This window comes from Mytilus trossulus, chromosome 3, assembly GCF_036588685.1.
Source record: "Mytilus trossulus isolate FHL-02 chromosome 3, PNRI_Mtr1.1.1.hap1, whole genome shotgun sequence".
Lineage (NCBI taxonomy): Eukaryota > Metazoa > Mollusca > Bivalvia > Mytilida > Mytilidae > Mytilus > Mytilus trossulus.
In genome coordinates this window covers 52913717-53031308 of record NC_086375.1, presented here as the reverse complement: position 1 = coordinate 53031308, position 117592 = coordinate 52913717, and the positions used below count along the sequence as shown (strand labels likewise).

At 31.0% G+C, this 117592-nt stretch overlaps 6 protein-coding genes and 1 long non-coding RNA gene across 12 annotated transcripts; 4 read left to right on the top strand and 3 right to left on the bottom strand.

Moving 5' to 3' along the window:
• Window positions 1-12890: 12890 nt before the first annotated feature.
• Window positions 12891-38404, bottom strand: LOC134711823 (glycogenin-1-like). 3 transcript variants are annotated; one of them, XM_063572727.1, is made up of 11 exons: window positions 38302-38404; window positions 36486-36627; window positions 32759-32933; window positions 28913-29075; window positions 28195-28321; window positions 27458-27638; window positions 26714-26740; window positions 24361-24381; window positions 20054-20557; window positions 18065-18346; window positions 12891-15687 (listed from the first exon to the last, which is right to left on the bottom strand). In XM_063572727.1, the coding sequence occupies exons 1-11, from the start codon at window positions 38312-38314 to the stop codon at window positions 15679-15681; spliced, it is 1644 nt and encodes a 547-aa protein (XP_063428797.1). In that variant the 5' UTR covers window positions 38315-38404; the 3' UTR covers window positions 12891-15678. The 3 variants fall into 3 exon arrangements, with proteins under 3 accessions (XP_063428797.1, XP_063428800.1, XP_063428799.1); XM_063572730.1 differs by lacking the exon at window positions 20054-20557; XM_063572729.1 differs by lacking the exon at window positions 26714-26740.
• LOC134711824 (myosin-3-like) lies at window positions 38281-42610 on the top strand. 2 transcript variants are annotated; one of them, XM_063572732.1, is made up of 3 exons: window positions 38281-38501; window positions 40513-40777; window positions 41787-42610. In XM_063572732.1, the coding sequence occupies exons 1-3, from the start codon at window positions 38361-38363 to the stop codon at window positions 42482-42484; spliced, it is 1104 nt and encodes a 367-aa protein (XP_063428802.1). In that variant the 5' UTR covers window positions 38281-38360; the 3' UTR covers window positions 42485-42610. The 2 variants fall into 2 exon arrangements, with proteins under 2 accessions (XP_063428802.1, XP_063428801.1); XM_063572731.1 differs by having other exon boundaries at window positions 40513-40783.
• A 7174-nt stretch (window positions 42611-49784) lies between these two features.
• Window positions 49785-57938, bottom strand: LOC134711819 (chromatin complexes subunit BAP18-like). Of its 3 annotated transcripts, none has more exons than XR_010106241.1 (7): window positions 57830-57938; window positions 55442-55536; window positions 54353-54454; window positions 53366-53526; window positions 52407-52434; window positions 51198-51287; window positions 49785-50461 (listed from the first exon to the last, which is right to left on the bottom strand). XR_010106241.1 is itself a non-coding variant. In XM_063572719.1 (7 exons), exons 1-7 carry the CDS (start codon window positions 57845-57847, stop codon window positions 50439-50441), a joined length of 513 nt encoding a protein of 170 aa, XP_063428789.1. In that variant the 5' UTR covers window positions 57848-57938; the 3' UTR covers window positions 49785-50438. The 3 variants fall into 3 exon arrangements, 2 of the variants coding, with proteins under 2 accessions (XP_063428789.1, XP_063428790.1); XM_063572719.1 differs by having other exon boundaries at window positions 52407-52430; XM_063572720.1 differs by lacking the exon at window positions 52407-52434.
• Window positions 57939-58062: 124 nt separating this feature from the next.
• On the top strand, window positions 58063-72305 carry LOC134711818 (major facilitator superfamily domain-containing protein 1-like). Its single transcript, XM_063572718.1, has 14 exons — window positions 58063-58276; window positions 59903-60111; window positions 61042-61109; window positions 62178-62286; window positions 62638-62737; window positions 63271-63369; window positions 65466-65577; window positions 67106-67162; window positions 67609-67765; window positions 68300-68397; window positions 69071-69183; window positions 70274-70321; window positions 70708-70783; window positions 71629-72305. Exons 1-14 carry the CDS (start codon window positions 58129-58131, stop codon window positions 71642-71644), a joined length of 1410 nt encoding a protein of 469 aa, XP_063428788.1. The 5' UTR covers window positions 58063-58128; the 3' UTR covers window positions 71645-72305.
• Window positions 72306-79513: 7208 nt separating this feature from the next.
• LOC134709536 (uncharacterized) lies at window positions 79514-81590 on the top strand. The gene is made up of 3 exons (XR_010105980.1): window positions 79514-79637; window positions 79966-79992; window positions 81564-81590. It is a non-coding gene; the product is annotated as an uncharacterized LOC134709536 (long non-coding RNA).
• Window positions 81591-82323: 733 nt separating this feature from the next.
• Window positions 82324-90572, top strand: LOC134710882 (uncharacterized). Its single transcript, XM_063571291.1, has 9 exons — window positions 82324-82378; window positions 82957-83103; window positions 83703-83819; window positions 84463-84655; window positions 84796-85121; window positions 87587-87922; window positions 88264-88386; window positions 89183-89420; window positions 90079-90572. The coding sequence occupies exons 1-9, from the start codon at window positions 82324-82326 to the stop codon at window positions 90509-90511; spliced, it is 1968 nt and encodes a 655-aa protein (XP_063427361.1). The 3' UTR covers window positions 90512-90572.
• Window positions 90573-93907: 3335 nt separating this feature from the next.
• Window positions 93908-104324, bottom strand: LOC134710881 (uncharacterized). Its single transcript, XM_063571290.1, has 9 exons — window positions 104264-104324; window positions 101754-101915; window positions 101053-101172; window positions 99511-99703; window positions 98191-98453; window positions 97059-97394; window positions 95665-95787; window positions 95241-95478; window positions 93908-94644 (listed from the first exon to the last, which is right to left on the bottom strand). The coding sequence occupies exons 1-9, from the start codon at window positions 104322-104324 to the stop codon at window positions 94212-94214; spliced, it is 1929 nt and encodes a 642-aa protein (XP_063427360.1). The 3' UTR covers window positions 93908-94211.
• Between the last annotated feature and the right edge of the window lie 13268 nt (window positions 104325-117592).

The following is a 117592-nucleotide window of genomic DNA, read 5'->3' as shown; positions in this document are numbered from 1 at the left end:
GAAAATAAAGATACCTGCGTAAATGCATCTCATTCTGATTTTAGTTGTTATGTGGCGAACACAGTAAAGTCTGGCACAACCTCCGAAATTCAAAAGAGTAAAAAAACCAGATATTATGAAAGGACAGTTTTAAAAATTAAAAATCGCTGGTAGGAATAAGAAATTTTGCAAAATATATTGGTCAGGTCAATTGTGAACTGTCTCGTCTCACTTTGCGTCCGTCTATCTGTAAATTGTTGTCAGGTGTGGATTAAGGCGGTTTCAGCTTGAAACTTTAATTTCTTGATCATTTTACTGCACAATAGTTCGAGATATCTACATTTCACCCCTTTGGAAGAATATTTTAATAATTTTACCTAAAAAAAACTCCAAAAAAATTTCGCCTCGCTCCGCTCGGCGAAAATTAAACTTTGCGCCCCCCCTAATTGAAAATCCTGGATCCGCCCCTGCACTTAAGATTGTACTATTCACATAAATGGTCATTATATATGTAATTACTGTGTTGATTCAAAATGTTATATTTCTGCCATAATTCCATCTTCAATACAACCAGATAGTTCATGTGTAGAGTAGTTCTGAAATTTCAGATGAATAAATAGTAATCTTTATGATGAATGCCTGATAATTAGGTACATATATGATCTAAAAAAACAAATTCCCCTTATTTGTGGTATATAATTATCAAAATTAATGTCATTGAAAGTGTTCTTTCGATATGAAATGCAATTTGTATTTCATAGAGAATAAAATGCAGCTTTTAATATTTATTTGAGAAATTTTAATAAAAACAAGCCAGAATCTCTCTCTTTCAAGCCTCCATCTTCCTGACTTTTCCCTTATTATATGTATTTTAGAGTGTCTTATGTTTAATGCCTTTGAGTTGCCATTCACATTTATGCCTACTGTAAGATTGATTGTTTTGTTGTTTATTTATGATAAGCCCTACATGTCAAGAATCAGAAGGATATATTATGTATTGCCCCTTTAATATTTGCAAACAATTTCTTGTAAATGATCTGAAGTTTTTGTATGGCAAACATGAACACTGTATTTAATTTCATGGTTTAAAGATGGTATAAGATCTATCAGATCATAGTAGAAATAACTTGTCAAATTATTAAAGTAAAAGTCAATCAAATCATAGTAAAAATAACCCACCAAATGGTAGATAAAGTAACCCGCCAAAACTATATTGATTCATTGATGATTTACAAGAGCACAAACATAGCATATTTTTCACCCTGAATATTTGATTTGTTTATGTAATTGCATTAAAACTCATCACATACCAGTTTTAAAATTTGTACCCCAGGCACACCCTTTGTCCATAAAAGACTCAAAAGTAGACACAATTATATTTGATTTTTGGTGTTTTAACACCTTTTTTAAGCACTGCATTACGGCTGTTTCGTGGCAGTCAGTTTTAGTTGGTGGAGGAAGCCAGAGTGGCCGAAGAAAACCATGACCTTTGATAGGAAAACTGATAGTCCTAGTCATTTAAGATTGGAGTTGAGTGCACCCTCACAAACTGGGTTCGAACACACAACCTCAGTGTTGACTAGCTAGTGATAGTAGTAAGTACTTAGACCACTTGACCACTGAGGACCCCCACACATGATCAGAAGAGATAAATAACTCGTCTGACTATTTATAACAATTCTCACAATAAATCAGATTTTGTAATGTTTCAAGTTTATTCATACTATTTAAAATATCAGCCAATAAATAAGTACTAATAATTGAATAAATTTGCCACATACATATTGTGTGTTAACTAAGTGTACCTCATATTTTTGAAGATTGTTATGTATGAAATGAGGTAAAGTGGAAATTTTATTTTCAGTTAAATTTTCAAGACGGTATTTATGTATAAAGCTATATGTATTTATTGTCTAAGCTATTGCAGCAATAAGATTTAACTAGCATTATAACTAATCACTTGGTTAAGAATTATTTTATGCTACATGACCAGTTAAGTCTCTGACTTATAGGGTATTCAGTATTATCAACTTTATTTTGTGTAAAAACTACATTGAGAAATTGCCTAAAGGTTTGAACTGCATGCTAATTAGGATTTTATTAATTGGTAAGAAGGAAGTTAATCTTTACATTAATAAAAATAATAGTAGCATTGCAATACTTTAATTTGATCCCTGAAGAAACAACTGAACATAATGATACTGGCATGTACTTCTAATATTTTTCAAGATTAAATATACCACTTAAGAATTCTAGTGCCTTTACACGGGTGTCATTCGGTTTATCGAGAGAAATGAGCGTGAAAGAATACCTAACGGCGGTCAAGTATTGAGCGACGATCGTGAAAGTTCTGGTAACGGATCGTGAAAGACATTCAATCGAGAAGACATATGAAAGGTCAATACATATTCTAATTAAATTAATTACACAGACAAATTTACGACAAAATAAAACTGTCTGTCAAAATGGTTCAACATTATGATCAGTATGTCAGAATATCCAGTTTTAAAAGTACATAGTTATTACAAAACAACAAAAGGCAGATTGCTTCTCGACATTTCAATGACATAAAAAATGTAAACAAACATAATTTTTTTCACAAATTCGACTAGAAAACCTACTTTAATACGAATAAGGGCATTCTATTTGAATTAATCAAATGGTTCTTATAGTTTTTTTGTATAAACATAATATGAAACTTGGTAAATAAAGAACTATTTACACAAAAATAGATTTTTTGGATCGTGAAAGATCATGTACCGTATTTTTGAAGATCGTGAAAAGGATCGTGAAAGATCTGATGCTACGAAGACGTTCAAATTTTTCTTCAATTATGTCATAGTTAATATTTGTTATTGGTATTGAGAAAAGCTATATAGGTCAACATCCTCAATGGGTTTAAGCTTTTTAAAGTATAAATATTTTCAGAAAATGAAATTTAAAATAGTTGGATGATTGTAGGATGAAGCTTTTTATTGTCATGTGAAGTACTCACTTATCACGAGTTATAGGATATCCACATTTGGTATATTGGATCCTATAAACTTCATGTCCGTCAGACAGGATTCACCTGACCCCGAATTTGCCTTATTTCATGGATGAAGATTCATTTTTGTGGTCAAGTCCGTATTGCGGATTCGTTAAGCTTTAGGATAAGTGTCTGTTGTTAACATTGTGAGGTGTACATTTTCGACTTCTGCAAGGTTTCAACTGACATTGAACCCATTGTCATGCATCATTCGGCATTGCTCGTTTTATGTTGTTTAGCCTTTGGATATATACCTGTATGCTATAGTGCCATGGCATTTCGTGTATGGTGTACATGTCTGTTTGCATGTTTCATAAATTACCATAATGACGTCAATTGTATTTGATATATTGAATGATAGAAATATGTCTATGTCTGGCTGTCGGTCAGGGTTCATATACTTTTGACCTTATATTTCGAATTAATTGGCCAGCATAACTTTTATATTTGTCAGTGTCTAAGGCACTGTAAGGATCGGAACACATTTATTTGGTCTATGGGATATTTGTAGAGATCTGTATGTCATGGTTCATCTGACCTTGCACTCTTTGTATTAGCCATTGACAATCATGATTTAAAAAAAATGAGTGGTATGATTGCCAGAGAGACAATTATCCACAAAGGACACAGACATTAACAACTATAGGTCACTGTACAGCCTTCAACAATGAGCAAAGCCCATACCGCATAGTCAGCTATAACAGGCCCCCATAGTGACAATGTAAAACAATTAAAACGAGAAAACTAACGGCCTTAATTGTATAAAAAAAAATGAACGAATACCAAATATGTCACACTTAAACAAACAACAACCACTGAATTACAGGCTCCTGACTTTGGACAGGCACATACATTAATAATGTAGCGGGGTTAGACACGTTATTGGGATCTCAACCCTCACCCGAATCTGGGACCGTGGTATAACTTTACAACATAAGAACGAACTATAAAAATCAATTGAAAAGGCTTAATTCATCAGATGGACAAAAATACATTAAGCGCATTAAGCGCATTTGACACTTCTAGTAAAACCCTTGATATTATAGACGTTCCATAACATTAACTATCATAAGTAAAGCAGACGAGACATTACAGCATTTGCGATTTGGTATTCTCTAGTCTGTAGTATATAGTTAAATCAATCCACATCTGCGTTGTATATACAGAATTTAAGAAAGTACTGTTGCACAAAATGTTGGTTATCGTCCAATCTCAAATTACTCATGAAAGATGCTGTTTTGCTGTAATGTTTTGTTTGATGGATATCATTTTGGTTTAAACGTTGCATGTCCATATTATTGGCTATCAATAAATAGTGTCAGTCTGCATGAATTGCACTTGACCGATTCTCAGAGCTGAATCTTTCAAACTTATCTAGAGATGTTTTAGTTTGTTTTTTTTAACTTTCGAGGTGAAGAGTTGAATAAAAAAAAAGCTTTAATGTTCATCCTTATCAAAAAAGTTACAGGCTTCAACCAGTTTCAGGTTAATAAAATGGTAAAAGAAATACTGATTTCTGATTACTAGTAATAAGTCTGGTCACGCATTATCTTTCACGATCAAAATAATGCGTTGCCTGATCTTTCACGATCAAGTTTGATGGATTTTCAACAATTGCAAGGTTTTTCATATACAAATCAATGCTTTTGAGAGGAGAACATACCTTAATTTTAGTGTACTATCAGATACACCAAAGATTACATTTCAAATATATCACGATGAACTGAAACATAACCATTATAGTAACAAAAAGCGTGTTTTTTGTAATTAATTGCATATACATGCATTGCGCCTTTTGTGTTTTTTCATAAAGTACTGCATATTTTCTCTTTCTTATTTCACAGTTATGTTGGGGAAATTAAACCATTTTGACAGACATATTTTTTTTTTGGATTTGTTCCGCGGTTTAAAAAATTAAGCAATATTTTTAAAGATTCTGACCTAGAATTCCCATTAAATGTCTTTCACGATCCGTTACCAGAGATTTCACTATCGTCGCTCAATACTTGACCGCCGTTAGATATTCTTTCACGCTCATTTCTCTCGATAAACCGAATGACACCCGTGCTTTAGATCTGATCTTATTGCTGGAATATCTTGTTAAGTTTGATTTTTTTAAATTATTTTTTTGATAAATCTTGAATCTCATATTTTTAAGATATGAAAATATTTCCAAATGAATTAAATGTATCAGAATAAAGGTAAACTTTAGTATCTTTCATGTATTTCATCCTTTCATTTAAAGTACAAAAGTGTATAAAAAAAATTATGCATGGTGTAGAAAGTACATTTAAGTGGAATTGGTACAAGACTAGCAGATTATCCGACACGATGAAGATATTTTTCTGGACTTCAAACTGTGATGAACTGTAATATATTAAAATTTTGTAGAATAATTTTTAATTTTATTTTGAATTAAGAAAAGTACATTAAAAATTTGAAAATATCGTTGTTCTTATTCAAGCAGTTTCATGTGAATCCATGGAATGAAATAATGTAGAGTATGCTTTAACAAGACACTTACCAGGTAAATCTACAAAAAACAACAATAGGAAGTACATACATAATAAGAGACGTAGTAGGCAGCATGCAGTCTTCATAAAACGAACACTACCTTACAAAAAAATATCCAAAGTCTTGAGGTTGAGCAAAATTCAACAGAGCTATTAAAGATCTGTCAGCAACACTCAACTCATTAATTTAAAAACAGACAACCACCAATGAAACCCCAACCTGGGATAGACACTGAAATATATGGTTAGACCAAATCAATCTCTTTATAATCTAAATTTTCTCAATTTCCAATCTTGAGTGGACATATAAAGAAACTCAGAGAGACAAAGCTGTTCTTATCAGATGTTCGAATCAATACAGCACACATCTTCGCTAGCCAAGAGTTACGATCCACTCCCGCTCTCTTCAAGAAGAGAGTGGGAGTGGATCGTAACCCTTGGCTAGCGAAGATGTACAGCACATAGCATCAGCTCACTTGGTGACTTGATATTCATTGATAATCTCTAGAACAAGTTCTTGAGGAAATATACACAGAGTAAATAAGCCAAGTTGGTGGCCTACCTAAAACTGTCATTTTTTGGCCAACAAAGAACTAAAAAAATATTTAAAACTGCCAGTAACCATAATACTTTATGACATCCTGAAGAATTGTGGAGGAAAACATAACAGAACATTGTGTACAGGTGCTATTATCACGGTGGAGCATATCTGCCTCTAACATCACACCATTTGTGTGTACTGTTATTATTTTGCTATTCCTTGATGTTTAACAAATATCTTCTTTAAAATCTTTTATGCATAAAGTAAGACTATCACTTATATTTTCGGCTATAATAACCTGTATTAATGAGATCAGTAAAAAAAAGAGACCTACTACTATATCATTTCACGTAGCTCATAAAAAAGGCCATAGAGGCTATTATCTTAGGATAAAGCTGTTGCTCATTATAATGGCCTAATGCAAATATGTATGATATTAATATAAATTCAAATATTAATTTAGCAGATGAATGTTTTTTCAATAAGTTTTGGCTTGTATTATGACCTCAGTTATTTTGTTACTATAATATTGAGATTTTGTTATTAAGTGTGTTATTGAATTGTCAAGTTTAATAATGATAGATTAAGTTGGCTCTACCAGATGAAGTTTCTTTAATCCTGTATAGTGTTAAGATTTTTACTCAAACTTGAAAAACTGGTTATTGTCATGTGGTGATAAAAAGAAGAGAAAAAAAACGTATATATTCAATATAGTTGACGAGGCTGTCATGTACATTAAGTGTAAATGATGAATAATGATGCAAAGTTTGTAGTGAATATTCTGTTATTTCTTAAGTTTTTTTATCAACTTAATAAAAGAACATTCTTGAGGAGTGTGGATTTTTGTCGAGCCTGCGACTTTTGTCTCAGAAAGCTCGACATAGGGATAGTGATCCGGCGGCGGCGGTGATATAAGCTCACTTCTTAAAAGCTTTATATTGTAGGAGGTGGAAGACCTGGATGCTTCATACTTTGTATGTGGATGCCTCATGTTACGAAGTTTCCGTCAGTCACATGTCCAATGTCCTTGACCTCTTTGTCATGGTTCAGGGACTACTTGAAAAAACAGTTAAGATTTTTTGTAATGTTAAATTCTCTGTTATTATAAGTAATAGGATAACTATATTTGATATGTGCGTACCTTGCAAGGTTCTCGTACCCATCAGACAGTTTTCACTTGACCTTGACCTCATTTCATGGATCAGTGAACAAGGTTAAGTTTTGGTGGTCAAGTCCATATCTCAGATACTATAAGCAGTAGGTCTAGTATATTCGGTGTATGGAAGCATTATAAGGTGTACATGTCCAACTGGCAGGTGTCATCTGACCTTGACCTAATTTTCATGGTTCAGTGGTTATAGTTAAGTTTTTGTGTTTTGGTCTGTTTTTCTTATTCTATATGCAATAGGTCTACTATATTTGGTGTATGAAATTATTGTTAGGTGTACATGTCTAGCTGGCAGGTGTCATCTGACCTATACCTCATTTTCATGGTTGAATGGTCAAAGTTAAGTTTTTGAGTTTTGGTCTTTTTTTCTAATACTATATGCAATATGTCAACCTTATTTGGTGTATGGAAATATTTTATGATCTATATGTAAGTCGTGCAGTTTTATTTGACCTTGACCTTAGTTTCACGGTTCATTGCTCTGTTAAGTTTTTGTGTTTTAGTCTGTTAAACTATAAGCAATAGGTCAACTATATCTGTTGTTTGGAAGAATTGTTAGCTGTACATGTCTGCCTGGCATGGTTCATCTGACCTTAACCTCATTTTCATGGTTCAAAGGTCAATGTTTAGTTTTCTTGGTTTATGCGACAGTTATAATAAAGCTTTATATTTAGGACTTTCAACATAATATCAATGATTAGTAAAGAAGGCGGGACATTTCAGTGTGTGCACTCTTGTTCATTTTAGATGCAAGTAGTAACTGATGCTTTGCCGTACTGGTATTGTTGGTTGATATTTCTCAAAGATAATGGTTGTGGTGTTGCAGACAGATCTATAGTTTACAAGTCGTCTTGTGCGATTTGACAATACTCATGTTTGTTACATAGTTGACACATCTGAAACGAATCCAGTGATCCACCTCAGAGTGAAATGATGAATTCATGTTTAATATTCCACAAGGGGATACAATTATATGCGTCAAGGGGTCCAATAACCTTAAGAGTTTGAGAATAATTACTAGGATTGTTCGTTCGTTGCTTGAAAAAGTATAAAGCCGATTATCAAGCTCTTGTCAATCTTATGAATTTGCGCCAAGAAGTATGAGTTATTTACAAAGGGACAATTTAGGACAACTGCATGAAGTTGTAACAAACTCCGATCTAAAACATCATGAAACATATTCAGAACTTCATGAGACAAGATTTACCAAATTTCCGGAGGGATCAACATCACAATTAATAAAAAAAAAAAAATATGTGAGAGAGGAAAAAGATTATTAGTATTAGTATTAAGAAATGAGAAAACAAAAGTTATTTAACCATGCCACATTCTGTGTGTGCATGTCCCAAGTCTGGAGCCTGTGGTTTTCGACTTAGCTATATATCATATTTCTTTTTTCGTTTGTTGTACACAAATTAGAGCGATAGTTTTATGTTTAAATTGTTTTACATTTATCATTTCTGGGCCTTCTTCTATCAATATGTGTTTTGTTCATTGCTGAATGCCATTCGGGGATCTATAGTTGTTAATTTCTATGTCATTTGGTCTCTGGCGGAGTGTACTCATTCGCAATCATACCATATCTTATTTCATATACTATGATCATAGTTAAATTCAAAGTAACTACAGCAGATATTCCTGCTTTCAAACAGTCACGCAGGCTACGAAGTGAAATACATATAAGAACATTAATAATAAGGATGTGATTTAGCCATCCATGTTTTTCTTAGAACACCGTTTGAATATCTATATTTTTCCTGCCTTGATTTGAGCAGTGGGTATTGGCAAGTGGTGTTTTGACACAGCATCTGTAGCAAATATTGAACTGTTTTAGTTCAAAACTAGGCAATTTTGGTTGAAATGTGCACCAACCACTACAATGCTTGCTGGACTCCAATGGGATATATGATTGATACATTTTGACTTCATTATGATAATGGGAAAACATCTACTGATACAAAAACCTTAAAAGGCGTGCGAGTACCTTCAAAAGTCTAGTTAAAAATCAGAGGCAAAAAGGTGATGCTTTTACTTTGAAGAAGTACTCTTCTTATGACATTTTCTTTTGAAAGATGTGATCGCCACTGATCATTCCAAAATAAAAGCAATCAGAAGCGCGACATCATTTAGATGTAAGTTAACTTAGATCCTTTCTAGGGTAATATTAGACTGCTTAGCTGTAGTGAAGTGTCTTTAAAAAAGAGTAGGGATTTTGTTTGGAAGATGCAATTACATTTACATTTTTAAAGAACACATTGGCCTATTCTTGGACATCCTGACTTTTTACATCCGTAAAATCTTGATACTAATGAATATCAAAGTAAAGATGTTGATGCAGAGTAAAGCGTACACCAATCAATTAATAAGGAGGTAAAGATCGAAGACACTATTAAATGTGACTGTTTATTTAACGCATCATGTAAATGTAGCGGAATTTGACGAGACTGTTATTAAAGTGAGAGGGTAAGCGCTATAGAACCAGGTTTAATCCACCATTTTCTACATTTGAAAATGCCTGTACCAAGTCAGGAATATGACAGTTCTTGTCCATTCGTTTTTGATGCGTTTTGTTTTTTGATTTTGCCATGTGATTATGGACTTTCCAAATTGATTTTCCTCTGAGTTCAGTGTTTTTGTGATTTTACTTTTTACGAGACTAGGAAGGAACCTTTGGTCGTGGTTAAAAGACAAAGAACATATAGAATTAACTTTATACAGAACGTTTTACTGTCTGCATCAACTATGGTACCCCTCAACGACTCATTCATTTCAAGAATCTCAAAAGTAATTAAGTTCAGTGTTTTCATATCCGCGAGTTTGATTTTGCAATTATCAATACACATGACAATGCAGATGCCTCCAGTCGGATGCCAGGAGGGTACTCACTGGATACTGCATTAGGAAATTAAAGTGAAAGTGTCCAATCAGTCAATGAAAACATCTTAAATGATCTTTCATGTCAAACAAAACAGGAAAACACCCTTTAATCCTTCTGAACGAAAACTAACCCCCATTCTTAGATATCTTGTATGAGTTCTACAGTTAGATGTTTGTTCTTGGTAGGCCAATCTTGAAGTGATTGATAGCATACTTAAGCAACCATTTTATACATCCGACAACTGAAAAGGTCGATAACATAATGACAAGAATGTGTCCATAGTACAGAGTTGCCCCATTCGCACTATCCTTTTCTATGTTAAGTGGACCGTAAAATTGGGGTAAAAACTCGTATTTGGCAGTTAAATTAGAAAGAATATATCATAGGAAACATGTCTTCTAATTTTCAAGTTGATTGGGCTCCTACTTCACCACAAACTACCGTAACCAAAATCTTTAACCTGAAGACAGACAAACGAATGAACGCACAGACAAGAAAACATAATGCCCATAATGGGGCATATAAAAACTTCGGCACTCTTTTAAAGTGAAAGAATATTGTGAGAATTAAAAAAAAACCACCAAAACATTCCTTGATTACATTTGTTGATACATTGTAAGATCTCAGTTTGAAACCAAGGAAACTCAACAGAGCGCAGTGCCACATGCATTTAGCTCAAAGTGGATATTCAGCAAAAGAAATTGCTGCTGGCAGCAACAGTTTAGTAAGATGACCCAAAGTTAAGGTATAGCGTTCCATTGCCGACCGTAGTTCCAAAATTTTTGACATTTTTACCTATAACGTCTTTTTGTTTTGCTCAAACATTGTTGTCAATATAATGAAATTATGTGCGACTGTCATACAAGTTAGGTTGAGCCAGCTATAACATCAGGAATAATCCACTATTTTCTACATAAGCCATTGTCTGTTCAAAGTCAGGAATATAAAAGTTGTTTTCCGTTCATTTGATTTGTTTAAGCCTTTTGATAGAGGTCTTTCCGTTCGGCATCAGCTAACATCTTAAAAGCTTTATATTTCAGAAGGTGGAAGACCTAGATGCTTCATACTTTGTATACAGATGCCTCATCAGGCTCATGTTACGAAGTTCCCGTTTTTCACATGTCATTGTCCCTGACATCATTTTCACGAATCCGGGACTACTTGAAAAGTTAAGATTTTGTGTAATGCTAATTTCTCTCTTGTTATGAGTAGTATGATAACTATATTGGTATGTGCATACCTTGCAAGGTCCTCATGCCTGCCAGACAGTTTTCACTTGACGTTTGATTCATTTCATGGATCAGTGAACAAGGTTAAGTTTTGGTGGTCAACTTCGTATATCAGATACTATAAGCAATAGGTCTAGTATATTCGGTGTATGGAAGGACTGCAAGGTGTACATGTCAAACTGGCAGGGGTCATCGGACCTTGATCTCATTTTCATGGTTCAGTAGTTGTAGTTATTTTTTTTTGTTTTGGACTGTTTTTCTTATTCTATATGCAATAGGTCAACTATACTGCCTGACATGGTTCATCTGACCTTGACCTCATTTTAATGGTTCATTGGTCAAAATTTAGTTTTCTTGGTCAAGTCTGTTTCTTAGAAATTAGAAGCAATATGTCAACTATTTTTAGTGTATAGAATGATTGTAAGGTGTACATGTATTTCTTGTTTGGTTTGACCCTATTTTCTTTGATCATGTTAAGTTTATGTGGTAGTTGTAGTAAAGCTTTATTTTTACGATTTTCAGCATAATATCAACTATTTGTAAAAAAGGCAAGCGTTTCAACGTGTGCAGTCTTTTGAATTTTCTTTGGAGTTCTGATATTTTTACTACTTTTCTTTTAGAACTTTTTTGGGTCAAAAGTTGGTATGTGTTTGTTATTTTAACTTGATTTACACCTATTGTTGTATTGATTTCAATATACTGTGTATGATTTTTTCTTCTTGCGGCAATAATTTTCCTGTCCCAAGTTAAAATTAATTGCTCCTGGTTGCAAAAATTGACATTGAAGATTACATTTCATAAATTTTCTAATTTCAGTATTAATATGCAATAAAAATCATCAAAGTTGGAGCTACAAGATCAAAACACAAGAAAATGTCCCCAAAGGACATCATGCCCAGCTTGCAGTAAACCATTTCCAGGTTTAGTGAACCATAAATTATTTATCATGTTTCAAAAATATTTACATCCTAATAAACTCATGTACTAACTTCCAGGTTAATATGACTACAATTTCTTTATTAAAGTCTTAACCCAGTACTTTACCCATACTCAACAGACTTATGGATGGACAAAAACAAAGTAGCCCTCAACCAAGTAAGCCATAAAGAGACATTTTGATCTTGTATCCCATTGGACATCTGTGCATTCTTGTTTTTTTTCCTATGTACTTTATATATAGAAGGTCTACATGGCATTCTTGTTATGTTTTGAAGGTTTTTTTTTAATAGCGATAAAGATTATAACACAATGAATATTGACTGCTGTACCCCAATATTTTGACATTTTACCTTTAAAATCTGTCTGTTTTGCACTCACTTTGTTGTCAATATCATTGAATATATGCAAGTATCATGAAGGTGAGAGATTTAGGTAGCTATTGAACCAGGTTGGTCTATCATTTCTGGCATAAGGAAATGTCCAGAATATAACAAGTTGTTTTCCATTCATTTAATGTGTTTGATCTTTTGGTCTGTCATTTCATGAAGGACTTTCTGTTTTGAGTTTTCCTTGGAGTTCTTTTTGTTTTTTATTTTACTTTTTAAATAACAACTATAAGATTTCAATATTTATTGTTTATATATCATAACAGTCCTGGAGGTCTTCTTCAGACCTGTTCAACAGATATAGAAACCTCCATAACAATTAACAAGGCAGGAATCTTTTGCCTCCAGGAGAAATCAAGGATCTACAGCTATTTGTTGCAAATAAAACATCTATTCTCCTACAACCACCTTGATATAAAATAATTATGCATATGTCAGAACTCACAAGCACCAAAAACACCTTAAAATGATAAAATGGATATAAATTTGGTATGACAAATATTTGTTTATTTATCTCTTATTGAAACTAGCTTTGGTAAGAGGTATAGCATGCACATTTTATTTGAATCTGCAAAAATATTAAAATTTAATATGGCAAGAGGCTGTCAAAAAATTTAGTCCAATGTTGTTGCACTATTCATGATTTCATAATCTCAAATGTATGCACAAAAATAAATTTGATTGATCAGTTTAATTCAGACAAAATCTAAGGCAATTTTAAAAAAATAAGTTATAGAAGATCTATTTTTTATGAAAAAGAAAATCCTCTATGAAACCATCAGAATTTTGATAAATTACATTCCCTACATCAGTCAATACAAGTTAACTAATGCTCATTTCAATGAGAGAAGACATTACTCAGGTCTAACCAGCGATTTCAACCAGTTACTTTATATTGTTATAACATTGAATACATTCAAAACAACTAAAGTGTAGTATGAAAATGATTTTTTCAAGTTGCACATATGGTCTTGCAGGTTTGTGCTCTAGTGTGCATTATAACAGCACATGATTGCATATCTATCAAAGAATTATGAATTTTGAAACAATTATTCATATTAAAGATTAAATTTCCAGTTATTTAATTTTTTTTTATTAAAATGATCTTAAGAGGCTTTTCCAGGTTCCAAAATTTTAAGCACAATAAAAACACAAAATTAAAATTACCATAAATAAAAGTACAACATTTTTTCAAAGTGATTAAATGAAATACAACACTTTTATTTTTACAAAATCTGCTAATGACTTAAAAAAGAGATATATAGAAATACATTTGGATTTTCACACATTAATCCTTATAAATATTCAGATACTACAGAGTTTAAATATAGTCTGTCATGCAAAGATACAAAAAATAAAAAGTTTTACAAAGCTAAGCCAGCATATGACTTTCCTTTAATTTTTCTCTCTGGTCTTGTCCAAATATTTAAAAAAGCATTAATGTTACACATTTAAGCTGCATTGACAGAATTGATTTAATGCGAGCCTCTATAAACCGATTTGTTATCTTGGATGTAGAGTTTTCTGTTTTTTTTTCTTCTTCTATCATTGACCAAAGAAATAATACTAATAATAAATTATCTTGCATGTTTTTGAGTGTTGTGGAAAATTGAAGTAAGTTACAGGGATGCTGCCGTCTATCTATTGCAAATATCTATATACCATGCCATGGTTAGTTTGAATACAAATGTGTACAACTTCATTAAATTTTATTCAATACAAATACCTCTTGTACATATATGGAACTATAAAAAACTAGAGCATACATGAGTCTTGTTTTGTGATCCACCTTCAAACTACTATATAGCTATACCACAAGAAACTATAAATGTACTAGCAATAATCATGTGTACAAAATTTTGCCATATAATACAGGGCATACCTAATTTGATGTTATATGGCACATTTTATACAACATCATGTTTAACTAACATTCATCTTATTACTTTTATAAAACATAGAAGTATTTCTTAATAATTGTTTTAATCCTGAGCATTGAAGATTGTCAGCATAATAACACAAATGTCAACTAACAAACAAAAAACAACAAATATAAAAAAAAAAATACTGATGCCAAGTCATTGATCTAAGTTTATCAAGGACATTTAATATGCTTGTATTTCAAATCTTTATCCAAACTGTTTAAAAAAAATAATCTTTAAAACAAATGTGTAAGTCAATTTAAAATAAAGTGCAAACTCTTTTATGTCTAGAAAAACTGGTCAAGATAACAAAAACAAAATTTCAATTTACATGTAGATACTACTTCATATTTTTAAGGCTGAAATCATTTAAAGCAATCTTAATACTACAAGTCCTTGAAAAAATTTGAAAGATTTACTAGTTTTTTTGTTACATATGATGATTATTTCATGATATCAAGACAGTTCAAAGCTGCTATTTTTTTCACGATTAAGAGTAATGAAATTCCAAAGTACACACACAAGTAAACCTATGGTTTATCACAGAAGTTGCTATTATAAATTATCGATTTAGCTGGCTTACTTGTACATGTTTTAAAATTTCTATCGCTATATATTAGACAAAAAAATAATATTCTAATTTCTTGTTAACAATGGCATGATGCATTTATTAATTTTGAGGTTTCTTCACAACATAATTTTTTTTTCAAGTTGCATGCAAAAGTATCTACAGATAAATAGTTAACATAATTTCTACATAAAAATAATTATTCAATACATATTAGAAAAAACTATTATATAAATATTTGATACCTTCTTTTCATTTATGATTTAACTGAAAATAAATCAGAAATTTAAACATGTTTAATTATAAATCTCTCATAATTTAAACACTAATAAAACCATATGCTGACAAAATACATATGCACAACTTACAGTTATATGGTTTGCAACAAGTGACATAACAAATAATGCTTACAAATTATATAAGTTGTACCTAAAATTACATGTATTAAAACAATGTATATACTTGACTGTTAGTTGGTTTCAAAGCTTCCTCTGGCATGGATTTCTGCTGATTTGCATGCATACTGTTTATTCACACTGGGTAAAATAAAAATAAAAAAACTTAAAATAAATACACAACTTCAATACACAATCTGTTTATTACTGGTTAGTTTGTATGAAATAATGACAGTTAGTTGAAAGTTTTTGTGTAGTTTTTTGTCATGCATTTATAATACAACAGTTCCAAGATCGTGAATATTTCAAGGTGGAAGTTGAAAAAAATAAATCACATGATATTTTCTATTCACATGCCCAATCTTTCTTTTCTTTTCTTGATCCTGAATTTTCTGAAGTAATCATGTAACTGGCTTTTGTAAAATAATATCAAACCCAGAGAAAAAGACTATTTTGGATCTTTGTATTTTGTTGTAACATTGTAATTGAACTTAGAATTAAATATACATGTAATAATTTATAAAAGCACTGCAATGGTTAGTCTGATCCTTTTGTCATTTTGAACAATAGAATATGTTTAAACTAATGGTTAGTCAAGACAGCAACAGTAGTAGTCTTGGACCTGAAAGTGTTTTTGTAAAGTTCACATAAAGTTGTTGAAGTCCTATTTAAGCTGATGCAATAATAACTTATCTTAGAAAGTTTTGAGCTAAATGAATGGTATCTTCAATTAAAAATGAAATATAACATGCAAATTAATAAAAAGAATGCACACAAGGTGTTTTAAGTTAAGCCATATAGACATTAATGCAAACACACTTTATACCTGGTTATGGCACCAAACTATGTCTATCAATATCACTCTCTTATAATGTTACATCTTTCCCAGCCAATGTTTTTAAAATTTTCCCATGATTAATTTATGAAAATGATAAGTGACTGTCAAAAGCTCCAACAAATCTTTTGTAAAGAAAAGAGCTAAAGCAAGACATGCTAAAGTTAACGTCTGGCTAGTATTTGGTTCCTTTTTCCTCTGTAATAATTCCAGTTTTACTGCTTAAAACCAGTGGAAAAGCAGGTTTATCCTAAAGTAATATTTCCGTTCAATAATTGTAATATTTCCGTTCAATAATTGTCTTGTAAAGGCTATCATTTGTCAGTTTATGAAAATAATTTTCATCACTGGTCATTTTGTTAGAATCATGATTAAAGATTAAGATCAAGACGATTAACATTGTAATTCTAAGCAGCACCACCCAATATATAAACTGCTATACACTCAGAATTTTTATAGTTGCTATTTTCCAAACTTTGCAGCAAAAGGATTAACTACTTTTTTAGTTGGAGTAGTTGATGGTTTGGCAGGTTCTTTAGAGGTAGCTCCCAGTGCTGTTGTTGATGTGGCTGGCCCTGTTGGTGATATTGGGGATTTTGGCTTAGCAGAAACTCGAGGACCAAATATTGATGCACCAAGAGAACCTACTCCTGCTGGTGATGTGGGCTTAGGCAATTTTCCTGGACCTGGTTTCGGCACAACACCAACTTTAGATTCTTCATTTGCTTTGGTACCAAGACTTAACTTTGGAGCTGGTTTTGAAGGAACTTTAGGATTCTCCTTTGGTGCTGCTGTTGGTGCCACTTTTGTTGGTAAACCAGAACTAGTTGGAGAAGTTGGTTTTGGAGCTGTTCCTGGACCAAATTTTTGAGCAGGTTTAGTCTCTACTTTTGGAGTAGGTTTACCAAAACTCTTTGGCTCTACTTTTGGAGGCTTTGGTTCTTCTTTTGGGGCTGGGGTACTCTTTGGTTCTATTTTAGGTGTTGGGGTACTTTTGGGCTCTGCAATTGAAGTACTTTTTGGTGCCACTACGGGGGCTGCTGCTGCAGTAGGAGAGGAAGGCTTTGGACCAATTTTTGGTGCAGCTTTAGGTTCTATTGTAGGTGTTGCTTCTGTAGAGGCGTGTTCTGCAGTATTGACTGGCTTCGTTTCTGTTACTTTTGTGGGTATAGATTCTATGGTTGTCATTGCAAACGGGGCTTCTATGGATTCTTTTACCGGTGCAGCTTTGATTGCAAGAATTGGCTCTTTCTGAGTAACCTGATCATTTGTTATAGGATCAGGCTGAGAGGCAGATGATTCAATACTACTTATAGGTTCTTTTGATTCCTTTGTAGGCTCAGGCTCTTTCTGAGTAACCTGATCATTTGTTATAGGATCAGGCTGAGAGGCAGATGATTCAGTACTACTTATAGGTTCTTTTGATTCCTTTGTAGGCTCAGACTCTTTCTGAGCAACCTGATCATTTGTTAAAGGATCAGGGTCTACACTAGATACAATAGTTTCAGGAGGAGAAGGCTGAGAGGCAGATGATTCAGTACTACTTATAGGTTCTTTTGATTCCTTTGTAGGCTCAGACTCTTTCTGAGCAACCTGATCATTTGTTAAAGGATCAGGGTCTACACTAGATACAATAGTTTCAGAAGGAGAAGGCTGAGAGGCAGATGATTCAGTACTACTTACAGGTTCTTTTGATTCCTTTGTAGGCTCAGCAGTCTCAGCAGTTTCCTCAGTAGGTGAACGTCTAGAAAATGGACTAGTAGCTGGTTTATGGGGTTCTGCAGGTTTACTTAGGGATTCTTCTAGTTTTTTCTGAATGTTTACAAATGAATCTTCACCTAAGTAATCAATCTGTCCCTTTTCCCAGTTTAACTTTCTTTCACCACTTGACAAAGCAGATGCAGAACCTTCTTGTCCTTGGTCTCTTGAAATCTTCAATGTTGCAAGCTGTCCTATTAATCCCTCCTAGAAAATATAAAAAAAAGAATTAAATACAAGACAAAAATTCTGCCAAACCCATTCAATCATCAAAATACTTTAACTATGTACAAATTACAATAACAACTATAGAAATATCTTTTATTCATCTTATCATTGAGTTGCACACTGTTATACTTTGGTTCTGATATGTTTTTCAATTGTTGTAGGGGTTCTGTTGAATCACTAGTCTTCAATTCACAGTAAAAATTCAAATCTTAATACATTTGATGGATAGGATTGTAAAAATACAGATAGATATTCCATAAAAATATTTTGATTTAAACCTCAGTATGATTGTATTGCTGAGAAAAATTGAACTGCTTAATAATATCTTGACTAGATGCAATAAATCAGCCAAAGCAGTTTACATCATAAATATTTTACATCAATCTGAGCTGATGGAATAGTAAATGATTACAATAAAAATATTTATTTAAATATTTTGAATGGTATCAACACATACTAAGACTTTTGTTTGTCAAAGCTACCTTGACATAACATACAACCTTTTTTTACATTTTGATAAATTGCAAACAAAACTGTAAAAGATATGATAAGATAAAACCTATTACTTAATTTGGTTCAAACGATTGATTCCAACGTATTTTCTCCTTAAATACATGAACATTAAAAGCCTACAGTAAGTCAGTAAGAAAAATCTATTATAATGTATGACTGTTGTCTGATAGACCCCAAGTTGTATGATCATCCGGGAAAATGATTTGATATATTACCATTAAAATAATATAGCAAGAGTGTTGAGTTTAAGAGACTCGGAACTATGAAGTGGCATGATCTCCTTTGAAGATTTTGTCAACATATTGTAGAGCTTTAAAAAATTGTCCCAAAGTTTGTTCAAGATATACTTATTCCAATTTTTTTAATAAAAATTTAGAGAATTGAATTCTAAATCTATCACAAGGTTAAAAAAACAAAAAGAAAAAAAACCCCAGGTGCTATATAAAACTATACTTTAAATTGATATCAGCTAATAAACTGATACAATATCTTTTAAATTCTCCATCATAAATTTAGTTAGAATATGAAACTCTCCAATTATTTTTTAACCCGATATTATGTTATGGTGTAAGGAGTTGATTTATGAGTAATAATCAGTCTCCAATGTATTTGTTTATGAGTATTAACAAGCATTCCAATGGCAACAGCAAGAAAAGTAGGTGTCAAAATTTTGAAAGGTAGCATGCATCAGTTAAAACGACATGCAGAGTATTAAAAATATAATATTAAACTAAACCAAAATCTGGTTTGATTTTATTTCACAAAGGTAACATATGTTTGGAAATTACAACTAAGCAAATAATATATTTCATTAACTGCTGAAAACATAACAGAAGATAATAGTTCAGGGACTTTTAAAATGCTCTGAAACCAGTGTAAAATTAAGTTTTACATTTATAAAATCTTTTAGTAAAAAAGTCAAAATCTTTTTACAAAACTGAAGGTAAGCAGACATTAACAGCCCATCATCACATTCTGAATCTGAGGAGTTCTGAATACTGTCACTATGTAATACAGTATAGGAAACTGCACATATATTGATATACCTTAAGCAGAAAGGACAACAATCTATCATATATATATGTATACTACACTCTAGAATAGCATTGTCAAGTCTCTAAGGTAACAAACCCACATGATTTTCCTTTCTGACTGTGTGTGCTTCAAGCTTACCTCTGACATGGCTTTCTCCTCAGAGTTTATAATATTAACATTTTCTGTTGGATTCTCTCCAGAACAATTGTTTGGATTTAACTGTTCTTGAGTTGCCCTATTATCAGTATTTATTTTTTCATGATTATCACTATGGTCCTTCACATGGACATTATTGTCAGTATGACCACAATAATTAGCACTTTGAATGTCAATATGTTCATTATGCTGCCCACTTTGTTGTTTGTTATTGGTCCACGTTTGCACAACCTTTGGGGCATCATATATATGAGATGAAGGGGAACTTGAATCTAAAGTGGTCATTGGTTCCTCAGCATAGTGGCCCTCTAATGTCGTATATGACCTTGGAATGTCCATTAGAAGTGGTTTACTACCTTTTTCGGACAAGGTGTCAGGATTTTCTTGATAAAATACATTCTCCACTGTAGGAGGTATAAAAGGGAATACGGACTGGAAATTTGGTTTGGGTTGTTGAACTTCACGATTGAAAAGCTTTTTCTGCTGCTGTAAGCAAAATATAATGCTAGGTTTGTCTTTGAGAACTCAAGCTTGAAAACAAACAATCCTAGTTCTCAGACTTCAGCAGCTCATATGCCAAAACAACAAAATATATTTTTAGAACATCAAGATCCGTTACATGCAAATAAGCAATATAGGTGCAGTTCACACAATTACAAGAAAGCAGATTCCAATCTATTTTCTACTCTGCCTGACAAGTAATGCTATGCCAGCATATATTTCATACTTTATAATTCATGTTCAAACAGTAACAAATTCAAGCATTATTTTAGGCTAATATTTTTAAGCTGCAAGCCAATATAAATGCCAGTAGTGTTCTGCAAATTGTCAATTAATCATTCATAAAAAATAAGGAAATCTTTTTGTAAATAAATTGAAATGAGTCTCTCTTTGGGTGCATGACAAACTAAACATGCTAAAGATGGGTTACTACAACACAATGACACCATTCCTCATATTAGTTACTTCAGACCCATGTTACATTTACAAAATCACTATGGCAATCTGATTAAATATCTACTAGCTTTTTTTTAACAATAACAAAGAGAAGATGACAAGGATTTACATTCAAGATATCATACCTTTGTAATTATGTTAATAAGTAATTAATTCATAACAGGAATAAAAATAAATCTACCAAATTTGAAGAACTTGATATGTATAACTTCTTGAAAAGAATCCATTTCACTCAAATAACAATTCTAACTTGCAATCTTGGTTGATACAATGGCCTAGAATGTTGCTATGATTTTACTAGAATAGAAAGGACAATTTTTACCTGGTGATACCTTAAATTACTTTTGGTCAATGTTGGTTATTGTGATGTAGTAAAATGCCTAGTGAAACATTACACTACCACATACAAAGTAAAGTCTTAACATTTTTTAGGAGTCATTTATCTATTATCCTAATTTTAAACATTACAAATAAAATTCTCAAAATTAAAATCAAATATTCACTCAATGTCTAGTCTTTAAAATGACTCGACAGGCAATAGTTTACAAATTAAAATGAAATTTGGGAAATATTTGTTTGGCAGGGCAGATATTTTTCCATTCTGAATCCTAAACACTTGCTCTTTGTATCTCATTCAGATCATAATGTATGAACAGCATTCCATTGTCCGCCTCTCTCTTCATATTATATCTATTCAAGAACAATAACTCCAAATTAATTTTTGTGGTATGCTGACACTGTTGAGTTCTTTATAATATCAATATCCAAGAGTCATAACTCTTGTAAAAATAGTTACCTGGATCTTTTTGATGACCTTGCTGATACAAGATTTTGCAGTAACCTTCATTAATTAATGTTCTTCTGAGAGTACTTACAAAGCAATGTTCCATATAAATTACATTTCAAAGAGTCTTTTTCTTGTACAGATAATTTATCAGGACTTATTTAAAAACTGAGGGTGCTAACAATGCAATTATATATAAAATTTTTTGTTTCAAAGTGGCAAAACTCTTTCAATTTTTCACCAACAATATGACATATTAAGTAAGGTGTCAATGCGGTCTTATCTGGCAAAACTAATATGCTTTGATCTGTGAACTAGAGGCTTGATTCCAAAGCCATGTATAACATGTATACATTGGGGCCAGCACAAACATTAAGCTGGAGCCATCATAATCTTTATTTCAATCCTATCATTAGTATTAACGCAGTATACACTCCTTTTAAATTCTAACTTAAATTTTAGCAGCTGTGTTGCATTCCCTTAATGTTTTTAACTAACAACTTCAAATTTGTCAATTGTTTCATCTTTCAGTTTTTGAAATCTGTGCGACTACTCATTGTAAACATGCATGACAGATAAATTACATCTACATTGCAAGTTGAATGTCACTTTCAAAATCATCCCCCTATTCAAAAACCCATGATAGTATAAAAAGGACAATGTTCATGTTTGGCAAAATATGGCCTTAAATTTAAACTTTATCATGCAATGTAAATACAGCCATAATGTGGTTCATATGTGTTTCTCGTTTCTGTTTTTTCTTTCTCTATAGATAAGATGGTTGGTTTTTAAAAGTTTGAATGGTTTTACACTAGTATTTTGTGGGTCCCTTTAAAGTTTGCTGTTCGATGTGAGCCAAGGGTCTGTATTGAAGACAGTACTCATACCACATCTTCTTATATCTATATGATTGCTGTTTCTATTTCAAAAGTGTAATGCTAGTTACAGCTCTTATATAAAAGCATGCAAAGCAAACCATTGATCAACTTGCTTGCTATGTTTGTTTGGATATTTGCAAACAACAGGTAGGTTGTTTGTTTACTAAATACTGGAATTTTATTGGACAATAAACATCAACTTCAGTTCATGTCCAATCAAATACAAGAATATATTGAAACTCCGCCTACATATTGTTTGCAAACATCTAAGCAAACATAGCAAGCAAGTCGATCAAAGTTTCGTTTTGCATGCTTTAATAGAAGAGCTGTAAAACTACCCTCCTCATATAGTTTATTACAGGCTCTAAATTCAGCTGTAACCTACGATCTAAAATGATCTGTAACCTAAAGGTAGCAGGTTAATACTAAATCCCACATATCTAGGGTAATCTGTTGTACAATAATTAAATATACATGTATAGCAAGGTATAACAGTGAGCATTAACAGAGGTCTATTGAAGTGAGAAAGACTGATAATAATTTGCAAGGCTATGAGTCTGAGAACAGGATTGTCAGTTTAACTATATAACAGTGCAAATAACAATGGGTTAGTAAGTACAAGTAGTGCTACCATAACCTTTAACCTTCATTGTTCAGTCTTTATTACTAAACAATCTCTTGGAAAAAAATTAGGACTGCTAAAAATTTTGTTAACCTGGGTTCCAAAGAATATATCAGTGAAAAGTTTAAGAATTAAATTTAATTTTATCAAACATAAATAAGTTCTGCACATTTAATACTGTATATTCAGAAATTATTACTTTAATTAAAGATAACGAAACTGGGTGAGCATCATAAAAATAAGAACTTGTAGTCTGATATCTGATACATATAGCTGTATATTCTTCCTGTTTTTTTTCCTATAATTAATGCATATGATAATTTCCGAATTTACAAGTTTTGAATCTTTCCATAATTATAAAAATTAAATTTACAACTGGACTATACAACTTACTACACTAACATCAAAACATTCTTATACTGGAACTATACTATCACCACACTGTACAACAGACTCTCATCATTTTGGTTTCAAACCCAACAAATAGGACCAAGGACCATGTTGTCAACAAGGAAGGAAATATACTTTTAAAAGTGTTTCAGTTTAATAGTATCAAAATAAATAATGAATAAATATATTTCTTCATGTTTTTTCTCTTTATTTTCATTTTGAACAGATTGAACTTGGACGTGAATATTAAAACACTCATTTATAATGGAAGACTTGAATGAGTTAATCTTTATAACTGGTTCTTGAAAAATGGGAAGATTTTTTGCTTTTGCTCATTTAACAAAGGAATATCACAGAATCTGGTTTTAAAAAGTTGATGCCAATTTTTAGATTTTAGATTCATAATAAGAAAAGTAATCACTACAAATGTCACCTTAGGCTAAATATAAATAACAGAACTCCAGTCAATTAGTTTTGTTGGAGAAAATAAAATGAAATACCTTTCGACTTACTGACATGCTTTTCAAGTATACAGCCGTGATTTTATCCGTCAGCTTTTGAACAAATGATAAAGGGTAAGTTGTACAGTGTAATTAAATCAATGTGTAAATAAATAGGAAGTTTAAAGACAGTTTACGTAAAGAGTAATATTTCTTACCGAAGTTGTTAGCATGCTCATCTGTAAGTAGGAAATAAAAACATAAAGGTTAAATTCATGATGCATAAAATAATTCACATAATAATTCATGTCATAAAAATAATTAAAATTGTATATATTTGAAACTTCACACAATTAATGCATATATATTCAAATAAACAGTTGCAGTAAATACACATTATCAAAACCAACCATTCATATTATATGCAAAGGCATTTAACACTTAAGAAATCAAATGGGAAGATTTCTTACGTTGTGTTTTCTTATCTAATTTTTCAATATTAGAAATCTCATACACATAAGCAAAATAACTTCAATAAGCATCTGGAAATAAATACAATGACCTGCAAAATGGATTAATACTATAGGGTTATTGCATGAATATTGGGGAATATTGTCCCGAGTAGAATCTTATATTGCACGAGCTTGCGAGTGCAATATATGTTCTAAGAGGGACAATATTCCCCAATATTCATGCAATAACCCTTTTATTGTATAGCAATATAATATTTGAAAGTAAAAATTGGTTTAAACTAAGATTTGGCTTTGATGACGTCATGCATTTTGAAGATTTATTGCACTAGTGCAATATTATAATTTATTGCACGCTAACTTTTGGTTACTTTCTGTGGGAAATATTATATTGCTATACAATAATAACTAATCTATTATGAAATAAAATTAAATATATTAATATGATCATCTGTGTAGTCAAAGATACTCCTATGCCTAAATTCGTGTTGAGAGCATTTTCATCCCATTTTGGGCAATCAACTATTGTTTAAGAATCATAATAAAAACTAGAAATTCCAAAGAGGCAAAGACAGTGATAAACATTGTACATATGAACACTTATCATGCAGATTATAGTCACGAGTACAAACAAACAAAATACTACTTCAACAATTTTAATGTCAGCTAATACATCAGGAAGGAAAATATATAAATAAGAAATTCCATTTTTGATGACAACAAAGATGAATTTATTCCAAGACAATACAGAACTAACAAGAACAAAAGCAGTGCATCGACATGTATTGGGTTTACCTTCCCAGGAAAAAGACAGAAAAATTTAGCACATCTGTAAGGTAGAAATCTCCACCACCATGGCCTTTTGTGTCTTCCATAGGTAGTAATGTGCATTCCTGTTCCTGGTATACGATCGAATGCTACCTTACATTGCAGCATGAAAGTGACAAACATTAAATATCACTAGCTCTAGATTCTATATTCTGATTGACATAAACATGCCTTTTTAAACTTTATTTCTTTTAACTAAAATCCTGCATGTGCATCTTAACAGAACAGTATTTGTAACAATTGTTTAAAATATACTTTGGGAATATATATATAAAAGATTACCAGTATATTGCAAGCATTGATAAACAGGACAATTCCTTATAAAGAAACGGACTTGATTAAATTATGATGTAGAGCTTTAAAATTTCAGTTATATAGAAGTCTATTCTAATACTTTATTAGCACACTCACTTCAAAAATGAAATGGTGAAAAAACATTTTTAAGGCAGCAAAACAAAAACTTTTTATTTTGTGTTGTTGGGTTACTGACTAACTGAAATACACCCCATGTATCCATTTACTGGTGATTATACTTCATCAGATCAAGTGCTAAGTAAACAATCACAGATTGTTAAATTAAAATAATAAAAGTGTCTGAAGATAAAATATAACTCAGAACTATGAATGAACTCACCAAAGGATACCACCCCCCCCCTTTTTGCCTCCCAAATTCAATTATTTCCCCTATCAATATGTTGGGCAAACATTCTATGCTTTAATGCACATCCTCTTGTGGTGTTTCAAAACTGTGTAAAATGTCACCAATTCAGTATTAAACCAGCTGTTAGTGTTTAGGATTTGTGCATACAAGAAACTGTCATTCTATAGGAAGTAGGTTCAGTTATTTCCCCAGTATCATATAAGACATGGATAATGTCCCTTGGTGCTAATTCTGAGGTCGTGTTCTACAACAGTGTAAAGTTGCTTTAATATATCCCTCTATCTTATTGATAGGAGACTATTACCATGTATAGTATTATTGGAACAAGTTTATTATCTCCCCTTTGACATGAAGGACCATAAATCCCTTTTCCTTAAAAATATTGTGTCAAAACTGAAAATATAAGATAGCATACACTGTAATCTTAATAAACTGATCATCTCTTGTGGAGGGTTGTGGCATTAGCAATCATACCACATCTTCTTTTTTTATATAAAGATAAAATTAATGAAAGAAACAGCAAATATAAACAAAAATTCAAAATTCAAAAAAATCCTAAATGTTTTAACAAACTAAAATGAAGCTTTTAATATTAACAACAAGTTACTATACCCTGTTATTCTTATGGTTATTTGTTTTCTGTTAATAGTCACATAGAGAGATTCAACACACAAGAAGCAGGTTTTAAAACATAAACTCACATGCATGCAATGTACACAAATATAGAACAAATGAGACAACACTTGAGAGGAAGCTGTCAGAAAATAGTCATTATTAAACATATAACAGCAAGAGTTTAAATCTAAATATCTTAAATTCCATCACAAACCAACACTCAGTGAAATATTTAGTATTATCCAAACTGTCTATCTAATTGCATTATTTGTAAAATGTATTAGAGTGCAATTCTAAATTGTAAGCTTACAAATGTTTTCTAAAATAAATAAAGGCATTTTGATGTGAATGTTTCTATAGCATGTAGTGTCAGATATGTAAATGATATGACTAATCTAGAAACTCACAACTAAACATATTGCAACTACAAGTATTTAAAATATGTTGTTTTCCCTTAAACTTTCAAATGTCTATATTTCAAACATAAGGTAGTAAATTGTGTGAATGTTAAAGCCTACAATATATTTTTTTTGCAAGTATTTAGTTAAAATTTTATGTTTTTTGCTCAGTAATCACAACAGGGACATTTTGAGAGAGATACAGTTTCATTTTAATCTGAAACATAAATAAGCCAATATTTTTTTATGTTAATTACAAATCTCATAATTTCATGCATCATTCTGAAACAAAAATTGATAGCACAAAAACAGATTATACAAGTTAAAAGTTAACAATACCAACCAGATTTGGATCAAGCGTTTGTTGTACATCTTCCATAAATATTGTCCACCATAACTGTAGAAATTCTGCGTTGTGGCCAGAATCTGGAAGTGGGGTTACCTCCCCTGATGAGGTATTAAATGGCTGATGCCACGGTTTTGTAGCACCAATAAAGTGAACTATTTTTACATTATTTTTAAACCTGTAAAAGAAGAAAGTATCAATATTTAGTAACACAAATATAATTGTTAAAACAAACTCAAACAAGTTTATACATATTAAAATATTTTATGGTCTTGTCAACTTATCAATGGAAAAATTCTAATTCATTTAAAACAACATTGAACATGTGAGTTTCATCTGAATATGAGCTCTGCTAAAATGTAGACTGCTGTTATAGATGCAGCAAATACAAACTTTTAAGTCTTTGGTTCAACATGTTCAACCCAGCAGGCCTTCACAATCAAAGGAAACAAGCCACTTGAATACATCCAAGTCAGTTCTTGTCATAAACTGTGTGTCATTATCCATGGTTTATTTTTAAATCAGGGAAAAGGCTAATGGAAGGTTACAATGATATCAAAGGAAATAAAATTTAACCTTTTTTGCCTTGTCCAAGACTTTCCATGAGCATTTTAATCAATTTATCTGACCTGCGACCCACAAAATACAATTTCTGTCAATGTTTAATTTATAATTCTCGAGAAATTAATAATAAAATGTACAAACAATTTGTGCATCACTTTTGTGTAACTTACTGTTTGAAAGCTGGAAGATAACTGTAGAAAGCTTGTGACACAACATTATATATAAATGGTAGATGCCGTGATATGTCTTCGGTAGCCCATTGACGAAAAAACATATTGAGTAATCCTTGATCTCCACCTAGAAGTAATAGACGATATTAAATAAAAATAGAACAAAAGGTTTAAAAAACAAACTTTTAAACACAATACAAATCACTTTAAATAATTTTAGCACTTTGTATTCATATATTGTATGACGTAATGGATTTGAATCATTCTGGGATAAGCTGTTTCATCCTCATACATGCGATGTACCCATCTTACATGGAAGTCATTAAGTAAAACTCAAAATTGACCACATACATTTTCTCTGCTTCAAAAAAACTAAACGGTTTGCCTTTTGGGTATAAAAAGGTGGTAATCTTGCTGATAGGATTTAATCAATATCCCTGTCTTTCATATTTGGTATGTGGAACAGAGTTCTTCTCATGCAATTTGTTTGGAATTTTTTCAACAAGAATCCTGGTTTGAAGCTCATTATTCATTGTGTTCTGTGAACATTGATGTACCCTTTTTGCTTACTACTATTTAATTTTAAATGTGACATCCTAAATATGCCTGAAATATTTGTCATTGGAACATCAGTTTGATGTTTGTATGACATTTTCTGATTGTACACAGCCAATATACAAAATATAAATACTGTAACTAATTATGTCTTTAAACATACCATCAAAACTGCCTTGATCTAAAGCAAACTGCAGAATGGCATTATATGTTTGTTCTGATGGTTTGAACACAAATACACCTGAATTAAAACAATCTGGCCACCCAGCATCAGGGGCTGCTGATAATTCTTCTCGGTTAAATAATTCATCTACATTTTGTAAGACCTGAAATTAAAAGAAATTTACATCACTGAGTAACAAATAATATCAGAAATTGCCAACTTCTGAAAAATGGAGAAATAAAAGAGAATGATATCAAAGGCATGTACAGAGTGGTATTGAGATAATATTATTTATAAGGCATGTGAATTATTTTACCCCATATTTTTTTCAAACAGAACTACAAGACTATAAAAGGCCCTGCCATGAAAAAATGTCATACTGTTTTGTGTCTTTAATTTTTTTTATAAATCATAAATATTCCTATCAACAGTAAATACAAAAAATTATTATATTGATCCTAACTTGGTAGCTGATATCAAGGTCAAAATCTTAAAATACAATACTAGAGATATATATATTAGTTTTATTTCACACAAATTAATTATAACCCAGTTAGTTATTTTCATCTATTTACACAATGTTGAAAATAGAAGCATTCCAAAGATATAAATAAGCAGCATTATCTTTGTTGAAAAGAAAATGTTATATATGTATGTGAATGTATATATATACACAATGTACAACTCGTCTAAACATCAACTCAACAATGTTAGATCTGTGAACAATATATATATATATATTAACCTATTAACATGATTAATGTGGCCTACAATTAAATCAACCTAACCATGTCACTGTGCTTTGTTAGACAGGGTATTATTTTTCTCAATAATTATTACTTGATGTTACCAACATTACAATACACTGAATGCTAGTCAATTGACATTGCTTGATCTATCAGTAGGTCAAATATTGACTTTTCCATAGCATCAATCAAACTTCTAATCCATTTTACTGATTGTTGCATAGCATTTGTACTAGTTTTTTTCAACTCGAAAGCTTATGTTAGTTCTCAATTTCATAGCAGGATAAGACATTTGATCAATCGGAATCCACTATATATATAGTAGTTAATGTATTAATAATTCATTAAGGACAGCTAGATTAGAAAATCTCACATCTAGATCTGACAGTAAGCAACATTAATACAATTCTAATCATTCTTCTAAAAAATAGAGTAGAAACAAATGAGTGGGATTTGAAATATATTATATCAAAATATTTAAAAAGTATTGACAGGCTAGTGATATTCTTTACTGTGACCAGTGATATTGATGTTTTTTTTCTCAAAATTACCTCTACTCTTTTTTATTGGGAAAATATGCCTCATTTTCATCAAATTGGGAAATTTAAAATCAACCACAAATTTGACTGAAACTTCAATTTACTTTTCAAGAGTCAACCCATGCTTTGAAATAAGACCCCTTTTTGTCAATGATTATACATAAATAGACCCTCAAATCTGCACATATAGTTATATTAGGCATTCATGCACAATTACTACTGAGACTGCACTGTTTGGGAAAAGTTGTCTTTTTGGGAATAATTTTAGCCATTTTTTTCAAATTGGGATTCTTCTCCAGGGGAAAAGGCCTATATTCACTGACTGTATATGAACTATGTAGACCATGTAGTCACAGAGGCATCCCAGGGGCTGATCCAGTCATTTTAAAAAGGGGGGTTCCTAACCCAGGACAAAAAGGGGGGTTAAAAAAAAACCTGAACCCCCCCCCCCCCCCCCCCCAGATTGACAAAAACAATATAAATATATTTTATATTCTAAAAACAAGAGTAAATATTCATCAAAAAGAGCTTCAAAATAACGTTCATGATATGACCTCAAAAAGCCCAAAGAAGAAAATTAAAAGTTTAAAAGTACATTTGGGCACAGTTGATTTACATATTTGCTGTGAATGAACTGATTTTGTCTCAATGAAAGGTCATTCAATTTAAGTTTTACCAAATGATATCACTATTATCAGGTGTATTATCTTTCATGTGTACTGACAATTGGGACATTTAAATCTGGTTAAAAAAGAAAATCGGTCAAACTATCAGAACATGGGAATTTAAAACATTATTTATACTGTCTATACACTTTATTACTTTAACCTGGCCATGACACAAGGTGATGTCATGCACATGTACAATCTGATCAAAACATCTGCTGTCAAAAGTAATATTTCATGAAAAGACAATTTTCCATGATTTTTTTTTACTGATAAATCAATAGCACTGGACATAAATCAAATTACAGCTATAATGAGTACATAAGGGTAGGTCAAAGTTCTCAACTAAATTCATACTCCCTTTTAGTACTATCAACAACCATTTCCACTTCACAGATGATTGTCTGATTTATAAAGGCAAAAATGTTTTCTGCCTAAATGTTATTTTACATACCTAAAGCCCTTCCTTATAGAATTGAAAACCCTGTTTCTATTACATTATAAACAACCTCTTAGTTTTTGTCTTAGGTGATACATGTATATCCTCTATCTCCCATTATGAATATCTGTCAAGTGAATGTCTATATATAAATTTGGAGAAGGAATTTTTCAATCATAAAATGATGCTGCACTGTAAAAAAAAAACTTAAAAGAAAATACCTATATTAAGGTAGATCATAAGTATATACTTTTTGAGACAGAATTTTCTTATAATTTGCCAAAATGAAGATTTTACTATGCTTTTTTAATAAATATAATAAAAAGTATGGGTCACCGTGCTATTTTTCAAGTTATGAGTCGTTGAAAAATGCCTAAATTTGGTAAGATTGTTCATGAAACTAGAAGTGTCAAAGCGACACAAATGGCCCTGTCCCAAAAAGTTGAAAAATCTGTAAATTCAATATAAACACATGTGGACACAAACATGATGGTTGTCTCACATATCAAATATCAGCTCAAAATCTGGAGGGGAATAGAGAAAAAATCTATATAACTGTGATATTCAATAATTTATCAAAGTCTAAATATAAAAAAGAAGATGTGGTATGATTGCCAATGAGACAACTATCCACAAAAGACCAAAATGACACACACATAAACAACTATAGATCAATGTACGGCCTTCAACAATGAGCAAAGCCCATACTGCATAGTCAGCTATAAAAGGCCCCGATAAGACAATGTAAAACAATTCAAACGAGAAAACTAACAGCCTTATTTATGTAAAAAAATCTGTAATTTCAGTGAAAATAAAAGGAGCGGAACGAAACTTAAGCTTGACCAAAACTCATCATGGTTGACTCACATACCAAAAATCAGCCCAATATATGAAGGCATTTAGAAAAAAACTCAGTATAATGGTTTGTTGCGGAATGACGGAATTACAGAAAGACGGAAGGACGGAAATACGGAATTTCGGACAAGGGTAAAACTATTTGACACAAACAACTTCCATGCGGGACCATAAAAACACATTAGTGTGCATTAAAATTTTTCTATGAGATAGAATTTTGATTTTTTTATAGCAGATAGGTTTCATAATATGATTAAAGAAAATAAAAGAAAACATGGTGTCACCGAACTTGTTTTCTTGCTACAAGTAAAAATTAAAAATTTCTCTATTAGCCCAGTGTAAATTTTGTACTAAAAGAGTTATCTCCCATTCATTGGCTCATTTGACAAGATTTAAAAAACAAAACAAATGATATTTGTGTAAATATTTTAAATAATACAATAAATCCACAAGTTTTCTTTATAAAAATAAACAGTCTAAATATTAAATTTCAAATCTGTCGCCAAATTTGCAGATTTGGGCAAATAACTAGACCGATTTTGTACTGTGATTGTACAATCCAAGATGGCAGTATACCATGAATCTATCTTAAGTAAACTTACCAGAGTATCTGCATCTAGGAATACTGCTTTATCATATTGAGTAAGTCTCCAACAATGGAACTTTGTGAATGTAACATTGAGGTCTGGACGGCCTAATAATTGAAGATTTGTAGGATCTTGACTGTCTAGTAAATCTACATCATATACTAAATTAAATACTCTTGATAACTGGTCTCTAAAAGAGAAAAATTTAATATTTCAATAGCATATTTTTAAATGATTTAACATTTATTACAAAAACGTTTTTAAACCCTTCTAGAAAAGGGACAACACCCTAGGTGCCATGCATAAACTGTTCATGTCACATTTGGTACAATTTCTGCTTCTGTTTATCAATTGTTGACGTTTTAATATCAAATGTTCTCTTTCACATATATCTATAGAAAATAAATTAAGTTTGGACATAGAAAGATTTATGGAAGATAAAATATTACTGCTCCATAAAAAATCTAATGAATTATTTACCTCTTTATAGTAAATTATATTGTTAAAAATCATGACTTGTTATGGTTGGAATATTTTCCAATTCCATAACATTCAAGCCAACATGTTTTATTAGTTTGCGAGTAAATAACATTTACAGTTATAGCAGAACTTTAAAGAATACTGTACATAAAACATAAATTTCAAGCTCTAAACACTTCAAAGTCTAAAAATTGTCAATAAACTAAAACAGAGACTTTCAAGAAGAAATCTTTAAGAAGAGATATCCATCTTAAATTTAAAATCTAGGAAAGAAATACTGAAAAAGAGATTTCTACAAAAAAAATCATTAAGATTTTGAAACTAACTTTCAATTTTAAAATGTTGTAAGAAAACAAATTCCCAGTAAAAAAAAAAGCTTTGTTAACTCTATATTAACCTGTCAAAGAATTCATAAGGACATTTCTTGCAATCTTCAGATAACTTTCTTCAGGTGAAATGCAGTTTTTATTTTCAGACATAATTGTTATTAACACAATTAGTGCATCTATTTACAACATGTACCACCCTCATCTGACATTATACTGTGACTTTGTGCCAAGACTTTCTAATTGGAAACAAACAAATATTTACTATGATTTAAATAAATATCAGGAAGATGGAAAATTCCTCTCTGAGTATTCAAGATTATGATCTATATGACATTCTTCTCAAACTCTCTGTCTCAGGATTTCGTTTCTTGATTGCATTTTTATTAACATGAAATCTTAAACCATATCTATAACTGCACTGATGTTATCAGGAATAGCTAAGGTATTTGATTAAATAAAATAAAAAGTGTTTGTACTAGCAACATGCAGCTCAGCTAATTTTCCAATGTAATCATTTATTAATAAGGAATGATTGATGAATCTCTAAAATTAAGTTATCACAAAGTTATCTTTTTACTGATATCTACACAACTGTACAAGTTGAATAATTTATCACACAAGATTAAAACAAAATAAGGATGGGTTGTTACAATATAGTGTGAGATAATTCATTCAATGTTTCATCATATTCAAATTTAATTGAAAAGTTACACATTTCAAGATCTTTAATATGGTTTCAAATGATAATGATTGATTGGTTTATGCCTCATATGCCTCATTAGCAAAAAAGGGCTTCAACATGGTTTTATATGATAATGAAATGAAAACTAATTTCAGTAGGGAGGACCTATACGCTATACAAATGTAAAACCAAAATTTTGTGAAGAAAGTCATTATCCTAATGTAAGGAAACAGGGGTGGATCCAGTCATTTCAAAAAGGGGGGGGGGGGCTCCTAACCCAGGACAAAGGGAGGGGGTTCCAATTACATGTCCCCATTCAAATGCATTGATCATCCAAAAAAAGGGGGGTTCCAACCCCCGGAACCCCCCCCCCCTCTGGATCCACGCCTGGGAAAGATTTGATAAGGAACATGAACTTGTACAATATTTTAGTAATTTATTATTTCAAAGAAAAAATATGCACCTTTTAATTTGTAAAATATGCAGTAATAACATGAATAATCATGAATTGAATGGAACTTTTAAATCAACATTTCTTTCTCTGTCACGGTTTCATTGCATAATAAATATTGGCAGATAATTTAGAAGACTGGGAAGACAATTATTTGGCTCACTTATAAATGTATGTACAAAATGTACTACAAATGATGATTTGATGTACCTGACAAATAGATAGGACAATTTATCTACATAATATAAATATCAGATGTCATCTGTCTGTTCTAAGAGAGTAGAACTATTTGTCACTTTTTTTCCCTACCAGACAAATTGTTCACTTACACCTAAAATACTTAACTATTACATTATATTATATTCATTTAGCAAGTGGAACTACACAAATCTTTGTTTTGACCCATTTCCAGTTAATGATGTACTTGTGAATTAAGATAAAACTAATTACCTACCCACTTACTTTTTATATTGTTATGTTTGTAAGGAATTCATTCAGCTGTTATTATATCAACTAAATCAGTGGCGGATCCAGAACTTTTCCTAAGGAGGGTCCACTGACTGACCAAAGGGGGGTGGGGCTCCAGTCATGCTTCAATGATTCCCTATATAATCAACCTAATTTTCCCCACGAAAAGGGGGGTTGGGGCCCCCTGGATCCACCTATGAAATTCGCTGTGCTACATATGTAACTATAACTAGTACAAATTCATTTTTCTATTCTACTTTATTCAAATGGTTAAAGTGAAAAATGTTACTCATATTTGTGTAAATATATTGTATCTGTATAAGTGAAATTACAAACAAATTGCTAATCAGCTCATCAGTAGTTTTTTTCTACTTCAATATTTAAAATTTGCTGGCTACTGAGCTATAAAGTAATAAAAAAACCCGCAAAGATTCAAAATACAATTAATTATCAAATCAGGATCACTTGCCTAGGGTTTCAAACAGTCTTGCAATCTGTCAACCTCTTTTGCAACAAGAAATTCAGTTTCATGTGGTTTTCATAATTGCAAAACTTAAAACAGTCATCAAACAAAGATAAAGAATAGTTGAAATGAGAACAAAGAGCCATATATGGACAAGAGAAATAAAAGACAGTGGCTCTTTTTAAATTGACTGCAAGTTATACTGAAATGTAACAAGTATTCTGAGTGTTCCAGCTCATGATCATACCACCACTTCCACAGAAAGACTTGGTCATCTCTAATAATGGCTATAGGTGTTACAAGTCATTATGTCTCTTGTGGAGAGTTGTCTCAATGGCAATCATGATACCCCAGCTTCTTATTTTAATATTGTGTACTCAGCTGTCTCCGAGAGAAATCATGGCTCATGCACTATTTAAAGCCCTTGTGTTGTTTCAAAGGCTTTATCTTGTTTAAAATTCCAGAAAATCTAAAACAATAGTACAAGGCAAAATGCAATGCCATGCCATGTACTAAAAAGGCAATGAGAGAAAAATTGATCACCATACATGCCATACAATGATACATTCTTTGTAAAAATAACACTAAAGAGTATATTGGGAAGTTGGATAAAAAGTGCAATCGTTTAAAGAGGCAGATAAATTGAAACATTTTAAAAGTTGTGGTTATGACACATGGTAAACCTTGTCCTTTGAAACACAAATATTCTGTAATGCCAAATGGTCTATCTACATGATCTAGCCATGCTTACAAATTTTCAGAGTTGATCAATTTTACCATTTATACAAGTACAATGTAATATTAACCCCTGGTTTAGTTCATGTTAGAAAGGAGGTTATAATATAAAGTATAATTATTTTACAATGTACCTTAATGATTGTGAAACACCAGGTGTCACCATAACAGCCAACTGCCTGGTTGTTCCTGCACGTCGTAATGATGATCCCAACACCAAACATCCTAATGCATACGTATCATTTGTAGCTAATGTCACAAATGCCTCTCTCTCTTCTGAAAATATATATTCAATAGTTATTTTAGGAAACTGTTCAGATAAACAGAACTTTACATTTAATGTATGTTTGCCTGCTTTAAGGCAAAGTTTAAAATAGCACTTCTATGCACTGGGTAATCCAATTCTAAGAACTTTTCCGAATATGAGCTTGGCAGTATCATAAACTTAAGTCAGTTTAACTTTTTAGTAAGTGTGATGCTTGAAGGGGAGAAGACAATCAACACTCGCTATCTATTAGAATTCAGCCAAAATGAAAAATATTTTGAGATACCCATTGTGGCCATAGTTTGACCAAGCTTGGATTAATACAATCAAAATAATCTAGATGAATATACATGTAGGTAGGAGATCGATATTCTGGTCTAAGATCAACTTGTCTTGCTCTGTATGAAATATGTCTTTTAATATTATATTATATTGAAATTAAATTTTTGTTTGTCTCACTCTTTTAGTTATTGCTCTAGTCATGCTAGTTATTTGTTGTACAGTTACAAATCTTCATGAGGTTTTAAGCCCAGAAAATAATTTCAAATTGATATTTATATTGTTCTGTAAAGTTGCCATTCTTCATGTTCTTGTATGCCATGTATGCAAAATATTTGTTTTCATTTCCATCTTTTTACCGCAACAGCATGAACATGATAAACAGAAAAATCTGGTGGATGCCAGGCCTCAAACTTTTCAAACTGCACATGTTAGTCTGTACTCAGAGTAGTTTATAGGTGTAAATACAGCCATTTTTTGTCCATTTGAAATGATGAACCTTAAGCAGTATTAACTATTATAAATGTTGGGACCCCCCTTTAAAGTAAAAGAAGGTGAAAAGATGTACTGTAGCAGTCTGTAATATCAGAGGTGGATTTAGTGGGGAGGGCAGAGCCCCCCCCCCCCCTTTCAGGAAAGATTTGGTTGATTATATTAGAAATCACTGAAGCATGAACAGAGCTAGTCCAAATAAGTATGACCTCTTGGAAGGCTATTTTAATTTTTGCTTTGTCAAAAGCGTCAAAGAAAAAAATAGCCTTTCAAGATGTCATAATTATTTTGACTACACTGGAGCTCTTACTCTTAGGCAGTCAGAAGGTCCCCACTTGTCAAAAATTCTGAATCCACCACTGAATATAATTTGGAAAAGCTAAATACCATTAATATATTTACATGTATATGAAATATTTGCTACATCTCAGCTTATATCTATATAAATATATAAATGAACAACAACATTTCACTAAACGATTGAAAGGGTGTTAGTTTTAGAAACTCGACTAAATGACCTTGACATTACTAATGAGGTCTATCCCATTACAAGGTCAAAAACGAAAATGAAACTAGACTTGGAAATTCTTTGCAACTATTCTTCTAATTCAAACAGTTAAATCTTGCAAGCAATTGAACGATTTTTCATACATATTAGGCCTCAAACATGTAAACTGTTATGATACATAAGAAATGCAACAAACATGTGAATGACCTGCCCCACTTCATCAACCGAATTTTTTTTTACTGATCAACTTCCGCTAATTATTTTTTGTGTTTACTGCGTTTTATACAATTTTTCAATATTCTGAATACTATAACATAACTTTCATATCAATAACAATTCATTCTAGATATTGCAAATTGCTTGACCATTATTTTTAACGAGAAAACAGCAAATGAAAGCCACATACCTTGACTAGCCATTCTGCAGCAGTTGCACGTCCTGGAAAGGGAATATGTAAAACGACCAATGGTGTGCTGGATTGGTTATCACGTGATTCAAGATGTCAGCGCCTATGGAATGAAGTTGACAATTCGAAAGCAATCATTTTATGGAAAAATCTTGTGTTTCTGTCGATTAATTAATCTGGAACATTGCAGTTCACACAAAGTAAGATCGTTTTTTTGATGTTCATAGTTTTCAAAGTCAGGAACTGCCAAAATGGGTATAATTTTATTGGTTACTATGAACGCTCGTCTGTCACAAGTTCATTCACAGCACAGGAGTTTGAAATCCTATCAACAAGGGTGTAAAAATATACCAAAGTCTATACTATCACAGAAGAGCTTCTCTCGAAAATATATCAAAGTCGACTTTGGTATATTTTTACCCCCTTATTGATAGGATTTCAAACTCCTGTGATTCACAAGCACTTGTTTCTATCCATATGCATGATATGTCGATTAGCAAAAAGCATGGGTATTGACCACATGTTTAACATGTACAATCAGATAATTGTTTATTCCAATGACAGATCCATGTGTATTGCGACCACCAGATTTTTACGATGAAGGTTACGCTCACGACAGGTCACTAAGCATATGGAAAATATGTCAGCGATTAAAAATAGGTAAACTTCTTCTAAATGTGGACAAATTCAAGAATTTTCTTCAGAAAAAGTATACATACATACATTTTTTTTAAGTTGTAAAATGAAAACTATCCATTTAGTTATAAAAAACATATGCATATTTTTTTTTAATTTGAGGTTTCTTATGACTTTAATCAATACATTAATTTTTTTTATTTTTTTTTCTAAGAAGATATACATGTACATGGAATGCCATTTCACTAATAAACTACAAAAAAGTTATTGTTAAAAGTTTATGGTTATTAATACAAAAAAAGATTCTCAAAACTTTCTCAAACCCCTGACATACATATTGTTTTTTGTAAATCATGTTCACATTCAATAACTATATGATATAGACATTAGGCATTACAATTCACTAAAGATCCATGTTTGAAACCTAACAACATCTTCTAAAACTATAGAAATCCTTAAAAATCAAGAGTCTTTTTTGTATTCACTCTTTACATGTGCCACATGCAGCAGAATGAAGATATGGAATTGGACACTTCTTTATAGTGTACTCTAATATATATACAGTGTAAAATAACTGTTCTGACAATATATACCAGTATACATTTTGGGTCTGCCTTTTCCCTCACAAAGCCTCTTTTTTAAATTACTAAATTTGTTCAACATACCTGAAATAAAGTCCTGTGTTCTTCTCTCAATGGAGTAAGTTTTTTTTATGATTGATTTATAACATTTCATTGTTCATTTTCGATTAAAAAATAATAGATTATCACACTTAATCCTTATTTCCTATCTCTTTTAAGAGTGACACAAGAGTAATCAAAATTATATATATAGACTGTAATATCTTAGTAATCCTTCCTGAGTAAATAAAAACAATAAACTTTTAAGTTCCATTTCCCTTATCTTTGAATTTGTGCTATTGTTGTATAGTTTCTTTGTTAAATGAATTTACAATGTACAAAAAAATGTATAAAGTCAATTGCCTTTTTTTAAAGGATTCTCTGAGGGCTCATTGCTGTTCCAATTACAGATTAGTTTTTAAGAAAGCACAAAAAAGAACATATCAAATTTTTGAAAAACAAAATTACACCAAATAATTTTCTTCTTTTTACAATGCTATGGACATATTTTCTTTCTGATTCTTCAGCTTGCATATTTCAATACTTAAACAAAGGTAAATCCAGGACAGACAGACCCCCCCCCCCCCTTATAAAAAGTTCTTGATCTGCCATTGCAAAGTCTTCATGAATTTACATGTAGTTGAATGTACATGTAGTTACTGTCTGTGGGATCACTTTCTTTAGACTCTAGTTTCGTTTGTTTATAAAAAAATATTATAGGGGGATGGGATGGCTTTCTTTTCAGTTTACAATAGGAAATGACCTATGCAAATGTTGAGAGACCTAATGGTAAAGTTTAGACATTTGCTGCTGGTGATTACATATAACTGTGTATTTCACAAATGGTATACATCTTATGTTTATAAAGTCGATAAGTCATACATAATATATACATGTACAAAATGTATCATGTATTATAGTATATGAATTCTCATAATCATTATTTTGTTTTCAGCTGAATATGGCAAAGGAAAAAAATGAATGGAATGATTGGATTGGTGAACTTTTTACACCATCTTATGATGTTACTGTTGAAGATATGCTTGATCAACCACAGGATAAAGAAACAACGATTAAATCAAAAGTCAAACTGGTATCAGCTTTAGATCCAGACACAATTAAAGATGCATTTGAAAGAGTTCGTGTCACATGTGTTTTAGCTGAAGAAATGAGAAAGAAAGCATCACAAGAATCATCTAAAGGCATCAAAAAAGCAGAAGGCAAGGGTTAATATAGAATGATAACAATAGATATAAATAAAAAAAATGCAATATTTAGGGTATCCTCAATCTGCTAGAAAAGTAAAAATAAATCCTGTACACCAACTGTCATGACTGTAAAAACTATCTCAAACTTGATACCACACTTTTGTAAAAAAATAAACAAATGTATGATATGCATTTATACAGGTTAGTTGATAATTTATTGATATGAAAAAAGGAGAAAGGGTATGATTGTCTAAGGGACAAATACTCACAAGAATTTGAAACAAAAGGACAAGGATTAATAAACAACTTAAATTCGTGAATGAGTTAAAACAATAAAGAAAAACAATTATGGCAGACAGCAACCACTGAATTGCATGTACAGGTTCTTGTCAGACTTAAGACAGGCAACTACATTGTGGTGTGGTGGGGTTGAACATTTTTTAAGTGCTCAAGCGTTCCCTAGTATGTTTTTATGGCCTATTGTACGATAGCTACAATTTGTATCAATCATTATGCTGATTTTTATGATGATAATTGATTAACATTTATGAGATTCAGTGGTATCTGCCAATTTTTATTAATTCTTTGTTTTTAACTTAAAAACTATCTCATTAAAGATCAAGAGAAAGTTTGAACAGATAAAATGACCATCACAAATCTACAAGTAAGACAACATTGCTGAAATCATCAGTTGGACTACTTTATATAGTATTGCCATTGAATAACCATTTTAACATGTTCTTTGTGTTCTGACAAAATCTATAGTATATATATATTAAAATAAAACAGAAACTGCATGTGAACTGAAAACTGCAGAACCGGTCAACAAGACAAAATCTACAAATAAGTTTAAGTAGAAAAAGTTGTCAAATTCAGGCCCCTTAGAATTTGAGTTATATTTTACCTTGATACATTGAACACAGTCTTTGACACAGATATAGAATATCAGTAAATTGTTTGACATACCTGGAATACAGATAGTTAAAGATGATGGTTTAATGAATTTCCTTATATTTTGAAGGCACAGTTTCTCAACCTGACAAAAAGGAAGAAAAAACAGTTGATGTTGATCAGCCTGGTATCTGGGACACAAATGAACTAGCAACTCTGCGTCAAGTTTTTAAAACTATCAAACAACATAATAGAAAATTAAAAGTTATCAATACAGAACTGGAGAAGAGAAATGAGGAACTTGAAAATGAAGTTGCCAACTTGAAGCTTCATTTAAATAAAAAGAATCACGAACTAACAGAGGCTACAAAATCTAATAAAAGACTTAAAATTTTAAGTGACCAGCTGCAGCATGATTTGGATTATATAACAGCAAGAATGACTGCAATGGAGCAAATATTCAAGGAAATTAATGAGGAAAAGTCCAAAATGGTCAAAGAAAATCAGGAAATGAAAATAGCAGTTGATAAAGAGAGAATGGACCGTGAAAGGATTGAATGTCAGTTCAAATCTTTAGAACAGCAAGCTCTATGTGAAAAAATGGCAATGGAACAAACAATTAAAATGGAATGTCAGTCAGAGATTTCAAAACTACATAGCCGAATAAATGATCTCTCTGATGAACTGAACAAAGAGAAAAAGTTACATTACACAACAAAAAGAGGATTGGAACATTTACGTCAACATTTTGCAAGTTTGCCTCTGTCAAATATTATACCTCCAAATGCAGTGAAATCAGACCAAATAAGCAAATTTAGCTATACATAATTTATAAATATTTCTAAAAGTAGGCAGCATTTATTTAGAAATTTTAGATTTATGATATTTATATGCATTTTTTTACTCAGTGGATTTTTATCAACTTATTAAATTAAACTAATTTATTTTAATATAGTTATGAAGTCTTTAATATTTTATAAATGATTTTCTATTAACTTGGAATTGCCTTGTCTGTGAAGAAACAGATTACCAGCTTTTTGTTTTAGAAACTTCAAGATTCCCACCAAAACAAATGGGATGTTAACTTTAAAATTTACATTTTTACATAAGATTAAAAGAAGATATATGGTATGATTGCCTAAAAGCTTGGACAACTACCCAACAGAATTAAAATAACTTAATGTAAGCAATTATAGGCAACCACAGGGCCTTCAAACAATGAGAAAAAATCCATATCATATAGTCTGCTATAAAGCCTCGACATGAATAATGTCACTTGAAAGGGGATAACTAAGCGTAATTGTAATTCTTTATAACAAAGCAGTTTAAGTCAACTACTACTTCATACAATTCAACGACAACCACTGAACTATTTGTTATTTACTTTGAAGAGACACATAATTAATATTGCAGGGGTTAAACATGTTTGTGAGCACCCAACTCTTCTCTAACCTGGAACAGTTGTAACACAGCACCTCATATTTCAAAAATTTGTAGCAATAACTCAAATGTTTGATACAAGGCACAAAAAAAACTATTTTATTAAAACAATAGACACAAAGCACTGATATAAGAATACAGTCAAACACTTAAGGAGAGCAAAAAAGCGACCTTTTTAGACAGGTGGTCTTTAAAACAAGTTCAATTTATATGAAATGTACTACAGAGTGATCTAAAATTGGTGGTCTTTTAACACAGGTTTTTGCTTAATACAGGTGGTCTCTTAAGCAGCTTTGACTGGACTTGCATTTACTGAAAGCTAGTTCAAAGTTGTTGAATTACAATATATGTTTTACCTACATGTAAATAAACGTATTTTGCAGGCTAAAATATCAATCAGTACACATCCAATGTATCTCTGATTTAATAATTATAAGTTTTACATATACAGGATGTTAATTGATAACTAAAAAGGCTACTACAGTCAAGGGCATCTATTATGGGTGGGATACCTTAAGGAAAATCACTGTTTTTATTGGAAACAAAAACCTTTGTTTGTCACAAATTTTGTACCAAGTTTCCTGTATGAAATATCAATATTCAAATTTATACCAAGACAATTGTTGCTGTCTGTATTATATTTATTTATAATTTTATAGAAGGTTCATTTAGTTAAATTTCAAATTATTTAAATGCAAAAACATCATCAATTATCAATTTAATGTGATTAGATGGATCTTTTTTTAACTTGTGCATAAACTTATTCAAAACAATTCAGGAACAAGTCTACTATTAAAGAGGTCGAATTGTTTCCCAAAGGAAAACATACAATCTGTTGAATAAACTTTATTGATAGTCCTAAACATAAATCTTCTATCACATAATCTTTATTTGACCCAAGAAAATGAGGTGAAGGTCAAATAAACCAAATGAGTAAAACATGTACACCTTACAATCATACAATACACTAAATATAGTTGACCTTTTGCTTATAGTTTCAAAGAAACACACTCAACCAAGAAAATTAGACTGACCAATGAACCATGACAGACAGACATGTACACCTTGAAATCTGTCTGCATTACATATAAATTGCATATTGCTTATGTAACAGAGAAACAAGCTTAACCATGATCAATGAAACACCAACATGAGGTCAAGGTCAGATGATACCTGCCAGACAGACATATACAGTTTTATATCCTTTCATATATATAACAAATAAAAATGACATTGCTTATAGTTTAAGAAAAACAGACCAAAACACATAACACTTTACAATGAACTGTGAAAATGAGGTCAAGGTCGATATTAAATAAATCCTGCATGACTTACATGTACACTAAAAGATATATATATGACCTATTGAATACAGTATAAGAACAACAGACCAAAACACAAAAACTTAATTATAACCACTTAACCATGTGACACTTGCCAGTTGGACATGTTCACTTTACCATCCTTCCATACACCATATATACTAGACCTATTGCTTATTGTATCTGAGATATGGACTTGACTACCAAAACTTAACCTTGTTCACTGATCCATAAAATGAGGATGAAGTCAAGTGAAAACTGTCTGGCATGTAATAATTAATACTATAATTCACAAATTCAGCTGCTTTATTATTAGTACACCCATGCATGGGTTGTTTGGATTTACCATGGTCCATAACACAATCCTATCACATTTATCTGAGTCTCAGCAACTAGTACTACAACTTATTATTATACTAGTATGACACAAAGCTGTCTGGTATGCCATACTGTCAAGATGGCTGTTCCTTTAATATTGCACTTACTTTTTGCTGAAAACAAATGGTTTAAATGCCATGCACACTTACATATTTGAAATTCTCTTCGACTTCAATACAACATTAAGCAGGGAAATGATTCATACTATCTTTTATCAACACACAGCTCAAAGTAAATTATGACAAGTATAAATCCTTTAATAGGTTGCATTTGTTGATGTCACTATTACAGGTGTAACTGGAGAGCATGATTCAACATATACAAAATCATCTTTGCCTCTGTTACTAGTAACTATGCAGCTTGTTAACTGAAGGAAGTACATCCCCATAACACTTACAGCTGGCTAGGTATCTACCACATGTTCTAAGCTAAGAAATCCTGTCACTCCATTGAAAATGAGGTCAAAAAGGTTGGTTGAAACCTGTCAAACTAGCATGTACCAAATAGTTCACCTACTGCTTATAGTTTTCGGTAACAGACCTAATCTTTGTAATTTAACCTTGATTATATTACTGATCCATGAAATGAGGTTGAGGTCAGGTGATCTCTGTAGGATGAACATGTAGACCTTGAAAGAAACCCATATACCAAATACTTATTCTATTACTCATAATAAGGGAGAAATTAACATTACAAGAAAATTTGTTTTTTTTCAAGCAGTTACTAAACCATGACTCAAGGGCCTGTGTCACTTACCTTGGTCTATGGGCATATCAAACAAAGTACACTTTTAACTGTGTCCATGGGACACTGCTGATGCCCAAGCTTACATACAACATTATAAATAGACAACTTAAAAATAGTAAAAGTGAGGCGACCCAAGATTTGTTCTTGATCTAAGTTTTTTTGGAAATACGCATTGTGTAATTCAGCAATTTTTCAATATGTAAAGGAACATAACTCTGAAATGATAAAAGTGAAACCATCAAAATTCAAACTTCTCCTGTACCGGTATATTGTGGTAATGAGCATTGTGTAGACGATTCATAATGTTTTAGTGAAACACTGTAGAAGAGAATAAACCATGACAAAAATCTCTATTTTGTTGATCTTCAAGTCTGTTTAGTTTCTTTGACTTTGCCAAACTTGGTTAAATTTGCCTCAGTAGTTTCAGGAGAAGAACTTTGTCAAAGATTACAAACCAGATGCTCAGCAGGGCGCAGCTTTATACAACCGCAGAGGTTGAACCCTGAACGGTTGGGGCAAGTATGGACACAACATTCAAGCTGGATTCAGCTCTAAATTTGGATTGTGATTAAATAGTTGACACAGCATAGGTTTCTGACACAGAATGAATGTGGTCTAATGAACTTAAAAAAACATTTTTGCCTTTGAGCAATTCACTATGCTGTTGAATATTAATCCTCTCAAAAAAATGTTTGAAGAAGTTTTCTTTTTCTTTATGAAATCTGAAATGAAAAAAATTGACCCCCCCAATTTTTTTTTCAAATCCCCCTTTCCCTTATTTCAAAACTGATCTCAATTCAAATTTCTATTGGAGTTTGCAACAATAACTACTCATTTAAATACATCATAAAATATTAAAATATAAAAAAAGTGCTTGTTATCACTGACAATAACTGAATGGTAAAGATTGTTTCAATCTATCAGTTGGTAGTAAAAGTGAATATACATTGTATATTGTATAAAACAATGATTTAAGTTGATTCAACTACTATTCTGGACAAAGAAAGATAACTCCAATTGAAATCCAATTGGAATTTCTTGCTATTGCACAATATTGTGCAACTAGATTTTTCTTGCTATTGTGCAATACTGTGCAATTGAAAATATTTGCTATTGCACAATACTGTGCAATTGAAAATGTCTTGCTATTGCACAATACTTAATATAATAATTTTGGATCCTGATTTGGACCAACTTGAAAACTGGGCCCATAATCAAAAATCTAAGTACATATTTAGATTCAGCATATCAAAGAGGCCCAAGAATTCAATTTTTGTTAAAATCAAACTTAGTTTAATTTTGGACCCTTTGGACTTTAATGTAGACCAATTTCAAAACGGGACCAAAAATTAAGAATCTACATACACAGTTAGATTTGGCATATCAAAGAACCCCAATTATTCAATTTTTGATGAAATCAAACAAAGTTTAATTTTGGACCCCGATTTGGGCCAACTTGAAAACTGGGCCAATAATAAAAAATCTAAGTACATTTTTAGATTCAGCATATCAAAGAACCCCAAAGATTCAATTTTTGTTAAAATCAAACAAAGTTTAATTTTGGACCCTTTGGGCCCTTTATTCCTAAACTGTTTGGACCAAAACTCCCAAAATCAATACCAACCTTCCTTTTATGGTCATAAACCTTATGTTTAAATTTCATAGAATTCTATTTATAAATACTAAAGTTATGGTGCAAAAACCAAGAAAAATGCTTATTTGGGTACCTTTTTGGCCCCTAATTCCTAAACTGTTGAGACCTAAACTCCCAAAATCAATACCAACCTTCCTTTTGTGGTCATAAACATTGTGTTTTAATTTCATTGATTTCTATTTACTTAAACTAAAGTTATTGTGCGAAAACCAAGAATAATGCTTATTTTGGCCCCTAATTCCTAAACTGTTGGAACCAAAACTCATAAAATCAATCCCAACCTTTCTTTTGTGGTCATAAACCTTGTGTCAACATTTCATAGATTTCTATTTACTTAAACTAAAGTTATAGTGCGAAAACAAAGAAAATGCTTATTTGGGCCCTTTTTGGTCCCTAATTCCTAAAATGTTGGGACCAACACTCCCAAAATCAATCCCAACCTTCCTTTTGTGGTCATAAACCTTGTGTTAAAATTTGATAGATTTCTATTCACTTTTACTAAAGTTAGAGTGTGAAAACTAAAAGTATTCGGACGACGACGCAGACGACGACGCCAACATGATAGCAATATACACAAAAAAATTTTCAAATTTTGCGATAGTATAAAAATTACAAATATTGTAAAAATTTGACTATAAAGGATAAAAACTCCTAAAGGGGTCAATTGATTATTTTGGTCATTCTGAATTTTTTGTAGATCTTACTTTATTGAACAATTTTGCTGTTTACAGTTTATCTCTATCTATTATAATATTCAAGATAATAATGAAGGACTATAAAATTTGACTAGTTCTGAAACAGCAACCCATCAACAGGTTGACTGATGCGTCTAAAAATTTCAGGGCAAATAGATGACCTGATAGACAAATGCATCCTGTGTCAGATTTGCTTGAAATACTTTGGTTTCAGAGATAAAAGCCAAACACAGCATTTTACATGTATGTTCTGTGTTAATCCCTGGCAGCCATCTTGGTTGATGGGCAGGGTCACCAGAAACATTTTTTTTTAAACTAGATACCCTAAGAATGATTTAGGCCAAGTTAAGTTTTTTTTGGGCCATTAGTTTTAGAGGAGAAGATTTTTCTAAAAGTTAACGGATGACAACAGACGCAAAGTGATGAGAAAAGCTCACTTGGCCCTTTGGGGAAGGTGAGCTAAAAATGAGGCCAAGAAAAGTAGTCATATGATTAACAGAAACTTTGTAACATAAGGCATCTGCATACAAGATATGAAGCATCCAGGTCCTCTACCTTCTGAAATATAATGCAAATATTAAAATAATGTATGCGCCTGAATATTGGAACCCAAGTCTAACATACTGCCACAATATTGCGACTTATGTCGCAGGCAACACAAAAACCTTACATTTACCAATAAAATTTGAAAAGGAGGTCAAGGTCATATGAAACTTACAGTTAAACAATGATTGTTTTACATTTGCTAGTTCAGGGCCTTTTATAGCAGACTACTGTGGATTCAATATTATTCGTTGGATACCAGTTTTCATGGGTTTTGTGGGTAAAGGTAAACTTCAATTAAAATGTTCCAACAAATGTCAAACTTTATAAAGGCCTGTATGCAGAATTCAGCAAAACCATGAAATCAAATAACCACAAAATGCAAGTCTTCCTAACACTATTAAAATTGGTACCCAAGAAGATAAATGAATCCACATTATTGGTTTTACTCATTATTATAAAGCCATACCGTAATCTATAGTTATTATTTTCCATGTCATTTGGTTTCTAGCAGAGTTGTCTCATTGGCAATCATACCAAAAAGATTTTTGATATACCCCTTACAATCATTTCTTACACTAAATGTAGTTGATCTGTTGCTTATAGCATCTGACTTGAACACAAAACACTTTATTTTGATCACTGATTCATAAAATCATATTTGCTGCATCTCATATAAAAGCCTTCTGTAATAAAAAAGGAAATATATTAAATATTCTTAGTTGAACTTTGATCAGATGATTAAAGCTTATGTTTTTTGCTTGCATAGTCACACTTTAGATTTCAATAAATTTAATTTATATGTTTAACTGGCTAACTATCAAGTGAGGGAATTCTTACCCCAAATTCATTAAAAATGTTACTTAATTCTTTCATAGATCACAAAGATTTGTAAAAATTAGGATATGATATCCAAACTTTTGGAGGATTATACAGGGATAGATAAACTTCAAAACAAAATCTCTGTTTCAATGTAAGAATTAAGAAAAAAGTTTTGAGGTTAACAAAATCCCTGACTTCATAATTTACAAGATATACATAGATAATGTTTATTGAAATATAAAACTCACTTTATTCAGACATGTGCATATTGAATGATTTTGGAATCAGCACACTGTATAAGAGGGGGCCAGAGGAACATCCCTTTCCAAAAGAGTGAAATATTAAACAATAGCAAACAAAAAGTTGCATATTTTGTCACAAAAACATGTTTTTGGCAATTCCTGATATTAAAAGTATTGTTTTACTTAAATTTCAAATTTCATTCCTAAACTTGAAATAAACAACTACATAAATGTCTTTCCAACAGTCAAATGTATGTTTCAGTATCAACAATGATCAAGACTGTATAAGTTTAAAATTGCCTTTATTCATGATACCATATACATGTTTATATACAAATGTTTTATTTACTTTTTAAATTTCACACATGATGACAAATTCTCTAACAAGCTAACAAAGGTATCCTCTAAAAAAAATATTAAAAACAACATTTATACAAGTTAAAATTGACAAAAATTCTCTTAGTATTTAGTCAATCAATACTTTCAGTATCAACCAGAAGTTAAAAAGTCATGATAAATTAAAAAATTTACATGTAATTTTAGAATAAATTTGTGTAAATAACGATTATCTGGAAAAAAAGCCTGACAAATGAATGAAAAGATGAACAACATAAGAATCAGGGAAGATGAGGTAAATAAATTTGACAGCAATTAAAAGATTGCCATTTTTGTAATCAGTTTTGAAAGTCCTGAAAGTGACTGTCGCATAGCTAGAACTTTCCGGATGGCAACTGTTGAACAAATAAATAAATATATCAAAGCAGACTTATGATTTCAGATAATTCAGTCCAAATGCTTCATCTTCAATGTAAATATCAACAAGCAAGTTGACAGTGTCTGTTTATCCAACTTCAATTGCACTTAACTACACCAAACAAAATGGCTGAGTTCTGTGTACTTCCATGTCTTAGAAAACAGTTAATTAATTCTAGCTTTCTGTCACAACATACTTGAATCCACATCTGAAATAATAAATCAATTAGCTGATGTCTGTAAAAAAGGCTAGAGAAAAAAAAGTTATGTAAGTAAGAACCTGGTGATAAGTCTTATTGCTTAGTTTTCTTGTTTGAATCGTTTTACATTTTATATTTTCGGGACCTTTTATAGCTGACTACAGGCTTTACTCATTGTTGAAGGCCAAAAGTTGATCTATATTTGTTAGTTTCTGTGTCAATTAGCTTGTGAAGAGTTGTCTCATAGACATTCAAACCCCATCTTCTTTTTATATCATTGGTAAGGGTCATTCAGGGAAAAAGAGGATTGAATTGTGATAATGATGATTGGAACATATCTATTGTTATCTGTGACACAAATATTACATAAGGATAAACCAACTTTTAATAATGATCTTAAAATTTTCAAAGGGATAACTTCAATTTTACATTTTTGAACTCATGCATATGGTTTAATATTGCTTCTGAAGCATATCTTCATCAAGGAAATCATGACAGCAAATGTAAACCTGAGAAAAATCATACTGCCTGGCAGATACATTCCATATGCAGGCAGTGCTGGAATGTTGTTACTAAGAATTGGAAAGTTGATCATCTACATTTCTTTGAAAGTTTTGTTCTCAAACAACAAATATTGTTTATTTCTTGATGCAAGTCAAGATATGAGGAAGACAGAATAATATACCTGCATCTTTAAAATATTATATGACATCAACGTTATTATCTTTCATTGATTTATATATACCTGAATCAAATTCTAACTTCTTGGATGATGATGAATCCCCTTCAATATCTATGTCACTCTCTGGGGCATTTAATGCACTTAAAGTAACATCTGCAAATATAATAAATAACAATTTTATCGTTAATACTATTTTAACACCTAATAACACCAAACTCAAAACAAACAGAAGTAACATGAAGATTAAACACATGTCTCAGTGTTTTTTTTATAATATAGTGGAATAATTTTGCTTTGACTCATATGTGGCAAAATGCATCCCTGTAACCTTCTATGCACTTTATTCATAAAGCACAAATGCACATAAATGAAATGTTATGAAATTAATGCTTTGACTTATATGGAGGAAAATGCCTGTAGTGGGTGTCCTAGACAGAAAAAACTCAAGTACTATATCGAGAAGTTTTAAGTCTGATTTAGACTCTGTGAGTAAACTGATAGGATGCTTGTTTACACTACAAAGGGTGTTTTTTTCAAAGAAATTAAATAAACAATTAAAACATGTTACAAAGCTTTAGCTAAGTAATTTATTTTAGGCTTGATTTCATATTCACCAAAATGCCTGGCATGTTATGGGTGACTTTAAAAGATTGGGTAAACACTAAACAGGAAGATGATTAGTGAGTCACGTAAAACTGCATCACAGCGTGGCATGAACTTTGATATCAAATCTAGGAAAGCTAGGAAATTCTAAAAAAAAAAAAAAGAAAAAAAAAAAAAAAAAGGGAAATCTAGGAAAGAGGTGTAGCCACATGTATCAAAGAGAAATATTTCCATAAAGGTATGACAAATTAATTGATGACTGAACAACTTTAACCTCATACAAAATTCAACATTAACTGTAAAGAAATCAAGTCCATTTGTAAGTAAGATAAATTTTGCCCTGGATACTGTAATTTGGTCAAATTGTAGGTTTTGTCCCAATTTCAAAAATTCTATGTACATGTATGTTTGACAAACTTATTTATGTCCCAAAAACTTAAACACAGGCTGAACCTATGTTGACTTTGACGCCGAATCTAGGATCTCTATGTTTTGCTTTCGAGAAATAAATATCAGAAGCTCGACAAAAATTGTTCAGGAGCCAAAGCTAATATTACATTACTCACTTCTTTATTAATTTCAGTTGAAAACTAAAGTAATACAAAATAAATAACCAATACCATTCATAATAACATAAACAACAAAAAACTCTAAAACAATAGTTTTTACCCATTGTAGCGTGCGTAGTCATATCTGTCTAATAATACAAACTTAATCAAAAAGAATCTCAACAACAAAGTGATATCAAATCAACTGACTTCATTTTAACAAATACATCTGTACATTGATATACTTTATTTTAAAAGCCACTGAAGACTTGTCATGTTAATTCATAAATTGTTTGCTTAATTTTTTGTTTATTTTAAATGAAAAGCAATCATTTTTGTGGTATAACTAAATTCTAGATTTTTGAATCTAGTTTCATGGGAGATAACTGCACATTTATCTGTTTTTCAGGTATCCTTGTAGCTTATTTATTTTCTGAGAACACATCAGTGTTAGAATCTTATTGTGTGAATACATATATTTAACATAGTGCATTATAGCTCATCAGATAAGTTACACAAATAAAGCTTTGTTGTTTTCAAATAAATGAAGACAAATATTAGACATACCAAATATAGTTATCCTATTACTTATATTAAATAAGAGAGAAATCAACATTACGAAAAATCTGAACTTTTTTTTCAAGTGGTCACTGAACCATTATTAAATAAGAAAAATGTTCAAATTTAAGAGAAAAAAAATTAACATTAATAGTAGTAGAAGTTTTCTATTTATTTCAAGAATTAAATTTGAACACCAACGTAAAGAAGTTATTGGCAATACCATGACATTGCAATAAGGATCCATAATATGCAAAGGTTTTTCTATGGCTATTGTACATAATTCAAAACTTTGATTAAGTTTACAGTGAAATAAAACAAATTACAATAACTTTAAATTGAATATTTAAAGATTTAATTTAACCAAAGTAAATGAGACATTATAGTGAGACTACATCATGTTTGAAACAAAAATAAGTAGGTTTATTCTGGAAAGGACTAGTAATTGTTTAAAGCTAACTATCGATTGTTTTAGTAGATATCTAATTATAATTTTGATGATATATTTGATGTAAACATTACCATTGTGTTTTTGTTTTTTAGTATGTGTTGTATGTGCAGCTCCACCTGGGGTTGGTATTGTCTGTTTTTGCACTACAACTTTTTTCGGTGACTGCTCTGTTGGCATAGGTACACCAGCTTCTTCAAAAGATTTTCTTTTTAACTGTGTTTTTATTTGTGATCTGAAATTAAAGACAGGAACTATATCAAAATTTTGGTAATCTAAACAATCTAGACCATTTTATTATGTTTTACCATCAAATGGTGTCAAATTAGTCATACAACAGTTTTGATAGGGATAATAGGATATGATATGTTCATAATTCTACAAGATCTTTTCTTTTAATAAACCTGAATTTATCTTACTATTTTGGAATCTAAAGATTATTCATTGGTTACAATTAGTTAGAATATAAATATTAAATACATACTGCAATATGAATATTTAAATATATATAAAAATAAAGTTATAGAGGACCGTACAGCTTCCTTTTTTTTTTTACAAATACAGCAAAAGCATCTCAAAGTCATAAAATTCACTTTTCTCATCCTTTCTAAATTTTTTAGTATTTTAAAAAGTGTAATAATGGAATTTGCCAAATAGACTATATATTTTATCAGATGAGTACGTATTGAGATGAGATTTGATATTTGTAGGGAAGAAATATCTTAACCTTGGGTAGTATGTTGACTTCGCACACGTAAAACCTATAATACACGGATTGATAACTACACAATGTATCTCCCAATTTGGATATTTTCTCAAAATTGATGTTTGCTGTGGATAAAAGACTGTTTCAAGAACAAATTAAAGAAATACAAAACACTACATTTAAACGTATTTAACTATTTTGTGTTCATTTACCAAATGCAATAAAGAATGAAATTGCTCTGGCCTTATCAAAAAGGTAAATCCTTTGTTTTCTATGGTATAAATTTAAAAAGATGAAGTACATTTGGTCTTATTCACAGGTATCTTTGGACATACAAATGAAGAACTTAACTTACATTGTTCTAGTTTTGATAATATTACTTATTTTATCCAAGTCATCTCCAAATCTTTTAACTGAATTCTGAAGCATTTCTATCTCTTTAGGAGTCCATTTCCCACTGAAACACAAAAACAAAAACATAATATATACATGTTAATCATAAAAATAATTAGAAAATGATCATTCTTATATATATAACGTAATTTCCTAGAAGTATTAAATTTTGTACTGTTCACTCCCAATCATGTCAATAGCTCTGTTTTGAGTTTTGTTATTAGCTAGAAATATTCAGAATTTCAGATTATGTACATCAATCACATTTATACATTAAAAATAACCAGATCCTTATAACAATCTTACAAAGTATCAAAAGTAAAATGCAATTTATATGACAATGCCCTTTAAATAATGCAAGAAATCTAATATAACAATGTTTACCTTGATCGAATTGATTTGCTAATTCTTATATAAGAATTAAACAGCGTTTGAAGTGAGATCAAGCCATTGTGAAAAAGAACTGACATTAGTTTTCTTGTTTGACTTGTTTTATATTTGTCCTTTCTTTTTTTACTCCCTTTTGATACATGCTGATATTATTTTTCTAATGCAACCTCATACCTTTGCTTCATGCTGTATGTACATGTACCTGTGCCAAATCCCAAGCCAAAAGCCTGAAGTTCAGTGGTTGTTGTTTGTTATTGTGTAACTTATTTGTTCTTCCTTAATTATTTTGTAATGCAGCGTAAAGCAACCAACAATCAATCAATCTTAATTATTTTGTGCATACATTACATGTAGGCTGTTAGTTAGTTATGTAACTTGTTTAAATTATTAATTTGTTATTTGGGATGTTTAAAAGATGACTAGGGGTATCATGGGTATGATGTTGGCATTGATGAAGGTCGTTCTGTCACCTATATAATTAATATCTGTGTGTATTGGTCTCTTGTAGAGAGTTGTTTCATTGGCAACCATACCTCATTTTTATCAAATAAATTAAACACAAAAGTGAAAGTTCTACATTAATTTCCCTCAACTTTGTTAAGATAACCAAACAAATGTTTATTTATTGCCACTCTTGTCCAGATTCAAAACAAAAAATCACCTGGTAGGACTTGGTTCACTGGTAGGATGTAACTGCATTGTTAAATCACCAAGTTTATTGAATGCAACTCCTGCTGCTGTAAATATTTCTCCAACCTGTCAAAAAGTAATATTAATTCATCATAAAAATTAGGTACATTTATGTAATCTTGGGTCTGACAAATTTTATGGAGATTTAAAAAAATAATAACTTTCAAGACGTTATAATTATTTGGACAATAAAATGGGAAGCTGATGCAAACTTATTGTTGGTAATAGATAGTTCTTATAACAATAAGATTTGCTTGAGCAGACCTTTGAAGTACCAGCAAATGTAACATCAATGGATCTCAAATTGCATGATTAGTTTTTTGTAAAGATAAATTCCTTTAAGTATTAGCCAAAGGCCAGTTCCGGGATTTTATGCTGCACAAAATATTCATTGCTTTTTGTGTTTTTTGTCTATGTTTGTATGTCTTGGAATTGCAACACAGTGATGGCTGCTGTAACCATATTTAGACTATTTTACAGATTATGTCTGTTTTTTTTAATTTGATGTGACTGTCATAAAAGTGAGAGGTTTCACGCTGTAAATCCAGGTTCAATCCATCATTGTCTACATTAAATTTGCCTGTACCAAGTCAGGAATATGACAGTTGTTGTCCATTCGTTTATTTTGATGTGTTTTATTCTTTGATTTTGCGATTTAATAAGGGACTTTCCTTTATCAATTTTCCTAGGAGTTCAGTATTTTTGTGAATTTACTTTTTCTCAAATAATCAATGTTGCGAGAAGTATTGATTTAAATGGATCAAAGACACCTGTAAGTAAAAGGTAATTTAAACTGTGTAACTGAGTAGTTTGTATCAAATGAAACTAGTGTCTTTGTGTATTTTGCTGCATTTGTATCTTCTGCAGCCTGGAAAAAAATGCAGGTCAAAATCCAGGTACATTGTAAGTAATTTATTTTTTGAAACATAGACTTCTTATAACTTTTATATACCTGGGTCATACCTTTAAATTTCTCTAGATGCATCAGTTTGTCTGTACGCATAGTAGATTTTTGCCCAAATTGGGTGTACAAAAGGTCATGTTTTTCGGTATCCGGTAAAGTATTGGAATACCAGTTAAAGAACTATTTTAAATTGATATGAACATGAGTGTTATTGTGTCTGTTTGTATAGCAGCTTCAACATATTTTAAATATGAAGGGTTTTTTCCATGATAAGTCTGAATGTCATGGTGATTTTTCTTTTCTTTAGTTCATTCACAGAATAGCTACATGAATATATACAGTCCAATGGAACCTATAAAATTTAACTCATCATAATGACTTGTTTAATCAAATCATTAGTCTATTGGTTTCTTTATTCAACAATTGTTTGATGATTGTGAACTAAGGTAATGCCAATCGTAATCACTTAATTCAATCAAATCCTGATTAATTAAAGTTACGTAATCAACTGCTTTCTGTCTTAGCTTTTATAGAAAAAATTCGGCAAATCAAACAACATTTCTCAAAAAAGGGGTCTTGCTAAACCTACTTCTTTAAAGATCTTAAAAGAAAAATAAAGTGCAGGCCCGTAGCCAGGAATTTCCAATGGGGGTTTGTCACATGGTTGTAATCTTAAAAACTTGTAATAAAAATTATTAATCAACCTAGTTGTTTTATATTCATCTTTTTTTTTTACCGTAAACCTTTTACATTATAATAAAAACATACACGTTTATGAACTACAATTAATATATATCTTTATTTTTGTTCCTTATCCAAATAATTTTTGCTGGGGCTGGATCGACTTTACATATGGCCTGGATCGACGCAGGGCCGGATGGACTTGGGCCGAATCGACTTGGACCCGATAGACCTGAAAGCATGTTTTTCAATACACCTTAGCGCTAATCTTGGCTGACCCCAGAATCTGCCCCGCTCAAACTATTCAGTATTGACGTCATAAAACAATCGCTTTTCCATTGTGGTGTCAGATATTTTGTATTCATTATGGTCAAAATTTTACGGTGATGTCCAATAAAGGTGGACAAATAGCGATTAGGTGTATTCCTTCAGATCATGCAGATGAAACTTTAACGAATTAAATGATAAGAACAAAAGAATGGCCGAATCGAATTTGGTTGATTTGGTAGTCTGACCTTATCGACTGTGGCCGAAATGACCAATGAAAGATTGAAGAACTGCTACTGGTAGCGGTAAAACGTAGTAGCCGTGGCCGTACAGTCAGGACAGATCGGTACTTTTTGCGTAGGGGCGAAACGTCTCGTAATGAACGTAGTTTACAATACATGTATATAAATTAAATGCACTTGTGGAGATGTTTTAAGTTGTTTAGTGTATGAGTGTGGTTGTACATTTTACAATAAGATATATAATTTTGAATACAATATTCAATACCTTGCTTGCAGAACTCATTTCTGCAAACAACAAGTCGTTTTCGCCGCTAAAATTATTCACCGGATGTTGACACTTTTAACCGGAAACTGCCAAACAATCTTTGATTATTTTTTTTATTTATTGTTGCTTTTGTTATAGTTTCACTGAAACAAATATTTGAATATCAGAATTTTGTAAGAATTTATAGGTTTCTCTATTTGTGTAAGAATGTTTAGAGACTATTTTTATTTATTTTCTATTTTTAGATTGAAAAAATCATGTGATTCTGTCACTGTGTCACAAGCACAAAAGTTACCAAAATGACAGAGAGTGAAAAGAAGCCACTGTTAGGGTCTTCTGACGAAGAAGAAGAGAAACTTACAGGATGTGGAAAAACACTTTGCTGCAACCCGTTCAGATTTTTACACAGATATCTGATTTTGATTATCATGTGTTTCTTAAGTTTTGGTTTGTATACTTTTATTAATATGTTACTGCACTGAAAGTGTTTTGAAGAACATCTATTATGTTTCCTTTTTCTTGCTCAGTTGCTTAAAGAATGTTACCAATGGCAAGCTGTAGCTAAACTAGAGGGGACGAGGAGTTCCCCCTTGACTTGTGCTTAAAAAAATTAAGATTTATTTAAAAATTATTAAATTAACCAGACTAGATTTCGTTAACTTTGTCATTGCTCCTATACTTATGCAACAATTTGTTACTTATAAAGATATTTAAGTATTCACTCATCTTTACATTTATTATGCCAGAGTCGCATGATTCACTACTATGAAATTGACCAGACATTTGTAAAAACGTCACCATCCTTTTGAAATTCAAATAACAGTTACACATTGCTAAGGCTGAGGATGACATATTTTATACCTTCTAAGGGCTAGAGAATAGACCAAGGATGCATTAAATTCTAATTCACAAATCCAACAGAAGGTTATACTCTATTACACTTGCATGATGAAAAAAAGTTCCACAGCTACATGTATGATATTTACCTACAAAAACATCTTAAACCCCCCTGCCCATCCCATAATTATAATTCATAAAATTGCTGAATAATGATCCTCAGTCAGTTACATGTGTCTCTAGATAAATTAAAAGTTTAAGGTACGTACAACCCATTTCATTGTCTGACATGTCTGAGAGGTCTGAGATCAATATTAAGAGATATTTCAAAGAAAAGAAATTCTTGCCCTGTTTTTAACTTTAAAACAATCTGGATGTACCATGGTTGAAAAAATGATCTTACCCACTTATTTTTTATTAGAAAAAAGATTTCCAACAAAATTATTTAGCATAACTGAAGGTTTATTTCCAGGGGGGGGTTCTCCATGTTCATCATTGTGCATGTAAATCCCAGGCCACCCTCAGAAATAAAATGGTTCATGTAAAAACTCTTGTTGATATTTTAATAACTACCATGACTACTAGAAAACAACCACTATATAGCGAATTTGTGACTGAATTAAAGTATCTTATTATGTGAAAGCCTTACTTTAGCCAGGATTTTTTGTATTGGTATTGTCATCTGATAAAGTCATGCTGATTATAAGATGCACAATTTTCTCTGCTTTCAAAATCTTTCTGTTAGAACCTGTGGACCTGGAACTTATCCACTCTTGCAATTGGTAATATTAATTACGGTATTTTGAAAGCAAAGGGGCCTGGACTGAAGTAATTTTTGATTAACAGCATTGTCATATTTAAGTTATTAATAAACTGATAAAGTTGAATTCTTCTAAGAAAAAAGACCTGGATGCTTCATTCATGTACTTTGTATATATATAGATGCCTTATGACCCATCATGATCAAAACAAGTTAAAGAGCTGAACAATGAAAAAGTACAAAATGTACTTTAAAAAAAGCTAAATCCATCTTTCTTGAGGAAGTTTAAACAATAGATTCTTCATGATTACAAAATATAAGAAATGGACCCTCTCTATAGATAGGTAATTACATTAGATGAAGCTGTAAAACACTATCAAATTACCTTTTCATGCAATATAATTATGTGTGTGTAATGTTATTGTGATAACTTCACTGTTTGAAATTGCAGAGATATTCTTTAAATTTCTTTTTAGGCAGCTACTTTTGCTATGACAACCCAGCTGCCTTGCAAGACACCATGATAAAAGATCTGAAGATATCTGAAAGTGCCTTTATGGGATTCTATTCCTGGTACTCATGGCCAAATGTTATACTTTGTTTCTTTGGAGGTTTCCTAATTGACAAAACGTTTGGAGTACGACTTGGAGCAATTATTTTCAGTCTGTTTGTTACAGCTGGTCAGGTAAATACTGGTTGTTTATGTTTATAATGTAGAGGGAAATAAAACATTACCTGTGTTGATGTTACATTTTTATAAAAGAAAATTTTAAAAATGAACACAATTTTTTTTAGATAGTTTTTAAATTGTCAATATTTCTATTGTTTACTGTTTATTTAAAATTCCTTTGTAGAAATTTCAATAGGGAACATATTTTCCATTATTGTAGTATTTTTAAGCCATCCTTAGAGGTTTTGGGCACTGGCCTTCTTCTGTTTTTTTCTCGTCTAAATGATAAGGAAAAGTGACTTGTCTACCATCATTGAACATGTAGGTTTGATGTATAATATATGAAGAAACTGAAGAAAGCCAGAAACTTCTTTGATTGATTGATTGTTGGTTGCTGTACGCTTTTTTGAAATGGTTTAATTATTACAATGATAGAAAATTGACTTAACATGTAAAATATGTTTATAAAGAAAAGAAAACAAAAAATGGGTGTTGCATCACTAACACTGGTTTTCTCTTTATAGTAAAAATTTTTAATATTAAAGAAAAATCTGACTAAATTGTGTGGATATATATATATTAATCACTTTTTAGTATTTGTCGCATACATGAGTCATTCAACTTGAAAGTTTAAGTGATCTGGTTTAATTGAAGATATTTATGATCTAACACAGGATTAATCATATATTTTGTATGGGAATATACACAAGGAATTGAAAAAGAGAAAGAAAAAAAAAGAAATATGTATAAGAAAAAGGAGAAGATGCTTTATTTCCATCAAATGGGCTCACAAGGAGCATAATGCATATATATGTAGACGCTTGCTTTGCAAAGTCTGAAAGAAAATTTATTTTACAAGAAAAAATAAATGCCACTAGATACTTTGTGGTTACATTTATTTTTCATTTAAATAGATAGCAATACAATCACATTTTTTTGTTTTAGGTTGTGTTTGCATTGGGGGCATTAGTTAATAAAGTATGGTTGATGGATGTTGGAAGATTTATTTTTGGGTATGTGTAATTTTTGTGTCAACTTGACAAATCAAAATAGCAATACTAAAGGGAGAGAAAGCCAATAAAAAATATCATAATCAGTCCAGAATAGTATCTACATTATAAGGCATCAGTATCATAAAACTTTAATTTTCAGCAAAACAAAGAATAAAATTAAGATAAGAAGTATTTGACCTGACCTGACTTCTGATGTACCTATATCTGATGGTGATGCTACACAGTGATTGCACATACTAAGGTCACATTAAGAGGCGAGAACTATCTCTATTTTAACAGTTATTAACATATATTTGATGATTAAACATGAATATATTAATAACCATTGTAGACTTTAATGCTGTCATGAATTAATTTATGAAATGAAAGCAAGTGACCTTCACATTTAATACTTTGCCAAAAATGTGTCAATTTACAAATATTAGACATAGATTGTCCAAAAATATTAGTACAAGGACCATCAGAGCTACAGTCTTGGTGTTTCCACAGTCTCAGATGATAAGATACATCAGAAATATAACTCTTTAATGGGATTTGATGGCAGTCCATTGGGGAGCTAAATCTCTTCCCTGTCTTATATTTATAAGTTTCCAAAAGCAGTAAAAAAACATTTACCCTTATTAACCCCTTTAGAATCCTACCAACTGATGAATTGTTTACTTTTTTCTATCCTTAATATACATGAAGTATTTGTCATTAAATGTTTTAGCAATCACCAAATGGGGTACTGAATGATTTGCCATAACAACTTTACTTTTGGTGACTAATACATGTAATGTAATGTAGACTTTAATTTGTTAAGTCAAATAAGCAGCATAGGCTAGGCTTCATGGAGCATCTGGAAATCATTTGAGAGAATACAAATGTACATAAACAATGATTTTTTTTTTGATTTTTTTTTAAAGGTGGGGGGGGGGGGGTATTAGCACATTGATCATGTTTATTATATATATAGAAACTTGGAATATAAGGTTATACATATTTTGGGGTAATAAATTTGGTTCCAAAAGTTAGAATGGTTTAAATCGTAATGATAAGTAAAAATATAAAGTACAAACTTGGTTATAGAATTGGTGGTGAATCATTAGCTGTTGCACAAAATACATATGCAGTGAAATGGTTTCAAGGGAGAGAACTTAACATGGTGTTTGGATTACAGCTTAGTTTTTCTCGTGTGGTAGGTATATTTTCATCAATATTCCAACTGAGACATATTCAGAGAAAAAATTTAAAACATAAAGTATCATTTTTCAATATTTTCTATGTGTTAAAGTTTTTCAGTAATCAATAACTTTTAGAATTTTACCTAAGTTGAGCAGAAGGTTTTTTTTTATGAAAAAAGACTGTATCCAGAGCAAATTATTTTTTCTGCACCAATGGTACTTCTGAAATATTTTTTTATAATTTTTGTTTTCTTTATAACCTACAGGCATTAAAATATATTTATCTTGTGGTGCAATAATCAAGCAAGTGAAAAAATAAGCATGATAAGCATACTATGGCTTCTGAATTTTTGATATTTTTTCAGGGCAGTACAGTGAATATGAACATCATGCAGCCAATATATAAATTTGTCAGTAACAGTGGACATAAAGGATATGAATGTTTGGGCATTGTTTTATTTATAGGTAGGTATAATTATTTGTACAAACTGTTTTTTTAATAGATATGTATAGTTATTGTTGGCCATTTATAAATTATACATATACAATGTATAGTTTATTCAATTAATTTAGGGATGAAAAGAAGTGGTTCATATTTAACAAAGTACCAAAGACAAACAAAATACAATAAAGAGATGCGTTATAATTGCCACTGAGACAACTGTTCAAACAACATGAATGCCAGCAAGGATGGGTTACCTTACAGTCTTGAACAATGAGTAAACTTTGTTCTGTATATAATCAACTATAAAAGGCCCCAAAGTGACATAATAGGAAACAATTGTAACAAAATAGGAAACAATTGTAACAAGAAAACCAACTGCCTGATATAGATAAAACAAATAATAAAAAATACGACAGACAGCAAACAATGACAACCACTAAATAACTGGCTCCTGCCTTGGGATTACTATGACATAACTTAGTTTGAAATGTAACTAACATAAAGATAGCGATCAATTCAGCATTCTATATATTTTTACGACTATATTTTTCAGGTGGAATCATTTGTATATTATCACTCATATGTGCATTAGCTTTAGGATATTTTGACAAAAGAGCAGACAGAATATTACAAAGAAAACAGCTTACATCAGGTAAGTAAGATTTAAAAATATATTTCTGAAAAATATTCTCTCTTGAAGGAAGGTGGGACACCTTATATTTCAAACCCATCTTTTTATTAATGGTTATACATAAAGCAAACACATTCATGACGTTAGATTATTATCAAATCTTACTTTTTTAGCTCACCTGGCCTGAAGGGCCAAGTGAGCTTATGCCATCACTTGGCGTCCGTCGTCGTCTGTCGTCGTCTGTCGTCGTAAACTATTTCAAGAATCTTTTCCTCTGAAACTACTAGGCCAAATACTTCTAAACTTTAACTGAATTTTCCTTAGGGTATCTAGTTTATAAATTGTATCCGAAGTTTTGATCTATCAACAAACATGGTCGCCATTGCTAAAAATAGAACATAGGGGTCAAATGCAGTTATTGGCCTATATCTCAAAAACGAAAGCATTTAGAGCAAATCTGACATGGGGTAAAAATGTTCATTAGGTCTAGTCTATCAGCCCTGAAATTTTAAGATGAGTCAAACAACCCATTGTTGGGTTGCTGCCACTTAATTGGTAATTTTAAGGAAATTTTGCAGTTTTTGGTCATTATCTTGAATATTATTATAGATAAAGATAAACTGTAAACAGCAAAAATGATCAGCAAAGTAAGATCTACAAATAAGTTAATATGACTAAAATTGTCAACTGATCCCTTAAGGAGTTATTGTCCTTTAATGACAATTTTTCAAAATTTGTTGATCATATTTGCCAACTTTAAAAAATCTTCTCCTCTAAAACTACTCAACTAAATTCAACCAAACTTCAACTGAATGATCAGTAGGGTGTATAAAATAAAGTTTGTGTTTTATTTTCTATTTCGTCAAAAAACATGGCCGTCATGGCTAAAAATAGAACACAGGGTAAAATGCAGTTTTTGGCTTATATCTCAAAAACTCCAGCATTTAGAGCAAATAAGACAAGAAGTTAAAGTATTTATTAGGTCAAGGTCTACCTGTCCTGAAATTTTCAGCCGAATTGGGTAACTGGTTTTTAAGGTATAATGCCCCTGAATTGATGATTTTAAAGAAATTTTGCATTTTTTGGTTATTTTCTTAAATATTATTATAGATACAGATAAACTGTTAATAGCAAAATGTTAAGCAAAGTAAGATCTACAAATAAGTCAATTTGACCAAAATTATCAATTGACCCCTTAAGGAGTTATTGCCCTTTAAAGACTTTTTTCACAATTTGTTCATCATGTTGACTTACTTTAAAAAATCTTCTCCTTTGAAACTGTGGTATCAATTTCAGCCAAACTTAGATTAAATGAGTTTCAGAGTATCTAGTATAAATTTTATATTTTATTTCCTTGTATGTCAAGAAACATAGCTCCTATGGCTAAAATATAACATAGGATTTTTTTTATTTTTTTTTGCTTTTGAAGAAAATAGGACGATTCAAAAAACATTTAAATAAATTGAAAAGCCAAAATAATCATTGATGAGAGATTTAACCAAAAAAATTAAGGTGAGCGATTCAGGCTCTTGAGAGCCTCTTGTTTTGTCAACTAGACTTTGTTGATTAATGTTATTATTGTAAGTTATTGTGTTCATTACTATTGAGGATTCATTTCAGATAATTTATTTTTGGTTTAAAGTGAGACTTACATGTATTTAAAGTTTTTTTCTACATTGAAATTTTGTATTTTGAACACTATAACATATTATAGAGAGCAATTTTAAAGAGCTTTGAGTGCATTACACTGTGGATTCATTATTATTTATTAGATAACAATTTTCTTCAGAGTTTCATGGGTACATTTGAACCATAAATCCAAATGTTCAACAATGACAATTTTCTATAGGCCTTGTATGCAGAGATTGGAAAATGTCAAATAACCACGAAAATGCCAGTTTTCCTCAATCCACAAAAATAAATGAATCCACAGTAGTAACTTTGTAATACCAGATATTGACATCTTTAGTTTTCTGTCTCTCTGATGTTTACCCTATTTCTCCTGTTATTTAATTTAGGCAGGTGTATAGTAACTATGTCTCAATTTTTGGACAAACAAAATCTATGTTTACAATTGATTGTTGTAATTAATACTGGATTATGATTTTTATTCACAGAAGAAACAATAAGAATAACAGATGTAAAAGATTTTCCAGCAACAATGTGGTTGTTATGTGTTATATGTGTCATGTACTACGTAGCAGTATTTCCATTCATAGGCTTGGGTTTGTAAGTATTTGGATACCTGGTCCTTGTATGTAGGTGAATTTTGAGGTTTTTGTTTGCACATCTGATTAATGAGACTGATAAGCTATTGCCATTACTTGATGTTTATTGTCATCATTGTCAATCTTGAAGATATAATAATTGATACATTGATGGATGTTTAAGAAATTATTAATCTATTAAAGTCATAAGAAACCTCAAATTAAAAAAAAAACATGCATATGTTTTTATAACTAAATGGATAGTTTTCATTATACAACTTATGTACATATACTTTTTTCTGAGGAAAGTTCTTTAATTTGTCCATATTTAGAAGAAGTTTACTTATTTTTAATTGCTTGCTTCCAGGATGCAATTGCCGACATATTTTCCATATGCATAGTGACCTGAGCGTAACCCTCCTCGTAAAAATCCGGTGATCGCAATAGGCATGGATCTGTCATTAAAATAAACAATTATCTGATTGTACATGTTAAACACAGGCTCAATACCCATGCTTTTTGTTATTTGTTTACTATATGGTAACACTCAGTAAGCCTCGGCTTTAAACACAGCATTTATTGAGCAGCCATATTTGTTAAATCATAACAAACATAGAGAAATATATTATACGATATATTTGCGTAAAAAATTACCAAATCGTGCACAGATTTCTAAGTTTACAATATATACATGCATTGGTTCAAGAATTGGATAAACATTATTTTTCACCACTCACTGGTTTCATATGACTTTAACAGAAACTGTAAACAGCATAAATGATCAGTAATACATGATGGACAAAAATATCAAAATGACTGAAAACATTTCTTGACTTCTTAACAGTTTTTATGAGTCAATGCTTTTAGATGATGGTTTTCAAACAATTCTTTTTTAAACACATATTATTTGAAAAACTGTAGACAACAAAAATAAAATAATTATCAAAACATTATACTAGTGCCATGTTAGTGATCTAGACTCCAAGTAGACTCTAGTTCATGATTTGAGGATAGTTCATTGTTTAACTTATGTGTGCTGTTTTCTCATGTTGTGTTTTTATCATGGTTATGCTTCATTTAAGATTTTAATTATTACAGTTCAAATTCATTCAAAGGAGATTTATTTTCAAAATTTATTAAAGGGAGGCAATTCTGGTTCTGTCAACAAGACTGGATTTATTGTTTTACCTTTGTCTATATTTGGGTTGTTTTTTGGAGGATGTGTCTTTTTTACACTTCTATATATTAAACACATATTTTTGTGGGTTGTTAAAAAATATTTTTCATTGAATTGTATGAGTTTTTCACCATTTTATATTTAAGGAATGACTGTAATATTTTTTTCTGTCTATGAAGAAATAACATAAAAAATTTGGTGCACACTGAATAACAAAATAAGGTCAGCCAATCAGAAGACACGTTACATCCAAAATTAAATTATTTAGGAATAACACAAAAAAGAAAAACCTCAAAATCTCAATATAAAAAGTGAAATAAAATGCTCAACTTGACGTATTCTTCATTTGACAAGTATTTTATGTATTTTTCAGAGTATTTTTTGAAATGAAATGGAATTTTGATCCTAGTCTTGCTAACAATGTGAACAGGTATGTACCTAAGTCTATTGTAATTTGATTATTCCACATCTTATAAAGTCTGTGACCATATGATTATATTATATCATTAAAACAGAAGTTTATTTTTCCGATTTTCAATAGTAGTTCAACGAGCCAAGATTGTATTAAAAATCTTATCAAAATCTGAGAAAGCCCATTTACTGTTCCTTGACCATAACTTTACTCTTATGAATGTCAAATATTTTTTTATAAATTATCTTCACAAGGTAATTATTGTCTCTTCTATGATATATTTTTACAGAATGAAAGCATTACAATCCTACTCCTGTGATGACAGCCATGTAAATTATTTGTATGAAGCTTTAAATCTCAGACTGTAGAAAATCTAGATAATCCATATCTGAAATCCAGAGGCTCTATCCCCTTTAACTACAGTTAATTTTCTAATAAATCTAACTGTCTTTGCTCTATTTTAGTTTAGTATACATCATATCTGCTGTAGCTTCACCAGTGTTTGGATTTCTGATAGATAAAACTGGGAGAAATGTATTCTGGGTAATTCTGGGTACCACAGTAACCATTGGTTGTCATGCTTTATTAGCATTCACATTTATTAATCCATATGTTGCTATGGTAAGTTTTTTTTAATCTCCACAAAATAAGATGGATAAAACTGGTTCAGAATTTTTTCTTTCAATAAGGATGAAAAACATCAGAAGCTTAGCTTATATTATATGATATTTTTAAAAATATATTTGTTTAACAACAATTTGTAAAATACTATATAGTAACCTTAGCAACCACAGCTATCAATTATAATGAAAGTACAATTTGAAAAATCCATGAAGAATAATGTCATGTTAAAGAGTGGTGAAAGATACAAATGGGACATTCAAACTCACAAGTTGCAAATAAACTGAACAACATGTCCTAAAAACAAAAAGAAAAACAACAGGTTACAAAACAAAACATAGAAAACTAAAGGCTGAGCAAAATCAACCCCAACTAAAACTCACGTTCTCCAGGAGAGTGAACAAATCCTACTACATATTATCACTTATTGCTGAAGTAAGTACAAACCAGGAGATAAGCCTAATTCTGTAGGCCCCTTTAATTATATTTTTGCTTTCAAACATAATTCATGATTGTTTTATATTTTATTCACAGATTACTATGGGATTTTCTTATTCTGTCTTAGCCAGTGCTTTATGGCCAATAGCAGCACAAATAGTACCTAACAATCAACTTGGAACAGCTTATGGAATGTAAGATCGGCTTCATGTTATTTTAGAATTATTCAAAATCTGTCATTGCTTAGGGGTTCTACTGTGATTAAATACCAGTTGTCATATTAAAATAATTTTAACACATTCAATTGATTTTGGTCAGGTCTGCTGCTACCTTTCATATTTTTTTTAATTTAAGTTTAAGTAACCCTATTCAAATAACTAAAAGGCGACCAATATATGGTTATTATAGTTTTCCCACAGTTCAGTTATGATTTTAATGTTGGTTGATGGATGCAGTTGCATCAAATTTAAAAAGTTTTTTTTCTAATTCATTTTTTTCTTTTAAAAGTTTATGCCTTGTGACTGCAAATTTCTTAAATTTTAGACTTTTGTGATGTTAAATAATTGAATATGTACTTTACACTTTCAATATGTATATGTCAAACTAATGCCCTGTTAATTTTATTTTTTTAGTTCTGAAATGTCTTGATTGGATGAAATTAACATAAACAAAAATAATGAATTTCAAAATAAGAATTTATGAGTTATTTAAGTCATGCAAATGACATCAGTTTCATATTTTGAATATTTTACAGGGTATTCAGCATTTAAAGTCTATACATTTGCATTATTTATTTTGGTCGAATGGTGTACGGTTTGATATGAAAAATTTGTTTTACATCAGAAAAATGATTTATTTATATTATAGAATGCAAGCTATACAGAATTTAGGATTAGCAGTAGTAGCTATTATAGCCGGTGCAATAGTAGATTCTAAAGGATATCTAGTGTTAGAGGTCTTCTTTCTTGTTTGTCTCTGTGGTAAGTCTTTTTAGTTTTTATGAGTAATTCATAGTATTTTGAAATATTTGCTCTATGATTTCAAACTGTTTCCATATATTGAAAAACTGAAAAATCTGCCAAAATAGTATCATTTTGAGATTACGGGTAAGTCATTAAAGGTACAATTACCAATATAATTGCCAATTAGACAATATTCCACCAGAGCACTAATAACAAAAGTTAACAACTATAGGTCACTGTTTGGTCTTTTACAATAAGCAACACTGAATTATATGCATAGTCAGCTTAAGAAAGCCCTGAAGCAACAAATGTAAAAAAATTCAAATGTGAAAATCAACTGCCTTGTCTGTGTACAAAACATTTGACAAAAAATAAATATGATACACAGTAACAGACAAAAACAACTTAATTACTGGCTCCCAACTTGAGATAGACCCAAACAAAACTATAGCAACCCTCCCCTAATCATTGACAGTGGCATAAAAGCACAACATATGAAAAAACTATAAAATCAGTTGAAAATAGCTAAACTCATAAGATGGATACAAAGCAGAAAAACATATAACAGAAAAACAGACCAGAAGTGTATGTAAATACCTCCGCTACAAAAACGACCCTAAGTACAGATCTTAGATTACTTACAGTACACATCCAACATCTAATGGATTTAGTTTAAAGAAGTTATAAACACTCTGAGAAAAATATGACCTTTTGCAATGCCAAATTATAGGTAAATAGAATAATAAAAAAAACCTATGTGTATATTGGCAGTTTAGGTTAAATATAGATACAAGAAGATATGGTATGAGTGCCAATTAGACAACTCTCCATCTAAGTCACTATTTGTAAAAATAAATCTTTATAGGAAAAAAACAACAGCCTTCAACACAGAGCCTTGGCTCACATCAAACAGCAAGCTATAAAGGGCCAAGTATGTCAATAAACACTTGTCATTGCATCCCAGTGACAATACAGCTGACAGTTCTGCTTAAAAGTGACTAGTTCATATCATTTATTATCAAAGTTGTGAAGTTATTGAATATGTGTTATCAATTTCAGGGCCTAAAATATAGCTTTTATAATATCTTCTATTTTCTTTGAATTTCAGTTGCATTGATAGCTGCTGTACTGTTATATCTCTTAGATGCTTCCAGAGGTAGGAATACTATTATTGTCTACAAAAACAAATTTGCAGTTTGTCTTGTTTTATAAGGTTTTTGGTCTTAGTAAAACAGGGGAAATCTCAATGAAGTTTGATTTCTGAAGTTATACACACTTGCATTCTACAACTACATCATGTTACTTCAGAAATCACTGGCCAAGAAAAACTGAAAAAGTTGAGCACTATAAAAGCTTTGTTATGACATTTTAAAAGTCTAGTGTTTTTGACAATAAGGTTGATATTCATATTCAAAGAAGTTCAAAAAGTTATTTTTACTTATGGACTGCACTCAACAGAGGAAAGTAAAGAATTTGTAAATGCTTAGAATATTGATTATGATTAGTTTAGACACATGTAATAACATTTTGATCTTTTGACAGGTGGAAAATTAAATATGAGTGCTAAATTACGTCAAATAATGAAAGAAGAAGCCGACAGAGAAAAGGAAAAAGAAGAGTAAGTAATATTAAACGGAAAAGAAATAAAAATGATCTCTGTATCAGTGATATTACAACAATATATACGGGAATCTATATAATAAATATTCAACATTGTCTGCCTTAAAAAAACAGGGTGTTCTACAAAACAATTACAGCTATTACAGGGTCCAAAAATGGCCCATATCATATCATGTCCTTTCATATTCAAAAAATATTTAATTGTTCTAAAATAAATGCTAAAACTTAGTGGCAAACTAACTTATATGGTTTTGATTGTTCATTTTGATTTGGATAAGTTGTGGTAGATTTTTCGCTCTCCAAATTTGTCCAGAAAACTTGTTTGTATTACTATATGTGTTATTTTTTACTATATGTGTTATTTTATACTATATGTGTTATTTTAAAGCAGTTTCTTTACTGAAAAAAAAATGTTATTTATTTGTCATTAATTTTTGTGCTACTATGAGGACTCAAGGATTGAAAACAGGTCTGCTTTTGTCCTAAAGAAGAAGTTTTATATTTATGAAGTTTCTATAAGGTATGATAAGACCCCAGATGTTTTTTTTGGTCTGAGTGACTGTTTGTTCATCTATCTGTCCCTCTTCAGGTGGTAACATTTTTTGTAGTTTTTGATGAAGTATTAGTCCAGTCAACTTGAAACATAGTACACTTGTTCCCTTTGATAAGATCTTTTAAATTTTAATGCCAAATTAGTGTTTTGACCCAAATTTCCCAGTCCACTGAACAAAGGAATTAATAGCGAGAGTGGCATCTGTGTTCTATGGACACATTTAATTAGAAAGATGTGACTTATCTCAAACAACATAATGGTAAAAACATACACTTGTTTTTCTTTTTCAGGAAGAAGCCTTTATAAAGAAAAGAATTGTTGAAGTAAAGAAACTATCAAAACCAATGTGCCAAAAACCATTTTGAAATTACATTACAATATTAAAGAACAAGGCTGTATCTTTAAGTCATCTCTCTTGTGTGTGCAATATAAGATAACATGACATTATTTAAAATTTGTAGAAAACCTTGATTTTTCTTGAAGTCATTTTGATACTGGTAATGATATATGCCAAGAAGGGCAGTTCTGAATAGGTGCTGTAATTATTTACAGATATTTAAAGGTGCTACACAAGGATATATATATAATAGTAAAGAAAAGTCTTTCTCAAATTTACGAAAGCAATGCCCAGTTTTTATGCTAAAACATCGAAACAATTTTGTCTAAATTCTCAGTTAAATAAAGAAAAAATAGCATATAGATTTCTATAATACACTCTTCAACTCATCATTATTGCAAAATTCTTAAAATAAAGTAATCAGTAGTATTAAAACAAGATTTTGGACAATATTGACTGTTTTAAATCTTGGATACATTACTCTTGGTTCTTGGAATCAATTTACACTGTCCCGCCTATTTTCTGTTTTGAGTATAAACTTCATTAACATTCCTTGTCAAAATGTTGTGATAGTTATATACTGCATCATTTACCATAAGACCTTTATCATCAGCTTTCATTACAGATGTTGATATGTGAAAGATTGTACAAACTTAACCTTTTAAATATTTAACTTTTTTTTTTATTAAGTACACAGATTAAGTAATTTTTAATAAAGAAGACAAAAAAATAGGAAATATTTATAATGAGGTTATATATAGCCTTTTTTTCTGAACCAGGTAATAAAAAGAGCTTTTTATGCAATGTATGTCATTTTCAAAACTTAGAATAAAACTTAATACAAATTATAAAACAAAATGAATTCTCAATTGCAGTGTCATTGTGTATTTTTTCCCTAACAATTCACTAACTGGTTTTGGCATTTTTTCCAATTCTACGGGTGCTACTTTGACCTTAGTTTACAGGTTACAATCTCATATTCTAATGCAATAAGTATGTGACGACAATTTTCATTGGACGTTGATAAATATTTTGAGGGGTTAGATTACACGTTCTACCAGTCCGTAACTAAGAAAGCCACCATTTTGAATTCTGGGATATGTAATTTCTCAAAAAATAAACAAGATATTCACATTTTGAGCCTCAAAATCTTCTTTTAGTCTATATTGAAACCATTCTGAAGCGTACGAAAAGTAAAAATATGTTTAGTATTCATGTTTGACATCCAGAGTAAACACATGACGTCACATTGTTTAGACGCTAAAGACAATGCAACAGTTTCGCGGACTTTTTCATATATGCCATTTTTAAGACAAAATATTTATTAAATGACATTTATTTTAATATGTGGCATTAGAATGGAGATAACTGTATTGTATTTTAAGCTTGGCCTTCGTAAAACTTGAATTTACTGTCGCAAATATCCGTTTACCTATCTCCGCTCCGCGTCGCTAGGTAAACTCAATTTGCGACAGTAAAATCTACGTTTTACGAAGGCCAAGCTTAAAATACAATACAGTTATCTCCTAAATCATTTAACATTAAATCAATTTCATAATTTCTTTATACAATTTCTTCTAGGTTGTTAATGTAATGTATGTACATTCATTTCATTTGTTTGATCTGAATATTATTTTGTTCTTTAAATTTGATTAATAAAAAGTGATTCTAATTCTGATTAAGTTAATTAATTGTAAGAATTAAAACACAAATTTAAAATATATGTTTATACAAAAAACAAAATTGTATACTCATTACAAATATCTCCATGTGATATGGGTTCTATCTGTGTTCTGTCAATAGTGGTTTCTGGTTTTAATTTATGTAATCAAACAATAATTTATACCTAGAATATATGAAAAAAACATTTGGTTATTAACATAATTTTGTTTTAAATATTGTATATTGTGTCGGAAGAAGAACCTTTTGTCTGGCCTTGCAGTAGTTGTTAAGGTGAGACTTAGACATGCTGTTTCCGCTTGTGTTGACTGCAGTGTCATAGATTTGTTAAAATTTGAGATTAGGTTGTAGAGTAACCACTTACAGTTAGCGCTGATATTTGGTTATATTAGCATTGGCACATCTCATTTCTATGGAGATTATTTAACCCTGCCTTGTATTGTCAGTCATGGTCTTTTGACTTGTGAAAGTTTGATAGTTTAAAATTTAGTTAAGTTTGTTATTAGGTCAGTTAAAAGGAAACCTTTAATGGCAAGTCATGATATTTAGTATGATGTTGTATTAGCATTAAATATCTTATGAAAATTATATTACTCAGTCACTATGTTGACTTTGAAATTTTTGCACAGTTTACATGTAAAAGTTTGATTAGGTCAGTTTAAAGGGAACCACCAATGATAAGTTAATGATATTTTGGTATGCATTTGGTTAGATTTCAAGGTTCATAGAATGAAAGTTTGGCATAGTTAACATGCTAAAGTGTTGCCATTTTTATTACAATATTTACATATTATGAACTATGAAAGTACATACAGCTAAGAAATATATCTGTGTCAACAGTGTATGTTATTTTGTATATTTGTAATTCAAAAGTTGTAATAAATTTTAAACTATTTTTTGAATTTCTGTGATTTTCTAAGATTGTTTGACACTCAGTAAGAGGTACAGGTTTGTCATTACATCAATTCAATATCTTTAGGAAGTATACTGGGATTTGATACGACTGTCATACAAGTGAGATGTTTAGCTAACTTTAAACCCAAGTTTAATTCACCATTCTGTACATAAGAACATACCTGTATCAAGCCTAAAATATAACAGTTGTTATCTATTCGTTTGATGTGTTTGAGCTTTTGATTTTGCCATTTGATTAGTGACTTTCTGTTTTGAATTTCTTCAGAGTTCAGTATTTTTATGATTTAAATTTTTTCAGTACTTACCTTTATTCATGCTTAGTATGAATTACCCAAAGCTAAGTAAATATTTGTTTACCTGTATATTCATGTCTATAGATGTGTATCAGGTATATATATTCAAATTATCCATCGGATAGACTAATTGGGACATTAAAAGGATGTACACACATTTACAAACGAAAACAAATAACAATAAAAAGAAAAAAGATTGATGATAAAATAGTGAAGTTGAAAACGTATTGACAAATGGAAACAATTGAATAACAACCAAAGACAAACAACACTTTACAAAACACAACATAGAAAAGACTGAGCAACACGAAGTTCATCAGAAACCTGGGATGATCTGGGATTTGTAGGATGCAATTTGAAAAAGCAGGACGGAGTTTTTAGTGAAAAAAAGGGAGGATGAGCAACTTTTCACCTAAAAAATGTAGGATGACGATGTATGTAAAAAAAATCCGGATAAGCTAAAAAAAAAAGAAAAAAGCAAAGACTGAATAGAATGAAAAATAAAAAGGCAGGTCAGATATAACAAGTAAAAACAAACTTCAGGACCCTACCCCCACACCCACCCCAAAACCCCTTCCCCTCTTAAAAATTGAATGTTAGCTCCCTTCAAATTTGAATTAACTAGTGAGAGGATACTACGCATATATAGCGAAACATGAAGTTAAAGGATATTGCTAGCTTCTTTTCATTTTTAAGAAAAACACAAATGAATATGAATAAAGGACCAAATTTACAAAAGACAATAATTCCGTTGCTTCCCAACGGAATGATTGTTATTTTTTGATAGACATATTTACGTTACAAGTATGATCTTGATACTGGCAGTTAATTTTAATTAAAACGGAGCGATGTTTTTATCCGATTTATCCCCTTTCTAAAACAAGATCTTTGTATTAACTTTGGTCATTTGTAGATATTTAAGCCTTTACAACTGACCCTAAGCTTATATAATCAGACACATTTCAAAGTCGAACATATATATTAAGGTTATGCAAGTCAAGATATTACATGAGCGTGAAGTTAACAAAATTGACCTGTTGGATTTATGGATTTATCCCTTTCTAAAAAGATATGTGTATATAATTTGGTCAATCTTTTCCTATTAAAATAAAGTTGAACTAATTCTTTCAACATTTTATTTTTAATCTACAAACAGTTTATATAATACGATTTACAAGCAGAAAAAGACATAGTTGGGGACTTTGTTTTTAAGGAACATTAACATATTTGTCACGGAGGTATGGTATGAGCTTTGCAAACTTTGGGTCTTTGAAAATAGATGTATCACGAATGATCATAGATCCATTAAACTTTTCAATTTCGATTCGTCTACACAACGTTACTTTCTTAACCCATTCTATGTCTTTATGTTCACGTTCAGACCATTGTCGAATTCCTTGGCAAAATCTTATATTATTTGAATCTTGTGTCTCATCTAATTTTGGTCCCTTTGTTTACTTATTTCGCACATAAGTGTTGACAATGTTCTTCCCACAAGTTTTAAGATACAAGTAGCTAGTTGAAAGATATATAAATATGGAAATTTCACAATTGTAATCTAGAGGTTTAGAGTCAACACTTTTGTGCTGACATGAATTTTCATTGATATAGATTAGGCTGTTGGTTTTCCCGTTTGAATGGTTTTACACTAGTAATTTTGGGGCCCTTTATAGCTTGTTGTTCGGTGTGAGCCAAGGCTCCGTGTTGAAGGTCGTACTTTAACCTATAATGGTTTACTTTTTAAATTGTTATTTGGATGGAGAGTTGTCTCATTGGCACTCACACCACATCTTCCTATATCTATTATATATATAAATTAACCGTACAACATTTAGATTTTTTGAAATACTTATGCTTGTCTACCTCAGTCATAGATTACCTTAGCTGTATTTGGCAAAATTTTAAGGAATTTTTGTACTCAATGCTCTTCAACTTCGTACTTTATTTGGCCTTTTTAACTTTTTTGGATTCGAGCGTCACTGATGAGTCTTTTGTAGACGAAACTCGAGTCTGGCGTATATACACAATTTAGTCCTGGTTTCTACGATGAGTTAATTTAGACTTGAAATCATAATGTATTAACAAACACTAATATCTAACTTACGTAATTTGTACTTGAAAGATGTATGTTTGACCTTTTTGCATGTTCAATGGCATACTATCTATGAGCGCAAAAAGGGCTTGAAGGTTATCGGCATATCATAACCAGTGCAATCTTAACATCATGAGACATGTATGCATTGTCTTATATCTCTGCTTAATAAAGACTGCAGCATGCAAATCAGGTAATTCTTTATTTGTCATATTAGCAGTTAGATCATATAACTTTATAACTTTTATAAGTTGCAATTTGAAGTACTGGCATTTATTTGTATATGTTTTCATTAAACATCTTTATTGAATATTGACGTAAAAGTGAAAAACATCAAATTGTTAATATTGAAAGTGCAAATTTCAAAATGACAAAATCACAGATTTATTTGTGTTTTTTTTAAATCAAATAGTTTTAGTTTTTGTGAAGTCTGCTAAAACTAAGATACATTTTAGAAGATTGGTGATAAATAAGGACGTTCTATGTTTCATAAAGTAAAACAAAAATACATTACTTCAAAGAAAATTAAAACAGAGGAAGTCCATAAAAAACTGACAAAATCAGACTTATTCAATCAAGGAAACAAGGGAAAACAACTGCCATATTTCTGACCAAGAATGTTGATCGCTCCTTTGTTTCGTGTAGATAGTGTGGTATGTATATAAGAAAAAAATACTTGTGACTTAATGAATAAAAAGTAAAATAACAAACATTTTGAACTCCGATGAAAATTCAAAACGAAGAGTCCCTTATCAAATGGAAAATTCAAAAGTTTTACATCATCCAAACTAAACTTAACACTCACATTATATTGAAAAGCTTCACACTCTGTCAACACAGTTTCGCTTGTGTCATTCATCTTCTAATACGATCTAAAGTATTACCCAAACAAATATTTTGCTATAGAACTTCGTTTAAAAAGATTTAAACGCGGTGGCTAATAATCATTTGTGTCCAAAACTATCTGTTTAGTTGTCATTATTGGTCAAATGTTTCAATTGCAACATTTCTAGGTTGCACTTTGGAAATATATACCTGTTTCACAAACCACTCCTCTTTTAGGGAGATATATAATTTTCTTAGATTTTTTTGTTTTGTTTACGTGCTGGTTCCCAGATATGATATCTATTTTTCATCTCATCTTCATATCATAGAGACATAACTTGGTATTGTTACCAGGTAGCAGCAACATTGAATACACAAAAAGACCCAAAGTGAAGAGAAGAGTAGAACAGCATTTTAGAAAATGTTTAAATTCTTAGAAGTTCGTGGCAAATAAATATTTAAAATATGTTTTGACCATTGAATAAAATAGAAATGCATATCAACTTTCCATTCAAGGATACATTTTTTTTTTACAAAACTTCATAGTAAAAGTGACACAGTAGGGGAAAATGTATTGTCTATATATAAAAGTACAGCATATAAAGTATAAGATGGACATCATAACTAACGTAAAGTTAACTGTATCCTAGTATACTAGTATTTCTAATGAACTGGGACATGTGGTTTTATCATAGCCACTAAACTTTAAATTATTTGGTTAGTGAGAGCACATCATATATGTAGCGGATCGCGAAGTTAAAGGATACATATATCCCTTTCTAAAAATCATAATTGACTTATTCTTTCAACCGGTTTTTAAGTTTAGAATGAGAAACATATGTTTATAGAATATTACTGAAAAAATAGATATCAATATTTTGGCAAAAGATTTCGCGGATCATTTGACATTTCCAGCAATATAACAGTGTATGTATAGACACTTATGTTAATTTTGGTATCTAGTACAGATAGTACTTCAATTTAGTGTTACGTTCTAAAGTAGCAGAGAACAGAACTTTGGTTGTTCAGAAATTCCGTTTTAGTATGTCTATATATTGAGTTTTCAAGTGAATCGTCATTACATAATACTTTATAAAGCAGTTAATGTAATGCGATTTAAAAACAACGTTGATATTGTGGTATACTCTGTCTGAAGGAACAAGGTCATATTTGTAATGTATAACCGATGTATAATAAATTCGAATAGTACCATGGTTGACAATGTTCATGTAAAGTATTAGCGTGGCCGATCGGATCATATATGATTGTGGTACTTTCTCAGTTGCTGTCAAGATGTGTGGTCTTGAATCAGAATCATGGGGAGTTTATAGGCACCAATATTTCACTGACATAATTTGCACTTGAAGATATATATGTTAAAATAATTTTAAATGACATACTATCTACGTTCGAAAAATTAGCTGGCTACAAGGTTATCTGCATGATGTAATAAGTGCACACATAAGTTCATGAGACATGTATGTATTGTCTCCTATCTGTTCTTAGTACAGACTGCAACATGCAAATTACGTAATTTTGTTTTATTCGTGTGTTATTACGAATTTGTAAGTCGCTATTTGAAAACCTGGTATTTTTTGTCCATGTGCTCGCCAAACTGCTTTATTGTTAGTTATGCAACCAAGTTAAACCTAAAGAAATTATAGTTAAAAATAAGTTGTTTTTCTAAAATGTTTGAAAAACATATAAATTAAGGAACTTATATGTTATAAAAAGGTTTCTATCAATCGTCATTAAAATACACAGCAGATCTATAGTGGCAAATATATTGCCCTAGTAAACACTAAAAAATTGGACTATTCATTATATGGTACGTTCTCAGGCATCACTTTATAATTTATAAGTAAGCATTAAAGCATTCTGATAAAAAAATAAGAAAGAAAACAACATACAACATTATTTAGTAACCATATGAATATATAATTTCATATACATATGGAAAACGAATAGAACCAAAGGGTATATCTGTAATATAGGAGAGACTGCTAAAACTCGTTTTGGTACTTTTTTCAGTAAAAGAAGACATTACTGATAGTCCAAGTGAAGATAACGGATCCAGTACAAAGAAGCTTTCTAAAAGGCTTGGTTGTTTGTCAGTAGGATCTAGTGCGCCTGGAAATGACAATGTTGACTTCATAGGTATACATTTTCAGTTTATCAATGTTTTAAGGGCGTCACATTTTTGGTTTTTCGCTAAGCTAGATATATTGGAACAAGATTTATTTTCATTAAAATAACGCATCATCGAATATAAGGTGCGTTAGCTTTATTATTACTATCGACAATTCTTGAATTTGTGGATTCTCTGGTTTATCGTCACACAATTGTTACAGTTCAATTCAATTTATCAGACTTCAAACCCTACTAAACGTATTACCTTATCAATAATCTAAAATACTTTTACGACAAAGTACACGATGGGCATGAAAAACAGCAGAACATTTAAAAGACACTTGTTTATTTTCAGATTTTGGAAATGGAAAGAAGAATCCAGGTAAATTAATCGTATTATTGTCCTAGATAGTGCAAGCGACAATATATACAATTGTATAACATAAAACTAGAATAAATTTAACAGACACTAACACATATTAGCTATTTATACATAAAAAAAACCCCAACTATAATAGTAAAATGTAGCTTAAAACAACCACTGACAATGTTTTTGGATTTGGAGATAAACATTGATATTTACCTGAATTGAGCTAGCATGTTTAAAACACGATCTGACATTCCAGAAATAGAAGGTATACAGGTACTAAAAAATCATTCTGAATAAACACACAAACGGAATAACCGAGGTTGTAGAAAACAGGTACTACTGATATAAAACAATCAACATCATAAATTCGATGTTACTTCTTTAATATAACCCCCAACATAATAGACGCCAAGCAAAACCTGTATGATTTGAAAAAAAATAGAAAATAAATACTGAGAAAGAACAGAACACTGCTGACACATTGGAATACATAGGAAAAATGAAATGTGTATTTATAACTAATAATATTTAATTTTCTTAAAAAAAAATTAGGTTATACACCTTTCTTGGTTGCGATTTCAATTCAATTTCTTTTTCTTACATTAAAGATTATCCGAATTTAACTCGATTAATAGTGAAGAATTTATTTTTCTTTCAGAACGCCTGACTCAACGCCCATTTTAATGATGTTCATGTTGCTAATCTTTATTTCCTGCAAAATTATTTTGTAACAGTTGTCTAATCGCCTTTTCTTTTGGTGACCTGTCTGTTTTAGACCAACACAATTGAATTGTTTCTTAGTTTCTTTTAACTTATTTTTCTTTTTTCCGTTTAGCTGAACCATTTTGTCGAACTTATTTTTATTGCAGAACATATACTAAAACTGATAAATTCATGATGTTTCTCGACCTTTTTACACTGATACTTTTGCATAGGTACTATTTCTGTACTTGAAATATGTAGTATTGGAAATTTACTTTTAATATTTATTAGTTTTTCTTTACTTTAACATTATTGAAATATTTAGTTACTTGCATTTTACAGTACTTGATTTGTACTTAAAATATTGGTACAGAAAACGTACCAACAATGATCACAGTATATCATGTTTAAACTTCATAACTATAAGAGAATTGAAATGGACAAACTTTCAAAATGCTGAAAATATAACGTTGTTGCCAAAAAATATGTAGTACTTAAATTTCAAGTACAAATCAAGTACTTTAAAATAAAGGTACCTCAATATTACAATAATTTTAAAGTATCAAAATAGTACTGAATATTAAAAGGTAGATGTCCAGTACTACAGATTTGTGGGACTGAAACAGTACCTATGCAGAGTAGATGTGTAGTATAAATGGAAAAAAAACCGAATAAATTGATCGATTAGTAAATGAATAACATATTGATATTTTCCTCAGGGTTCGGTATTTTTGTGATTTTAGCCCACTCACTCAAACATATTAAAGTAAGTACACAAATCGAGACACAAATACTTGAAATATACTTTGTACAGCTCATGAAAAAAGGTTTTTGGCCATTTGAATCAATATTGTTCTTTAAGCATTTTTGTTCTTTCTTAGATAACCCAGATGTACCAACATGTAATTGTAAGTATAATAGAAAAGAAGGGATATGGTTATCAAATCTTCACCCTACAGCACTATATACGTGCGATTGTATTATTTTTCTTTATCTGAAAGTCACTGAGAGACTTCAATACAAACAAAAAATCTCTGCAAGTTCAGGGCGACCCCTTAAACCGATATGTTTAGTAATACATTCTATCAGGTATTTATAATTAATCTGACAAAAACGTAGAAGGCAGAAAAAAACTATATAATACAAATGTAAAGAATAAGAACTTTATTTGTTCCTTGATTTTATTATAGATTCTCCAATTGTATGGTTTGAATCACGTCTTGATAAACTCTTACCAGAAAGGCTAAAGCGAAAGTGTTTTCAAATCAAAGAGTGTATAACCTGTAATAGGCGTTCTCGTGAAAATTTGATGTCACAAAAGAAAATGTCTGACGCAACAAAGGAAAAGTGATTGTGGTATGAGGTCAACAGTTCAAATGCCGCAAACTATCGGATAAGTGTAACATCAGGACCGCCAAGAATCAAAACTTGAACAAAGATAGTGAATATATAAATATATTTAGAGAAAATTAAAATCAAATGAATTATAAAAATAAATGTAATTAAAATGAGAAATACCAAATAAAAAGTGTTCTTAATATAGTCGTATTACTAAAATGACACTGTATTTTACCACTGACATATTATATTGACAATAAAATACTTAAATGATTAAAATGATAATTGGTAAGATAGTACTATATGTTGGTTTATATTTTAGACAGAAACCCGTTACTTCAAACTACAACACCGAAAGGTAAAGTAATGATTAATCGATAAAACATTACGATTTTATTCAAATATGGACATAAAATATATCCTATTTTATTTTCGCTATCTATTGAAGAAAAAATGACTTGAAGTATATATAGTGTAAAATCAGTTATTGTATTTGGCCAAGACTGTCCCTGAAACTTGATGTCACTCTTGATCCCAAAGTTAAAAATATCAAAATAATAATATATTTTTGAAAAATTGAATCTAAATTCAAAGTTAACTGCCAATATTTCCGCTTCGATTTCATTTTAAATCCATACGTAAGTAGCACGATACAAAATGGAGAAAATATGTTGATCGAAACTACGTTCATTTAAAATGCTAGTGTTACATATATGATACAGTCTTATTTCTATTTTGATGATCAGAAACATAATCTTTTTATAAAGCTGACAGTGAAAAAAAATGAATAAATGAAAGACCCGATCAATCCATATAAGTACTATAAGTACTATAGATTTTCTCAATCATCAATAATTATTTGTAACAATTTAGTATCTTAATTAAAAATGCTTTATTGTTGGTTCATAAATTTAGTCATAATAATTTTTTTTTAAGTTCCAAGCAACTGGTGGCAATACAATTATCCTTATGATGTTATTCAGCTAATACGATCACAAAGTCAGTTACAAGAAAACAATTTAATAGATAGTTATACTGAAAATCCCAACGGCGGAATTAGGGGATGTCTTGACCCGAAAATTGGTAAGCTAATTTTAGATTTTCTACTAAATGATTGTACTTTCCTTTTCTCAAAATTATCTAGTTAAGAAGTCTTTATTAAAACATAAAATATTTTAGCTTTTCAAAGCAATCAAATTGAACTGAACTTTTTCTGCATTTGATTTAAAAATAAGAATGATTCCAACCCGGAACACAAAAAGGGATGAATGCACTTCCTATTGAAAAGTGAAAAGTTTCCACGTCAAAAGTTTCAGGGGGCTACTTCCTATGTAATGAGTGGTAGGGGTAAGCCGCTGGAATAGGTAAGTATTTCATGCTTCATGATATATGAAAAGGGTGAGAAATTCAGATAAATTATATCAATAAGTTGATATTATCACTTGCTGAATTATATCATATGTATCTGAAACTAATCAAATGTCCGTATTTATTTTTGATGCGGTTAAACCACAGTCGTAAATGCATCAGCTATTTGTCAAATCAATTAAACTCTATTTATTCAATATTGTATTTCCACTGAGGTTAGTTATAGATGCAATAAATCCGATCAATTTGACATTTGCACCTCTAAGAAATAAAGAAAAACTTGATAACAAAAAAAATGAGTTTCAATCTTTCAGGTTTTTTCGAAGAACCAATTAGAAACTGTTCAGTATATTTTCGTAAAGAAAGGCGTCTTGATGGACTGTGTAATGATTTTAAGAATGTTGAGATAGGAAGTCGTAATTATCGTTTTGGTGAGTTGTATTTCAGTCCATACTCGAGTTTTATAACAATAACTGTCGCGTTGATCTGAGCGGTAATGATAATTATTCTCTTTTGTGTAGGTCTGACGTTGTTTATTTATATACATGCGTCATATAAACGTAATGATTCGAACAACAATTTGGGTTTACTTTGCTATTGCTGGGAACATTTTCCTTTTAATAATATAATTCCTTTTTTGCTTCTTAAATAATTAAGATAAACTCATTATAGATACCAGGATTGACATTTAGTATTTGCGGCAGACGCACGTTTCGTCTACAAAAGACTCGTCAGTGACACTCGAATAAAAAAGCCCAAATAAAGTACGAAGTTGAAGAGCATTGCAGACGGATTGTCAAGGAATAGCAAATTCAAGTGAATTTTTGTTACCTCATTATCATTTTTTTACATTTATAGATCTGTTTCACTTATTCTTCATTGGTTGTATCTCGCGAAGTATCATCAATCTCTTTCGCAGTTCAACATTTAAAAAAAAAACTTAAACCAGAAAGACCGTCAACGTATTCTTCGCTTTAAGATGACGTTAAGGATTCCAGCTTCTCAATAACAATATATATTCTTGAAGTATTTTCATGGTTATGTATGCATTTCATTATTATTCTCTTTCTTTAGGAAGAAATGTGCTTCTTAATGTAACAGTACAAGATGATTGCAACTTATACAACCCAAATCCACGTGACATAAGCCGTACATTGATGCAGAGAAAAGAATTTATTCCTGCCACTAGTATCAACATTCTTATTGCTGGATGGGTGCAGTTCATGATCCATGATTGGTTTGGTAGTGGACCAAATGATAAAAGCAGGTAAAGGGAAATTTAATTGCTTGCACCTTTGGCTCAATACAAATATAAAATTACATTAATGCATCATTAATTAAAAGTACAATTTATGTTATGTTATAATCAGAAAAAAACATTTCTGATTTTTTTTTCTTTTTAAACAGACATTTTGAGGTACCAGTGAAAGATGATGATCCAGATTTCACCACTGTAATTAAAATTAACAGAACTCGACCAGATAACTGTACACGTTTACCAGGAGTTACTACTAAAATTTGCAAAAACTTTCCTCGAGATTATGAATTTTGCAAAGATGCAAAAGACTACGAAACGCATCAAAATATTAATACGCACTGGTGGGATGCTTCTCAGTTATATGGAGTTGATTTTACTCTAAACAACCGTATTCGCAGTAAAATGGACGGGAAATTAAAACTGACCGCTGATAACCGTCTTCCGATAGATTCACATAATGGATTGCCAGTTACAGGTAAAAACAAAAAGGACACTTTCTTGTCCTTTTAAAATTCGAAAATCATTAATCAATAAGACAACATTCTGATATTAAAAAGACAAAAGTCTGGCAAATATAAGCATTCATATTTCAATTGTGCCTTTAATATTTCTTTCACTTTAAAAGTTCGTGAAATTATGAAAACAATCTGCTTTATTATGGCTTTTCAGATCTTGTCATCAGTATTTTGATATTAACGACACCATTAATAAAAAAGATGCATTGTGCTATATTTACTTTAACTAACTGAATAAATTTAGTTTAATACTATTTTCGGGAAATATGACATTTGTTTCCATCTTTTGAACTGACATGGAAATTCTTTTAGTTTTTTGTTGTTTTTGGTCGGCTATTCCAACGTTTTTATATGGTTTTATACGATCGCAAATTTTTTTGCGGTCAAATATTGGTATCACGTTTTCGGCGTCATCATCGTCGTCAGCGTCGGTCGAAGACGGATGTTTTCCGGATAATAACTTTAGTATAAGTAAACAGAAATAAAAAAAACAAAACAAAATGATTATAACAAAAAAAGGTAACTTTGGATTTATTTTCGGGGTTATGGTCACTAAGGTTTTGAAATAAGTGGCCCAAAGGGGCCCAAAACAAGCATTTATCTAGTTTCAGGATAACAAGTTGTGTATAAGTATTTCATCTGTTCTGAAATTGTACCACAATGTTTAATACCATAAGTAGAAGGTTTGGATATATTTAAAGGGTTATGGGACAAACTTCTAGGAATAAAGGGCAAAAAAGGTGCCAAAACAAGCATTTTTGTAGTTTGAAGTCAATAAATTGGAATCTTTCTTTGTTCAGAGTGGTTGTTGAATCACCTTAAACCGATGATTTATAAAATTGTCTTTAAAAATTGGAGTTTTCTCTCTTTGTCCAGAATAGTAGTTGAATCAACTTAAATCAATGCTAGATACAATATACAATGCAATATTCACATTACTACCAACTGATAAATTAAAGCAATCTTTACCATCAGTGATTACAAGCACTTTGTTTACGATGCTAGGGTTATGCCCCTTTACAAGTGGAAAAAATTGAAGATTTTTTTAGTTTCTGTTCTCTTAACTTAGGTTTGTCTCAACTTAATTTACTGAAATGCGTATATAATGCTTATTACCTCTAAACTCAGTTTAAGTTCAAAATTTGGCTGCTTCACTTTTACAGTTCTTGAGTTGTGTCCCTCTATAACGTTATATGCTAGCGGGGGCATTATCTGTGTCCCTTTGGACACATTTTCCAATTTATTTTTTTAAGAAGTTACTATTATTATTTTTTTTTAGCCATGACTGTCTGACATTTCATATTTTAATATTTTATTGGAATAAAGGAAAGGGGGAGGTGAATAAAATAGGGGAAAGGGGGGGGGGGTAATTTTTTTTCTCATTTCAGAAAATTTCTTCAAATATTTCATTTGAATTGTTCAAAAGCAAAAAAAATATTTTAAGTTCATTAGATTACATTCATTCTGTGTTTGAAACCTATGCTGTGTCAACTATTATAACAATCAAAATGCAGAGCTGTATCCAGCTTGAATGTTGTGCCCAAAACGTTCATGGTTCTACCTCTGCGGTCGTATAAAGCTGCGCCCTGCAGAGCATCTGGTTATATTGGTACTGAAATTACCGCTTATTTCAAATACGAGGTATAAGTTTAGAAAATGAGGCAATAGCAATTGGAAATCGTTCTTATGGGTGTTTTATATGGTATAATTTATAAAATAAACAGCAAAAGTGTGCAATAACACACTTGGTCTTATTATATTGCACAGTTCAGTTCGTTTGTACATATAAACCTAGTGTTACTCTAATGCATACTTAAATCAATAAACTTATGATGCCACTGTCGCCACAGGTATTGGTTATTTTGAAGTTTGTTAAAGATTATTCGTTTTAACGTATTTCTGACGTTGTTATAGTCACCCTAACTGTGCAGTATGGCGAACAGATAATAACTCAGTCACAATTACTCCTATTTTGACTATAACAACTATTACGTAATAAGCAAATGTCTGTGACGGCATTAATATGTAATGCAAAATTATTGCAATATACGTTTGAATAAAATTTAGATAAAGGATATATTTTACATTAGATTAATTAAAGCAGCATTTTATTTAACATGCACAAGCAATTCATCAATTCGGTAAAAGATTGTGCAAAAGAAATTCGATCAGTATTTCAGTATTATTATAGGGCATAAAAGCTGTGTTTATACGTCAGATGAAAAACAATCACTAAACGAAAAATCCTTTTGTCAAGAATATGACTTTATTTACCATACCTTTGACCTGTCATTACCTTAGATTCCAACAACATATTAAATTGAATTAAAACAAAACATTTTTGAAACAAGCATGGTAGGGTCTCCTTTCAACTCAACTTAATTATAGTCTCTTAAACAGGAATTGTAATGTTACTAACTTTCAGGACTATCAATAGACTGGTGGGTGGGACTTGGTATGTTTCATATTATTTGGACCCGGGAACACAATTATGTATGTGATATGCTTAAACAACGTAATCCAACATGGGACGATGAAAAGTTGTACCACACAGCTAGACTTATAGTCGGAGGAGTCATTGCAAAAATTCATACACTTGAATGGACCCCAGCTATCTTACAAAACAAACTCGTTTCCCTTGGTTTAAGAAGTAACTGGTATGGAGTATCATTAATGGAATTTGCTAAGGGCAATTCAACATTAGCAAAAATGCTGACAGATATAATGCCAACCTTAGCGAATGGTATACCTGGTTCTGTGGGTAAGTTTACAATACCTTCTGGCGAAATTCAACATATATATGATTTCACATGACTCGTAAGCTAAAATTATAGCTTATAATGAATAATCCACATAATAAAATGCTTTCCAATAATAATTGTATTGTTGACTACAGGGAAACTGTCTATTCTAGATCAAAATACGAGTACCGTATGTACCAAGTAAAGGAAATTATACAGTTTCATCAAATTCCGTTATATTTACAACGATGCGTGAACAAAACAGACATAATGAATAAAATAGTCAAAATATGGTTCATCACTGTGTTACAACCTTAAAACAAACAAGTTTAGTAAAACATGAATCGTATTCTCTTGACAGGAAAGCCCAAGAATATGAGAGATGTACCATATTCGATTACGCAAGATTTTATTGCCGTATACCGTCTTCATCCTTTAATGCCAGACACATTCCAGATTAGAAATCATCTCACAGGAGCTACTGGTAAGATAAATTATAACACACCAATTATTTTCAGGGAAAGGCAAAGGTTGCGTTTTGAATACTGTTGTTTATCTTTTCGTCGCTTTTTGTTTTTGTCATGACATTATCAGTGTTTTCAACATTGAAAATCGCTTTGATATCCTCCATCCCCGTTTCCTCAGTTCTAGGTTTGATGTTAAGAAATACTTTCAAATTTAAATATAATTGTTTAGTAAACGGTTACCTTTATAAAATTTAATAAATGGAAAAATATGTTTTAAATACTGTAAATTGGCAGTTATATATGTATAGTAACTGCAATCAAAACCTGAGATCCTGTTTATATTGTAAAAAGTAAAATCACAAAAATTACTGAACTTCGAGGAAAATTTAAAACGGATTCATCATGCATTATTTAAAGCAAGTTAGGATTATCAATAATAGTTACTAGTTTATTGTTTCGTATTATAGAATTTTCAAATCGTTTATAGCTTGTAGTCTTAAACTTTAGCTGTTGAATGTACTTCAAATCAAACTGTGCAATCGATTCAGAGTTGTAATGACTGATTTTGTGAAGATGGCACTCTTCGAAACTTTTCTATGTTTATTAAACCCATCTCTACTTAATTTATCAATCTGGCGTCGTTTACGTTACATCTAGACATATAACATCTGCATATAGATACCAATAGTTATTTTGGTGTGTAGAATTGTGTAATGTCCGAAAACATATTGTTATACTACACTTAACTTAAATATTAATGTTTCACTTAAATAAGTAAAAGCGTTTTCTATTAGAACTGGTTTTTTTTTCTAGAAAACTCATATCAAATGCAGAATGTTGTATTTGAAAAAACTGAGAAAGTATTCCAAGAAAACTCCATGGAAAACCTGTTTTATTCATTTGGTAATGATCATCCCGGAGCAATGACCCTCCATAATTATCCAAACTTCTTAAGAAATTTAACGCTCCCGCCGACGCATCCACACGGAGCTGGGCGTATAGATTTGGCTACAATTGATATCTTACGTGATAGAGAAAGAGGTGTACCAAGGTAAGAAATAATGACGATTTAATAATAAAAAAAAACTCAGAAGGGCAATACACATTGTAGTTTTTATTTTATTTTTGGATCAAAAACATTGAACACTTTTGACGAAGTATTAAATGTCCATAACTTTGATAACATTAAAACAATGCATATCACAATTATTAAGAAAATACCGCATTATACATGAATGACATTGAAGCAGAACGCATTTATATTAAATATACAATAGGTATTAATTAGAGATGATCTATGCTTTATTTCAAAATGTTGGCAAAAACATAAATCAAGATTTCTTAATTCAGTGATTAAGTTTGTTTTACAAAAATTTCTTAACTAAGCTGACACTATTCCGGTGTGTTTCCTCTGTAAAAATCCTTCTGATATTTTGTTTTTCCGGGTTTTATTAATGTTCTAATACATATATGGAGGCTACTGCATGATATAAGACTTTTAATTTTTTTTTCATTAGGTTGATATTTCCCTTTAAAATATAAGATTAATATAGTATCATTTCTTAAAAGATACTACAGAACTATCAATTTCAAATTGCAAAAAATAATATAGTTCAATTCTATGCTATATTTTCTAGTATTCGATATTCTATATGAAACTGGAAGTAAATAGGCAAAAGTGATTAAAAATGTTCAATGTATAATTTTAGGTACAATGAATTTAGAAGACAGTTACATTTAACACCAATTACTTCATTCGAAGACCTGACCACAAATACTGCACACGTCAAAGAACTACGTCAGATTTACAACGATGATGTGGAAAAAATTGACCTTCTGATAGGATCGCTTGCAGAGTCGCCGCTACCTGAAGGTTTTGGTTTCAGCGACACTTTCTTTAGAATATTTCTTGTTATGGCTAGAAGAAGACTTGAAGCTGATAGATTTTTTACGGATGATTACACTCCTGAATTTTACACCCAATGGGGTCTTGATTATATTGATAGAACCTATCTAAAGGACATATTACTGAGGCATTATCCTACCCTCAGCTCTCAGCTACAACCAAATGTCACAAACGTCTTCATTCCATGGAAAAGTCAAACAAAACTAGACAAAAAATTTCCCTATCCTGACTGGTAGACAGAAGCCAATAGACCAGATAATAAACGCACATGTGTAAATAAAGTAAATTGCATTGCTATTTTATTTACTATGCACTATTTTTCCATAATGTTGAATGGCAAAATCAAAAACTCTTCAGAATCTTTCATAGTAAAACAGTTGTAAGCAAGTACCTTCTAACAAATGCTTATAACACCCCGTAAAGCGTTACAAACCTAATCATTGAAACTTGGTAGTAATGCTGTATTAAATATTCTGGTACATTTTATAAGTAAAACTTGAAGTGTTTTAGAAATGGAAGATATTTTTAGGTTTTGAAATATGTCCTTACCAGAAAACATCGGACACAATCACATACAAGAGGAAGTTGTTGTAAACAAATGGTTAAAAATATGTATATTTTTACGGTTATAGTTTTTCAAACGACACTACAACATGATATGGTATCACAACACATGTTTTTCTGTTTTACAGAATAGTTTTTTGCATGTGGGTTTCATCATATTTGTTGTAGTTAATACAACGTTTTATCCCCTATGGTTCATTGCGTTACCGAGCTTTTGTCATCAGTAGACATCAGTCGTCTGTCTTTTTTTTTACTTTCATCTCATTAGAAACAACTGGGCAATTTCACCAAAAAATCTGAGGATATCTACTTTATTTATAAAACATACTCGTGGTCCCAACCAAACAAACTACATGGTCGCTGTTGCTAAAACAAAACATGGGGATAAAGTTGTCTAATTTCATAAATATATATGTGTAAAGTCGTCCAAGTCGTTTAATAATGTTCAGATCTTACACCTATACAGAGGTAACATAATTATCAAACGGCTCCTGGAGGGAGTTCTTGCCCTTATGCTGTGACACAATCTACATTATGTACGATGTCAATTAGATATGAATGCTATACAAATTCAAATGACATTTTGTCGAAATGTCTTTTCAGATTAACTACCAATACATCTTTGTCTCTGCTGGTAAAATTAAAAAAATCTTTTAAAATCGTTATAAATTCCATGGCTGATCCAATTTAAATAAGTTGTTAGCATCCTATTCCTATTATACATTTTTATATTTCGTTTCTTATGTTGTACTGTGACACACCTATACCAAGTTGAGAGAAAGGTTAGGGTCTCGCTCACATGTATAACCTCGCCCCCATCTGTATGCATGTACCTGTCCCAAGTCAGGATTCTGAATAAGATACGTTGTCGTTTGTTGGTATGCTACATATTTGTTTCTCGTTCATTTTTTTATTCATAAATTATGCCCTTAGTTTTCTCGCTTGAATATTTTTTACATTTGTCATTTCGGGGCATTTTATAGCTGACTATGTGGTATTGGTTTTCTCATTGTTGAAGTCCCTACGGTGACATATAGTTGTTAATGTTGTGTCATTTAAACTCTTTTGGAGAGTTGTGTAGTTGACAATCATACCACTTCTTCTTTTCTTATATTATAATAGGCCATGGAACTTACAAAGTATATGACAAACTGGACGACTACCGCTTTCTTATTGTTAATTTTTGTTGCATTGCTGATAGCCTCCTTCCAGGTAGTGTTTCATAGGGACTATTAAATGATACAACTACCAACAGGACTCTAAATAAAGTGAAAATAAACACCAATAGGACAATAGGCCACGGTATGCGGCATTTAACGATGAGTAAACCCAATATCGTGTAGTAAGATATAAAAGTAGCCTACATGACAAATTGTGAGACAGTTCAGACAAAACTTATGACATACCAATTTACGAAATAAAGGTGACACACATCAATCACCGGTAAGACCTGACTCCCAAATTTTGAGCGAAATAAAGGAAATATTAATCTTCTAGTGCATTCATAAGTCTTTAGGTGAAAAATATTGATTTAAAATCTGTACCGATACTTTCGCTTGGATGAAGTAATACAAATCATAAAAGATTTTATATTTTTATTGATTTTAAAATTTTAAAGAGACATCTTTAGTAAACCCAACAAAGTATCTGCCAGACAAAAAACCGTAAATTCTGAAATTTATGACCTTAATGACGTGACAAAAATAACAGACCAACTTGAAATAATATTTCAAAACCTTGGTTTGTCCGAAACGCTTTCCCGGAAAACTTGGAATGCAATATGACTAGATCAGTAGTATAAAAATACTGTAGGCAAATATAAAAAAGGAAAAGCCCAATTGAAGTGGTAAAGTTAAACGCAATCAATCAATGGAACAAGCCAAAATGAGACCTTAACCTAAAAGATTACACAAATACACCTAAATTCATGTTTGTCTGAGAGAGTTGGATCTTGAGGATTTATAAATCTATTAACGGAAAATTTAAGAAAGTTATATATAAGTCAAATCACTGACTTTTGAATAGGCAGTCAGCTTTAGATCTATAAAAGAATGCCTAAAGATACAATTAAGAGGCACAGTCAAACTCATAGATTGAAACTTAACTGACAACGCCAGGTTTAAAAAATAAAAAAAAGATGACTACACAAATCATTATAAAATGTAAAAGAAATAGCTACTAGGTCAACCGAAACGTCTATGAAGTATTTTATACCAGAAGAGGTTTAAATGTAAACTGAAAATTTTCCCCTTTAAAGTGGACCGATCAGGTCCCAGTAAATAATTTTATGCTTCCGAAACCCTTTTCTGTTTTTACTCTCATCAATAATTGTGATAAAACAAATTGTCGGTGAATATTACTTATTTAGCAATGATATGACACACACGGTAAAAACGTTGCTTAAGTCCATACAGTGCATTTTAGTTGTTTACACTATCGTTAAGTTGGTCGGTGGTGGATAGTTAGCGCATTGGCAATATTCCATCATTTCTATACTTTTATATCTAGAGTTCAATATATAGTACTAAAAAAACACTTGTTTATTTAATGTACAGCTTTATATCGCAGCATGTCTAAAACAGTCGTGAACATTTTTCCATCCACACCCAATCCTGATTGAAGAAAGACCCTTTCATATTAAAAAAAAGACAACCAATGACGAGTGGCTGAGCATCACTGATGAGTCTTATGAAGACGAAACGCGTATTAAATTATAAGCCTGGTACATTTGATAGCTTTAGACGACTTTGGACAGGTCCATGGAAATGCGGCGGGGTTAAATCATCATTCGTTGTTATCTCAACTACTCTCCAAAGAGGAGAAAAATAAAAGGCACGTTAAGGTACAATGAAAATCAGTAATGGGAATGAACTCTAGATCATAACGTCTTACTATTTTAACAGTAAATGGGTCCAGTTAACGATATTTGGATCGGTTGACGGTACAACCTTTGACTAAAAACAACAAATTATAACACGATATTCTAAATCTACCAGTGCTGTATAGGGAAAAGAACTGTGATGAATAAGAAGTAATTATATTTTTTTTATGATGTTTTATTTGAAATTTCTAAGAAGGAAAATAAATCTTTTAGTAACTGAATATGATATAAAGATACTTTTGACCAGTATGTAAATGAAGAAAGCCACATGCGGATCAACGGTTTTGTTAACGGTAAAACTTTCTGAAAATAAAGAAACTGTTATCATTATAATTGTTCCATCAAATCAGGAAAGTAGTACAGTCAATATGTTCAGCAACATATATGTTTCACTTTCACCAAATTTTCAGCAAAGGCTTCATCGTGTCCTTATCAAATTATCAAAATTATGTAGTATATTGAACGGACTTCATCTTTACAGATATTTGAGGTTAATATAAAGGATAGGGAAAATTTTTGTCAAGTGATGTTTGACTTTTCCAAGGAATAAAGACGTTCGTAACATTTGGTTTCAATTGTGAAGCAAGCGAAGGATAGTGGCGGAGTAATATATCTTTCATGTAAGTAGCATCTATGTAGTCAAGGCCCCATTGAGTATAATATTCAGAAGTATAGTCGTCTGTAAAAAATCTGTCCGTTTCCATTCTTCTTCGAGCCATAAAACTAAAAATTCTAAAGAAAGTGTCGCTAAACCCAAAACCTTCAGGAAGCGGTGATTCGGCAAGTGATCCAATTAAGAAATCAATCATCTCTACGTCATTGTTATACATATGACGCAGTTCTTCGGCATGGGTTGGATTAGTCGTGAGATCTTCAAATGTTTTGATCGGCGTTAAATGGAACAACCGCCTGAATGCATTGTATCTAAAACAAACATAACAATGGCAGACATTAAATATTTTATACAAGTTACAGTAGTACATCGCCCCATGCATATGCAAATATTTGAGTATTTTAGCGATCATTGTTAAGTTCAAGGTGCATGCATTTCAGAAATATTTTTTTCTAGACATAGCTAATTTGAATGTATAATAAAATTTTATCTTAACATTAACTATGACAACCGATTACGCTTAAATACTTGAGAAAAATAAATGAAAGTTTAACTTAATTTTTTCTTATCCCAGGCATAGATTACCTTAGCCGTATTTTGCACAACTTTTTGGAATTTTGGATCCTCAATGCTCTTCAACTTTGTACTTGTTTGGCTTTATAAATATTTTGATATGAGCGTCACTGATGAGTTTTATGTAGACGAAACGCGCGTGTGGCGTACTAAATTATAATCCTGGTACCTTTGATAACTATTAACTATAATTATGTCAAATCCTTTTAGTTCTGTATGTGGTCCACGGGACGGGCGTTCACTGTAGTAAGAGACTTATTTCTAACATATCATTTAATTCCATTGAAAACGATCAGCAGACATATCTATATTTGCATCTATTAAACATACACACCTCGGGATACCTCTTTCCCTGTCACGTAATATATCGATTGTAGCCATGTCTACTTTTCCTTTTCCATGGGGACTTGTAGTGGGTAGATCAAGATTTCTCAAGAAATTTGGATAGTTGTGGAGAGTCATTGCACCAGGATAATCATTGCCAAACGTATAAAGTAAGTCCTCCATTGAGTTTTCCTCAAAAACTGACTCCGCCTTCTCAAATACTGTATCTTTCATGTTGTATCGGTTAACTGGAATATTTTTGCATGAATTATTAATGGAAATGTGTATAAAACAATTAAGAACTCATCATTCACAAACGTGTTTTATTTTAGCTTCGCATTGTCTAACTTCTTATCTTGGTGATAATGGATTGATCTAAAATATGCATTCATAAATGTATTGTAAAGTATTATTCTTTAAGAATTAGATCTTACCTATTTCATCTGTTTGGTGACTTCTTACTTCAAATTCATCTGGCAAAAGTGGATGTAATCTGTATGCGGCAATGAAATCTTGTGTAAGAGAATATGGAACTCCTCTAATGTTTTTCGGGTTTCCTAAATAAGATGTAATAAGTTTTGTAACATATGTGAACCTTATATACAGTGTATGTATGAGGGCTTCAAATAGCATAAATAAATCATACTGTTTCTTAGTCAAAATTGTCCATAATCTAAGCATATTTTTAGCAATTTGGCTTTTACACGAGTATTTTTTTATCGTCCAAAATATTAATAAATACATAAAAAACTTTAAAATGGTCTAAACAATTTAAGAGTGCTAACTGTGTTCATGTTATATACCAGATCTAATTAAAATATTTGTTTTCATCAAATATATAATGTGAATGATTTATGGTCGTGATGTATGACAACTGATGTCCAACAAACATGTTCACTTTAACTCTAAATTACAACTTAAACTCTAAATTATAAGTTTAACTCTAAATTATAAGTTTAACTCTAAATTATAAGTTTAACTTTAAATCATAGAGAAAAATAATTTATACTGTTATTGCCTCTAATGTCCATGGTGGAAATTTCGAAACTCAATAGTAACAGTTTGAGACAGCGTGTGTTACTCTTCAATATATCTACACAACTTATGTCAATTTAGTATTATAATAATAACTAGTTGTATCAATGTTTGTGGCAGTTACAGATGGGTTTGTTGGACCAAGGAATTGTTTGAACGGCAATGCAGGCATAGCAGCAGATGATTCTTACCTCGTCTCGATCCTTTTTCAGATAGTACGAATCCAATTGTTAACATTAATTTTTTATGAAGAAAGGATACGTGGTTTAATTGTGCAAATGAATATTTCACCATACGGCCTTCAACAATGGACAAAATACATACCGTATACAGTAATACATAACATTACAGAAACCCGACGAATGCTACATAAATCAATTCAAAAGAGATAGATTTTAAGCCAAAACAAAAATAAAACCTTTTAAAAAAAGGTAACTGTTTATATCTGTGCTTAGAGTGATATAAAAAATAAACATGTATTTATTTAGTTTGTAAATGAAAAACGGCGAATCTCAATTCTTTCGACGTAATTATTGCGTTCGTGTTTGAAACATATTGTAATTTTGTTCAGTTATTTTTTTCGTATTTCCTGTCTACTTTTATTAAATGGTCATCGCTGTTACAAAAATTTGTATGTTTACTATATCAATGTGCAGATTACTACCCATCCTGAACAAATAAACGCAAGAAAATGATATGAGTATGCACTTTTTTCTTGCTATTTTTTTTTTTATTTATGGTTGGTAGTTTAAAGGATATATGTAAGTTATTTTTCACATGCAGATTTGTTTACCTATAGATCCCGGTATGCCATTAGATAACTGTGGAAATCGTTGGCTTAACCATGCTGCTAAGGTTGCATTTCCCCTTGCGATCTCAATAGGAGTTACTCCATACCAGTTAGACTTTAATCCTAACTTAACAACATCATTTTGCAGGATAGCAGTTGTCCATTCTAGCGTATGAATTTTAGCAATTACTGCAGCTATAATGAGTCTTGCCGTGTTATACAACTTTTTATCATTCCAAGTTGGATTTCGTTCTTTAAGCATATTGCATACGTAATTATGCTCTCGCGTCCAAATTACATGAAATATACCTAGTCCTACCCACCAGTTTAATGAATTTCCTAAAATCAAGATCATGATCATAATGTTATAAAATTCGTAATTTAATGTTTATCATTTTGTTAAAGATGATGGTTAAAATATGAAATTGATAATTAAGGTTCAAAATGTGCAAGTTTATTATTTCTCTTTCTTGAAATTTGCGTTAGTTTCTCTACAAAAACAGTTCTTTTAGCATTATTTTATCTAAGTTGAAATCAATGAATTTTAGTAAGAAAGATCGAAATTATTTTTATACGTACAGTTTTGACCATGACGTAATGTATACACAGCTACTTTTGCATAGGTACTATTTCTGTACTAAAAAATGCAGTACTGGAAATTTACTTTTTATATTTAGTACTTTTTCTTTACTTTACATCTTTTGTATTGTACAGTACTTGATTTGTACTAAATATTTTGGTACTGAAATAATACAATATTCCAATTTTTAAAATCATTACTTTAAGAGAGTTTAATTAGAAAAAAAATTAAAATGCTGAAAATGTAACGGTAGTAACCAAAAATCTGTAGTACCTAAATTTCAAGTACAAATAAAATACTGTCAAATACAGGTACCTAAATATTACAATAATTTTAGAAAAATAAAAAAAGTATTGAATATTAAAAGTAGATTTCCAGTACTACATTTTTTTAGTACAAAAATAGTATCTATGCAAAAGTAGCTGTGTACCTGTGATTGATCAGGAAGTAATGTATGACTGTGATTGATCAGGAAGTAATGTATACCTGTGATTGATCAGGAAGTAATGTATGCCTGTGATTGATCAGAAACTTCTAGATTAAAAAGTTACCTACCCGTAATAGGTAATCCAGTTGATGGATCAATCGGCAGACGGTTATTTGGAGTTAGTTTTAATTTGCCGTCTTTTCTTGTGCGGATTCGACGATTTATTTGTTTGTTAATTCCATATAGTTGTGATGCATCCCACCAGTGTGTTACAGTATTTTGGTAGGTATCGTAGTCTTTAGAATTTCTGCAGCTATCTCGTCTGGTCATAGGTATGTCCATTGTTTTACAGAAATCCAGATCATCATCTCGAATAGGAACCTTTAAATGTCTACGAATATACGATGCAACAAAATGTCATGATTCTCAAATTGTAGATCAAGTTTGACATATACGGCTTTGGCATTTGTCATGTAAAAGAAATGTCATAAAGATATCTTAAACAATGGATCTATCTTTCTTTTCGGATAATAATTTAAGTAATACGACCCAAAATCGTTTACAATTTAAAAGGTAAATGTCATGATTCGTAGAATTAAAAGTCGAGATAGATTTTGACATCTTTTGCAGTTAATTTACAGAAGTTTTGCCTAATATTTATCTTAATCAATTGTTATTTCTTGCCTTAACTTCAGTTCTACTTTACTGAATCTTTTGTTTTTTACACATTGTCATAATCTTTACAGGTATTGTCATGATCTATACAGGTTATCTTTTAAAGTGATATTTTTTTTAATTTCCTGATTATATCAAAATACCACTCTGCTGAATAGTTTTTAATTCTAACATTTTATCAAGACAATAAATTACAAAAGAGTTTTATTCGGACATAATTGACATTTACTGATCAATAGTAATGTCCCTAAATTTAAATTTTGAATTGTTTCCTGGGTGACATAAATATCCCACTTTGTAAAACACAATATCATTATCATAAACCGTAATTTGCAAGTTGGATCTTGACAGAATGGACTGATTATTTTAAGAATATGCTGCAAGGGTGAGTATTTGTAATTACATGATCATCTCAATCTGGTATGTACTGTTGTGAACGATATTAATATTTTTCAATGCTCTTGTTATCGTTTGATAAACAAATATTAAGGCAGCGCTAACGGTACAATAGGGCATTTTGTTCTGAGACTAGAGTCCAAAACAGAGTTAGAAATAAATTGACAAAAATATTTAGATTATGTGCTCGAATTCACTCACTAAACTTAGCATACATTTCTTGGTATTAACGATATTGGCGTTAGTCTATGGGTTTGACTGTTACTTTATATGTTTTACCTCTCCTACGAGTTATTTTTTCTTTTCTTCTGGTATACTTTTCTTTTTTTCTCTCAGTTTGATAATTAGAAATTTAACGTATTTTAAAGTGTATATACCTGCACCTGTCGTTTTTGCCACTGTCAAACCAATCGTGGGTCATAAACTGTACCCAACCAGCTACGAGGATATTAACAATTGTTACCGGTATAAATTTTTTCCTCTTCATTAATATACGACTTATGTCACGTGGGTTAGGGTTGTACAAATTCTTCTCATCTCTAACTGTAGCATTTAGGGGAACATTTCTGCCTAGAATTAAAAAAAACGATTTCTGTTTTTATTTCTGAAAAAGTAGTGAGAGGGACAAAAGATACCAGACAAACAGACAAACAAAAGCACACACGACACAACATATAAAACTAAAGGATAAGTAACACAATCGGAACCGGGGGTAATATCAGGTGCCCCGGAAGAGTAAGCAGATCCTACTCCTTGTGTGGCACCGGTCGTGTTGCGTATGTTCTAACAAATCCGGTAAATAGTTTTACTCGGTGGGTCACATTCATGGAAGGGAAGGGGATTGAAGTTACGACGTAAGAAACATATCCTATATCATCTGTGAAACGGTTATTCCATAACGGCCAACCAACTCGTAATGGCGTCCGCTTCGACATTTAGAATTCTTGGTTTAATCGCTTATTTGTAAGCAGCAACCCTCTTCAAGAAAATCATACTAGTAGGAAGTACAAGCACGGGAATATCGTATTAATTGGGAGATATATACGCCGTATACAGGTGCTGCTGGAATATTGCTACTTAGAAATGAAAAGTTCAAATCTCTTTTGTCGTAAAGTTTTGTTTAAAACCAACCCTGATTGTTAATTTCTAGATTTAAATCAAGATATGAGACCAACTTAACTGTATCTGTTGTATCCTTTATCTCTAGTTCAATTGGATATATGTGGTAAAAAGTCACCAAATTTTGAATCATTTAGTGAGAGAACTATTTACCAATCATAACCGTTGAAAAAGATTCTGAGATTGTCATTTCTATTTTGAAAAGACTTCCTCTCTTTATTTTAAATTATTTCATCAAGGACGAAACAACTGATTTTAATTGTTAATTGATGGTTGATGTATGTCCAGTAAGCAATATTATGAATATATAACACTAGAAAAATTTGAAAGTTTATCTTACAAACTAAATGAGTGAAATGAAAGGGCTTCAAAATCCAGAGGTAGGGATATGGGCTCCAAATATATAGGGTCTTGCCTCTTAAGGAGCTTGCGTGCTAACAGAAATCTCGGCTTCTCGGTGTATGATAAAGCAGGGGATAGAAAGATTGTCAATACATGATATGTGCATAAAATATGACTCGCTGTCTGTTTAGCAGTTCAAATGTTAATTAATCAAATGGTTCATAAACTGGAATGTCATTAACAGGAAGAGCAAGAATCCACCAAATACCTGAGAAAAGTTGGAGGGAAATATTTGTTTTACGAGCAAATCAGAAGGCAGAAAGACAAACCGACAGTAAATTTCAATGCAACAATGTCTTCCATTATTCACAATTTTGGTGGAGCTATAAAAGTTTGTAAAGACGGAAAACCAAATTTGTCAAATATATGAATGATGATATTCTGCACTAAGCACTCACCAAAACGATAATAAAGACTTCCAGCTGCTGGATTTTCAAAATCATTACATAGTCCATCCAATCGTCTGAATTTATTGCAGCGCTTGGAACAACCATATCTAACTTTCCTTCCTAATTTTCCTGAAGAAATAACGATTTCGGTGTAGGTTGAGTACTTGCCCAAAACAAAGGGATATACTTTAAATTAACCTAGTGTTCACTGTGACTGGTATATTGCCATGCTCATGTACTAAATACTATTTCATTGTATTCGTTATATAATATAGTGTACCGTTTCGTCCTACGTTACATCTTTTATTATAAAAATAAAGGGAGGAAGCATATTCTCTGAAAAAAGGCTGTATGTTTTTGAACATTTTTTTTTGTCAGATTCTAGGATCTTGCAAAATAAAATATTCAATTAGCATATTCTAGTAGAAATCGAATAGTTCTATCGTTGTTGAAATACAATTTTACAAATAAGAATAACGTGGTATACAAATAGGGTTTAAAAAATAATTATCTTATTAATAACAAAAATTTTAATTACTGATCGAGTTTGAGTTTGTGTCAGTTAAACTTCTTTTGGCAAATCAATTCTTTGGCTGTTGATTTTCAGATTTGTCTTATTCATAGAAATATTTAGGAGGTAAGTTAACGCAATATGAAAAAAATGATAGAAATTTGACAGTACATGAGTAAATGCTGTCAATGCAAAATACCAATTTTTGGATCCAAACAGTATCCAAGTCGTCTCTGATCGTAGTATTGTTCTGTGCTCTCGGTGTAACTGTCAATCAAATTCTCCTTTTGGAGTTTTTCTTGTGACGCCGCTATTGAGACAATGTCATATGGATATGGATACTGCCACCAATTAGAAGGCACTAAAATAAATAATCAGTATGAGTCTAGATTTCTATAAATATAACGCCTACATGGTAGTTAATGATATCTTTGTTTTAATCTACTGAACAGCTGTATATAAACTCATCATAGATACCAGGACTAAATTTTATATATAAGACATACGCATACTATTGTTGCCTTCATATTGTATGATCCATTATTATCCAGATATGTATCCACTGACAAATATTAAATTGCATATATTATATTGTTTATTACTTTAAAGAATTATCCTTGTCTTATATTACTTGTCGATGTTGAAAAAGATATTGATACGCTAGAATGAAAATTTATTCAAAAGGCATTGGTTTGCTTTAATTTTGATAGTAATATCCGGGAGTTGGGTCTTAACTTTATCCTCAAATATATGTCTAGTCTTCTTGTTAATAATGGATTAAGTTCTATTCCCTTCAGAATTGAGAGAGTGTTCCACAAGGGTGTCCTTTGTCTCCTTTTCTATTTATTTTGGCCTTTAAACTGCTAGCAATGAGTATTCGTATGAAAAATTTCGTTTTTGGCTTATGATACCACTTGTTTATTAAAGATTTCATTCGATTCCTTTAACAATTTGAGAAGTGTCCAGGTTTTACAGTCGAATTTTCTAAAACCAAAGCAACACGAACTGAAAGAAATAAATTCTATTAAATGAACAGATGGTTTAAAAACCTTAGGTTAAAAATTTAATGTTTTTGAAGAAATGGTTTATTCTAAGTAAGATACATGTATAGATAAATGGAATTGATAACTAAAATGTGGAATACAACGTGAAATTAATATTATTTTATGGAATGGTAGTACTCCGAGAGTTAAATTGGAAGTTATTCAAAAGTCTCCAAGCAAAGGGGGACTGAAAGCCCAAATTCTGTTATCCTTTCGTAATATGTGGTTAAAGAGATTTATGTAAAACATTTTCTATTTGGTGGTATTTAGTTTTAATTACTAAGAATATATTTGAATATAGTCAGTATCATTTTTGGTGTATTGAATTCTGATAACTGAGTTTTAAATCATTGTATTTTACAGACAAAGTATTACATTATTAAGGTAAAGAACACACAATTAGACAGACTGATTATATCTGTGCTATTTTTTTATATATTGTTTAAGATGTCTGGATATGTAAGAATATTTGTATCTTTCCAAAGACAAACACTATTCATTTGTCGATAGATTGGGGAGGAGGGAGAGGGGGGATTTGTAAAAGTTGAATAATAATATTTATTTAAAATATGACACTATATTAAATGAACGCAAAAGTATCATTTAGATGTATCATATAACGTAAAAATTGAGAATGGAAATGGAGAATGTACTTACATCGTTAACATATTTGTTATGATGTTCTTCTCATATATGTTATGATGGTATGATACTAAACCCATAACGGGAAGGATTGTGCCTGATGTTCATATGATCAAATCATAATCTTTCAGTCAGTGTAATTGAAGTCTGGAGCTGGCATGTCAGTTAACTGCAAGTAGTCTGTTGTTATTTATGTATTATTGTCATTTTATTTATTTTCTTTGGTTACATATTTTGACATCAGACTCGGACTTCTCTTGAACTGAATTTTAATGTACGATTTGTTATGCATTTACTTTTCTACATTGGTTAGAGGTATAGGGGAAGGATTGAGATCTCACAAACATGTTTAACCCCGCCGCATTTTTGCGCCTGTCCCAAGTCAGGAGCCTCTGGCCTTTGTTAGTCTTGTATTAATTTAATTTTAGTTTCTTGTATACAATTTGGAAAATAAGTATGGCGTTCATAATCACTGAACTAGTATATATATGTTTGTTTAGGGGCCAGCTGAAGGACGCCTCCGGGTGTGGGAATTTCTCGCTGCATTGAAGACCTGTTGGTGACCTTCTGCTGGTTTTTTTTTCTATGGTCGGGTTGTTGTCTCTTTGACAAATTTCCCATTTTCATTCTCAATTTTAGGTTAATTTTTACCATGTCTTTTTAGTAGAGATGTCAAATCAGTGAGGATTTACTAATCTATTACTCGTTGAATTGACCAAGCGATACCCGAGTAACTACTCGGTGAAACATTTACAAAATGGAAACACAAAGTTATACTATTTTATGTATTGTAGGTCATTGTCCTATGATCGTTAACCCCTTAACATTTTTACCTAGGACTAGATAATAGTCCAAGGCATTTTATACCATAGATAGTAGCTCAATTAATACCTGTACTAATGTACAAGGGTAATAATCTATTCAAGTAATTAATTGATTTCTATAGAGAAAACAACGGAAACAACAGTATTTTTAAAAAAACCCACATTTAATGACCAGTAAAAGGGTGATAATTATAACTTACTGATGACATTAATCATGTTCTTAGGATCAATGAAGGGAGCAATGAATTTGTTCTTATTCATTATTATCATACTTAATTTTTTCAGGGACGTTGGGACTTCTCAACAGTTCTGCTGATGAAAATAAATGCTCTGATGGTACAGAATTGGAAAGTGACTAAGATGAGCTAAAAGTGTCAACCATGGAAAATGCTCTTGCTCCTATATCCTACATCTACCTCTGTTTTGAGGAATTTTAATTGACAGTTGAACGCGTAGATTCGAATCGTATTCTTATTATTTTTTTTTTATCAATTTTGAATGACACACAATGTCCCAGGAGATGCTCTCAATGTTTTTTCTTTATAAATTTAGAAAGCAAAAACATTCTAACAGGAAACTTTTTAGTCGAGTATCATTTTGGTAATCGATACTCGATACTACCGAAGCTATACTCCAGTTCTCAAGTACTTGTTGAAATCCATACTTATAAGCATAATAACAATAGTATAAATTACCATACATGTCATGTCATTCACTTATGTCTGGTAAATATTTATGTATGCACTGCAGTTTGAACACCAAAAAGATCAATGTTTAGTTTTTTTTACTTTTCTTTGCATAATAGGTTTGTGTGACATCTGTGATTACATTATTGCTCTATTTTGCTACATTCAAACCTAATATTCACATGTCAAGTCAGAATGAAATGCATTGGTAACTTGACATGTGAACCAGCAAGTGAAAATTCCTGCTCAGGCTTCGCAATCGTAACACATTACTAAAATCTTGTCCTGATAAGCCTTTACTAATTGCTTTAGAAAGACATGGCCTTAACCAATCAAGTAATATGAGCTTTGTTCTGTTTTTTCTGTGGGCCTTAAGAAATATGTTCTACAAATTCCTAATATTTTGTCTATTTTCATGCATAACATTTTCATTTTCCCTAAACCTCTTGAACACTGCGCTTTTCTTGTATATAAAATGGAACTTTTTTTAGTGTTACTTCTGTAGGCTTTTGCCTTTTTTAATGATTTTGTCACCATAATATATAAGATGAGACATCTAGTCGCTGTAAATACAATCTCTTCCATTAAGCCATCTTATTTTTTAATCGTGACAATGGAAGAAATTGCAAGGATGACACTTTATCAATTTTGAACTTGAAAACCAATAGCTGTATTCACCTAGTGTATTTAGATAGGCAAAGGTACTTGTCTCTAAAAAAAAATACCTATATTTTTGCACATAGAATAAAGACAATTTGTGCATCATTAATATCCAACATAACAGTTGCATTTTCAGAAACAAATGTATCTTATAGCCATTAAAAATCAATTAAGGAACATTTCGTCCTTTTGTCAACTTTTGCTTATAAAATGGGAACTTTTTTAGTATTTCTTCTGTTAGGCTATTCTGTTGTCTTTGTTAATCAAATTTTCACAAAAATTAATTTGATTGTTTTACAGTTTTCCAGAATGAAATGAAATACTAATTATTTCAATCTGTAAAAAGATTCATAATCATTTCAGGGAATGCAACATCTCTTTTCAAAATCAGAGATTTCAAGAAATCATTAGTAAGATCAACGATTTTTTAAAACTTCTGAATTTAATCCCGTTTTTGAAAGCCTTCACATTTCATGCATTTAAATTTAAAAATGTAATCAAAGGTACCAGGATTATAATTTAAAAACACGATTCAGAAATTTAAGATAATAAAGCACATCTAGTAAGAATATGTCTGATTGTTTTGGGTCACATATAAGTACATTATTGGGTATACAAGATTAGAGCTATTCACTATCGAAAAAATATTAAGACATGATGGCAAATGGATAATTGCAACTTTGAAGCTTACATTTTCAAAGTTTAAATGAATGCACTTTATAAAAGATGAAATGAAAAAATGAATTAGTCCTTCCGATCCTATTTTTAATCCAGTTTGAATATATATAGTAACATTTTCGTACAGCACACGCTAAATAAAACTTTATACATCATCGATTCGTCTGATAAATCCTGTTATCAGACCTGAATTAAAATGTTGGCGAATATAATGAGGACAGTTTAGCATAGAATATATATAAACTTATCATAGATATCTGGATTAAAATTTTATATTGACGCAACACGCGCCTTTCGTCAACAAGAGACTCATCAGTGACGCTAAAATCCAAAAAAAAGTTGTAAAGGCCAAATAGAGTACTAAGTTGAAGAGCATTGAGGACCCAAACTTCCGAATAATTTTGCCAAATATATTTTAGGTAATCTATTACTGAGCTAGAAAAACCTTCAAAGTTCTGTTTACAGTTAATTTATAATTTTGAACATATCAATGATAACTCAAGTTAACACAAAAGTGCTGACTACTGGACTGGTGATACCTTCGACGAAATAAATCTCCACCAGCAGTGGCATCGACCCAGAGGTTGCAAATAAATTCATCATAGATACCAGAATTAAAATTTTATATTTGACTACTCGGCGTGTGATATTTTATAAAAAAAGTCAAGAAAATGACAGTTGTTATCCATTCGTTTGATGTGTTTAAGCTTTTGATTTTGGCATTTGATTAGTGACGTTTCATTTAGAATTTTCCTAGGAATTCAGTATTGTTGTGAACTTACTTTTTAAATCATTTATTCTTAAATCTGCTGACGTTATCGCTATCCAAAACACATTATCATTACCTTTCTATAGTGCCTAGATTTTTTATTTTATTTTGAAACAAGTAACAGAGGTAAATACAAAACATAATTGTTTCTTACCTCTAGGTATTGAAAAAACAAAGTTATTTACAGCTAGGATAGTCAACAGACAACATAGATATCTGTACATGTTGTTCGCTGTTTGGTCTGTATGCAATTTGATATTTTGTATTTTATTGGGTGTTTTTTTAAACTATAAATGACGTATCGATTAGCAATATCTTGAATAACATATTTTTTTAATTTCTAAATGAACTTGATGACATACTGTACAAGTGCATCTTAAAAATGGATAAAATGAATAAAATCAAAAACATTTGATTTTCTCAAGTAATAAGTCTTTAACCTCTGAAAGTATTCAATCTGTCCTTGCAAGAAATATCTAATTAAATTTCTTTTAAGTATTTCATATTACTTGCGAAAATTACCCCAGACAATTGATCATAAAATTGTTTTAAATTGACAAAATAGCTAGTAGATACAGATTTGACTTAAACCAAACGGAATGGCATATACTCGACCACGATAAAATGGCGTCAATTTAAAAGACAGAAATTGGCGGCGATAAATAGGACAGAGCGTCAATAAAGATATAACCGTCAACACCAAGCCTTCCTCTATCGTAAACAACAACAGTCTTGACTTGAATACCGTGTTAAATATTCAGGTGATTCTAGTTATGTTGATTTAAATTTTGTTCCAAAGACTACAGATCTAGTAAAGGATATATCGCTGATGCAGATATTTCAGAATCTGAGTGCGTTTAGAGCATACGATACAGTTACAGGCGAGGTAATGACGTTGCTAACGTAAATTGTTATTTTCGCGAGTCAAACGGTGACTTGTCGGGAAAAGATGCAGTTTTCGGCTTATTTTTATCATTTAAACTGAAAAGCGAGTTCATGGACCCCTCTTTTTTTTAAATGGCATTCGGTTTGATTACGTTAGAAGATAACGTGTACCAATTTTCTTGAAAACGTAAATAGTGGAACTTTTTTAAATTTTATTAATATACAGGAAAAATTACGGGTTTTGACTACATTCAGGATCATTTGCTTAATTTTAGTTATTTGTAAAAATAAAATGAACAAATTTATGCAATATTTATATAACACATAAATTACAAATAATTTAACAAAGAACAGATCGTCTTTATCTTTTAAAACAAAGAAGTTATGTATTTCTATTGAAAGGAAAATACGTCCACAAATCCGTATTTTTAGGAAATATCGGAAATTTTAAACTCGATGTACTCAAAAAGTAGTACACGAAGGTGTATTTTATATTATCGCTATTTTGTGCATTTTTCTTTTGATCTTTTTTTGTGATAATTTCATATCATGCCTCTTGCTTGAGATGGAAAAATTATCGCTAGAAACTAAGGAGGCCACGTGGCGTTGCTAACGAAATTGACATGAAATTGACAACGTCGTCATAGGTAAAATAGCGATAAACAGATTATCATTGGTCATCTCAACTCGATTGCTTTTCTCACTTTCGCTGTACCAGCTCAAGCGAGATATTCAACGATAATCTATAATTACATATATGATTTAATCAGGTAAAAATAGTCTACATGCAAATTTTCATCAAAATTTAAATACGGGACCAAACTGTATCGTATGCCCTTAAAGTTTTGAAAACATTTGAAAATAATGAAACCCCGGGTACAGACGTGCTAGCAGCTAAGTATTACAAATTTTCTGGTTTAATAATTTTTTTATTTTTTTTTATATCTATGAAAATTCCTTCGAGACAGGAACCCTCTCAAAAAACTAAAGATTATTATCCCAAAGGAAGATAAAGATAGAACACTCTTGTTGAACTAGCTTCCTTTTTCTCTCTTAAATTTTTATTTCAAATTATTAATCAAATTCATTGCGGAAAGAATGAAATTGTTTCTTCCAAAAGATATAGATCCGGACCAGTCGGGATCTGTGGCTGGCTGATACAATGTTGATTATCAACGACTCATTGAAGATATTATATTGTTTACTACTGTAAAGAATTGTCGAGGTCTAATATTACTAGTCAATATTGAAAAGGCGTTTTATACACTATAATGGAAATTTATTAAAAAAGCATTGATTTGTTTAAACTTTTATAACAATATCGGGGGATTGGGTCATAACTTTATACTTAAATAAATATCTGGTCTTGTCGTTAATTAAGGATTTAGTTCTATTCCATTCAAAATTGATAGAGGTGTTCCACAAGGGTGTTCTTTTTCTTCTTTTGTATTTATTTTGATTTTTGAATTGCTGGCGATAAGTATTCGTAAGCACACTCTGTATTAAATGGACAGATGGTAAAAACCTTAGGTTTAACATTTACTGCTTTTGAAAAAATGGTCTATTCTAATTAAAATACATGCATAGAAAAAATGGAACCAACAATTAAAATGTGGAAGATTATAAACCTGTAAAATTGTATTTTTAAATCACTTGCAATATCGAAGTTTATTTATGTCATTTGATTTACACATGAACCAAAATCTTATGTAATTGAAATACATTGTGAAATTCATACTACTTATAGTCTTTTTTTTGGAGGAAGAGTAGTACTCCGAAAGTTGAATCGAAGGTTTTCAAAAGTATCCAAGCGAGTTGGGACTGAAAGCCCCAAATTTTGAAGTACAATTGTTATCCTTTCGTATTATGTGTGATAAATAAAGGCAACAGTAGTTTACCGCTGTTCAAAACACATAAATTCATGGACAAAAAACAAAAACGGGGCAACAAACTAAAACTGAGGGAAACGCATTAAATATAAGAGGAGAACAACGACACAACATTAAAATATAGCACACAAAGAAACGGACTAAGCATTAAAAAAAATCCTATGAGAATAACAAACATAACATCAAAAACAAATACATGAATTTGGGATAGATAAGTACCGTGACATTTCTTGTAGTAATGTAAATTCACACTCAAAAATAAGAGAAAAAAAAACCCCAACACAACGGAAACACAACGTTAAAATGTAACACACACAGAAACGAACTATAATATAACAATGGCCATATTCCTGACTTGGTAACACGTTTAAAATTTAAATACGCCAGAAGTGCATTTTGTCCACACAAGACTTGCTAGTGACGCCCAGATACAAAAGTTTGAAAGCCGAAACAAGTACAAAGTTGAACAGCATCGAGGACCAAAAGTTCAAAAAAGTTGTGCCAAAAACGGCCAGGGTTTTCTGTTGTGTACCAGAACATCCCTATTATTTAGAATAATTTTAAACTTTTGCTAACAGTGTATTTTATAAAATGACTATAACTATTATTAGCATAATTACAATGTTATAACAATGCCATGTCATGTTATTCACCTATGCTTTGTACAAATGTATGTATGCACTGCAGTTTAAACACCAAAAAGATCAATATGTTTTTAAATTTTATTTTGCATAATATGTTTGTGTGACATCTGTTATTACATTATTGCACTATTTTGCTACAGTCAAACCTAATATTCACATATCCAGTCAGAATACAGTGCATGGGTAGCGTGGCATGTGAACCAGCAAGTGAATATTCCTGCTCAGAGTTCCCAATCGCCACACATTACTAAAATCTCGTCCTGATAAGCCTTTACTAACTACAACAGAGGGAATGGCCTTAATCAATCAAGTCATATGAGCTCGTTTTGTCTTTTATGTTGGCATTTAGCAATATGTTCTACAATTTCTTCATATTTTCCCTGTTTCCATGTATTACATTTTCATTTACCCTAAAATACGTAAACACTGCGCATTTATTGTATATAAAATGTTCAGTGTTACTTCTGTAGGCTTTTGTCTTTTTTAATGAGTTCTTTTACACCAAAAAACATTTTTTTTACAAATTCCCTGAATTAAATAAAATACTAATTATTTCAATCTGTATATAGATTCATAACCATTTCAGGGAATGTTAAGTCTCTAGTCGAAACCAGGGATTTGATGAAATCATTAGTAAGTTCGACGATTTTATAAAACTTCTGCATTTAATCCCGATTATAAAAACATACACATTTCATGCATCATAACTAAAAACACGGGTTAAGAAAAAATGCATATCTTGCAAGAATACGTCTGATATTTTGGGTGACACATAATTACATTCTTGAGAATACACGATTAGAGCTATTCACTATCAAAGAAATATTAAGCGAGTCAAATTTTTCAGACATGATGGCAAATGGATAATTGTAACTTTGATGCTAACATTTCAAATTTCAAATTATGCATTTTATAAAAGATGAATTCAAATGTGTTATTCCTTCCGATCTAAGTTTCAATATATATTTATATAAAGTAAAATGGGCCATTCCAGTTAATATCTGATAATGGGGGATGGATGGTCCTTTCTGAGGGGTGTAAAATTTATGCATCATAGGGGTGAAATTTTGGGTTTTTTCATCTGACAGGTACACTTTTACTATTTCTGAAGGTCTTGCAACAGTAAATAATTTAAAATAATTACATCTTAGGGGTTACAAAAAATACCTATTTCATATCTTAGGGGTGCTTTGGAATGTAGATAATGGTAGACAGTTTCGTATTATGCATTACCTGGTATTGGATTTAAAATTCTGATAGGTACAATCCTTGCAGTAAAAATTCTGATAGGTCAATTTTTCCCATGAAAACCCATCCACCCAACATGAACAGAAACTCTACATCTGATAGGTCTTAATTTATAGATCTGATAGGTAGTTTGTCAGGATGTTTTTTTCTGATAGGTATGAACAAAAATCTCCCCATCCATCCCCACCTGTCAGAAATTAACTGGAATGGCCCAATATTCGTACAACACACGCTAAATAAACATTAGATATCATCGATTCGTTTGAAAAATCCTGTTATCAGGGCTGAAATAAAAATGTTAGCTGATATTATGAGAATAGTTTAGCATAGAGTATATTATGTATAATAAAAAGCCTGTTTCAAGTCAGGAATACGACAGTTGTTATCCATTCGTTTGATGAGTTTGGGCTTTAGAATTTGCCATTTGATGAAGGACTTTCTGTTTTGAATTTTCCTTGCAGTTCAGTATTTTTGTGATTTTACTTTTTGTATCATCTATTCTTAAATCTGCTAAAAATAGTTCTATCCAAAAATATATCATCAACACTTGCCTATATTTCCTTGAATTTTTATTTTATTTCTAAAAGTAACAGAGGTGAATACGCAAAATAATTGTTTCTTTCCTGTAGGTGTTGAAAAAACAAACTTATTTACAGATAGAATAATCAAAAGACAAAACAGATATCTGTTCATGTTGTTCGCTGTTTGATCTGTATGAAATTTTTTTATATTCTGTATTCATTGGTTTTTTTTCTGAACTATAAATGACTTATCGATAAAACAATACATTTATCAACATTATATATTTTTCTTTCAAAAATACAATCCTATTTTTATATTTTTACTTTTTCCGTTTGATTACTTGAAAAAACCCTTCAAAATTGGAAATAAAAGATATCGGTACATTCCACCATCAAACGTTATCGTAACAAATTCATAAGAAAAACGTGAAAAGGTAAAATCAAGGCAAGTAGCAGTAAAACAGTTCTAGAGCTATAATGTACAGCTATCACGTTCTAATAAATAATCCACACGAGGAGAGCATCTGCGAAGTGAAATTTAGTATTGAAATTTATTTCCAAGGTTGCGAAGCACTGTTATCTTATCAAAACCAATAAATAAAACAGTCAATTAAGTATAGAAAAAAATAGCCAATTGATGTTTCAACACAGTGTCTTTAAACTTTGATAATGTCATTTACACTGTTCAAGCATCACTGCACGTCAAATTTTAAACATAAGAATATAGCAAAGTGCTCTCGACCAAAGCAATTGTAGGTTTTGGTGTTTCTTAATCACTGGTATTAAAGAGATAATAGTAACTGCAATTACGATTATCCCAATAAGGCGACGGCAGATATAAGTAAAATCTTAACAGTCATTTTATTCAAATGTAGCATGTTTTTGTCACTAGTTACTCAGCTGCAAGGTTTTTCTATACCATTACATCATATTAGAATCGTAACGGTGCACTGGAATTGTCTCAGCGCTTTGAAAATTGCCGTTGAAAAATTCGGGATGATAATCGTAACTCGGAACAAAAGATAATCGTAATTATGGGTATTAAAAAATGAGAAAATAATCGTAACTGGATAGTGTTTTATTGATATTGACACTAAAAACGTATATCTGATAGCACATAATGAAATTATGGAGATGAATTAATCACGTTTCAACTTCTTATGACAAATCTTTTTGTGCATATATTATTAATGGTTCTAATGAAAACAGCTACATAAATTTGAAGGGTGAACAAGCATCAAGAAATTTGGATATGGGAAAAACACGAACTATGTTAAAATACACAAAACTCCCAAGAACTAGGAATGTCACAAAATATGGGAATGAGCGAAGAGGCAATTTTAAAGGAAGTTATGATATATGGCAATACTTGTCAGGGGAAACGCATGTGTCACCCTACATCAGATTTGTGATTAATAAAATTGAGAATGGAAATGGGGAATGTATCACAGAGACAACAACCCTACCATAGAAAAAACAACAACAGAAGGTCACCAACAGGTCTTCAATGTCGCGAGAAATTCCCGCAACCGAAGGCGTCCTTCAGCTGGCCCTAAGACTGTTAAAGAACATTGATTTATCCTGAATAAAAACATAGTAATTATTGTTTTAAATCATTTAAAGCAGGTGGCTATGTGTGATATTTCTTCCCCTGGGAAGCGACTGCTGGTTCATCTCTAGTCCATACCCGTTATGCCATAATGAAGTAGGAAAGACGTTTAGTATTCGCCAGAGACAGATTGACGAGAAATTAAGAACAACAGTTTTGCACTTTTGGGATACATTTATTGGATATTGCTAATCCCCCTCCATTTTCTCCCCCAAAAATCACCTTAAACGCGCACATAACATTGAAACTTTGAAAACACTTAGAATATCTACTTACCACAATACCTGACCCGACAGCTGCTTCATTGTCAATATATTGAACAGGTACATAGATATAGGAAGAGGCGGTGCGAGTGCCAATGAGACAACTCTCCATCCAAATAACAATTTCAAAAAAAAGTTAACCATTATAGGTCAATGTACGGCCTTCAACATGTATACATTAAAAGGTAATGCATATTGTTGTCTGTTATAAGGGCATTTTTCAATAAAAGTGTGAATTTCAGACTTAAAAAATGAAAAAATCAACTTGTCGAAATTTTTATTTCTAGAGTTATTTTGAATACCTCTATTATAGACCTGTTTGTAAAAAAAAAGTGCAATCTTAAATACTCGTTAAAATGATATCATTTTCATAATGTATGTACTGTTTCGCATGCAGGGGACATTTGTCCACTACGAAACTGCTTTTAAACGCACATCTTATTGCATTTTAATGTCTCCTATAGACATTCTATTTTGTTTTATTTTATAAACTAGAAAGATCTCATTTTTTTCTGAATGTGAGAATCATTTTTTATCGATAAATATTAGACAGTACTTCACATATGAACATACAACTTATGTTACGCAGTAGACATTTTCATGAGTGTCGAGTGGACAAACCCGTTTGGATCGTAGTGGACGAACAGTTTCGTAGTTGACATCAACCCTATACTATGTTGATAACATACTGAAAATTACATGAAACTTACCCTTGCTCTTTGTTTTGCACGAATAGAATTGAAAAAAATAAAAATCTCCAATACTTGTTTCGTAGGTGACCGTTTTGTAGTGGACATATTTTCATGTTTTTCCCCACAATCTCCATATTGCAATAGTAACAAGAATGATTATATTCATCAAAACACGTATTAAGCTGTACACTGATTTTTTTTCATAATTTTAAAACCAGATACTGAAGGAGATTTGAACCGTTTCGACGTGGACGTTAACAAAAATACGATATCACTCTGGTCCATTTGATGTGCTCTTTTTTGGCAACAATTAAAATGCCGTTATTAAAACATCATTTCTTTTGTAAGACCCTTATGTTTATATTTATATACTCTAAAAAAAGTATGTTTCTTTGCTTAAAAAATGTTAAATCTAATTCCATGTACTGACTGCACAAAAATTACTTGTAAATATCAAAAACATTTTTTTTTAAAAAGTGGCTTGGACAAGAAATCACGGTTTTGTAAAAAAGACCGCCAATAAATCGAGAGATATGTAAGTAAATTTGTCTTAAATGTTAACCTGTAAGTTTCTTCATTTATTCTTATTTTCCGTTAATGTCATCAATTAACTGTACATTTGCATTTTAATACACATTTAATATTTCTGTTACTATTATCCGATAAAGAAATTACGATTATCAAACAAGTAAAATACAATAGAGTTACGATTATCATCCCGAATTTTTCAACGGCAATTTTCAAAGCGCTTAGACGATTCCAGTGCACGGCTACGATTCAAATATGATGTAATGGTATAGAAAAACCTTGCAGCTGAGTAACTATTAACAAAAACATGCTACATTTAAGTAATTTGACTGTAAAGATTTTACCTATATCTGCTGTCGCCATATTGGGATAATCGTAATTGCAGTTACTATTATCTCTTTAATACCAGTGTTAATTGTGAAAATGCATGTATATCATGTTCTTAGTAAGGGATTATCTTATTGTTCAGGACTAATTACAGTTCAAAACAAAGAGTTTAACCACTTATTTTCTTATTAAGTAAACATTAACAACCCTTATTAACTGGGCATTTAAAATATCTTTAAGATCATTTTTTAGAAGCAATAAACAAAATGACTATGTCAATTGGACATGCTTTGATACTATATCTGCCCTTGAATTTTTACTTGATAACATTTTGGTCGCTTTGGAGATTCCATATATCGTCAAGTTATTGGAATTTCAATGGAGACTAACTGTGCATCACCTATTGCGGACCTGTTTTTGCATTGTTATGAGTTACAATTTATGACTAAAATTAGCAAGACCCATGGAAACATCAATTGATATAAAACACATAACAATACTCTTAGATATTTGGATGATGTATTGGCTCTCAATAATGTCGACTTCAGTGTGTATACTTAAGAAATTTACTCTGTTGAACTTACTCTAAATAAAGCTAATTCTAACAATAATCACTGCACATTCCTCGATCTTGATATCTACATCATTAACGGGAAGCTTAATACAAAAATTATGATAAAGGAGATGATTTTTCATTTACTATCGTTAATTATTAATTTTTAGATTGTGACGTTCCCTTGTCATCTTTTGATGGTGTTTATATATCTCAACTTGTACGATTCGCTTGTGTATGTAACAATGTATTAGATTTTAGCGAGAGAAATTTATGTATTATTGAAAAATTATAACACCAGGGTTTTCGATCAAATTATTTACTAAATTTTATCATCGGTATAAGGAAATAGTTCGTAAATATAACTCAACATACATACATCTTATACGTTCAGGTATTTCACATCCAATCTTTTATGGTAATATTCTTTACAAAGCACAAAAATGTCAGTATTCTCCTCAAAAGCTTACAAAACCTTTAAGACTTATCAAGAAGGGACATAGTTACGATCCTGTTGTCAAGTCATTAAAGATTGCATATTTTGGATTCAATATTGATTCACTTATAGGGTCTTTGCATCGGACCTAAACACATTTATTTATAAAAACAGTTGTTGGCATGACATGGAATATGTTCTTCTTATATATTTCATGTTAGTATGATTTTAAACCCCTAACGGGAGAGATTGTCCCTGATATTCGTATGATGAAGACATAATCTTTCAATCAGTTCAGTTGAGGTCTAGAACTGACATGTTAGTTAACTGCTAGTAATCTGGTTTTTTTTTATGTATTATTGTCATTTTGTTTATTTTCTTTTATTACATCTTCTGACATCGGAACCGGACTTCTTTTGAACTGAATTTTAGTGTGTGTATTGTTAAGCGTTTACTTTCTACATTGGCTAGAGGTATAGGGGGAGGGTTGAAATCTCATAAACATGTTTAACCCCGCCGCAATTTTGCACCTTTCCCAAGTCAGAAGCCTCTGGTCTTCGTTAGTCTTGTATGATTTTTAATTTTAGTTTCTTGTGTATATTCGGAGTTTAGTATGACGTCCATTATCACTGAACTAGTATACATATTTTTGAAGGGGCCAGCTGAAGGACGCCTGTGGGTGCGGTAGTTTCTCGATACATTAAAGACCCATTGGTTGACTTCGGCTGTTGTTCGCTCTATAGTCGGGTAGTTGTCGCTTTGACACATTCCCTATTCCTTTCTCAATGTTAGTTTTAATGAATTAGTTACAACTGCACCAAAACACATTTCTGAGGTTGAAAGGCTTTATCACATAATAATTGAAACTGACTAAAATATGCTGTACTGATATACAACTGCCCAAGGTTATGGGGAGGGTTGGGAACCCGCTCACATGTTTAAGCCCGCCACATTATGGATGTATGTGCCTGTCTCAAGGCAGGAGCCTGTAATTTATTTGTTGTCGTTTGTTTATGTGTTACATATTCTTTTTTATATATAAATAAGGCCGTTAGTTTTCTCGTTTAAATTGTTTTACATTTTCATTTCAGGGCCTTTAATATCTGACTATGCGGCTTTGCTCATTGTTGAAGGCCATATG

Excerpts from the sequence above, each read along its gene's own strand:
- LOC134711818 (XM_063572718.1), top strand. The coding sequence starts at position 58,129 with ATGACAGAGAGTGAAAAGAAGCCACTGTTAGGGTCTTCTGACGAAGAA. Across the intron at positions 61,110-62,177 it reads GTTGGAAGATTTATTTTTGG|AATTGGTGGTGAATCATTAG; the intron begins GTATGTGTAATT and ends ACTTGGTTATAG. Across the intron at positions 63,370-65,465 it reads AAGAAAACAGCTTACATCAG|AAGAAACAATAAGAATAACA; the intron begins GTAAGTAAGATT and ends TTTTATTCACAG.
- LOC134711823 (XM_063572727.1), bottom strand. Across the intron at positions 27,639-28,194 it reads TATCTTCCAGCTTTCAAACA|GTTTAAAAATAATGTAAAAA; the intron begins GTAAGTTACACA and ends CTTCTTTTACAG. Across the intron at positions 20,558-24,360 it reads TGAGCATGCTAACAACTTCG|CAGCAGAAAAAGCTTTTCAA; the intron begins GTAAGAAATATT and ends TTTTGCTTACAG.
- LOC134711819 (XM_063572719.1), bottom strand. Across the intron at positions 54,455-55,441 it reads AGTGAACCAAGTCCTACCAG|TGGGAAATGGACTCCTAAAG; the intron begins GTGATTTTTTGT and ends TTTGTGTTTCAG. Across the intron at positions 51,288-52,406 it reads GACTACGCACGCTACAATGG|ATGTTACTTTAAGTGCATTA; the intron begins GTAAAAACTATT and ends TTATATTTGCAG.
- LOC134710882 (XM_063571291.1), top strand. The coding sequence starts at position 82,324 with ATGTTGGTTTATATTTTAGACAGAAACCCGTTACTTCAAACTACAACA. Across the intron at positions 85,122-87,586 it reads TAATGGATTGCCAGTTACAG|GACTATCAATAGACTGGTGG; the intron begins GTAAAAACAAAA and ends ACTAACTTTCAG. Across the intron at positions 87,923-88,263 it reads TGGTATACCTGGTTCTGTGG|GAAAGCCCAAGAATATGAGA; the intron begins GTAAGTTTACAA and ends TTCTCTTGACAG.
- LOC134711824 (XM_063572731.1), top strand. The coding sequence starts at position 38,361 with ATGGTGTGCTGGATTGGTTATCACGTGATTCAAGATGTCAGCGCCTAT. Across the intron at positions 38,502-40,512 it reads AACATTGCAGTTCACACAAA|CTGAATATGGCAAAGGAAAA; the intron begins GTAAGATCGTTT and ends TTTTGTTTTCAG. Across the intron at positions 40,784-41,786 it reads CAAAAAAGCAGAAGGCAAGG|GCACAGTTTCTCAACCTGAC; the intron begins GTTAATATAGAA and ends TATATTTTGAAG.
- LOC134710881 (XM_063571290.1), bottom strand. The coding sequence starts at position 104,324 with ATGAATAAGAACAAATTCATTGCTCCCTTCATTGATCCTAAGAACATG. Across the intron at positions 95,788-97,058 it reads TGGCATACCGGGATCTATAG|GAAACCCGAAAAACATTAGA; the intron begins GTAAACAAATCT and ends CATCTTATTTAG. Across the intron at positions 94,645-95,240 it reads AGGGAAAGAGGTATCCCGAG|ATACAATGCATTCAGGCGGT; the intron begins GTGTGTATGTTT and ends TGTTTGTTTTAG.